Source organism: Cryptomeria japonica, chromosome 10 (genome assembly GCF_030272615.1).
Source record: "Cryptomeria japonica chromosome 10, Sugi_1.0, whole genome shotgun sequence".
Lineage (NCBI taxonomy): Eukaryota > Viridiplantae > Streptophyta > Pinopsida > Cupressales > Cupressaceae > Cryptomeria > Cryptomeria japonica.
Genome location: NC_081414.1, coordinates 779,389,509 through 779,533,687, shown reverse-complemented (window position 1 = coordinate 779,533,687; position 144,179 = coordinate 779,389,509).

The window sequence follows — 144,179 nt, the reverse complement described above, 5'->3', positions numbered from 1 at the left end:
CTGGACACTACAATCAGCTACCAGATATTAGTCACACACCATATATATCCAATGGCTACATATAACAGATTGTCGACAGTTCATCTGAGCAACTGCATCAACAATTTGAAGTCTAACCATTTGCGGCGGTCTGCATTCATGAGAAATACAATATCCCAAATGCACCAAAAAGTCGGGTTGGTTCATATTCACATACATCAACAAGACCATCTTTAATGTCCAAGTGTTCATCTTTTGGATTCTGGTTTGACAATATCAACCTGATCACTGAAGGTGACCTCATCAGGCATGGGTGTAGCAAACAACCCGTTCTTTTGATCTCTGATGGAACTTTGATTTCTCTTTGTGATCGGCCACATGGCACCCCCTAATTGGTTCTGAGGTCTTTGCCCTAACACCTTAGCATGACCTCACTAACCGCTCAAAATTCTTCTTTGTCATTGGGTCGTGATAGAAAGTCTAACGAGCAATTTCCCATCGTGACCTAGCGACCACCATCAGATGTTCTGCAATTGCCATCCAATCATCTACGATCTGCTCGGCCTTTAACTCACCTTAGGCTCTCTCTTGCTAGGTCCCACCACTTGGTCACCATGTCGTGATGGATATACTAATGAGCAGTTTCCCATCATGACCTAACGACCACCATTGGATCAACCTTGATCATCGTTCAATCATTTCAAATTGCATGACTCTTATCTCATCTGGGCCACTCACTTATGCCACATGTCACTTCCTGATTGGCTCTAGATTCCCTGCCCTACCACCTTAGCATGACCTCACTAAACCACCATAATGAATATCTTATTTATCGCTGGGTCACGATGGATATTCTAACGAGCAGTTTCCCATCATGACCTAGTGACCACCGTTAGATCAACCTTGATCTGCTCGGTCTTTAACTCGCTTCTTTTTGCACTTTTTTTTTGGCCAAACCACGGGGAATAACTTTTGATCATTTTCCCATCATGGTATAGCAACAGCCATTGGATCTTTTCAGTCGACTGTTAGATCTACTCAACTTTCTCACCCGATAGCTGATCACAAGAAGAGGGTTGCATTGAGATTGGTTACTCCAATCAGTTTGAAACACAAGTCAAGTTAATTCAAGGCACATTTTCAACACATCTTTTCCAAAGATTTCCTACATGGGGTCCAAATCATTCTCAACTTATATCTCTCTTGTTTTCCTTGGGAGGGGCCAATCTACTACTTACCAAATTTATCTTCCCTATCACATGGCTATCTAGCACATCGCTACCCATGCCGACAAATATATCTTTATCTGCCCTATTGCATGGCTATCTAGTGTATTGCTACCCATGCCGACAAAATTTATATTTATCTGCCCTATCATATGGTTATCCATACCGGTATATCACGCCCTATCATATGGCCATCTAGCATAATGCATCTTTCTACCCATGCCAACGTATCTTATACCAAAGGCAGCTTCTTATCTCATATCTTTCCATAGCCAAGGGCTTTCCTCTAGAGTGAGGTTTTTTTTTTACGCTATATTTTCCATTTCTTTACCTTACCATCCATCAGGATAGTTTGTAGCTAGCGTGCTTGCGATGTACCAAGTACTAATATGTATTCTAAGTACTAGCATCATCTCACTAGGGACAACCTCATTCGATCAACGAAAAATCTGCCTCCCTATCGTGACTGTTCTTTCTCTATATCTTCATCTACTTTAGCTTCGCATGCTCGCTAAAGTGGTGACAAAATGTAATATCAAAAATATCATCCCTTTTAATTAATGTGACAAATGGCGCTTGTCCTCCATGTCATCAGAGGTCAGGGTTTGCCATCTTTTTCTTTTGTCCACTTAGATCTTACATGTCAGATTTGGCCAAAGAATTGTCAACTCTGTCGACTTGTCACCTTCGAGGACACAGACATGGTGCAGAGACATTCTGTAGGACGTACTAGCATCTTGAGAATCTAACAGTCTGTAGGTTGTCGTTTAAGCATTATGCTTGTGCCTAGAAGGAATCGTAACGCCTCTACAGGCACCCATCAATGTCCGAGTTCCTTCCTGGGCCTTTATCTTTCACTTTGGAGGCATTTGAAAGGGATTCTTTAACTAGTTTAGAAATGTTCTTGCAGATTGAGCTCCTTGAGACTATTTTGGATAGTACTATCAGCACCACCATTGTTGCAGCATTACCAAGCATTCCAAACACACTATTCCAAGAACCTCCAAGCATTGCAATCTTCATTCATGATAGGGGAGTTATCTTAATCCTTTCTCTTGCATATTTATTAACTTCATTTCTAATTTCATGTTACATTGTTACCCTTTATCATTTATCTTTCCCTTGGCTTTCTTGGGTTGTTTGTGGAGGTGGAAACACCAAAATGGGGGTCTAACTTAGGTAGGCTCAAAAACACAACCCCCAACATTTTCCTTTCTTGCATGTGCGTAGGTACATTGTTGTGAAGAGGATATTGCCTTGTGGGATGCTTCATAGCATGGACCTTTTGTTTGTTAATTTCTTTCCTTTTTCTACTTCCGTTCTATTTTGGTTATTTTGCATACTGCATTTACTAGTTTAGTTTCATTGTTTTATGTACTTTTATTGCATCATGATCACACTTACAGGTTTTTGTACGAACTTTGTACCTCATCTATACAGGATGATGGTGTGTCGTGTTGGTATCACATATCCATGTGCTCGTCCTGAGGATAGAGACTCTATAGAGTCGTCCAAAGATGCTTCTTGGGTGTCTAACACTTCTCGCATAAATCTATTATCCCTTGTCTCATCTTAGTGCCAGTTCATAGAGGTAATTGGAAGGATAATTTGTCCTCAAGGATCTATCATCTTTGAGGTGGAAAATTCCCTCCATTATAGTTTCTTTCGATATTCACTTCCAAAGTATCCATACTTCTTTTAGTAGTAACATTAAGTATTATACGTATCATACCTTTGTGATGATTGATTATTATTACATCCTCTTGTGTTAAAAATTTTATTTCTCCTTTCTCCTGGGTTAGGAATTCTTCCTTATTCTCTTTTAAAATTGCCTCTTTTTCTTCCTTTAAATCTTGAGTTGCCCTTCGTCTGCTTCTACCAAATGTCATCTATGATTTGAATGCATTCTTCAATATGGGTCATTATTTCTATTCAACCTATATTTATTATTGTCCAATGATTCAAACAACTCATATATAGATAATTTTGACAAATCCTTTGATTCTTCAATTGTAACCACAATAGTATGAAACTTGCTAGGAAAACATAAGAATTTTTTCTACAAATTTTTGATCTATTGGATCATGACCATTTAATCTATTTTGATTCACCACGTTCACAAATTAAACTAAAAATTGTTCTACTAAATGAGAATCTTTCATCTGAATATTTTCAAAATCCCTTCTAAGTGCTTGCAACTTAGCTACTTTTACTTTAATTGTACCTTTTTATGTTGTCTCTAGTATTTCCCATGCTTTCTTGGCTAAAATGTCTTGACTAATTCTAGTAATGACAACATCAGGAGGGGAAATCACCCCTAGCTTCTCTCTAGGATACTCAAATGTATCTTTAGGCAAAGCCTTCATGAAGATGTCTACAATTTATTCCTTTGTAGATACTATTAGGTCCTGGGGACAACTGAGAGGGGGAGGTGAATCAGTTGTCAAATAAATTCAAACCAAAACAACTTAACCAACTTTAATGCTTAATACTGGTAAACCAGTCTTTTATGCCAGTAGATAGTTTTATCACTTAATTACAATATCAGTAAAGATTAATGCATGAAATAGAAAGACACTAACATCCACAACACATAACACCAATATTTGTACATGGAAACCCTGTAAGGGGAAAAACCACGGTGGGAAACCTTACACACAATCAGATGATACTAATGCAGATAGTATGTGTATACAAATGGAGTTTGCACATGCAGAAAGGCCAAGTGCCTAGAGCTCATTGCTCAAACACAAATGGGAGTCACACTGACTACAATTGGATGGTTAAATCCAATAAGGATGTACTACTCAAAATAGCATCTTACTATGCTGGATTCAGTACTAGTGTGGTTCTGATTGTCTTCACAAAAACCTTGTTTTACCTTCAAATGATGTCTGCGTGTAAAGGTCTACTTATTCTTGCATATACTAGATTATTCCTTCCTTCAAATTCCACACTTGATCTTACAAATAAGATCTTACATTTATACCATAACCTAAGACCAAGTTTAGTAGGTCGGCTCTAAAGGATATTACAATAAAATCATTTTATAAATAAAAAAATGTCCGATGCAATAACCAATTCAATATGTCGTCTCAATGCAATTACAACATTAATAAAACATCTCCATAGCATGTCGTGCTGATCTAGAATAGATAAGCCTGCCAGCGAATGTTCTGGACCTATTTGCAAGTAACAACAAATATGCAAATATGAATATGTCAATGAATGAATCTCCAAGACAAAGTGTCCAAATGATGTCTTCGACATAACCAGGTGTTTTCCATGCCATTCCAAGTGCCAGTGAACATTAAATCTTGTCGGTGTACTAGATACCGGTGACTATGCATAAGTCATTTGCTTGTCGGTGAACATTGCCAATTCTTCAAAGTGCCAGAGTTGATAAGTGTTAGTAGGTGTTGACATCAATGACAAAATCATACCAGAATACCAACAAATACATACTCCAATCTGACTTCCTTTTCATTCACCTTCTATGTCAAGAAATGAAACTTAATTGGTATATGCTTGGTCTTTGAATGCAACACCAAATTCTTATAAATATTAATAGCACTTGAATTATAACAATATATAGCAGTAGTCTCATAAAAAATAACTTTGATATTATTCAACATCTATTTCATCCATAACACTTGAGTATATTTGCTAGCAATAGCAATGTATTCAACTTCTATAGTAGATAAATAAATAGAATTTTGCTTCTTACTCATCCATGAAACCAATCTCTTACCCAAGAAAAATGCACCACCATTAGTACTCTTTCTCTCATCAACCTCACCTACCCAATCAACATCGGTAAAAGAACTTAAAGTGAAATCATCATCTCTAGGATACTATAAAACAAAATCATATGTCCCTTTCAAATATCTAAAAATTATTTTCATATCAACACCATGGGATTCCTTATGATCAGCTTGGAATCTAGCAACAAGACAAACAACATTCATAATATCTAGTCTAGTTTGTGTCAAGTACAACAAACCACCAATCATAGATCTGTATCTAGTCTTATTTTCTTTTGAAGAATCATCATCCTTAGTCAACTTACACCCAATCACCATTGGTGTACCAACAAGCTTTGCACCATCCAAACCAATTTTTTTCAACAATTCCTTCACATCTTAGATTGAGATATATAAAGATACCCTTATCCAACTGAGTAATTTTCAATCCCAAAAATTTCATCTCACCTATCATAGACATCTCAAAATCATTTTGTATATCATCAACAAACTTCTTGCACAAACCATCATTTCCACCAAAAATAATATTATCAACAAAAACTTCAATAATTAAGATGTTATAATTATCAATCTTGACTTATAGATTACTATGATCAGTGCCTTTATTTAATTCAAGCTTCATCAAATGCTTATATAATCTATCATATCAAGCTCTTGTAGCTTGCTTCAATCCATACAGTGCTTGCTTCAACCTACGAACCATATCTTTCTTATCTATCAATAGAAAACCATCTGGTTACTCAGTGTAGACTTCTTCCAACTCACCATTAAGAAAGGCTAACTTGACATCCATCTGATACACTTTTAAATCTTTGTAAAAAAGATAAGAAAGAAATAATCTAACAACACTAATTCTAGCCATATAAGAAAAGGTCTCCTCAAAATTAATACCTTCCCTTTGAGAATAACCCTTACAAACAAGTCTTGCTTTATTCCTAAAAACTTCACCTTACTCATTCAATTTATTCTGAAACACTCATTTAGTTCCAATTACATTCTTATCCTTAGGTCTGAGAACTAAAATCCATGTATTATTCTTTTCAATTTGATTCAACTCTTCTTCCATTGCTTTAACCTAATTTTCATCTTTACATGCTTCATCAACACCTTTAGGCTCAATCTTATAAATAGACTAATACTCTTCAACAATTCTTCTCCTACTTATCACACCTCTATTATTATTTCCTATCATTTTATTCTCAGAATTATTTAACTTCACGTACTTGGGAGTCTTAGGATTTTCTTGATTTTCATACTCTTGAACTCTTTCATCTACACTAGCACTTGCACCTTCTTCATTCTCATGCTTTTGTGGAGCAATCTAAACTTGATTCTGAGTCTTCACTTGCTTTCCTCTATCTTTACTAACATCCTAATCATCTAAATCATATCCATAAGATCTGATTTATCTGTCATTTTCTTCATCAACCTTTACATTATCACTTTCAACTATCTTTCTCAATCTCTTATTATAACATCGGTAGGCACTAATCTTAGTAGAATAACCAAGAAATATTCCTTCATCACTTCTAGCATCAAACTTCCCTAGATCTTCATCTTCTGATATAGAATTTACTACCAAAATTTCTGAAATATCTAACTGTAGGAACATAACCAAACTATAACTCATAAGGATTCTTACGGGTATCACCTTTGATATGCACCTAGTTAAAGGTCTATACTACAGTACTCCTAGCTTCTCTCTAATAAATATTCAAAACATTTCCTTCAATTATCATGGTTCTAGCAGCTTCTTGAATTGTCTTGTTCTTCCTCTCTACAACACCATTTTGTTAAGGGGTTCACGGAGTAGATAACTGTCTCTTCACCCCATCCTCTTCACAAAAAGAATTGAACTCACCAAAAATAAGTTCACCATCTGTGTCAAATCTCAGAATCTTTAGCTTCAAACCACTTTGTGTCTCAACTATACCTTTCAAAATATTTAACTTCTCCAATACTTCATATTTATCCCTTATGAAAGTTACCCATATCATCCTTGAATAGTCATCAATCAACAACATGAAATACCTGTCACCTTGCAATCTTCTCACTCTATAGGGACCAAACAAATGAGTATGCACAAGATCCAATATCCCATTAAAAGTATACTATTTGTTCTAGAAAGAAACTCTTGCTTGCTTCCCTAATTTATATTTCTTATATATTGGATTAGAAGGCTTTACAATCTTAGGCAAATCTCTCACAACTTGAGTGCAATTTATCTTAACCAAGTAGTCAAAATTTACATGACACATCCCTCTATGCCATAACCAACTTTCATCAACCTAAGCAATTAAACAAATTTTACCACCAACATTCAAGTGAAAGATATTACCTTTGGTCTTTATACCTGATGCAATTTTAGTTTTGGAGCTACTTAAGATCTTACATTTCCCATTCTTGAATTATAAATCATATCCCTTATCAACCATATGTCCAACACTCAATAGATTATGGTTTAGACCTTCAAAATATAAGACATTAGTGGTATGCTTACTATCAATAGAAATAGAACTTCTACCATAGATTATACCAACTTTGTCTTCTACAAATCTCACTACACCACCATCATACTTTTCCAAACTCACAAACTTACTCTTATCACCTATCATATAATGAGAACAACCACTATCAATAATGTTAGTGTAGGTTTTTTATTTTCCTTATGTTAGGGGGTATTTATTTTTTCCTACACATATATTATTTAAGCTTGCTTACGTTAATAGGAGTGGTTTATATGAGGACACATGGCAAAATACTTTAGCTACATGTGTAACTCTCCACCTCACATGGGTAGTTGAGTTACACACCCTCTTTTGGCTTCTTGTGCCACCTCTCATAACCACTATTTTGTCATTTCCTAAGTGGGTTATGGGGTAGTTGGGTTTCACACCCTCTTTTGGCCTTATGTGCCAACTTTCTCAACTCCTTTTTTGTCTTCATGTAAGGAGGTTATGCCACATGTTTTGGCATTTACCAAGAAGGTAAAACCTCCAAATTTTTATGGGGAGTAGGATTTAATGCACCCCTTGGATGTATATGCTTATATTTTTTATATAATAAGCACTATACTTTCACCTTCACTAATCAAGTTAGTGGAGTGATAGCTCGGTGAGAGTCTTCTCCAAATTATCCTCTTTGTCTCTATTTCTCCCTCATATTGAAATTATCTTCATTCAGCTATTTTGATCTTCGATCATCCGTTGTGTGAGGAGTTGCATGTTATCTATGACCAACATTAGATCTTGGCTCGATTCCTAGTTCTCGTACAATCTCACATGGTATCAGAGCTTATTGTCTGGTATAGCTCATTGCTTTTTTTTTAATTTATTTGAGGGATTTGAGACCTTTATATAGCTAATATTTTCCTTAAAAACTAAGTATGCTCTTCTACTGCATTCTCGTGTGATCTGGAGAATCAGAACAGTTTAAAGGAAAATAGCTTTTAGTTAAATCTAGTTTACATGTATGTGTTCTTGTAAGATCTGGGTGATTGCAGCTTTGTGGTAATATTGGAAGCTTAATAAGAATTTCCAGAGTGTCCATAAGGCTTGACAAAGTCAAAAGTGACTTTTACTTCACCAAAATCAGAGTTTGGAGGACACAGTAAAAAATCAGAGTAATTTTTTTTTACTGGAGCTATTTTCAGTTCGGCTTTAGTGTTCCAACTTTTGTTCACTTTCACAAAAAACAATTTTTGGGTTTTCTTCCCAGCATCGAAAAACTTCTAGGTTTCAGATGGTATTTCCAGAAAATTAATAAATTTTGCATAAATCGAGCTTGAATAGGGCCTAAGCCATTTTTTTATCAGGGAAATTCAGCAACTTTTCTTAAAAGTTGCACAACTTTTGCCTTGGGTGTTATATTTTTGCAAACAAATACTTGATAGAAAGCTGGAAATGAGCACTCTCCATTATTGTAGGTCTAATTGAAATTTTTTGCCTTTTTCTATTAGATATTAAAGGTTGTATCCGCTGCTTCTTTTTCTCTTCAACTGGTCATATCTTTCTCCTCACAACTCTGTTTTTCAAAAACTAATAGTTGTTGGAAAGGTATTGAGATAAATTAAGTAGTTATAAGGTTAATTTGTTTTAGATCTTGTCTCAAATTATTTGTATTTAAAATCTCTATTGGTTTCTTAAAGAATTGTAATATGATAAAAAGCCTTGTAAATGCACTAATTATAAAGTGCGAACCTTATAATATTTGGGGGGGGTGATTTCTGAGACTAGTGAAAAGGGGGGGTGTCTCTTATGCCTTCTTTCTTGCACATTTCCTCATTCTTTGCAATCTTCTTTTCTACTATCATGGATGCATCTATAGTTCCACTTTTAACACCATATAATTATTTTGAATGGAAATCTAATATGATAATATATCTGAAAAGACATGGATATCATCGGGTTACTATGCGACTTGAAATTGAACCTCAAGATGCTGCAGAAAAGATTAAATGGTTTAATAAATGTGATGAAGCTTTTGGTACTCTATGTATGTCAGTCTCTCTAGACCTTATTTTTCACATTGAATCTGCCACTAAAGCAAATATAGTGTGGACCAATTTGGAAAACCTCTTTGGTAAGCAAGATGAGCTAAGAGGTCATCAATTAGAGAATGAACTCATAGGGTTGAATCCAACCAATTTTGATACTATACAAGACTTCTTCACTAAACGTAAGTCTATAAGATTGTAGTTGGAATGGTGTGGAACTAAGAAAGATGATAAGCAACCGATCTTGAGTATTCTTTCTAAGCTTGGTCCTAACTATTCATTGTTTGTTTCTACATTCTATGCTACAAAATGTGCCCTAGGTACCACATTCAAAATGCCTTCTCTGGATGAATTTGCTATAGAATTCACTAGGGAGCAAGATAAATTGGTTCAAATGGGTACAATAAAACCCTCTAAGTCACATGCCTTAGTTGTAAATCAAGGCACAAAAGAACAAAAAGGGTCTAGTAAGCAAGATAAGAAACAAAAGAACCAAGGAGAGAAGAAAAAAGATCAAAAATTTGCTACTTCAAAAGCAGATAATCAGACCTCGTCATCAAGAGGTGAACAACCTAAGAAGGAGAAGGTCAAGTGTTCTTATTGTAAGAGGCCTGGTCATGATGAACATAAGTGTTTAAAGAAACAAATTGATCACCATTCAAATCTTCTTAAAAAGAATAATATCAAGGTGCCTGATTTAGTCAAACAGAGTTCATCAAAAGGATCTTCTAAGGATACAGATAAGAGTAAAGAGAAAGAAAAGGGTAAGACCCTAGTTGTTGTTGCTTCACAACCCAATTCTTGGATAATTGACTCAGGTGCTTTGCACCACATGGCTTCTTCAAAAGATGATTTCACCTCTTTAGAGCCATGTTCTATGCCTTCCATACTAATGGGTGATGACACTCCTATTGATGTGGGTGAAGGAACATTTAAGGATGTCCTTTGTGTTCCATCTTTATCAACTAATCTCCTATCTGTTTATCAGATCACTCACACTAGTTCTAGCAAGCAAGTTGAGTTCACACCTGATATAGTGGTAATCATTGAAATGCACAATGGGTCTACTATTGCTATGGGAAAAGTAGATCATCAATCTAGATTATATCACTTTTCTCACTTTGTTCCTGATTCTCCTTTGATAGTTTTACTCACTCATGCAGATGAGATTAGTTGTTTGTGGCATCAACGATTTGGCCACTTGAACTATTGTTACTTGCAACAACTCAGTAAACAAGACATGGTTTCAGGGTTGCCTTCTATTCAATTTTTTGATGGAGTTTGCCAGGGATGTATTCTTGGTAAGCATCCTAAGGAGAATTATGATAAAGGCAAAGCATGGAGAGCTCCATAGCTATTGGAGTTGGTACATAGTGACTTGGCAAGACCATTTCCACAACCATCTTTCAGCAGGGCTAGATATGTCTTAACATTTATTGATGACTTTTCCAGATTTGCATGGGTTTAATTTCTCAAACAAAAGTCTGAGGTATTTGAGAATTTTCTAGATTTCAAAGCTTTTGCAGAGAAACAATCTAGGAAGTTCATCAAGATTCCGCGTATAGATAATGGGGGTGAATATGTTAATAATCAATTTGAACAATTTTGTGCTTCAGAAGGTATCAACATGTAGCACACAGTTCCATACAGTCCTCAGTAGAATGGTGTCGTAGAATGGAAGAATAGGTCCTTGAAGGAGATGGAAAATTGTATGATTCACTCCAAGTCTTTGGCACCTCAGTATTGGGCAGAGGCCATCAATTATGCATGTTACATACAGAACCAAGTTCCTCATAAATCTCTAAAGGGGGTAACTCCTTTTCAAGCTTGGACCGGTCGAAAACCTATAGTTAAGCATTTCAGAGTGTTTGGTTCTCTTGCATGGGCCCACATTCCAGCAGAGAAATGCAAGGCTATGGATCCATAGAGCAAGCCTTGCATATTTGTTGGGTATCCAAATGATGTCAAAGGGTATCGACTTCTCCATCCCTCTACACATGAGTTGTTCATTGAGAGGAGTGTTCATTTTGATGAGAGTTCTTCTATTTCTTCTCATACCACTTCTCCATCCACTATCACATTGGAGACATTGCATGATGATGACAGTTCTTCTGAGGATCTTAATCCTCCTAATCCCATTGAGGAGTCTTCTTCCTCCACTTCAGATGGTGACAGTGATGGTGAGGATTCACATTCTTCTCATAGTCATCCTTCAGAGGTTGATGATTCTCCCCTAAACTCTCCAGCTTCAGTTCCTCTTTGGGGTCGACAAACTTTTGAGTCAACAGGAGATTGGCTTGGTGATCCATCAGATTCAAGAAGAACTAGGTCACAATTTTAGCAAGCTCCACATCTCTTCATTGCTTTAGTTTCTGATCCATAGTCTTTTTGAGAAGCTACAACTGTTCCCGAATGGGATGCTGCAATGCAAGAAGAGTTTAATTCCTTGGAAAGGAATCACACATGCGATTTAGTTCCTCTTCCTAAGGGAAGAAAAATTGTTCGATGCAAGTGGATCTATCAAACAAAATTTGTAGCAGATGGGTTGGTTGATTACTCTAAGACTTTTGCTCCAGTTGCTAAGATGAATTCCATACGGCTTATCCTTGCTATTGCTACAACCCATCATTGGGAAGTTCATCAGATGGATGTCAAGAGTGCATTTCTTCCTAGTGACCTTAAGGAGGAAATCTACATGGAGTAGCCACAAGGGTTTGTTCAAGATCCTTCACTTGTGTGTCGACTTCGAAAGTCTCTCTATGGCCTCAAACAAGCTCCTTGAGCTTGGTATGCCAAGATAGACTCCTTCCTTCTGACAGTTGGTTATACTTGATGCCATTCTAATTCGAACGTCTACATTCTGCACCAAGATGATACTCTCACATTTCTAGTTCTCTATGTTGATGACTTATTGATCACAAAGAGTCACTCATCCACCATCAAGGTAGTGAAAACTACTCTACATGATAGATTTATGATGTCAAACTTGGGTCTTCTACATTACTTCTTGGGAATTGAGATTACTCAATCTTCTTCAAGCATCTTCCTTGGACAACCCAAGTATGCACTTGATATGCTCTCTAGATTTCGCATGGCTGATTGTAAGCTTGCACCTACTCCTTTTTTGTCTGGGATCAAACTTGAGGCTAAGTGCTCTTCACCCTTTGTTGATAGCACTTTATATTGACAAATTGTTGGGAGCCTCATCTACTTGACTCATATGAGACCTGACATTTCATATGCGGTGGTCATGGTCTCTAGATTCATGCAGGAGCCACATGAGTTGCATTGGAAAGAAACTAAGTAGATTCTCCACTACATTCAGGGTACTCACAATTATGGAATTCAGCATGCAGCAGGCATGGATATTGACTTGGTGGGATATATGGATTCATATTGGGTGGGTGATTCTCAGGATCGCAAATCCACTTCAGGGTATTGCTTCTCACTTGGTTCTGGTCCAGTTTGTTGGTCGAGTAAGAAGCAGTCTGCAATTGCTCTTTCATCAACAGAGACTGAGTATCAAAGGGCAATTAATGCCACCACTAAGGCTATTTGGCTTCAGAATATTCTCACTAAGTTTGGTATTCCAGTTAGGAAGCCTACTATCATCTTTTGTGATAATCAAAGTGCTATACAGATCTCAAGAAATCCAGTTTATCACCAGAGGATGAAACACATTGAGATAGATATGCACTATATTCGGGAGCTCATTCAGGAAGGCATCATTGATCTTAAGTATTGTTCTACAATGAAGCAAACTGTGGACATCTTCACCAAACCCTTCACTGAAAGCAAGTTCCTTCATTTGCGATCTCTACTTGGGATACAACAGGTGTCTACTTTAGGAGGGACTTCTTAGTCCTTCTTTCTTTCTTTCTTTCTCTCCTTATTTAGGGGGGGGCTATTCCTCTTATGGGGGGCTTCTTCTTTTGGGAGGGCGATCTATGTACATGGGTACCTAACATGGTTGCATTTGTCGGGACCCATATTTTCACCCACCTAAGCTATGCTTAAGTGGGGGTGTTAGTGTAGGTTTTTTATTTTCCTTATGTTAGGGGGTGTTTATTTTTTCCTACACATATTATTTAAGCTTGCTTAGGTTAATAGGAGTGGTTTATATGATGACAGGTGGCAAAATACTTCAGCTACATGTGTAACTCTCCACCTCACATGGGTAGTTGAGTTACACACCCTCTTTTGGCTTCTTGTGTTGCCTCTCATAACCACTATTTTGTCATTTCCTGAGTGGGTTATGCGGTAGTTGGGTTTCACACCCTCTTTTGACCTTATGTGCCAACTTTCTCAACTCCTTTTTTGTCTTCATGTAAGGATTTTATGCCACATGTTTTGGCATTTACCAAGAAGGTAAAACCTCCCACTTTTTATGGGGAATAGGAGTTAATGCACCCCTTGGATGTATATGCTTATATTTTTTTATATAATAAGCACTATACTCTCACCTTCACTAATCAAGTTAGTGGAGTGATAGCTCGGTGAGAGTCTTCTCCAAATTCCCCTCTTTGTCTCTATTTCTCTCTCATATTGAAATTATCTTCATTTAGCTATTTTTATCTTTGATCATCCATTGTGTGAGGAGTTGCATGTGATCTACGACCGACATTAGATCTTGGCTCGATTCTCAGTTCTCACAAAATCTCACAAATAACACATTCATCTTTCTTTTTAATCTTAGAAGCTAAAGCTTTCTCTTCAATAATGTAGCTAGTAGAATAAGTAGCCACTGGATCATCTTCTTTGATAGAAATGAACACCCATTAATCACCTAAATATCCTTGATAAAACATCATTTAGTCACACCTTTATCAGTAGCAAAATAATACTTCTTTTGATATTTAGGCTTATAAGGCTTAAATGGCTTCTTATAAACTCTTTCCAAACACCTTGAGGCAAAATGTCCTATCTTATTGCATGAAAAACATTTAAGAGGTAGGTTTCCTTCATACTTGCCAACACCTTTAGGCAATCTTCTAGCAATCAAGGCTTCATGCTCTTCAAGCTCTCTTTCTTGTTCTTTAAGCTCTCTCATCTCCTTCTCATATCTGGATACTCTTGTAGAAATTTCTCCCATGTCATATTTCTACTTTCTGGATACTGTAGATTTGCATATCTCTAGTCACATCTATCACAGTGTGGATCTCTTCAATAGTAATAACCTTATGCTTGTAAGTAAGAGGCAAGGATATCATCACCTTAGAAACAATATTATATTCTTCAAACACTCCATCGACACAATTGACGTTCAACACAAGCTCATTCACTTTTTGCATGAAGGAGGTAATTTTCTCATCTTCCATCTTCAGCTTCTCATACTTTCCATTCAAGGTCTGCAACTTAGCAACTTTAATATGATAGTCACCTTCATACAAAGTCTCTAGATTCTTCCAGATATCATGAGAAGTATGAAAATCCATCACATGAGTCATCTCTGAATTAGACAAGGCACTCAATAATGCTTCCTTATCTCTAATATTGAATTCAAGTTCTTTTATCGCATCCGGTGTTGTAGGACCATTCTGAGGAGCATTGTACACACTCTTAGTTATCTTCCAATAGTCTTCATCGATGCATCTCAAATAAAATTCCATCTAACTCTTCTAGAGAGGGTAATTCATTCTATCAAACCTTAAACTATGCTTCTTAAAAGAAAAGTTTTCCACCCTAGATCACCTCAAGTGGTCAAGCTTCTTCCGAAGGATCTAGCTCTGATACCAATTGTTGGCAACAATGCAACAAAATGAGATAGGGGGATGATTCAGTTTTCTCTCAAACTCTACATAACTTAAACTTAAATTTAGATCTGATAATAAATAGTTAAAGCATAAATTAACACCACATCATTATTACACATAACAACAAGATTTTTGATGTAAAAAATTTGGTTAAGGGAATTGTTGAGCACAATGTACCACTAAGAGAGGGGTGAATCAATGGTTACACTCAAACCAGTAAGACAAATGAAGATACCAAGAGAGACAATCACATAAATGCAACCCACAACACCAAATGTATGAGGAAAACCCAATATGGGAAAAACCTCGGTGAGAAATGTTGTTGGAGACTACTGCTCCAATCCAATCTCACAATTAAAATGCTGAATTATAAAGATTTAGGGAACCAAACCAAGTAGCACTAACCCCTACTGATTTAAGGTACCAACCCAAGGAGCACCAACCCCTACACCAAGATCCAACTTAATGATGTATAATAAAATAAAATTTTGATACAGCTATAGCTTCCTGTTTCAAATGAGTTCTGCAACACTTGATCAAATAGATTTATGTTGGTTAACGGTCTTCTCTTCTTCTCTATCACCCTCACAACACACTTAGTCACACTTGGATGCCTTCTTGACCAATCACACCTCACTTGTTAGCTCAACTATTATACCTACTATAGTTTACTGATACTTTATCATTGTCGGTTAAACCCTCTCACAAGTTTGCCTGCTAACTCACTCTGCAACTTTCTTAGAATAAATTCTAATGAAGATGGTCCTTCTCTGCACACAAACTCTCTTCACTCTCATTCTTCACATCAAGCATCAATATTTTCTATCTTGAGCTCATCTATTTATAATCTTGGATTCCCACCTAAAACTGCATTCAACAATCTCGTGTTAGGTTTTTCCTTCTCCAACTTGAACCAAATCAGATTTGATTCAATCTACTTTTCTAGGGATATGATCTTCATGACATCGATCAAAACCAACAAAGCTTCATATTCCAATGTGTGTTTCATAAATCAAGAGGTCTGTACCATGCTTTTCTTTTTTTCTATGTCACAAGCCATTAATGGCTTTGCTATTTCCTTCATCAAATGGGTACAAAGATCAAATCTTCTTGTAGGATCAGTTCAGTCACTTTGCCAGCTTGCCTTTGTCAAGCCGCAATCCTCTAGCATCCTCTATGACTTGTGGGTTCTTCATAAAAGTTGACGTACTTGCTAATTTGTTACGTCGATGCACACTCCACCAACCTGTGCAATACCACCACCTGGCATTGAGTTGTCATGCTTGTCGACATCCACCTATGTTTGGATTTCTAAGTCGGTTTGACATTCTTTGTTGACCAAGGTTGACTACTGGCTCAATTCACCTTACTGCTATGACCAACAAACATCCTCTGTACTGGCAACACATCCTCTTGATCATTCATCTTACCTTCCGGTATGTTAACCTCTTTGCTTTTTTCACTAAGTGTTGTGATTCTTTTAACATTGCACCTCTCCATCATAAACAAGCAACCAACCTTCATCCTGGTTTGTGCCTTACTGGTAAGCTTGATAACCAGTAGATGACTCAACTCATGTGTATTGATAGCCTTCCTTATGTCTACTTACTTATATGTGCATTTGTCATCATATGTCTTTATCTTCTTATACCAGTCACCACTTCTTACTTATGGGTGACCTTGCCAAACCAGTTGACATCAATGACAACTTAATGCCAATAATGCCAACAATCTCCCCCTTTGGCATCGATGTCAATAGTGAAAGATAATTCATATTGACATATTTCTCCCCCTTTGACACAATGACAAAGGGTACTGTACACTCCCCCTTTGAACCATACTGAGCTCCCCCTTAGGCTGCTACTAGTGATTGTAGCTAGTACTGAGATGTGGTTGAAGAGTTATAGATGCTTCTATGAACTCCCCCTGAACCATATAAGTCCTTCCTATCTCAAGTGCATAAGGCAGGTGACACAACAACTAACTTGTGTCTTAGTTACTCAAAAGTGCTTACCGGTAATGGTTTGGTGAAAATGTCTACTACTTGTTCTCTAGTAGGAACATAGTCCACCTTTACTTCCTATCCTTCAACCTTCTCTTTGAGAAAATTATACTTGATGGCTATATGCTTTATCTTGGAATGCATCATCAAATTCTTTGATATTTTGATGGCACTCGAATTATCACACCAAATGAGAATAGGATCAGTAATGTTCACCTGTATATCTTTGAGGATCTGCTTCATCCAAAGCACCTGAGAGAAGTATGTAGTAGCAAAAATGTATTCTACTTCAGTAGTTGATAGGAAGACTGAATCCTACTTCTTGCTATGCCATGAGACCAACCGGTCACCTAGGAAGAATGCACCACCACTTGTTCTCTTTCAGTCATCAATACAACCTACCCAATGAACAACAGTGTATGCTTCCAAGATGAATTGCCCCTATTTAGGGTACCATAGTCCATAACTGAGTGTTCCTTGTAGGTACCTAAAGATTCTGCTTACGACATTCATATGTGACTGCTTTGGTGCAACTTGAAATCTGGCCACCATGCATATTGCCTGCACTATATCTGGTCTAGAAGCAGTTAGATACAATAGGATGCCTATCATGGATCTATACAATTTTTGATCCACCACAGGTGATTCATCATTCTTTCTTAATTTTCTTCCAATCACCATGGGGGTACTTACCAGTTTGCAATCCTCTAATTGAATTTTTTTCAACATATCCTTTGCATACTTGGTTTGTGAGATAAAGATTCCCTTATCTTGTTGTGATATCTACAAACCAAGGAAGTTTGCCAAATCTCCAAGTATTGACATCTCAAATTTTGACTGCATCTGATCAACAAAATCTTTGCAAAGGGTGTCCTTATTGCTTCAAAAAATTATGTCATCTACATACACCACCACAATTATTATGTGGTTTCCATCTTTCTTTATGTATAAATTATTGTTAGCACTCCCCTTTTTGAATCCTTGCTCCTTTAGGTACCGATCTAATCTTGAATACCATGCTCTAGGAGCTTGCTTTAAACCATATAGGGCCTTCTTCAACTGACACACAAAGGTTTCATCATCATGTAGCATAAACCCTTCCGGGTTCTCCATGTACACTTCTTCTTCCATATTTCCATTTAGGAAGGCAAATTTTACATCCATTTGATATACTTTATAACCCTTGTAGGCAGAAAAGGCTAGAAACATTCTAATTTCTTCTAATCTAGCTACTGGTGCAAATGTTTCTTCAAAGTAAATACCCTCTACCTGAGAGTATCCTTTGCACACCAGTCTAGCTTTATGCCTAACAATTTTAGCTTCTTCATTCATCTTATTTTGGTAGATCCATTTAGTTCCAATGATGTTCTTATCTTCCAGTCTAGGGACTAATTCCCGAGTCTTGTTCTTCTCAATCTATTGCAATTCTTCTTCCTTGGCATCCATCTATTCCTGTCTTTTGCTGGCCTCATTAAATGTTTTAATTTCTACTTTAGTCATAAGGCAAAAGTTGACTTGTTCATCATTTCGGGAAAGTCTTCTTCTAGTCTACACACCATCACTCTTATTTCCTATAATCTACTCTTCTGGGTGATTCACCTGCACATATCGATTGGGAGCCTTATTGGATGCTTCTTTTGGTTCATTGCCTAACTTAGCTTCTAGACCTTCATAACTGGAATCATCATACCGGTTTACCTATGATTGACTTCCTTTGCGCATATTGTCATCATATTTACATGCACACTCTCAATGACTCTTCTTAGTCTTTTGTTGTATAATTTGTAGGCCTTGTTGTTAGATGAGTAACCAAGGAAGATTCCTGCATCACTCTTGGAGTCAAAACTACCTAGACCATCCATATCTCTCATGATAAAACACTTACTTCCAAATACCTTGAATTATTGGATTGAGGGCTTCCAATCATACCCCAACTCATAAGGTATCATTTTGTTGTTTGTTCTTAATTGAACCCAGTTCAAAGTATATGCAATAGTATGAACAACTTCCTTCCAATATGTGTCTGATAGACTGGTCTCATTTAACATGGTTCTAGCCATCTTCTTGACTATCTTGTTCTTCCTCTCTACCACACCATTTTCTTGTGGTGTCCTAGGGGCTGGGTATTGCCTTCTAATTCCATGTCTTTCACAATAATCTTCAAACTCATTTGATGTGAACTCTCCACCCCAATCTGATCTTAGACATTATAGCTTGCACCCACTTTCCTTCTCCACCATCTTCCTAAAGATATTGAATCTGTCAAATGCTTGTGATTTATCTTACAAGAAAGTGACCCATGTCAGTCTTGAATAATCATCAATAAAGAGCATAAAATATCTTTCACTAGGAAGAGCTCTTGTCCTAGTTGGACCACATAGATCTATATGTACAATCTCAAGTGGTCTTGAGGTGTTGTAATCTTTTGTCCTAAAACTCACCTTAGTCTGCTTCCCTTTTACACATTCATCAAAAAATGTGCTAACTGGTGATGATATGATGAAATAATAAATATCTGATCAACTACTGAGAGGGGGGGGGTGAATCAGTTGATAGAAAAACTGATACAAACTTCACCAATCAATCTCTCAAAGTAAACTTACAACTAATAATGAAATAATCTCTATAAAGATAAAAACTCATAAGATAAACCGGTTGTTTGTTACAACAATTTAATAATAAACAACTTCTTCATTTCTCAATGCTTCTGGTTATCATAACTTATCAAAATAGTTAAGTAGTTAAGTAAATCAACCATGAAAACATAACCAAAAAAACATTCACCACTTGACACAAATATTTTTGACGTCGAAACCCAAATAGGTAAAAACCATGGTGAGATGAGACTCACAAGATAATATCTAAACTATTCTAAAGTTTGCCCTGTTAGGAGCCTAGCATGTTAAAGATTTACAAAATGTCTTGTTAAGAACTGATCCTGTTAGGAATCACCCGGTTAAGGGATTGACTACAAATGCCTTGTTAGAAGCAATACCCTATAAGGAGTAACCTTGGTAGAGGATTTGAGAATCCAATCTAATAGAGCACCTTGTTAGAGGATTTGAATAGCACCAAGCTTTTTAGAGATTACCTAGTTAGGGGATTTCAATTTTATTGTAATTGTTAGAAAACAACACAAGTTTGTTGATCTATTTGAAAGCACTACACTTGCTTGTTCAGATTCATTTCATGCTCCTATCTGCCTTTGCTCAAACTGTAGATATATCATCTGGTTAGGCAACCAAACACTCAACTAAACTGTGTCAATCTCTTTTCCAAGTATTGCCAACACCTAAACAAAACAACTTCATCGACCTTAAATACAAATCAATTAGGTCGGTAACACAAAAAAAACCTAACTCTCATAGAGATTACAAACAAGTTTAGTTCAAGTATGATCATTGGAATAAATAGCAATCTCAGCACATCAATCAAGAAAACCTTGATCTCTCCTTGATCATCGCTTCATCAATCTCAGTAACTTATCACGCACTTTGCATTATATGCAATCAAATTTCTCATGCCCTAGACAAAAACCATTACATCAATGTGCCAAACTATTTTCAAATTGTCTTCATACAATAATCATATGTGTCATAATCATTACCGCTCATCATCAGATCATAAACCAATATAACCAATAAACTTGATCAGTTAGGGTTTATCAAAAACAATAGGTAGGTTTTACCAGTTACATCAATAGATAAGGTTTATATCATTACACCAGTTACTAGTTCTCCTCACAAATTCTTCCTACCGGTTACAATAACAATATTACAACAATATCATTACCTGTTCAATTGACATCAATGACAATATAACATATCATTAATTCAATATTCATGCAAATGCCAACAATCTCCCCCTTTGGAATTGATGGCATTACAAATATCAATACCATTGATTGTTGTGTGATTGTGAATAGGAATCCTGGTTTACATGACCAAGTATTCACCATGCTCTCTCCCTCTTCAGCTTGTCGCCGGTTCCTTCCATAATCACATAATTCTTCTCCCCCTTTAACAACAATGCCAAGTTGAAAGTAAAACATGTAATGTCAAATTTCACTGCACAACATCAACAGCCTACAACTTGATGCTCCCCCTATAGAATAAATCCACTTCTACACCAATCCTTCTATAAAATTATGAAAGTAGCTCCAGGACTGATGTAAACTATATCATACTTAACTGACTTCATGAAGTGGGACAACCCCTAACTGACTTCTAAGATACTCAAAAGTAGTCTTAGGAAGAGGTTTAGTAAAAATATCTGCAAGTTGCCCCTTGGTAGAAACATGCTCTAAGATCACATCTTTACTCTAAACTTTTTCCCTCAAGAAATGATACTTCAATTCAATATGCTTGGTTTGTGTGTGCAAAATAGGGTTCTTGGAAATATTTATGGCACTTGTATTATCACATAAAATATTTATAGGTTCTGAAATATTCATCTTAAAACCTTCCAAAATGTGCCTCATCCAAATAGCCTGTGTGCAATTCATGTAAGATGCAATATACCAAGCTTTAGTAGTAGATTGTGATGTACAACTCTACTTCTTATTACTCCATGAAACAAGCCTTCCTCTAAGAAAAAATGCTACACCGGTTGTGCTTTTCTGGTCATCAACATTTCCTTCCCAATCTGCATCTGTGTACACCTTCAAATCAAAATTTCCTCCATATGGATACCCTAATCCATAGTCAATAGTACCTTTCAAGTACCTAAAACATCCTCTTGGTTGCTATCATATGTGTTTCCTTAGGATTCTTCTGGAATCTAGCAACTATGCCAACTGCATGAGCTATGTCCAATCTGTTATGAACAACATAGTGCAATTTTCCAATCATTGACCTATATTCCTTCTCATCAATAGATTTGGATTCATCTTCCTTAGACAACTTACAACCTGTAACCATAGGTGTGCCAACTGGTTTATAGTCACTCATGCCAAATGTCTTCAAGACCTCTTTCACATACTTAGACTGTGTGATGAAAATACCATTCTTCATTTGTTGTATCTACAAGCCTATGAAATTTTTTATTTCCTCCACTAAAGACATTTCAAACTCATTTTTCATTTCATCTACAAAACTATTTCTCATGTCATCATTGCCTCCAAATATGATATCATCTACAAATACTTTGTTGAACAACATTTTATCTCCTTCAAATTTGAGAGATATATTACTATCATCACTAGTTCTCAAAAATCCTATCTTCATCAAATGTGTACGAACCCTTTCATACCATACTCTAGGTTCCTGTTTTAATCCATATAAATATTTATGAAATCTACATACCATGTCTTTCTCATCAAGCAAAGTATAACCATCTTGCTTCTCATTGTATACTTCTTCTTCAAGTATCCTATTCAAAAATGCTGACTTAACATCCATCTGGTATACCTTGAACTTCTTGTGTGCTGCAAATGCAAGTAAAGTTCCAACACCTTCCATTCTTGCCATTGGTGCAAAATTTTTACCATAGTCTTCTCCTTCCTCTTGTGCATAACCTTTGCATACCAACCTAGCTTTGTTGTGAACTACAACACCATCCTCATTCAACTTGTTTCTGAAAACCCACTTAGTCCCTATCACATTTTTATTTACCAGTCGGAGTACTAGGGTCCATGTGTTGTTCTTCTTAATTTGATCTAATTCCTCTTCCATAGATTTAACCCAATGATCATCACCAAATGCTTCCTTAGAAATTCTTGGTTCAATAGTGGAGATCATGCAAGAATTCTCTCCAAATCTTCTTCTGGTTAAAACTTCAGCATCTTTATCCTCAATAATTTTTTGAGGATTGTGATTCAATCTCACATATCTTGGAATAATATGATCATTATCTTTAGGTTCAGCTTCTTCATTATCATCATCTTCTTCTAAATTTATCTATTCCGATTGGACTGGTACATCAGTATTCATTTTGCTGGTTTCAAATTTAATAATTTCTGGTTCAAAAATCAAAATGCAAGGATCTTAATCCTTTTTCTCTGAACTGGTTCCTTCTGAGACTTCAAGAAATTCATCCACTCAAACATCAGCACTCTCAACAATTCTCTATGTCTAGTTTTTAAAACACTTGTAGGACTTACTCTTGGTGGAATAGCCAAGAAATATACCTTCATCACTTTTAGCCTCAAATTCTCTAATATAATCACATCTCTTAATAAAACATTTTCTTCCAAATATTTTGAAATAACTAACATCAGGTGATCTACCATTCCAATATTCATAAGGAGTCTTATCCTTACCTCTCTTTACTAGAATCTAGTTCATAGTGTAGACAGTTGTGCTGACAGCTTCTCTCCAAAATGTTTTCGCTACACTCCTTGTATCAAGATCGTCCTATCAGCTCCAACAACTAATCAGTTGTTCCTCTCTACGATACCATTTTGTTGTGGTGTCCTTAGTGCAGAAAGCCATCATTTGATACCATTTTCTTCACAATACCTAGTGAATTCCTCAGAAGTAAATTCTCCACCTTGATATGTCCTCAGACACTTTATCTTCTTACTGCTCTCCTTCTCAGCTAAGGCCCTGAATGCCTAACTTACTAAAATATTTAGTCTTATCCTTTAAGAATGTGACCCACATCATCCTTGAACAATCATTAGTGAAGATCATAAAATATCTATCACCTTGAATACTTTTTGTTCTTATTGGTCCACAAAGATCTATATGAACCAAATCTAACAAATGTTCCACTGAAAAATATTTGCTCTTGAAAGTTGAGGATGTCATCTTTCCCAACTGACATTCTTTGCATAGAGCATTAACTGGTTTGTCTAACTGTGGTAAACCTCTCATTGTCTTGGACTTACTCACTTTAAGAATGTTATCAAAGTTTATATGACAAAATCTCCTATGCTAAAGCCAACTATCATCTATCTTTGCAATTAAATAGTTGCTGACTTTAGGATTAAGATGAAATAAGTTACCTTTACTTTGCTTTCTAGTTGCAATTAGTTTGCCTTTGTTATCATAGATTTTGTACATACTATTTTTAAATTCCTATGGGTATCCTCTATCATTGAGTTGTGCCACACTCAAAAGATTATGCTTTAGACCTTCAACCCAATAGACATCATTTGCACTACTCTTTTCATTAAGAGAAATAGTTCCCTTACCTTTAACCATGTAGGGTGAGTCATTACCAAATCTTACAACTCCACCATCAAATTCCTTCAGAGAAAGAAGTTTGCTCTGATCACCGGTCATGTGATGTGAACAACCACTATCAATGATCTAATCATCAGAGTTATCCATCCTGGATACTAATGCCTTCTGGTCTGACATCTCTTCTTTAATAGCTACAAACACAATGTCTTCATTAGCACCATCATCAGATTCCTCATTAGTGATACCACCATCAACAACAATAAGACAATCTCTTTTGCCTTTACCCTTGTACTTCTTGAATTTTTCTCGTTTGTGCTCATTATCATCATTAGGGCAGTTAGTAGCAATGTGTCCTATCTTGTTGCATGCAAAACACTTCAAAGGTAATTTACCTCTATATTTACCTGTACCTCTAGGCAATAGCTTGGCCAACAATGCTTCAAGCTCAACTAAACTATCTTCATCATCAACTTCTCTACTAGATCTGGATTCATAACTATGACTGGCATCTCTACTTTTTCTTATAGATGGGTTAGAAACAAAATCTCTAAATGCAAACTCAAATTTATGTACACTACCATCATAACCATTTAATTCAAAAGTAGTAAGCTTGCCAATGATGGATTCAAGAGTTACCTTAGTTTTGTCAATGGATTTCAGCTCCTGGATAGCTGCAACTCAAATATCATAGACTAGTAATAGGGTTCTTAGTACCTTATTGATCATAATGGAATCTTCCACTTTACCTCTTGCACTCTTAATTTCACCAATTATCTCCTTTATCTTTTGACCATACTACTGGATATTCTCACCTTCAACCATCCGCATGTCATCAAAATTTCCTCTTAGACTCTCCTCTTTAGCAATCTTAACATGTTCATCACCACTATAAATCTCTTCAAGTTTTTTCCATACCTCATATGCAGTCTCAAGACCATGAACATCTACATATTCTGCATTAGACAAAGAACTAATAATAGTTTCTAATGCTTGATGATTTTCTGGTTTCTCTTTCTTCTGATCATTAGTCAATATCCCAGTAGGTGCAACATATTTAGTATCGACATATTCCCAATACTGACTACCAAACTCTTGATATAAATTTTCATTCTGTCACTCCATATCCTATAGTTCTCTCTATTAAACTTCAGACCTTCCTTCTTCATCATGATTTATAAGATCTTTACCTCAAGATATTAGGCTTAGACCTTAGAGGACCTGATAAGCTCTGATACCAATTGATGGTATGATGAAAGAATAAGTATCCAATCAACTACTGAGAGGGGGGGGGGGGTGAATTAGTAGATAGAAAAATTGATACAAACTTCACCAATCAATCTCTCAAAGTAAACTTAGAACTAACAATGAAATAATCTCTATCAAGATAAAAACTCATAAGATAAACCGGTTGTCTGTTACAACAATTTAACAATAAACAACTTCTTCATTTCTTAATACTTCTGGTTATCATGCCTTATAAAAGTAGTTAAGTAAATCAACCATGAAAACATAACCACAAAAACATTCACCACTAGACACAAATATTTTTGACGTGGAAACCCAAATAGGTAAAAACCATGGTCAAATGAGGCTCATAAGATAATATCTGAACTCTTATGAAGTTCACCCTGTTAGGAGCCTAGCCTGTTAAGGCTTTACAAAAAGTCACGTTAAGAAATGATCTTGTTTGGAATCACCCAGTTAAGGGATTGACTACCACAGAGCCAAGATGGATTGTGGCCTGAAAGAGATTGAGTGTGAGGATGATCATGGTTTGCCCATAGTAATCACTGGGATTCAGAGACCCATGTCTCTTTGTATGATTTCCGCAATGTAACTGAAGCAGAGCATGTGAAAGGGTTGTTAGTTATTTTCCATCACCATCAGTGATAGAGAGGAAGAGGATGAAAAGGAAACATTGATTCATGACCATCCTATCCTTAAGGGATACTCAGACATGTTTCCTTCAGAGCTACTTGGAATGCCACCCCGTAGAGAGATTGACTTTCATATAGACCTTGTACCAAGAGTTGAGCCAATTTAAAGAGCACCTTATAGGATGACCACAAATGAGCTTAATGAGCTCAAGATGTAGCTTGAGGAACTCCTAGAGAAGGGTCACATTCATCCTACCATATCCCCTTGGGGTGCACTAGTCATCTTCATGAAGAAGGATGGATCTCTTCGGTTATGCATGGACTATCATCAACTGAACAAAATAACCATCAAGAACCAATATCCCTTGCCCAGGATTGATGATTTATTCGACTAACTTCAGGGTGCCAAAGTATTTTCCAAAATTGATCTGAAGTCAGGATACCATCAGTTGAGAATAGTGGAAAGCAATATCCATAAGACCGCATTTCGCACTAGATATGGCCACTATGAGTTCACTGTGGTTCCATTCGGTCTTAGGAATTCTCTAGCTATTTTCATGAGCCTCATGAATGGGGTATTCCACACATTTCTAGACCGCTTTGTGATTGTGTTCCTCGATGACATATTAATATATTCTCAAAATGAGAAGGAGCATGAGGAGCACCTGAGATAGGTTTTGCAGTGTTTGAGGGACAATCAGTTGTATGTTAGTTTGTTGAAGTGTGATTTCTTTCAATCAGAGGTCAAGTACCTTGGGCACATTATTTCCAGTGATGGGATCTCAGTAGACCCATCAAAGATTAGAGCCATTATGGATTGGCCAGCGCCAACCAGTGTGCCAGAGGTTAGGAGCTTCATTGGCTTAGCAGGTTATTACCGACGCTTTGTTGAGGGATTCTCTAGAGTCACACATCCTATTACTTCTCTTCAGTGGAAAGGGAAGAAATTTGAGTGGACAGAGAAGTGTGAGAGGGTCTTTCAGGAACTCAAAAAGGCACTTACTAGCGCACCTATCCTTGTAGTGCCAAACCCCTTAGCTGACTTCATGGTTTGCACAGATGCTTCCCTAGAGGGTTTAGGAGTAGTCCTTATGCAGGATGGTAGGGCTATAGCTTTTGAGTCTAGGAAACTTAAGACTCATGAGCTTAACTACCCTACTCATGACCTTGAGCTTGCAGCAGTAGTGCATGCACTTGTGAGGTGGAGACACTTCCTTTTGGGTCATCATTTTGAGCTTCATTTAGACCATTAGAGCCTTCAATACATATTCACTCAGCCAAACCTTAATGCACGTCAGAGGAGATGGATGGAGTTCTTGTGCAAGTATGATTTTTATGTTCACTACATCAAAGGGAAAGAAAACGTAGTTGCAGATGCTTTGATTAGGAGACATCTTGAGGTATACACCATATCTATGGGCATGGATTTGAGAGATCATATATTGCAGCTGTTGCCAGAGGATGGATGGTATTTAGAGGTTTGTTAGGTGATACGATCTTAGGAAACTCTACAAGGGAAATACATGGATTATTCCTTAGAGTCTGATGGATTATTACACCACAGAGGGTGCATCTATGTACCTTCTTCCGGGGGATTGCGAGAGTTCATTGTCACGGAGGCTCCTAGAGCTCCTTATGCAGCACATCTCAGTGTTAAGAAGATGCATGCTGACTTGAGACAGTTATATCATTGGCCAGGAATGTGGCAGCTCATAGCTAAGTTAGTAGCCCGATGCCTCGAGTGTCAGAGAGTCAAGGTGGAGTACCGCCATCTAGGTGGGTTTCTCCAATCTCATGCTATACTAGAGTGGAAGTGGGATACTATATCCATGGATTTCATCATTGGTCTCCCTATGTCATCTCATCGCCATGATGCCATCTTGGTGACAATTGACAAATTGACCAAAGTGGCCCACTTTTCACCAGTTCAGACTACCTTCACAGCACTAGCAATAGCATAGGTGTTCTTGCGAGACATTGCCAGAATCCATGGCGTGCCATGCAAGATTATTTCTGATAGGGATTCCCTCTTCACTTCTTCCTTTTGGAAGACATTACTGGCAGCTATGGGCACTAAGCTCAACTTCAGTATAGCCTATCATTTGCAAACGGATGGTCAAACAGAGAGGGTTAACCAAGTGTTAGAGGATATGCTTCACATGTATGTCATGGATCATCAGACCAGATGGGAACAATACCTTCCTTTAGTGGAGTTTTCCTATAACAATGGGCATCACAGTTCGTTGGGGATTCCACCCTATCAGGCATTATACGGCAGGCCTTGTAGGACACCATTGAGTTGGGACCGCATAGAGGACAGAGTTGTTATTGGTCCTGAGATAGTTTAGGATATGAAGCAGCAGGTGGATTTGATTAGGCAGTGTCTTAGAGAGGCATAGAATAGGCAGAAGAAGTATGCAGATGCGAAGAGGATAGATCATAGCTACTTGGTTGGAGATAGAGTCTGTTATGAAAAGGGTTCTTAGCTCGCACCTCGCTTTGTAAGACCATTTGATATCCTTGAGAGGATAGGACTAGTTTCCTACATTTAGCATTGCAACCTAGCCTGTCACGCATCCACGATCTGTTTCATGTATCAGTTTTGAGAAAGTATATGTATGATGAGTCTCATATTTTAGATTGGGATGCCTTGTAGGTGGAGTCAGATAGGCAGCTAGCTTTGGAGCCCATTCACATTTTGGCATGCCGGACGCTGGCCCTTCAAGGTTGAGAGTTGGACCAGGTTAGGGTCCAGTGGGATTACTATGATGAGGTTACAGCTTCGTGGGAGGATGCAACACGTATGAGATCACAGTACCCCCACCTTTTTTATGAACTCTAGGAGGAAGTTCATGCCTAGAGAGGGAGGGTGTGAGGCCCTACCCCAACTCATCCTAGCATTTCAGTGTTTTTCATGTTGAGATAATTATGGACGCTTTAATTTTTATACATTATGGATTTAGAACTTATATGATTCCATGATTTGGATAACTTTGATATATATTGAGGTTTCATTTCTATGCATTATAGATACAGAACTCTATATGATTCTAGAATAGGATAAATTTGAGATGATGTTTATCATTATTGGATTTGCAGGACTTTACTATGATGATAGAAATAGGATGCAAGTCTTATGTATGGATCAAAATGATGAGGATTGTGATAATTACTTATGTGGATTTATCTGGATATTAGATATATCGATTTGTTTAAATTTCAATTGTATGCAGAGTGTTTGATGTGTATTCTTATTCATGTGTTTAATTTTATATGAGGTTATTTGGAATTCCTAATGTGTAATTGAGTTGCGTAGGAAAAGTATCCATGTGACCATGGAAACATTATGGAGAACCAAACCTAGACCTATGTACGTTCGTAAAGCCAAGGGTTGTCTATTTGGAGAGACAACACCCCGTGTGTATCGTATTTTATTTGTGAAAGTAAATGTTGCATGTGTGTTAAATTGAATTTATTAATTTGTGTAAATCCAACAAGAGACAAATTTCATGTGTAATTTTGTAATGTATTTTATTGTGTCACTTGACACATGTGTCTTGATTTTTGACTTGTCTCTTGGAGGGAGTTATTTCAACTATAGATTTTTCAAACATTTGAATGTGGTTCTAAATTTTCCTTGGGTAGAGAGTCTTTGGAGTGGTCAACTCAAGTTTGACCCGAAAGTTAACTTCAGATGGGTTTATAAGGGGTCAAATGGACTCCTAGGGGTAGTTTAAAGGTGTTTCCTAAAGTCCATAAGGTATACTTATGGGTTAGGAGTATTTTTAGGCATGTGTCTACCCTCATGTGACTGTTTAGTCACCTCAAAAAGTGAGTTTCCTAAGGTGAGCGAAAATTCAAAATTAGAAGGTGCCATATAGGTTAGATAACCTTCCTTTTTTATATGCGATCTTTTTCCCCACTTTCTCTTACTTTTTCCTGTTCAGTTTTAGTAACTTGTGAGAACTCTCACTGAGGTCTTCTTAGGCAAGGATGAGAGATTTTGTGGGTAATCACCCACTCTCCATTTTTGGAGATCATGCAATTTTGAAAAGAATAGTTTTGGGATAGAATTTTGGCTAAGTGTAGAAGGAAGAATTGTGGAATTGGGTTGCTCATCCTCAAACTAGTTCTAGCAAACCTTTGGGCAGATTGAAGGTTGGTTCATCTTCTTCATTTTTTTTTTTTTACGTTGCATGTTTATGTTGGAAAGATTGCTTGTATGTAATAGTGGTTTCCTGTATTTTCCTTTGTGAAAATTATTATGTGACCTATCTATTATTTCTTTTATGCATTTTCTTTTGATTTGGGAGTAACCGAGGCCTTCTACTCTTGGGAGAGTAGGATGGTCTTGTGGGTGGTAGAAGTTTGACAGCCCTCGAGTGAGAGGCTCTCCTTGTGAGAGTGATCTCAAGGGGTGCATATGTGACCCTTACTACATGGCCTGGTTTACGCATTTGGGGGTCATAAGGAGGGAAAGTATGGCATGAATGTCTTGGGGGGCATAAGGATGTGGGGTTAATGAACTTATGATATATCTTTGTTTGCCATGAGGTGGCTTTGTGATCTACCATTCTTGCAGTCTCCTCAAGGTATTTGGTCCACTACCACCCATGTAAAATCATCACATTTTGTGATGAAGTGTAGCCTTGGTTGGGAAAGTAGTGTTGTGTGTTTTTCCCTTTCTTGTTGTGTTTGCATGTGTGTAACCTATCTAGGGCTTGGTTCTCCAAGCTCGGGGGTGGCTTCTAGTAAGCCTAGGCTGGGAGGTGAGCACTCCATGGTCAAAGCCTTATGATTTATTTGTAGGTTGCTTGGAAAAAAAAGAAAAAGACAAGCTAGGAGTTGTTGTTTTTAGTTGGTTTGCAGAAAAAGATTAAGAAATGGGATGCTATATTTTAGTTGCAGCAATGAAAAAAGAAAGCTATAGGTTGTATTTATTTGAAAAGGAAATGTATTCATTTTGTTTAAAGTCCTCATTTAATAGAAATGAGAGACTAGATGGGTATCTCACGCATTTGTAATGTTGACTATATTTTCTTTTAAATATGCTTTAAAGAAATGCATTATTTTTATCAAGCTATTATTGCAAAAATAAAATGTTTATCTTTGGATTAAGTTCCTAAAGTTAATGAAATAATATTTGTTGTATGCATGTTATTTCTGAAATTAAAAGTTCAGTTTATTCCCTTATACATATTGAAATAATGGAAATGGGTAAAGTAGTAAGCTTGCATGTTAGTAAGAGAAAATTAAGCATTTAGTCCTAATCATTTATTCCCAAATACATATCTTGGTTTAATAGATTTAACATGCATATCTCTAAGGTTAATTTATATAATCCTAGATTAGTTGCTGATTTTAGTTTATTAAATTCTATCATTTTCCCTTTTATTTATTCGTAGAAAATAAATCTAAAATTAACATGTCTATCTCTAAGATTCATTTCAATGATTTCTAGTCTAATATAGCTGCTGCTTAAAGTTATTTAATTTTGTCATTTTATTTATTTGTAGTAAATAAATCTAGACTAAATAGGCTATCTCTAAAGTTAGCAGCTAGATCTGTCAAAAAAATAAAAATGTATACCCTATTTAAATCTGTTAGTTTGAATTAAATTTTTTTTTAAAAAACTACTTTAAGTGATTTTAAAAAAAACATATACAAACAGATTGCTTAAAGTAAATAAAAGAAATATATATATATATATATATATATATATCAATCACATATATATATTTACTTATGGATTGTAACTATATGTGTATATATATATATATATTTATATATACATACATACATAAACATATATATATGTATATATATTTTAAATTCTAAATAAAAACCAAAAAAAAAAAGTACTCTTTTAGCAAAAAACAATTAAATATTAACCCTTGGGGACCTTGAGCCTAGGGCTTCCACAGGCCCCCGGGCAACGTGGGCTCCCTGTGAGCCGCGACCCACAGAGATGCCGCGGGCGCAGCTGTGGGCCGCGGTCCATAGAGGCACCGCTACGGACCATGCCTCACAGAGGCGACCCCGGTCGCCACTACGGGCCGTGTCCCTCAGGGATACCACAACATCTCTGCGGGCCGCGACCTGCAGTGGCGCCGACTGCGCCCTCCAAACACCGACCACGCCCTCCAAACACCCCCCTCGTGTAAAAATAAAAAATAAACCTCTGCCATGGCCTCCTTCACCATGAAATTCGGCCTCCTCCTCCTCCTCCCTGTAAAACAATAAAACCCTAACCTGGTTCGGGTTAGGGTAGTTTTGGGTTTTTAAAAGAGAGATAAAAAAAAAAAAGAAGGGTTAAGTTTTTAACAAAAAAATTAGGTTATCTTTGTAACTTTATAATATTTTAGTTAGGCCACATGGGGAATTTTTATAATAAAATTTGTTTAGAAAATAAATACCCACATATACATATATATATGTGTTTAATGAAAATACACACACACACACACACATATATATATATAGAGAGAGAGAGCTAAAAATATGAATGTATAAATTTAACTTTAATTTAATTAGTTTATTTAAACATGCATATTTTATATATGTTAAATAAACATTTAAATATGATGTTTTAAATTTTAAATTATTTTGGAGTTAAATCTTTTAGGAAATTTATATTGACTTTGTAAGTTATTTTGGCCATAGGGGATTATGTTTTAGCCACCTAAATTTAGGCTTGTCGAGATTAACCTTTATAGGGTAAATTTTTATTATGGATTTATTTAGCCTTTGGGTCAAATTTTAGACACATTATAATTATTGTTAAAATAATTCATGGGATTTAAAAATCCAATTTGCTAGGGTTAATTTAATTAATTCCTACAATGATTAAAAAGATTAATTGAGATTTATAATATCCCTTGTTGATTAATTTAGGGGTTTTTGCTTAAATGAGTTTATTATTTATTAATTGATGAGATAATAAATAATTCTTTTGGAGAGTTAATATTTCATATTTAATTTAACTCATTTTCGCTTACTTGAGTTAGTGGTTAGAGTTAACTCAAACATAGATAAGACAAAACTTGATACTGCGTTATTTTATTGAACTTAGCTTCATTAGGTTATGTTTTTTTTTTTTTTTTAAATTATCCCGTTCGTGCCCAAAAGTTTTGGCATGACACATCGATCTCAATAACTCATCACACACTTTGCTTTATATGCAATCAACTTGCTCATTCCCTAGACAAAAACCGTTACATCAACGTGCCAAAATATTTTCAAATTGTCTTTATACAATAATCATACGTGTCATAATCATTACCGCTCATCATCAGATCATAAACCAATATAACCAATAAACTTGATTGGTTAGGATTTATAAAAAATAATAGATAAGGTTTATACCATTACACCAGTTATCGATTCTCCTCACAGATTCTTCCTACTAGTTATAGTAACAATATTACAACAATATCAACAATATCATTCCCAGTTCATTTGACATCAACGACAACATAACATATCATTAATTCAATCTACATGCAAATGACAACAACCGGTCTAATGATGGGTGGAAGATTTCTTACACACCCCTTTTTACTTATTGCAACTAAGTTATCAAAGTTTATGTGGCCTAATCTTCGGTGCCACAACCAGCTTTCATCAACCTGTCCCATCATGTATTTGATGAATAATGATAAACAAAAAATACCCTAACTGGTACTGAGAGGGGGGTAAATCAGTACAAACAAAAAATTTCTCCGTAATTTATCAAGTTAAAACAATGCTAACTAGTTGTATTCATCACTAAACTTAACCATGGAAATATTGGTTAAACATAGTAAGACTTCAGAAAGCTAAACTAGTAAAACTGAATACTTCAAATAATATTCAACACTTGATAACTACTTCACAAATATACATATGCATGTGTTGTATTAGTAATACCATAACCATTAGCTTTGCATGCATAATCACTTAAAGAAAGACTACATAATCATCACATGAAAAATGCACAACTCATGACACACAGATTTTTCACATGCAAACCCAAATGGAAAAAACCACTGTGGGGATGAATACCCACAAGCTTGTTATGAACTCTTTTGAAGCTTGCTCTGTTAGAAGCCTAGTCTGGTTAAAGACTTTACAATAAGATTATGTTAGCAACCGATCCTGTTAAAGATCACCTGGTAAAGGGATGGCTATATACCTTATTAAAGGTTGAAACCCTATTAAAGGTTATCTTGCTAGAGGATTTGAAGAACTCAATGAACTTGAGTCACCTGGTTAGAGGATTTATAATAAGCCTGTTAAATCTACCCAGCAAATGGATTTTCCTACTTTTGAAATGGTTAGAAGACAATAGGTAAAGCTTTGATCTGATAACAGCACTAGATGCTAAGGTTTATCCTTTACAACTCCTCTACTCTGCAATCACACTATGCAGTTTTCCACTCACTGGTCTGGCAACTATCTCATCACTTGGATACAAACACAACATTTTCTAACACTTACAATATGAAAACATGTCGACTTTATGGACAACAATTAGGTCGGTAGCATAAACCCTAAACCCTAAGCATTTTAGTTTTACAATTACAAGTCATCCAATCCTAACCATTCACACACTTGCATAGAATAAAAAAATCTCAAACAGATCACAAGTCATTCTGCATTGTCCATTCTTTACCGCATATGGAAATTAGTAACCCATCACGCTCTCTTCACATACCACTAAGAAAAATGTTTATTTCTGAGGTAGACATTTAATGCTATTGATCTTCACATGCAAGATCCTCAAGGAAATCCTTCACATGCACAAAAATGATGTGGCATCATGATCTCATCCTTATCTCTTAGCTAACTCAACACAGAATGTCACCGGTTGCATCACACAAGCTAGATTGCCAAACCGGAAACCCTAGAGTTGAGACTACCAACCGATAGTCACGCTTACTGAAACCCTGACACTAGTCCACTTCATCTCTTCATACTAGTTCTCCAACTTGAACATCAATAACAACTTCTTCCAATATTCATACCGGTTCACCTACACTTATTGACATAAATGACAACATACATTATCATCATACTAGTTCATCATATGCCAGCAATCGCCCCCTTTGGCATTGATGGCAATACTCAGTGTAGCATTGCAACTATAAACATCATAGATCAATGCAACTATAACATATATCTTCATCATCAAATATCTTCTCCCATGTCATACATCATCAGATATCTTCTCCCCCATGGACAACAATGCTAAAGTGGAGGCACAAGCTTCCATTCTCCACTATGATGCTCCCCCTATGGATTAGCATCCTTCAATCACATCAATCCTGAAATATTTGTCACTGTAATACCTGACTGATGTGGAGCACACATTTTTAATTCACTTCATGAATGGGCAAAACCCCTAATTGACCTCTTAAATAGGTAAATGTAGTCTTCGGTAAGGGCTTAGTGAATATGTCTGCTAGTTGCTCCTTACCAGAAACATGTTCTAATAAAACCTCTTTATTTTGAACCTTATCTCTCAAGAAATGATACTTGAGCTCACTATGCTTTGTCCTAGCATGTAATACTGGATTTTTGGAAATATTTATTGCACTTGTGTTGTCACAAAATATTCTCACTGGTTCAGATATAGGGACTTTGAAACCATCCAATACATGTTTCATTCAAATTGCTTGAGTGTAGTTCATAAATGCTTCCACATACTCTACTTCAACTGTAGACTGGGAAGTACAACTCAGCTTCTTACTCATCCATGAGACTAGTCTTCCACCAAGAAAGAATGCTCCACTGGTTGTGCTCTTTTGGTCGTCCATATTACCTGCCCAATCTACATCAGTAAATACCTTGAGATTAAAATCACCATTGTATGGATACCACAATCCATAATCAACTGTCCCTTTTAGGTATCTAAGAATCCTCTTGACTGCTACCAAGTGGGATTCTCTTGGACTTTTCTAAAAATGGGCCACAATGCCTACTGCATGAGCAATATCTGGTCTGTTGTGTACCACATAGTGCAAATTCCAATCATTGACTAATACTCCTTCTCATTCACTAACACTGAATCATCTTCCTTAGTCAATTTACAGCCGGTCACCATCGGTGTACCAGCTGGTTTGCTCTCCTCCATGCCAAAGGTCTTCAATACCTCTTTGACATACTTGGACTGGGTAATAAAGATACCCTCTTTCATCTGTTGAATCTGTAGACCAATGAAGAACTTTATCTCTCCAATTAGAGACATCTCAAAATCTTTCTTCATTTCATCTGCAAATGCATGGCTCATTTCATCATGTCCTCCAAAGATTATGTCATCTACAAACACTTCATAGATCAAAATCTGATCACCTTCAGATTTCAGGTAGATGTTGTTATTCTCACTTGTTCTCTGAAATCCTATCTTCACAAGATGAGAGTGTAATCATTCATACCATGCCCTTGGTTCTTGTTTCAATCCATATAGGGCCTTGTGTAATCTACACACCATGTTACTATCTTCTAATAAGGCAAACCCATCTCTTTGCTCAATATACACTTCCTCTTCTAGGATTCCATTCAAGAACATAGACTTCACATCCATCTGGTATACCTTGAATCCCTTAAATGCTGCAAATGCAAGTAGCATTTAAACACCTTCTAGTCTAGCCACTAGGGAAAAGGTTTCTCCATAGTATTCTCCCTCTTCCTGAGCATATCCCTTGCATACAAGTCTTGCCTTGTTCCTTACAACTGTGCCATCTTCATTCAGCTTATTCCTAAAGACCCATTTGGTACCTATGACATTCTTGTGTTCTAGTCTGGGTACCAAAGACCATATAGTATTCTTTTCTATCTAGTCCAACTCCTCTTCCATTGCCTTAATCTAGTCTTCATCTGTAAGTGCCTCTCTAGTAGTCTTACCCTCAAATTCAGTAATCATGCAAGACTTTTCTTTCACCTTTCTTCTTGTGAGTATCTTTGTATCTTTATCTCCTATGATCTGCTTCGGATCATGATGTAGTTTCACATATCTAAGAATGAATCTAGCTGGTTCTGATTGCTTTTCCTCTTCTTCTTCATCTCCACCTTCTTCTTCACCTATTGCAACTTCTACCGGTATAGGAAAACTAAGGTCTTTGCTTGTTTCTTTCTTAGCCGGTTCCCAGAAGTTTACACTTGTTTCATCTTCTACTTTCTTGTTGTAGGTTTCCTCAAGCTCCTTGGGGAATTCATCAACCCTGACATTGATACTCTCAACAATTTTTTGACTCCTATTGTTGTAGCACTTGAGAGATTTGCTCTTAGTGGAATATCCCATAAATATTCCTTCATCACATTTAGCATCAAACTTTCTCAGATGCTCACCTCTCTTGATGTAACACTTACTACCAAATACTTTAAAATAACTCACAGTGGGAGTCTTCCCGGTCTAGTACTCATAAGGGGTTTTAACTTTAGCTTTCTTTATGAGTACTCGGTTCATAGTATAGATTGCAGTGCTCACCGCTTCTCTCCAAAAAGTGTGAGCAACCTTTCCTTGGATCAGCATTGTTCTGGCCGCTTCAACTATAGTCTTGTTATTCCTTTCTGCTATGTCATTCTGTTATGGTGTCCTTGGGGAAAACAACTACCTCTTGATACCGTTCTCTTCATAGTACTTGTTGAATTAATCAGAAGTAAATTCACTTCCTTGATCAGTTCTTAGGCATTTTATCCTTTGACCACTTTCCTTCTCTACAAATGCTCTAAAGGCTTTGAACTTTCCAAATGCCTCAGACTTGTCTTTCAAGAATGTGACCCACATCATTCTTAAGTAGTCATCAGTAAGAATCATGAAATACCTATCTCCCTGAATACTTCTAGTTTTCATTGGACCACACAGATCGGTATGCGCAAGATCAAATAAGTTCTCTGCTGAAAAAGACTTACCTTTGAAGGTTGAGGAAGACATCTTCCCAAGTTGGCATTCTCTACACAAAGAATTCTTTGGTTTGTTTAGCAAAGGAAATCCTCGTACTGCCTTGATCTTACTCATCTTTACAATGTTGGCATTCAACTAAAACAAGTTACCTCTGGTCTGCTTACTAGTGGCAATAATTTCACCACTCTTTCTAATTATACTATAGGCTCCTCCTTTGAATTCTAGAATGAGTCCTTTGTCATTTAGCTGAGCAACACACAAAAGGTTGTGCTTAAGACCTTCTACCCAGTGGGCATCATCTACACTGCTCTTTCCATTCAATAAGATGGATCCTTTACCTTTCACCAAGCATGGTGCATCATTGCCAAACCAAACAACACCTCCATCATATTCTTCTAAAGATAGAAAATTTCTCTGATCACCAGTCATGTGATGAGAACACCCACTATCAATAATCCACTCATTAGAGTTGTCAATGCGTGAGACAAGGGCTTTCTTGTCAGATACTTCTTCCTTTACACCTACAAACACTATGTCCTCATTCTCTTCATCCTCAGATTCTTCATTAGTAACAACTTCATCCACTACAACAAGACAATTTCTCCTTCTTCCTCCTTTATACTTTCTAAACCTCTCCAGTTTATACTTATTGTCATTGTTAGGACAGTTAACAGCTATATGTCCTATCTTATTGCAGGAAAAACATTTTAAAGGAAGCTTACCTATGTATTTTCCAGTGCCTTTCAGAAGTCTGTTGGCAAGAAGAGCTTCAAACTCCATCAGAATCTCTTCATCATCCATACATCTACTTTGGATGGATTCATAACTGGTACTTACTTGTTTTCCTTTTCTGGTTGGTGCAACAGATGCTCTAAAGTCTGACTCAGTCTTCTGAACACTGCCATCATAGCTATTCAACTCATATGCAGTCAACTTTGCAATGATAGAGTTTAAGGAAACCTTGGTTTTGTCGATAGACCTTAGTTCCTAAATAGCAGCAACTCTGATTGCATAGACTGGTAATAGTGATCTCAAAACTTTATTGACAATAGTGGCATCATCAATTGTTCCACCAGTGCTCTTGATATCTCCAACCATAGTCTTGATCCTTATACCATATTGTTGAATGGTCTCTCCTTCAACCATCCTCATGTCTTGAAATTTTCCTCTAAGGATTTATTCCTTAGCTTACTTGACATGCTCATCAGTTCCATAAATCATTTCTAGTGTGTCCCATACATCCTTAGGAGTGTCCTTATATTGTACATCAATGAACTCAATATCGGACGGACTGCTAATAAGAGCTTCCATGACTTTCCCATTTTCTTGAATCTCTCTCTTCTGATCATCGGTTAGAGTGCCAGTGGGGATTACATATGTATTCTCAACATAGCTCCAGTGTTGAGCACCCAAACTCTTGATATAAATATTCATTATGTCCTTCTATATTTTAAAGTTATCTCTATTGAACTTAGGACCTTACCTCTTCATCATTAAAGAAGGATCTTTTACCTCAAGCGGTTAAGCTTATATCATCGAGGACCTAGAGTTGCTTTGATACCAATTGATGAATAATGATGAACAACAAATACCCTAACTGGTACTGAGAGGGGGGGTGGATCAGTACAGACCAAAAATTTCTCTGCAACTTATCAAGTTAAAACAATGCTAACCAGTTGTCTTTATCACTGAACTTAACCATGGAAATATTGGTTAAACACAGTAAGACTTCAGACAGCTAAACTAGTAAAACTGAATACTTCAAATAATATTCAACACTTGATAACTACTTCACCAATATCCATATGCATGTGCTGTATCAGTAATACCATAACCATTAGCTTTGCATGTATAATCACTTAAACAAAGACTATACAATCATCCCATGAAAAATGCACAACTCATGACACAGATGTTTCATGTGGAAACCCCAATGGGAAAAAACACAGTGGGGATGAATACCCACAAGCCTATTTTGAAATCTTTGGAAGCTTGCTCTATTAAGAGCCTAGTCCGATTAAAGACTTTACAATAAGGTTATGTTAGGAACTGATCCTGTTAAAGATCACCCGATAAAGGGATGGCTATATACTCTATTAAAGGTTGAAACCCTATTAAAGGTTACCTTGCTAGAGGATTTGAAGAACTCAATGAAATTAAGTCACATGGTTAAAGGATTTACAATAAGCCTGTTAAAGCTACCCGACAAAGGGATTTTCCTTCTATTGAAATGGTTAGAAGACAATAGGTAAAGCTCTGATCTGATAACAACACTACATGCTAAGGCAAATCCTTTTCAGCTCCTCTACTCTGCAATCACACTTGGCAATTTTCCACTCACTGGTTTGGCAAGTTTCTCATCACTCAGATAAAAACACAACATTTGCCAACACTTACAATATCAAAACACATCGACTTTATAGACAACAATTAGGTCGGTAGCATAAACCCTATACCCTAAGCATTTTACATTTACAATTACAAGCGGTCCAATCCTAACTATTCAGACACTTGCATAGAATAAAAAAATCTCAAATATATCACAAGTCATTATGCATCATCCATTCTTCACCGCATACGGAAATCAGTAACCCATCACGCTCTCTTCACATACCACTAAGAAAAAAGTTCATTCCCGAGGTAGACATTTAATTCAATTGATCTTCACATGAAAGATCCTCAAGGAAATCCTTCACGTGCACAAAACTGATGTGGCATCACGATCTCATCCTTATCTCTTAGCTAAGTCATTATAGAATGTCATTAGTTGCATCGCACAAGCGAGATTGCCAAACCGGAAACCCTAGAGCTGAGACTACCAACCAGTAGTCACACTTAGTGAAACCCTGACATCGATTCACTTCATCTCTTCATACCGATTCTCCAACTTGAACATCAATAACAACTTCTTCCAATCTTCATACCGGTTCACTTGCACTTATTGACATCAATGACAACATGCATTACATCATATCATCATACCAGTTGATCTTATGCCAACAACATTGGGAATCATTGCATTCCTTCATGATGTAAACATTGCCATTTGTTCTCTTTCCTTCTACCACAACCTGACCGGTACTCTCTTTCTTTATCTAAAAGATGGTAGAGTCAAAGATGAATTTATAATCTTTGTCACACATCTGACTCACACTCAGCAGATTGTGCTTTAGGCCTTCCACATAATATACATCATGTACCTTCAATTTTCCATCAATATTTAGAGTACCTTTTCCCTTTATTTTTATGGATGAGTTGTCTCCAAATCTTACTAAACCACCATTCTAGTCTTCAAGATTGATTAATTTCTTTTTATCACCGGTCATGTGGTTGGAACAACCACTATCTACAACCCATAGCTTTTTCCTTTCAGCATGTAACGCAGTTTGCATTATTAGACTTGATTCTGCTTTGTCCTTTTCTTTCTTAACCCATACCGATTTGGTTTCCTTCTTCTTGTCAGTTGTTGTTTTGTGCTTTGGTACAACTACCAATTCTTGATTAGGATTTGGCTTCTTCTAACTGATCTTCACATTTTTACAAAAAATTTCTATATGTCCAAATTCTTGATAGTTATAGCATTTCATATTTTCATTTAAAGATGAATCTTTGAAATTATTGTAGGACACCAGTTTATTCTTCCTACATTCAAAACTCCTATGACTAGATCTATTGCACTGATAAAAGACAACATTCATATCCCAGAATGCATTAAAAGGATTTCTACTTTCATAACTCATAGAGGGCTTATTGGTTAATCTATAGTAAGCTATTCTATACCTAAATTTGTTACACCGGTAGCAATAAATATGAAAGTTTGAACCATACCGCTTAGGTTTCCTTGATCTTGTAAATGACTACCTCATCGGGGGTCTTCCTTTCATGGTACTGACTTTGGTGATTCCTTCATGGTCAGCTCTTAAATTTCTCCTTGGATCTGCATGTCGGTACAATGACTGTGGCCTCCAATTCATTGCTTGTGTTTACTAGTTTGTGTGGCGATATCCAACAATATCTTCATGTCTTCTTCCTAGTATCCTTTCTTATTGTGAATGTCTTCTTCTCTTTACCTTCATTTGAACATGTGAATTGTATCTCCTTGCTAGATGTGTCTTTACTATTTGAACTTTGACCTTCTTTAAATCCCAAGCCACTAGTATCTTTGGATTTCTTTTCTTTGCTTAACATCGTATCTAAGGCTTCGATGATGCCTTCATATTTGCTTCTCACTTTTATTTCTTTCTTACTTTCTTCAAGTTCCTTTCCAAGATTTAGTATTTATGGTTCTAGATCTTGATGCTCCTTTTCCTTCTTCATTAGATCAGAGGATGTAACTTCACATATCCTCTTGGCTTCTTCCAAGTGTAGTTTCTAGTTAGATATAACTTGATTGGACTCATCTAGGGATTGCTTCAAGACACCTTGTTTATCTATTGCATAAAGCTTGAACTTCTTGAGTTCTCTTCTTGTTTTACTCAGCTCCTCAAGAGAACTTATAAACTCACCTTCTAGATCTACTTTACCCTCAATATCTTCTTCTTCCTCATCTTCACCAACTAGTTCATCAAGTGCCATAAAGAGATTAACTTTTCTATCATTCTCATGGTAGTCATGTTAAGATGCACTTTCTTCATCTATGACATCATCCTCAATAGTGTATAGGTTGTTCTATTGAACATAGAATACCACTAAGAGGAAGGTGAATTAGTGGTTCCTAACCTTTATCTTTTTTCATTTAAATTTAGACTATCAGTTATTCACTTACCCACTAAACAGTCATATCAGTAATACAAGAAAGAAAGCCACAAAGATCATTCACACAAAAGTAACTCACAACACCAGATTTATGAGGAAAACCCAATATGGGAAAAACCTCGGTGAGAAAAGCTGCTAGAGACTACTGCTCCAATCTAGCCTCATAGGTAAAACACTAACTTACAAAGATTTTGGGCACCAACCCAAGGAGCACCAACTCCTACACTTTTAGGGCATCAACCCAAGGAGCAGCATCCCTTGCACCAAGCTTCAACTTCATGATGTACATTGAAATACTATTTGAATACTATCAAGGCTTCTTGTTTCAAATGAATTCTACAACTCTTTAATCAAACAACTCTCTACTGATTGACAGTCTTTTCTCCTTCAGTGAATCTCACACTACCGGTTGTTAGATTACTCTCTCTGATTCTTGATCTCTATTATCTTTCTCTCCCTCTCACATACAGTCTCTCAACATACTGTGTCACACTTGAATGCTGCTTCATTTGTGACACCTTTCCAGTTAGGCTTAGCTACAAGACTATAATTATGTCGAAAGAATCCTCTCACCAGTATGCTTTCTCACGCACATTGCAACTTTCTTGGAACTCTTTCTATGGCTAGAAAATTCTCCTCCTTGATCACTCTCTCTTCTCTTCTCATCCTTCATAGCATCAAATCATTCTATCTTTAGCTCTCATCTCTTATGTCATGATTTCCCACCAGAAAGAAATTAAAACTTCAGAACGGTTAGGGTTTCCTCTTTCTGACATGATCTTTAAGAGATCCAATCTAGCCTGTCTTGGATCGATCACCTATCCTTCAAAGATGCATCTATACATGGTTTGCATTATCCAATGCATATCTGATGAAAATAGAAATCTCAAACAAGATCTCATACCTTGAAATCTGTCGACACATAAAGACACTTCACCTGTTTCCTTTTTGAGGACTTCCTGAATCAGATTTCATTTGCATTGATTCAGGCACCAACTACTCCCTGATCTTCCTCTCTCATTCCTTCTTTTCTCAAGCCACAATTAGTCAGATACAATCCCATGATTTGTGGCTCCTTCATTAATGGTGATTATCTATTTCATATACCTTGTCAATAAGGCTTCACCAACTCAGCATGTTTGCCCCCTCAACTCCACATGGCATCACAATGATCAAGACATGGCCCACCAGCACATAATCAGCCTAACAAACACATACTGGTACATCCCTTTTCCAGTTGAGGTTTCTTCTCCTATCAACTGGTAAAGCACATTAAACTGGTATCACATCTTCACCTGAATGGTTTGTGATGACTTACATATTCTGCCTCTTCATCATAAAAAAATAGCCAATCCTTCAGACTGGTTTATATTTTACTGGTAGGCCTTCAATCTTTATGCTCACGCTTTTGTGAATATCCATCATGCCAGATGACAACAATGATAACTTAGTGCCAAAAAGCCAACAATCTCCCCCTTTTGCATTGATGTCAACTTGTCATGATTCACTTCATAATTGGTACTTTTCTCCCCCTTTGACACAATGACAAATGATACTGTGCACTCCCCCTTTGATCCATACTAAGCTCCTCCTTTGACCATTATTAGCTCCTCTCGAGCCACATAGAGCCTACCTAGACAAATGACACAACTCCCAACTTGTGTCGAAGGTACTCAAAAAAGCTTACCAGTAATGGTTTGGTGAAAATGTCTACTACTTGTTCACCACTAGGAACAAAATCTATCCTTACCTCATGTCCTTCAACCTTCTCTCTGAGAAAGTGATACTTGATAGCAATGTGCTTCATTCTAGAATACATGACTGGATTCTTTTCTATGTTGATTGGACTTGAATTGTCACACTGGATGAGAATAGGATTAGTGATGTCCACCTGTATATCTTTGAAAGTCTACTTCATCCAAAGAACCTAAGAGTATCATGTAGCAGTAGCAATGTACTCAGCTTCAGCAGTAGATAGAGAGACTGAGTCCATCTTCTTGCTTTGCGAAGAGACCAACCAATCACCTAGAAAGATTGCACCACCACTTGTGCTCTTTCTATCATCAATGCATCTTACCCAGTTAGCATCAGTGTATGCTTCCAAGATAAAATCTCCTTGTTTAGGATACCATAAGCCATAGCTAAGAATTCCTTGTAGATAACTAAAAATTATGCTAACAACATTCATATGTGACTGTTTTGGTGTAGCTCAGAATCTAGCCACCATGCACACTTCCTAAACTATATCCAGTCTTGAAGAAGTTAGATACAGTAGACTGGAAATCATGGATCTGTACAGAGTCTGATCCACCACTAGTGATTCATCATTCTTGCTTAATTTGTTGCCGGTCACCATGGGGGTACTTACCGGTTTGCAATCTTCTAGTTGAAATTTCTTCATCATCTCCTTTGCATACTTTACTTGTGAGATAAAGATTCCTTTATCTTGTTGTAAAATCTGCAGACCAAGGAAGTATGTCAATTCACCAAGCATTGACATCTCAAATTCTGACTGCATTTGATCAGCAAATTCTTTGCAGAGAGTTTCCTTGTGTCCTCCAAAGATAATGTCATCTACATACACAACCACAATGATCATGTGGTTCCCATCTTTCTTTATGAACAAATTTCTATCTCCACTCCTCTTTTTGAATCCCTGCTCTGTTAGGTACTAATCTAATCATGAATACCATGCTCTAGGAGCTTGCTTTAGACCATACAAGGCCTTCTTCACCCTGCACACAAATTTATCATCATCATGCAGTAGAAACCCTTCTAATTGCTCCATGTACACTTCTTCTTCCAAATTTCCATTTATAAAGGTAGATTTTACATCCATTTGGTATAGTTTATAACCTTTGTAGGCAAAGAAGGCTAGAAACATTCTAATTGCTTCTAATCTAGTTACTGGTGAAAATGTTTCGTCAAAGTCAATTCCCTCTATCTGAGAGTACCCTTTGCACACTAGTCTAGATTTATGCCCAACAATCTTACTTTCTTCATTCATTTTATTCTTGTATACCCATTTTGTGCCAATGATGTTCTTGTCTTCCATTCTAGGGACTAATTCCCAAGTCTTGTTCTTCTCAATTTGTTGCAGTTCTTCTTCCATGACATCCATCCACTCTTATCTTTTGTTGGCCTCATTGAATATTTTGGGTTCAACTTCAGTCATGAGGCAAAGTTTGACTTGTTCATCATTTCGAGTGAGTCTTCTTCTAGTTTGCACACCATCACTCTTATTTCCCAAAATTTTCTCTTTCGGGTGATTCAGATGTACATAGTGGTCAGGGACCTTCTTGGATACTACCTCTGGTTTAGTGTCTGACTGTACTTGATCATGTTGATTACCAAAGTCATCACATTGGTTAATCTGTGGTTGACATCCTTTATGCATGTCTTCATCAACTTTTACATGCACACTCTCAACAACTCTTCTTAGTCTTTTATTGCAGCATTTGTATGCCTTGCTATGCATTTGTACACCTTGCTATTAGATAAGTAACCAAGGAAGATTCCTTCATCACTCCTAGAGTCAAAACTTCCTAGATCATCCATATCTTTCTTGATATTGCACCTGCTTCCAAATACTTTGAAGTATTTGACTGATGGCTTCCGGTCATACCATAGCTCATAAGGTGTAATTTTGCTATTTGTTCTTAATTGAACCCAGTTTAGAGTATATGCGACAGTGTGAACAACTTCTTTCCAATATGTGTCTGACAAACTAGCCTCATTTAACATGGTTCTGGCCATCTCCTTGACTATCCTGCTCTTCTTTTCTACCACACCATTTTGTTGTGGTATCCTGGGAGAAGAGTATTGCCTTCTAATCCCATGTTTTACACAATAATATTCAAATTCATTTGATGTGAACTCTCCACCTCTATCAGATCTTAGGCATTTTAACCTATACCCACTTTATTTTTCCACCATCTTTCGAAAGATCTTGAATCTTTCAAATGCTTGTGATTTATCTTGCAAAAAAGCGACCCATGTCATTCTTGAGTAGTCATCAATCAAGAGCATAAAGTATCTTTCACTGGCAAGTGCTCTTGTTCAAGTTGGACCACACAGATCTATATGCACAATTTCAAGTGGCCTTGAGGTGTTGTGCTCCTTTGTCCTGGAACTCACTTTAGTTTGCTTACCTTTTACACATTCATCACAAAATGTGTTTATCGGCTTGATGATGGGTGGAATATTCCTCACACACCCCTTTTTGCTTACTGCAACTAAATTGTTAAAATTTATGTGTCGTAATCTTTGGTGCCACAACCAACTTTCATCTACTTGTCCTAACATACATTGAGATTCATAGAATTCCTTCAGATTATAAACATTTCCATCTGTTCACTTTCCTTCTACCACAAATTTACTAGTGTTGTGGTGCAGGAGCACCTAGTTGAGCAAAACTCTCCTTTTTGAGTAATTTATGATTTCATGTTTGTAATGTCTTGTGAAAGGTTTTTAATGTTGTTTGAGGTTGTTGTGTGTCTTTTCTAAAGGTTTTGATCTCATTTTGGGCTCAAGAGGTCAAGTTTTGCCTTTCAGGCTTTGAGTTAACAATTTTGGCAAAAATGTGCAAAATTGCCAAAAAGGTCTTCTAATGCTTTCCAAAGCATTGAAACATGTTTGATAAGTGTTTTTAAGCATGTCTAGGGTGTTTAGATGAGTTTATGAGGTTAGGTTGTCAAAAATGTCTTTTGGAGCAAGAAATGTTGGGGCTTGCAAAAGTTGTCAAAGTTGTCATTTTTGGGTTTTTCTAGTAAAATATAGTTGTGGAAGCCTCATGTCCATATAGGGCTTGGTAACTAATTGGAAATACTATAAAAAGAACTCCCTTTTCCTAGGAAAGGGTTGGTGATTGTATTATCAAAGAAATCCTAATAGAAAAGCATGAAATTTTGGTTTTTTCACTGTTTTTCTCTTCCTTGGAGTAACAGTCTGTACTGTAGCACTCTTGTCCATAATGTATCTTCTAGGAAGTGTTTATTTTGATTATTAAATTCTCCTCAAGTGACCATTGTATTGGTTTTTCTTTTTCAAGTTGGTGTAATAAAATTTCTTCCATTTTATGTGCTCGCTACCCTGTCAAGGGTTTGGAGTTGGAAAATGCCACAACTTGACTAATCCAGGCCTGGCTTCCCACCAAAATGGATTGGGTCAAGTTGATTCATGCATGTACATTGTGTATATATTAATTTTTGAATCAGAAGTATGTTTGGAGGACAAATTTGAGTGAAGATTAGACAAGTTTTGGAACTTGACTAATACCCTTCTGGAAAACTCAAATTCTTGTAATGAAATGCATTGTAGTGTTAAAAATGACAAGCAAGGAGTCTAAGAAGTGTTACATGTTAGCTTGATTCAAATTCAATAGTTGACAAGTTTGAAATTTGCAAGTTTGAACAATCTTTGTAAACAAAACAGTGAGTTCACTATTTTTGTGAATTGTGTTGTCAAAATGCTCGAGGAATGCTTCAAAAGCATTATCCAAGCCTTGTAACTAGGAAGGATATGTAATAGGAAAGTTCATCAATGTTTTACAGACCTCATGGAGGTATATTTCTAGTTCAAACTCCTTGCTATGCAGGTCCAAAGATGTGGCAGCAACTGACTCGTAAAAGGGCATCGTTTTAACAGTGACAGTGACATTTCAGTTGTTTGCCAAGTGTGTGGCATTATGTTTGTAGGGAAGTAACAAGGGAAGGTTTTATTTTGGTGTGGAAAAAGTTCTAAGCTAGTTTGAAGGTTAATTAGTGGAGATGCAATGACTTCCCAATGTGTTAGGGTCTAAACCCTACCAAACCCTACAAAAGTGCTACAAATAGTGGACAGTTGTCAATCTGCATTAACAATGGTCTAAAACATAAAAATCTATGAGCATATACCCCTAAGACACCATCCAAATCAAGTTTGAGGGAGGAAATTCCCATCATTGGGTTGGGTGAGCAAAAAGTGCTAATTAGGCCTCCACGGGCTAGTAGCCCTTTTGACTGCATAACACACAAATTTCATGAACCTGATCACCTTGAACTCATTGAAATTGGGGAGAACTTTGGAAGACAATCCAAGATAGTGAATGAAATCTTAGAAGTCTCCATGGCACCCTTGTGAAGCATTTTGGGTTGTGAGACCTAGGGAGTTGGTTTGAGCAAGTGAAACTAAGAGGCCAAAACAAGAAGATGAAAACAAATTTTTTGAATAAAACCTCCATCTAGTCCCCTAACCAATTGGAGGTGCTTGTGAGAATAGAGAGTAGTTAGAAACATGCCCAAATGGATAGAAGAGTGTGTTGGAAGAAATGTAATGGTTTGGCAAAACCAATAGGGAATGAGTAAGGGAATAAGCTCACTCAAAAGGGGAGTTTGTTAAGGAAGTGAAGCATGGGTTGCTTAGCATGAAGATCTCAAGAATGATTTGTAAACATATACAACTACCACAAGTAAGTCTTTTGGAAACAAAATTGAACCTTTATATTGAAAACCTCATTGTTAAGCATTTCCTTGCAATCTCCCTATCATGTTGCCTTTCTTTATTTGGCAACCGGTTGAGTCAAAGGTGAATTTGTAACCTTTGTCACACATCTGACTCACACTCAGTAGATTATGCTTTAGGCCTTCCACATAATATACATCATGTGCCTTCAATTTTCCATCAACTCTTGGAGTTCCTTTTCCCTTTATTTTGATGGAAGAATTGTCTCTGAACCTTACTGATCCACCATTCCAATCTTAAAGTTTAATGAATTTCTTTTTGTCACCAATCATATGGTTTGAACAACCACTATCTACCACCCATAGATTTTTTGTTTCAGCATGCAAGGTAGTCTGTACTATGAGACTTGATTCTGCCTTTTCTTTTTCTTTTTCAACCCAAACTGGTTTGATTTCCTTCTTCTATGAGTCCAAATTCTTGACAGTTATAGCATTTTACATTTTCATTTAAGGGGACGTCCTTAAAATTATTGTAGGGTATTGGTTTATTCTTCCTACAATCAAAACTCTTATGACCAAATCCTTTGCACTGATAGCAGACAACATTCATATCCTAGAGTGCATTAAATGGATTTCTACTTTCATAACTCATAGATAGGTTATTGATTAATCTACAGTCAGCTATTCTAAGCCCAAATTTGTTACACTAGTAACAGTAACCATGAAAGTTTGAAACATACCGGTTAGGTTGTCCTGGTCCTGAATGGAACTGCCTCACTGGGGGTCTTCCCTTCATGTTGTTGAGTCTAGTAAATCCTTCATGGTCAATTCTTGCATTTCTCCATGGGTCTGCATGTTGGTAAAAGAAGTGTGGCCTCCGGTTCATTGATGCATACAGATTTCAGTGGAGATTTCCAACAACATCTGCATATGTCTTTTTTTTGGTATCCTTGCCTACAGTGAATTACTTCTTTTCTTCACCTTTAATTGAGGAGGTGAACATTATTTAATTTCTAGATGTAGTGCCCTGTCAGGAAACCCCTAAGGGTTTAAGTTAAAAACACTCAAATAGAGTGTAAATATATATATTTTTTAAATAGTAATAATAATTAAGAGAGTTAATAATAAGTTACAACATTAAGATAATTTGGAGTTATCTGAAACTTAGTTAGTATAGCGGAAGGCTAAACGATCCTAAGGAGTTTCCCAACGTGACTACATAACCTAACACCTAACTCAACTTGCATCAATTGATCCAATAGGCTAGATGACTTAATTTCAAGATAATGCATACGACATGGTCATATGTATGTTCAATGAATTGATGTCTTAGAATAGTTAGGAAGCGTTCATTTTCTTTGGGTGGTTAGGAGGCCTTCGTGAGGTTATTTACTCAATGCACATTAACACCTAATTAATTTAAGAGGCCTTCCTTAAGGTTCAATGCCATTAATATATGAAGTTCCATCATTTGGTTTTAAGGTAACCACCCGCAATTCATATCATCCTTTATAATTAAAAGTATGGTTAATAAGGTGTGATTCATTCACTAAGGATTGAACTACCATTAATAAAGTGTGGTTCCCTCATTTAAGGTTTAAACATAACCAAACTAAAGAGTCATAGTTCTCTTATGGAGGATAAAATGTAATTAGCCATAGGGTTCATTCATTGGAGTTTTAATAATGCTAATAGAAGGACTAAAATTCATTAAGGTGAAAATGTATTAGGACACATGAGTTCATCCTTTAAACTAAGATACAGTTAGCAAGAATGAAATTCATCATTACAGGATTAAAATATAAGTTCATAGTGATGTCTTTCCATTAGGATTAAAATACAATTTTCTTATTGCATGTCACTCTTTTTAGTTAAATGAAGTAAGTTTGAAAAGATACTTTTACTAAGATTAAGATATAACAACTATATGAATCTTTCCCTTTTTAGTCCAATTTTAGCAATCATAAGAAAATTCATTCATTTGGGTTATAATTATGGAAGGCTAGTTGAGTTCACCCAATTATCAAGTTAATTTGGTAAGGATTATTTGTTAAGATTAAAACATAAATAACTGAACAAATTCATCCAATATAGTGAAGACATGATTAACACGGCATTACTCATTTACTAAGATATAAAGGTAGATATCTATATGATGTTCATCCTTTAGATTTTGATTTGACCATTACGACATTAGTTCTAACTTTGCTACCCATTCACATTCGTTCAATTTACCAACTTTTATCAAGCTAAAACAATAATGGTACCCTAATGAGATTCTTTCCACCATTATTTCCTTTAATTAACATAAACCAATTTCTTTTCCATAATCAAACTTACAATGTTTTATGACCCTGATTACTACATTTAACAAGATGAATAATTTTATACACTTTGATTTAAATTCGTTAAATTCCCATCATACACTTATACAAGATAACAACCATACATGATAACTTAAAGCATGAAACAAAGGAAGCTAAAACATCGCATAACACAAATATGATCTCGGAGTTCACCCCTAGAGGGCTACATCTCCAAGTCTGCTCAACTGAAGACCCCTCTGGCATTTAATATCATTAGGAATACATAAATTACATGTCTTTTACATCTTTGCCACTTAGGCGAACACAACCAATATACAACAGCCACCTCGGTCGAAAATTACATAATGACCCCTTTTGAAGCGGATCACACCAAATACATCAAAGCAAAAACAAGGAATTTCTTAACAGTCGGTACCCTAAATGGAGACTTGACCGACGTTGGTCAGACAAAAGCAATCAGACGACAGGGACCCAACATACCTATCAAGACGTGCTATTATAACAGACACATCGATTACCAAAATAATAGGCCATGCTCTAGCATTAACAGGTAATTACAACATTTTCTCAAGTTGACTTAAGCATCTAAACAAATTAATTAATCCTTAGATAAACACTAATGACAAGTTGGTTTACAACAATAGTCTAGCCCCTTCTCTAATGACACAAAAATTACCCTTTTACTATAAAGAACAAATTACATTAAGAGCGAATGAAGAAATGGAAAAATCATTACCGAGCTAAATCAAGCTTCTATTGCATACATTTAAAAATTAAAGACCATTACCTCCATTCAATTTACTCATTATCATATAATTAATAATCGTTCGATTTAAAAATACAATGAAAGTCATTGCTATATTAAAGCCCAAAAATCTGTATATATAATTAATAATATATGCTAAATAGATGTTACCTATATTAGCATATATTTTAATATATACATTTATCCCCTTTTTTTTTTAAAAAAAATATTATTTACCAAAATAAAAATCCCAACTCATTTTATAATAAAAAATATTACTTAAAATAAATTTATATTAATAAGCATCTCTCTTTTTTTTTTTTTATACAATGAAAACCCCAAAATCAAGTTTTTACTATACTTAAAATACTAAGTAATGATAAATAAAAAAAACATTTAAAAAAAAAATAGAGGGCAGCCAAACCCTAGGCGGTGAAACCCTAGGGCGGTCATGCCCTGGCCGAAGAGGCTGCGACCTCCACGGAGGACGCAGGCCCCTCGGCCTCCACTTACAGTGGAGTCGGGGGTACTACGCCCGCCGTGGGGGTCGCAGGCCCTTCGGCTCCCCACACAGTGGCGTCGGGAGGAGCTGCGGCCTCCATGGGAGACGCAGTCCCCTCCGGCCCCCACTATGTGTCAGCACCGAATGGAAACTATGGCGGCGCGTGGGGAGGGGCGGGTTGATCTTCGGTGCCCCCCCTGAAACCCCAAATTTTTATTTTCCCTCTTTTTTTTGTTCATTTTTTTTGTATACTGTTTTTTTTTATACAGTTCCAGTTTCGATTTTTTCTTTCTTTTTTTTTTAAAAATTTTGAATAAAACCAAATGGAATGATAAAAAGAACGTAAAAACCCCATACCCCCTTTTTTTAGAGTCACAAAATAAATTTCCAGTTTGTTCAAAACAACTGTATGGGAAATTATTTTCTCAACTAGTCTAAAACACAGAATCCCTTAAAACCCAAAAAAAAATTTTGACCAAAGAACAACCCATTTTTCCAAAACTGAAATCTATAATTTAACAACAACCATGGAGATTTGGAGTAAGAGATCTTCAAGAACCAATTTTAGTGTTATACCCAAAAATTTAAAAGGAAACAAAAAAGTGCATTCGAATCCTACCTTTATCGCATTTCCGGGCAAGATTTCGAAGACGAGCTCCAACCCCTTGCAAGAAAATCTCCATTTCTCCAAAATTTTCCCATCTCCCTTTTTCCAAAACAAAAATCCCCAAAAGAGAAAAAACCCCCAAAAATATCTCAAAAACTAGGTTAAAATGAGAAACCTCTTTTTTGCCCTAATTTTCAATTTCGAATTCAAGCATTTGTTTTTTTTTGAAAATAAAAGAAACATGAAAATGGAAATCATTATTTTCCACTACTCAATAAATCTAACTCATTTTATTCTAATTAAAATTAACATGCTTGTATTTCTTATTTAATTCTAATTTTAATTTCTCAATACTAATTTAGGCCTACATTATATTTCGAAACTATTGACCAGGGTAAAGCATTTTGATTAATTTAAATTTCCAAAATCAATCTTTATACTAATTCAACTTTACTAGTAAAAAGAATAATTTTCTTTAAATAATAAAATTTACCCTTTTCTCTTCCAAATGCGAATATGATTAATTTATTTCTATTTCCCAAATGACTTTAAATCTTTCCCTTCTAAAACGCATAACTCATTAAATTCGTTATTAATAAAATTAACTATTAAATTGACTTGCTATAACATAATAAAGCGACTTTTTTAATAAATGACTAATCTCGTGAAAGAAATCTATTTATTTTAATTCCTCAACTTTTAACGCATAAATGAACACATTAATCCAAGTTAAATACTTTAAGCTTGCTACAATAATAATTAAAGCGATCTCTTTAAATTAACGATTAATTGTATAAAAGAAAACTACCTATTTTAAATTTCTAAATTAAAAATGTGTACATCCACACATTAAATTGAACTAAATACTTAGGATAACAAACTTCACTTACCTCGCGCAAGGCACGCAAACCGAGGAAGTCCACCAAATCACACGACACACAACCCAATGAAAAGAAAGCCCCACGAATCCACACATGATGCTCACCTGACCATGGCTAAGGCAAGACGAGAGTTTTATGACCACCAAATCCAAATTCTAAGGATGAAGGAGGTATACTCAACCCTGCAAATCCCAAAGGAGATGAACCTCGCCCTAGGCGGTGTTGTATCGGCAATCCCTGCACCCATGAATTCATGCAAGCATACATATACATATACATATTCAATGAGGGCGTTAGCTTGAGATTTATCATAAGAGTTAGGAAACAATTACATTTACACAAGAATCGACGCAAGAGCACAATAATAAGTATGCACAATTATTTATATTATCTAAACTACACATTGCATCGCGGTTAACCTACCATTCAAGAATGCCACATAGGAAGTCAACCAAGGTCAAACGGGTTTAACAAGTCCGACTAGGGTAGGGGCATTACATTCTCCCTCCCTAGGCTCCAACTTACTCCTAGAAGTCGCAAGGCTAAACGGAAGTCATACAACACGTATCAGTCCTTTAAACTCAATTAACACTTATCAATTTGCACAAACAACTATTTGGTCAGCATTTTAGAACATTACTTATAAATCCTCTATGAATGTCATTATCCATTAGCAGAATGCATCTAACATCATTCACTTCTTAAAATATGCTAGAATTTACACACAATCATAGTAGAGAAACGAGAATTTTCCCTTTTTATTACGCCAAATTAAAGCAATTAAAATATATAGACATAGTTATCATACTCATTTATCAAACATGACAAGAAAATATGCCCTCAAGGTCAATTTCTTTCACCAATTCATCTCTTATGCAAAACTTTATTGCATAGAACTAGCTTCAAATATCAATTTCTACAACCAAGTTAACTTTCGACAAATAAGAGCAATATAAGAACTCAATTGTTTACACTTTTCAAACATACAAGAACCTTTCCAATGACTATGCCCCATAACATAGTGACAAGTTAATACCATTTATTCCATGATTGCACATAATATCCATCCACAAGACTGGTTTGCACAACACAAAAGGCCACATGTGAGCATGTCTAATGCTCGGTCAAAGGTAACATATACGATCCACATCTCTATGCCTGCTCTCAGAACAAATACATGATCAACAAATATCCAACATCTCACTCAAGGGCTTGATGGTGATAGGGTACACCATAGCGGTGCTACCTTCCATACAAGTCCCTCGTGAATATCCCTTGTTGCGTAAGGTGTTTAGCCTCCAAGAGATAGTCACCACTCATAGGTAGGTAGTGGATCCTAGCTACTTCACAGCCTCACATACCTCCATCCTCAAGGTTCCCTACATCTACTTCCTCGTATACACTCATCCAAGACTGTCTCCTACATTCTTGGAGAGGAATTCACATTGCAACACAAGACCAGCATACGAAAACAACAAGGATAAACCGGTTTAGCCACCAAAGTACAAAAGAATAAACATAATAATCATCAATTCCAACAATAAAACAAGAAAATAATTTCTGGATTTGCAACATCAAATCAAGTAAGATCAAGTTTACAAGATCGTGGCTAAACTATCAAGGTCAAAGTAAAATAAATTGCTGGCCCACAAGGAAATAAATAAATAAATAAAAGAAATTCATAAGTGCACATTACATCACTACGTGACTAGTAGCTAGCCACCAACGAGGAAGGAAGGGACAATCGTCTAGCTATCATAGCAGCTCATCATGTGGTGTGGCCAAGTCACACATCTGCATGGCATGGCAGTGTGCACCTCGACATCGCCCCGCATCACGTCGTCACGTGGCATGGCTCTACCCTATACCTAGCGGTAGGCCGCATGGAAATGTCTACTACATCCCGCATCGTGTCTCAGCATGGCATGGCAATACTCTAAGCGGGCAAGGCACACAATGGACGTATCCCACATGGCAGTGTACCCCACAGATAAGGCACGCGTCGGTCACACCCCGCATAGCGATGTTCCTCTCAGGATACTTGCCATAAGCCAGAGGTATACATGGCTAAGGTCTACCCACAAGTCTACCAACACTAGTCCGTTGGCAACTCATGTAAGAAAATAACATGCCTCTCATGAAGACAAGGCAAAAGATGCTCCAATAAAATCCATCCATATGCTCAAGAACTGTCATCTATATGCTCAAAATAAAGGATAGGAATTAGGCTGGCACACATGAACCTCGTAAGTCAGTTCATCACAAGGGGAAGTATTGAGTACACCTGTGTTACAGTTTCATTACAAAACTATATTTTTCCTCAAAATAGGGAAGCTAAAGTCGCTTCGCATCGACATTACTCGTACGCTATTCATACTATTCAAGGAATGGTGACTTCTACTACTACCCCTTCACATACTGACTTATCAACAACCCGTGGGTTGGCACTCAGTAAGGAAACAATTAAGCAACATCACATAGATAGGTATGGTTTCCCATACTCATAAGCAAACATATCCTCCATGGTTGATTACTTCACCATCCCATGGGCACACATAGCAAGTACGGTTTTCTTACAACACACACAGAATAGCACCATTACTAGTTTAGTCACATTTACGGGGAGTACTTTACATTATGCTAACATATACTTAAGGGAAGTTTTAATTATGCTTTACACATGAATCACCAATTAAAGTTTACTCTAGATACATGTTCTGAAATTCTCAACAATTCAAATTTACACAAAGAATTTACATCATTCTGATATCTTTCTCAAATCTCACTAAGCATTTTCATTCACATTACTAACTATGCAATTTTTCTTTCCAAGACAAAAAAACTTTCCCCTTTCAATTAGAAGCCCAAAGAAACATACAATTTCCCATGTGTTATAAGAATTTCCTTTAAGTCACTGCATTCTAAATAGTATTTTAAAAACAACAAATCCTATATTTTAGGCAAGAGGAGGAAAAGAGTTGGAAATTCAACTATTTCCTACGAATACACAAGAACTTCAAGATCACACCATATGCTCGGATATAAGTTTATCATTTTAGTTGCACAGTTTTCATTTCGCTATCTTTTAGGAAGGTGTCAAAGCATCCTAACATGACATTTCTAATCATTATTGTTGCACTATAATGTTCTAGTTTTCCGAACAAGAATTCAAGACAACCAATTTTCTTTTTTAACACAAGTCTTCTTGAGAACAATCACTATTTGTAATACAATACAATACAATAACACATCAAATTTACCATTGAAATTTCATAATACGACAAGGAGGTAAATGAAGAGCTATCTACTAGATATTACACATTCAATGCATACAAATTAACAAGTCTTTCATTTACTCCTTTCGAAACATAATAAGACAATTACCCATATCCAAAGCAAGTTAAATGGTGCGCCACTTAATAGGTCCTAAATCACACTAGTTGATTAAGCACATAAAGCAATCTTTCGAGGAGCACATTAATACACTCCTGAAGCTACTACTACATGCCCACTTTTGGTATTCCTTTCACATCAAGCAATTTTCACAAAACCAACTATGCACATTTTAATGCACCTTACTTAAGATGAAATTTAATTATATTACTCCTACCAAGCACATGGAGAAACCTTTAATGCAAACATACCATTTTCTATCATTAACCAAAAATTAACTCCCAAACCAATCCCTTTCACAATTTAAAACACAAAAATGTTATGAGGCTCACACAAGGACTCCAGAAATATCATCCTTCCTCTTGCAATAAGAAAACTTAAATAAGAGATAATTACACATATCAATTCCTTTTAATTTACTAGAGAGAGAAGAGGAAGAGTCATAATCATTCAATTTACTACATAATAAGAATTAACATTTGCCATACTAGTCTTTCAAGTGGAAAATCATTAAAATCGATCAATACCATAAACAAGCACATACCATACTTGTAGATCCAAGATATTAACAACCAACCCAGATGGATTAGTCAAAAGAGTAAAACAAATCAAGATCAAATCAAGATCAAAGGTACATACGACTCTCTTTCAAGGTAAGAGAAATCATAGACCAAGACCTCAGTAAGCAGACAAAACACCTATAATTATTCCCAAAACACCCACAACAATAAGGTGAAAACAGGGTGTGAACACACATGCTACACACAAGTAGGGTTTGTTAAATCACACCCTCACGTCAAGGTGGATAAGCACACAACATAAGGTAGACACACACACATCAACTAAGGGCACAAGAAAAACAAGAGATCCCAGTGTTGCAACATGGGCTCTGATACCAATTGTAGTGCCCCGCCAGGAAACCCCTAAGGGTTTAAGTTAAAAACACTCGAATAGAGTGTAAATATTTTTTTATTTTAAAATAGTAATAATAATTAACAGAGTTAATAATAAGTTACAACATTAAGATAATTTGGAGTTTTCTGAAACTTAGTTAGTACAGCGGAAGGCTAAACGATCCTAAGGAGTTTCCCAACGCGATTACATAACCTTACACCTAACTCAACTTGCATCAATTGATCCAATAGGCTGGATGACTTAATTTCAAGATAATGCATACAACATGGTCATATGTATTTTCAATGAATTGATGTCTTAGAATAGTTAGGAAGCATTCATTTTCTTTGGGTGGTTAGGAGGCCGTCGTGAGGTTATTTACTCAATGCACATTAACACCTAATTAATTTAAGAGGCCTTCCTTAAGGTTCAATGCGATTAATATATGAAGTTCCATCATTTGGTTTTAAGGTAACCACCCACAATTGATATAATCCTTTATAATTAAAAGTATGGTTAATAAGGTGTGATTCATTCACTAAGGATTAAACTACCATTAATAAAGTGTGGTTCCCTCATTTAAGGTTTAAACATAACCAAACTAAAGAGTCGTAGTTCTCTTATGGAGGATAAAATGTAATTAGCCATAGGGTTCATTCATTGGAGTTTTAATAATGCTAATAGAAGGACTAAAATTCATTAAGGTGAAAATGTATTAGGACACATGAGTTCATCCTTTAAACTAAGATACAATTAGCAAGAATGAAATTCATCGTTACAGGATTAAAATATAAGTTCATAGTGACGTCTTTATAGTAGGATTAAAATACAATTTTCTTATTGCATGTCACTCTTTTTAGTTAAATGAAGTAAGTTTGAAAAGATACTTTTACTAAGATTAAGATATAACAACTATATGAATCTTTCCCTTTTTAGTCCAATTTTAGCAATCATAAGAAAATTCATTCATTTGAGTTATAATTATGGAAGGCTAGTTGAGTTCACCCAATTATCAAGTTAATTTGGTAAGGATTATTTGTTAAGATTAAAACATAAATAACTGAACAAATTCATCCAATATAGTGAAGACATGATTAACATGGCGTTACTCATTTACTAAGATATAAAGGTAGATATCTATATGATGTTCATCCTTTAGATTTTGATTTGACCATTATGACATTAGTTCTAACTTTGCTACCCATTCACATTCGTTCAATTTACCAACTTTTATCAAGCTAAAACAATAATGGTACCCTAATGAGATTCTTTCCACCATTATTTCCTTTAATTAACATAAACCAATTTCTTTTCCATAATCAAACTTACAATGTTTTATGACCCTGATTACTACATTTAACAAGATGAATAATTTTATACACTTTGATTTAAATTCGTTAAATTCCCATCATACACTTATACAAGATAACAACCATACATGATAACTTAAAGCATGAAACAAAGGAAGCTAAAACATCGCATAACACAGATATGATCTCGGAGTTCACCCCTAAAGGGCTACATCTCCGAGTCTGCTCAACTGCAAGACCCCTCTAGCATTTAATATCATTAGGAATACATAAATTACATGTCTTTTACATCTTTGGCACTTAGGCGAACACAACCAATATACAGCAGCCACCTCGGTCGAAAATTACATAATGACCCCTTTTGAAGCGGATCACACCAAATACATCAAAGCAAAAACAAGGAATTTCTTAACAGTCGGTACCCTAAATGGAAACTTGACCAACGTTGGTCAGACAAAAGCAATCAGATGACAGGGACCCAACATACCTATCAAGATGTGCTATTATAACAGACGCATCGATTACCAAAATAATAGGCCATGCTCTAGCATTAACAGGTAATTACAACATTTTCTCAAGTTGACTTATGCATCTAAACAGGTTAATTAATCCTTAGATAAACACTAATGACAAGTTGGTTTACAACAATAGTCTAGCCCCTTCTCTAACGACACAAAAATTACCCTTTTACTATAAAGAACAAATTACATTAAGAGCGAATGAAGAAATGGAAAAATCATTACCGAGCTAAATCAACCTTCTATTGCATACATTTAAAAATTAAAGACCATTACCTCCATTCGATTTACTCATTATCATATAATTAATAATCGTTCGATTTAAAAATACAATGAAATTCATTGCTATATTAAAGCCCAAAAATCTGTATATATAATTAATAATATATGCTAAATAGATGTTACCTATATTAGCATATATTTTAATATATACATTTATCCCCTTTTTTTTTTTTAAAAAACATTATTTACCAAAATAAAACTCCCAACTCATTTTATAATACAAAATATTACTTAAAATAAGTTTATATTAATAAGCATCTCTCTTTTTTTTTTTTAATACAATGAAAACCCCAAAATCAAGTTTTTACTATACTTAAAATACTAAGTAATGATAAATAAAAAAACATTTTGAAAAAAAATAGAGGGTGGCCAAACCCTAGGCAGCGAAACCCTAGGGCGGCTGTGCCCTGGCCGAAGAGGCTGCAACCCCCATGGAGGATGCAGGCCCCTCGGCCTCCACTTACAGTGGAGTTGGGGGTACTATGCCCGCCGTGGGGGTCGCAGGCCCTTCGGTTCCCCACACAGTGGCGCCGGGAGGAGCTGCGGCCTCCATGGGAGACGCAGTCCCCTCTAGCCCCCACTGTGTGTGGGCACTGAATGGAAACTGTGGCGGCATGTGGGGAGGGGCGGGTTGAGCTTCGACTCCCCCCTGAAACCCCAAATTTTTATTTTCCCTCTTTTTTTTGTTCATTTTTTTTGTATACTATTTTTTTTGATACAGTTCCAGTTTCAATTTTTTTCTTTCTTTTTTTCTTTTAAATTTTGAATAAAACCAAATGGAATGATAAAAAGAAAGTAAAAACCCCATACCCCCTTTTTTTACAGTCACAAAATAAATTTCCATTTTGTTCAAAACAACTGTATTGGAAATTATTTTCTCAGCTAGTCTAAAACACAAAATCCCTTAAAACCAAAAAAAAATTTTTGACCAAAAAACAACCCATTTTTCCAAAACTGAAATCTATAATTTAACAACAACCATGGAGATTTGGAGTAAGAGATCTTCAAGAACCAATTTTAGTGTTATACCCAAAAATTTAAAAGGAAACAAAAAAGTGCATTCGAATCCTATCTTTATCGCATTTCTGGGCAAGATTTCGAAGACGAGCTCCAACCCCTTGCAAGAAAATCTCCATTTCTCCAAAATTTTCCCATCTCCCTTTTTCCAAAAAAAAATCCCCAAAAGAGAAAAAACCCCCAAAAATATCTCAAAAACTAGGTTAAAATGAGAAACCTCTTTTTTGCCCTAATTTTCAATTTCGAATTTAAGCATTTGTTTTTTTTTGAAAATAAAAGAAACATGAAAATGGAAATCATTATTTTCCACTACTCAATAAATCTAACTCATTTTATTCTAATTAAAATTAACATGCTTCTATTTCTTATTTAATTCTAATTTTAATTTCTCAATACTAATTTAGGCCTACATTATATTTCGAAACTATTGACCAGGGTAAAGCATTTTGATTAGTTTAAATTTCCAAAATCAATCTTTATACTAATTCAACTTTACCAGTAAAAAGAATAATTTTCTTTAAATAATAAAATTTACCCTTTTCTCTTCCAAATGCGAATATGATTAATTTATTTCTATTTCCCAAATGACTTTAAATCTTTCCCTTCTAAAACGCATAACTCATTAAATTCGTTATTAATAAAATTAACTATTAAATTGACTCGCTATAACATAATAAAGTGACCTTTTTAATAAATGACTAATCTCGTGAAAGAAATCTATTTATTTTAATTCCTCAACTTTTAATGCATAAATGAACACATTAATCCAAGTTAAATACTTTAAGCTTGCTACAATAATAATTAAAGCGATCTCTTTAAATTAACGATTAATCGTATAAAAGAAAACTACCTATTTTAAATTTCTAAATTACAAATGCGTACATCCACACATTAAATTGAACTAAATACTTAGGATAACAAACTTCACTTACCTTGCGCAAGGCACGCAAATCGAGTAAGTCCACCAAATCACACGACACACAACCCAATGAAAAGAAAGCCCCACGGTTCCACACATGATGCTCACCTGACCATGGCTAAGGCAAGATGAGAGTTTTATGACCACCAAATCCAAATTCTAAGGATGAAGGAGGTATACTCAACCCTGCAAATCCCAAAGGAGATGAACCTCGTCCTAGGCGGTGTTGTACCGGCAATCCTTGCACCCATGAATTCATGCAAGCATACATATACATATACATATTCAATGAGGGCGTTAGCTCGAGATTTATCACAAGAGTTAGGAAACAATTACATTTACACAAGAATCGACGCAAGAGCACAATAATAAGTATGCACAATTATTTATATTATCTAAACTACACATTGCATCACGGTTAACCTACCATTCAAGAATGCCACATAGGAAGTCAACCAAGGTCAAATAGGTTTAACAAGTCCGACTAGGGTAGGGGCATTACACTAGTCTTATCTTTGTGAGTTGAACTTCGACCTTCCTCAAATCCTAAGCCACCAGTGTCTTTGGATTTCTTTTGTTTTCTCAACATCTTGTCCAAGGCCTTAGTGTTGCCTTCATACTTGCTCCTTATTTTTATTTCTTCTTGACTCTCTTCAAGCTCCTTTCTGAGCTTTACTATTTCTGCTTCTATCTCTTGATCCTCCTTTTCTTTCTGTGTCAAATCAGACGTTGTAGCTTCACAAATTCTCTTAGTCTCTTCCAGTTGTAGTTTCAAGTCAGATATGACTTGACCTAACTCATATAGAGTGCTTCAAGAGATCTTGTTCATCTACCGCAACAAGCTTAACCCTCTTGAGTTCTCTTCTTGTTTTACTCAATTCTTCAAGCGCACTAATAAGTTTCCTCTCCAAATCCACTTCAGCTTCAATATCCTCTTCTTCCTCATCTTCATCAGTTGACCTATCAAGTGCCATGAAGAGATTGACTTTTATGTCGTTCTCATGGTAATCATCTTCTGATGCATATTCATCATTTGTTGTGTCATTCTCAATGGTATATAGGTTATTTTTGTTCCGATAGCCTCTCCTTCCCTGCTGGTAGTCATTCCTTTCTCTATCTTTGCCAGCAGATCTTCTGAACTCTCTTGACTCATCTCCACTGATTTCTTTATGAGTACAATTTGCAGCAAAGTGTCCTACCTTCCCACAGTTGAAGCATTTAAGTGGTAGCTTTCCTTTGTACCGGTCAGAGCCTCTTTTGACCTTCCTAACAAAGTTTTCTACTTATATATTAGAGTCTTCACTGGATTATTTATGAGTAGCAACTTCTTTACCCTTTTTGGTGATGTTGAATGTTGCTTCTTTCCTTGAGGAAGTATCATCGGTTGTTCTCATCTCATAGGCTATTAGAGAGCCAAATAACTCATCCATTATAGAAGTCTTTAGATCATTGGCTTCTTCTATGGCTAACACCTTAGTATCATATTTGGGAGTGAGAGATCTGAGTATCTTCTTGACAAGAATCTCATTTGCAATCTCTTCTCCAAGTCCTCTAATAGTATTCATAGTTTCATCAAATCTGTGAAGATAGTCTGCAATATTTTCATCATCTTTCATTTTGATGCTTTCAAGTTGGCCCCCTAGTGTTTGCAGCTTGGCTTCTTTGACTTTTGCATCTCCTTCAAATAACCTCTACAATTTGTCCCATGTCTCCTTTTCTAAAACACAGTGCATGAGTTTGACAAATTCATTATTGGATAGTCCACTCAAGATATCATGTTTTTCCTCTGCATTATTCTCATTATCCTTTTTTGCATCTGGATCAGCGAGAGGAGCATTAGGAACAACATACCCATTCTTGACCGACATCCACACATCAAAACCAAGAGAGGAAATATACGTCTCCATTCTTCTGCTCCAGAAGCCATAGTTGGATGCATCAAACATGGGGGCTTTTGAGGAAGCAAACTCACTTCTTTCCATTGTGTTCAATGTATAGAATCTACCAAAGGTTTAAAGATAACAAGGAACCTATGATCTAATACCAATTGTTGAAAACAAAATACCACTTAGAGGGGGGTGAATCAGTGGTTCCTAACCTTTATCTTTTCTGATTTAACTTCAGACTATCAATTATTCACTTAACCACCAAATAGTCATATCAGTAATACAAGAAAGAAAGCCACAAAGATCATTCACACAAAAGTAACTCACAACACCAGATTTATGAGGAAAACCCAATATGGGAAAAACCTCAGTGAGAAAAGTTGCTGGAGACTACCTCTCCAATCCAACCTCATAGGTAAAACACTAACTTACAAAGATTCTGGGCACCAACCTAAGGAGCACCAACTCCTACACTTTTAGGGCACCAACCCAAGAAGCACCAACCCCTGCACCAAGCTTCAACTTGGTGATGTATATTGAAATACTATTTGAATACTATCAAGGCTTCTTGTTGCAAATGAATTCTGCAACTCTTTAATCAAACAACTCTCGACCGAATGACAGTCTTTTCTCCTTTATTGAATCTCACACTACCAGTTGTGAGATTACTCTCTCTGATTCTTGATCTATGTTATCTTTCTCTCTCTCTCTCTCACATACGATCTCTCAACATACTGTGTCACACTTGGATGCTGCCTAATCTGTCACACCTTGCCGGTTAGGCTCAACTGAAAGACTACAGTTCTACTGGAAGAATCCTCTCACCGGTATGCTTCCTCACGCACACTGCAACTTTTTTAGAACTCTTTCTATGGCTAGCAAATCTTCCTCCTTTCTCAGTCTCTCTTCTCTTCTCATCCTCCACAACATCAAATTGTTCTATCTTTAACTCTCATCTCTTATCCCATGATTTCCTGCTAGAGAGCAATTCAAACTTTCGAGTGGTTAAGGTTTCCTCTTTTTGACATGATCTTTAAGAGATCTAATCCAACTTGTCTTGGATCAATCACCTGTCCTTCAAAGATGCATTTGTATATGGTTTGCATTATCCAATGCATATCTACTGAAAATAGCAATCTTGAACAAGATCTCCTACCTTGAAATTTGTTGGCACATAAAGACACTTCAGTTGTTTCTTTTACGAGGACTTCCTGAATCGAATTTAATTTGCATTGATTCAGGCGCCAACTACTCTCTGATCTTCCTCTGTCATTCCTTCTTTTCTTGAGCTGCAATTACTTAGTTACAATCCCATGATTTTTTGCTCCTTCATTAATGGCGATTATCTGTTTCATTGACTCTGTCAATGAGGCTTCACCAATTCAGCATGTTTGCCCCCTCTGCTCCACATGGCATCACAACAATCAAGACATGGCCCACCAACACACAGTTGGTTCGAAAAACACATACTGGTACATCCCTTTGATTATCGAGGTTTCTTCTCCTGTCAACCAGTAAAGAACACTAAACCAATAGCACATCTTCACCTTAGTGGTTTGTGACGACTTTCATATTTGACCTCTTCATCATAAACAAACAACCAATCCTTTAGATCAGTTTGTACTTTACTGGTAGGCCTTCAATCTTTATGCTCACCCTTTTGTGAATACCCATCATGCCGGTTGACATCAATGACAACTTAGTGCCAAAACGCCAACATGTTCTACTTCCAGTAGCCTCTTCTTCCTTGCCGGTAGACATTTATTTCTTTATCTTTACCAGCAAATCTGCTAAATCCTCTTGACTCATCTCTACTAGTTTCATTATAAGGATATTTTGCAGCAAAGTGTCCAACTTTACCATAGTTGAAACATTTGAGTGGTAGCTTTCCTTTATACTTGCTAGATCGTCTTTTGAGCTTTCTTACAAAGTTTTCTACCTCTACATTAGAGTCTTCACTAGATCCTTTATGAGTAGCTACTTCTTTTTCCTTCTGGGTGGAGTTAAACGTTGCCTCTTTCCTTAAGGATGCATCACTAGTTGTTCTCATTTCATAAGATGTTAATGAGACAAATAGCTCATCCATTGTAAAGATCTTCAGATCCTTGGCTTCTTCTATGGCAGAAACCTTTGTATCATACTTAAGTGTGAGAGACCTAAGTACCTTCTTGACAAGAATCTCATCTGCAATTTCTTCTCCAATTCCTTTGATGGTATTCACAGTTTCATCAAATCTGTGAAGGTAGTCTGCAATCTTTTCTTCATCCTTCATCTTGATTCCTTCAAGTTGACCCCTTAGTGCTTGCAGCTTAGCCTTTTTGACTTTTGCATCTCCTTCAAATAACCTCTGCATTTTATTCCAAGTCTCCTTAGCATATGCATAGTTCATTACCTTGACAAAATCATTATAAGACAACCCACTCAAGATAGCATGTTTAGCCTTTGCATTGTTCTCATACTCCTTCTTAGCATCCAAATTAGTGGGAGGAACACTAGGGACAACATACCCATTCTTGACAGACATCCACACATCAAAACCAAGGGAGGAAATATAGGTCTCCATTCTTTTGTTCTAAAAGGCATAGTTGGATCCATCAAACATGGGGGCATTTGAGGAATCATACTCATTTATTTCCATTGTGTTCTAAGTCCAGAATCTACCCAATCTTTAATCAATTGGAAACCTAGGCTATGATACTAATTGTTGAACATAATGTACCACTAAGAGGGGGGTGAATCGGTGGTTCTTAAATTCTTTTCCCTTTTAGAACAACCTTAAAATACCATTTATTATACTAAGCACTAAATAGTCAAACCATTAAGACAAATGAAGATACCAAGAGAGACAATCACACAAATGCAACCCACAACACCAGATGTATGAGGAAAACCCATAATGGGAAAAAACTCGGTGATAAATACTGCTAGAGACAACTGCTCCAATCCAGTCTCACAAGTAAAACACTGGATTACAAATATTTAGCATACTAACCCAAGGAACACCAATCCCTACACCAAGCTCCAACTTGATGATGTATAATGAAATACAATTTTGATACAGTTATAGCTTTCGGTTGCAAGTGATTTATGTAACACTTGATCAAATAGATTTCTTCTAGTTAATAGTCTTCTCTTCTTCTCTCTCATCCTCACAACACACTTAGTCACACTTGGATGCCTTCTTGACCAATTAGACCTCACTTCTTAGCTCAACTATTAGACTTGATACAATTTACCGGTACACTATCACTGCCCGTTAAACCCTCTCACCAGTTTGCCTACTAACTCACTCAGTAACTTTCTTAGAATAAATTCTAAGGAAGATGATCCTTCTTTGTGCTTGAACTCTCTTCACTCTCCTTCTTCACATCAAGAATCAATCTTTTATGTCTTGAGCTCATCTATTTATAATCTTGGGTTCACACCTTAGACCACATTCAATAATGTCATGTTAGGTTTTGTCATCTCCAACTCGAATCAAATCAGATTTTATTCAATCTTCTTTTCCAGGGTATGATCTTCATGACATCAATCAACACCATCAAAGATTCACATTCCAATGTGAGTTTTCTAAATCTGGAGGTCTACACCATGCTTTTCTACTTTTCTTTATCATACGCCTTTAACGGCTTTGTTGTTTCCTTCATAAAATGGGTATGAAGATCAAATCTTCTTGCATGATCAGTTTAGTCACTTTGCCAGCTTTCCTTCCTTGAGCTGCAATCCTATGGTATCCTCCATGACTTGCGGGTTCTTCATAAAAGTCAACATGCTTACTTATTTGTTACATTGATGCACACTCCATCGACCCATGCAATACCACCACCTAACATCCAACTATCATGCTTGTTGACATCCACCTCTACTTAGATTTCTATGTTAGTTTGACATTCTTTGTTGACCAAGGTTAACTACTGGCTCAGTTCACCTTATCGATATGACCAACAAACATCCTCTGTACTAACAACACATCCTCTTAATTATTCATCTTTCCTTCTGGTATGATAACCTCTATATTCTCCCCACCGAGTGTTGTTGTGATTCTTTTAGCATTTTGCCTCTCCATCATAAACAAGCAACCAACCTTCATCTCAGTTTGTGCCTTACCCGTAAGATTGATAACTGGTAGATGACACAACTCATGTATACTAGTAGCCTTCCTTCTGTCTACTTACTCATATGTACATTTGTCATCATATGTCTTTCTCTTCTTGTACTAGTCACCACTTCTTACTAACTACTGACTTTGCCAAACCAATTGACATCAATGAAAACTTAATGCAAATAATGCCAAAAGGAATGATGCAGGGGCAGTCGATAAATTCTTCTGATTGGAGTAGTTGATCGTGGAGTTGCTGATTACCAAGGAGGTGATCTTGAAGATTGTTGTATTTATTTCTATTTGTGAATTTAGAGCTGCAGATTTGGATTTAGCATCTAGTTGTACTTGACTTAAACATATTCGAAATTCATGGCATTTGGATTTGATTCTGATGAGATATCGATTCTAGTATTGGTCTGGTGATGGTGTGTTCTTACCAGTTATTCTTACAATGTGTGGGGCGAAGAAGAATTGGGTTACTGATGGTTTTTGTGACTTGTGGATCATATGGGAGTATTGTTTTTGACCTGGTCGATGATCTTGGGGGTTCTCTCAAAGTCCTAAGAATTTTTGGATGTGTTCTTGGTGATTTGGCCGATGTGTTTTTGTTTACATGTTCCATAATAAACTAGAGCATTTTGGATGACTTGATTAAGTTGTTGAGGTTTGCGGATGATCTAAAGGGGAAGTAAAGAGATGGATTTAAGGAGGAGGAGAACTGGGAAGGATAAGAATCGGAAAAGATGTATATTTTAGAGGTGTTGAGGTGTTTTGGTCTGGTAGACTGAGGTCTAGATATAGACGGAGTAGAGGATAGAGTCAAAGGTAGATGATCTTTCAGATTAGGAAATTAAGTTGTTTGAACCATTTTTTTATCTCGGGCTAGGGCCTAGCATTTGTAAAGTCTCAGGGCATATGTAATTCATTAAAATATTATAAGGATTGCTCTTTCTCTATTTTCCCCGATTATACCTTGTGTTGTGTCAACTGGTTACCGATATCCTTCATGGTGTATATGTTTTAGGCTATAAGGTGGGGCTACCCTTCATTGGACCTTCCTACCTTAACTACATTAGATGGTATTAAAGCATAGAGCTGGTTGTGAACATGTTGGAAGAAGGGAACCTGAGGTAGGTTGAAGACTTATTCAGATTATTGAACTTTGAGGCAGTACAAGGCTTGCAAGTAGACCACCAAACCTAGAAGCAATAATGTGAGGTAGTTGGTAGGTTGTCTTGAACAGATCATCGATTGAGGTAGGCTGCAAGGGTGTCCAATAGATCACCGAGGAGAGACAATTGGAACTTGTATTCAGACCACTGAAGCTAAGGCAGTTGCAAGTACCTATGAAGAGATCACCAAACCAAATTCTAGAATATATGGAAGATATATCTTAAGATTTGGAGGTCTGGAGTTGACCAATTCTATAATAGACCATCTATGTAGCAAGACAATGAGCTAAATCTTGTAGCTCGGATGTGACCGATTATTTCTAAACAATTTTTATGATCTAATTCATTTAGTTTTGCATTTCCTCCACCATCTTGTCTTTCTTTCATTGTGTTTACTCTTGCTACATGGTTCAGATAGATCTCATTGAGGTACCTCCTAACCATGACTGTATGAGGGAAAAACCATGGTGGGAACCTACCCACAATGAGATAATACCCTATTAGGAGTAAGTGAAAATATTACAATGGGGAATGCACATGCATTTAGGCACACTGTCTAGAGCTCACTGCTCAAATCAAAAGACAAGAAGGGATACAACCCTGGGTAAGGCTCACTAGCTTACAAAGACATTCGGATTACATCCAGAGGATCACGATTTGAAAAAATAACATATTTTCATGCCTAGTTATAGTTATTGTTAAGCACATATACTTAAACTCTACTCTTCCATACTTTTTCACACCCTTTTGCACTTCTCCTCTACTATTGAAAGATCAAATCAATGTTTGCACAGATAGATACAACTATCACATGAATATTACATATATTTATACAAATCATCAACCTATATTTCAAGGTCAGCTAAACCCTCAATACAAGTTACAAAAAAATAACCTCACACACTACACCAATATATGAAGATCAAAACAATGTTGGGTAAGACATAGTGTGGACCTAAATCAATATTGCAACCAAAAACCACCAACAAGAATTATGCCTCGAACATCCGCAACATGGTACAATAACCAAAAATATCGCATAACATGGAGAACACCAAATCAACAAAATGATCAATAGCCCATACAATTATCAATGCGAACCATCAACATAGATAGAACACAATCTAAAAACATCCACAAGCAATGTGAATCACCACATGAAAAACTGCAACATCACCACTTACTAGAATGATGCAAGAGCATCCCTGGTTCCTGGCAATCTTGCATCAACAAAAACATTTTCTTTTCAGTTTGTTCCTATTTTGCATTTCATTTTGCATTTCTTTGCGTTTGCTCATCGAATCTTGTGCAACTGAATTTTGTCATGGATATGTTCATCTAACTTATCCTTGTTCTATGAGATGTTTGGATCTTTTCTTGCTAAGTTATCATTTCTAGAATCGGAGACAGTTTTATGGCTTAGAACACTAAAACCGCTTGGACCTATTTTTGGCTATTGGCAAATATTGTGGATCATTTTTGTAGCTTGTGAAGCTGCAATTTTTTGTTTCCAATGTTCCTTTGCATGTGGCTAAACTTCCCTTTGGTCCAAACTTTATCCTTTGGAAATTTCAAAGGATTCTCTTTGGTGGAGGATGACCTAGTGTTTTTGGTTGGCATTTGGTATAACTGATACAGATTAGGTGATGCAGTTGACATTGGATGACTACACCAGTAAAGGATAGAAGTCTATTTGTGATGAAGAGATTGAGATTATATGAATAGATGACATGATTAGTTATTTGTGTTGTCATTGATGGCAACTAATATCAACTATTTTTCCCAATGTTTTGGTTTGTCATCGATTTGGTTTACCGAAAGACATGGTTTATCGATAGAGAACCAAAGTCTATGAAATAGGACTTTAACCTGTAAAACATAGTTGTTTTGATTGGATTAATTGATTAGAGATGATTGGTGATTTGCAGTTTGGATGGTGAACTTGTATCATGGAAAGGTGTATGCAACCAAAACTGGAACTTGTGATGATTACTGGAAGGTGTGTTTCAAATTTCTGATGAAGTTTTGCTAAGGTTTTAGTAGGGTTTAAGGACTGGTGATGAAATAATCAAACCGGTAATGATTTTTTTTATGATGGTGATCGACGGTGAGTCTACATCAAGTTGGTAAAATGACACAACCTACATGAAATATTTGATAGCAGTTTTGACGTGATTCAAGGAAGATTTTTTTGGGAATCAACGAAATGCTTAGTAGAGTTTTTTGTGGATACAAATCAGATTTTTGTGATGGGTTATGTTCAACCAACGGTTGATATTACATTTTAATTTGTTGTAATGATTTGTATAATGATATATGATGATCTCTTGTGATCTAATTATAAATTCAAGATGTAACTAGGGTTTTGTGGCAAACCTAGTTGAGATGTCTATTTATGTTGACACAATTAATGTTCATTGTGTTGGTGGTCTTAGAGAATGTGTTAAGCCATCCAAGTAAAGTGTGAGATCTTCCAGAGAGTTGCAGAGTTTTGTGTATAACTAGATCTGATCAAGCAAGTAGAGAAGTGCAATTAATAGATCATTCTTTCACTGTTGTTCCCTAACAGTTGCAGCAGGTTAAATCCCTTAACCGGGTAGGTCCTAAAAGGCCTGAAACATTTAAGTCCCCTAACAGGGAAACTCTCAAAAGAGTGTTAAATCATCTCACGAGTTTGATCTTAACACATCATCAAGATCCTAACCAGGCTGGAAGGAAAATCCCCCTAACTAGGTGACTCCTAACAAGATCTGCTCCTAACAGGGCATATTGCAAGCTCCTAACATGGTGTACTTTGAAAGAGTACAAATATTTGTGGGTGCCAACTCCCACCATGGTTTTTCCCAAATTGGGTTTCCACATCAAAAAATTATGGTGTTTATGTGTGGAATATTTTTCATGTGATATTTTTATTTATATTTCATTTCACACATTATTTCTGAGACACCGGTTATGATGTTTTATCAAAAGTTTATTAGAGGTTACCGACACTGATAAGAAGTTGCTTGTGAAAGTTTTTGAAATGATTGATAAGGTTAATGAGCTAGTAACTGATCAAGTTTATATGAATGCTTTGTTGGTGAGAGTATTGGTAAATGATTTGATTAAATGTGTTAAGCAAATCTGATAAAGAGGTTATTAGATCTAATTACAGAAGTTGAGATATTTCAGATCTAAGATAAGAACTTTTTGGAGTTAAAGTTTCAATTGGTCTTAATACTGATTCACCCTCCCTCTTAGTATTAATCGGATCCTCATAGGATTAACATTTTTAAACATTTCATTTTGTTCATTGGTATTTGATTCTTCTTGGGCCAATGCGGATCTCTCTTGATCATATAAATCAATGTATCTGAGCTTCTAGAAACTTGTTCTTAGAATAAAGAGATAGATGTTAAGATTAAGAGGTCCAAATTTGATTGATATTATAATTGAGCATGTATGTACTCATGATAGTGAGCCAAACCTTGTAGCCCGCATGTTGTCGATAGGTTGTAAATGATATTTATAATATAATTCATTTAGTTCTACATTAGCTCCATCAGATTGCCTTTTTTCTATTGTGTTTACTCCTCTTGTACGGTCTGAATTGTTTTCTTTGAGGAACCTCCTCACCGTGACTACACCATAGAATCTCCATCATTATTATACCAAACCTTAAGAATATATGTTGAACTGAATGTTAAACTAAAATATTCACTTGCAAACCTCCAAATCATGAACCATCTAAATTGAGGACATGTATGAATGTTCCAAACACTCTATCAAATATGCAATCAAAGATGTTGTAATTCTAGAGCAATGTAGAGCACAAACCCGAATACCAAATAACACAAACAACTAAAAACCAACCTCAATACTAGATCTCATAATTCAATCAAATCACCATGTGGACCACTAAAACTTATGTTGAATCAACTAGACATACATATCTCAAAACCCATTAAACTGCAAGAACTCAACTATAACACACTAGTGAAACCAACTTATTTAATCTGACTACAACACTGGAATACACAAAAGAATATGTTGACATCAATGACAACACATCATTCCAATAAACATCTCCACAATATCCAACAACCTTCACAGTGAGCCCTTCTTGAAGAACAAGATGAATACTGGTGTGAGGGGATTTCTTCTTGTAGTTGTCCCCTTGAATCCTACTACTGCATTCACTAGTTGCAAAGTTTTCTAAAATTTCCCAAGATCACTATACTTTGAGCAATCTTCTATCGAAGGAGGCTCTTCTTAGCTTTGCCAAACACTAGCTCTTCAATCTTCTCCCATGATAAATAGTAAACTCTTGACTATGATCTGGACCAAAAACTCCAACGCACCAACACAAATTTCAACACACTTTCTTCTCAAAAACCTTGGGCTTTGATAACATGATAAGAAATCATAGAAAACACTAAAAAGTTCTAATACCACTATGTCAATGGGCAATGGAAAGAGAAAGTAAAACAAAGTGTTATTTCATAGTAACAAAAATATGTTTTTATTACCTGCTGAAATGATTACATCCACCTACTTTTATATAGGTCTTATAAGGATACAACAATCCTTAGAATTTCCCTTTACTTACTCACGTTTCTATCTAGACTCTTCTATCAATGACATTTTTAAATGGAAAGCTTTAATGTAGTCGGTGGAGGAGTGGGAGAATTTAATTTGGTTGTGGAGTTGGAAACTAGTAGAAATTACCAGGTATTTATTATAGTATGATCATAAAATAGTGATTATTAAGAGATTTCCCCAGCTTGAAAGTGGTTGTAGTCATATTGGTGAACCACTATAAATTTGATGTTTTGTGCCTTGTGTTGAACCACAAAAATACTAAGAGGGGAGGGGTGAATCAGTATTCTATTGAACTTATTCAAACTTTTGATTAACCAATGACATAACATAATTGAAATGTAGTAAATAAAATGGAGTCATAACACATAACACCAAATTTGTACGTGGAAAAACCAATTTGGGAAAAAACATGGAGAGATGATACTCTCAGGAATAGTATAGTATACAACTGGTATACAAAATTTGAACTATTACAAGTGCACCTAACATATGCATGGAATATAGTTCTCTTCAAGTACATAAGTTGTTATATAAATTTGTTGTATCAAACTTGCACACAAAACATAATCGCAATTCTTTCACATATAGTACATCAAAATAGTTGTCTTTCAACAACCATACCATTAGCATATGATATACTCACTAATATATATTTACATTATTTGATTGTTAAGTCAACTCAGTTGGAGTGGATGAGACCATAACTAACCACACGCTACAACAATCTAGGTGGCTCTATGCGGTGTCAACTTTCAACTAAAAACTTTAGAAGTGCGCATCATAGCATATCCAGATAGGACTGGATCTCAAAACATGTGCAATTATCATATCTAGATATGGCTGGACTGAAAAGAAGCTTCTGGAAATACAAAATACTGGACCTCAAAATTGAGCAAACAAGATAAGAAAATAAAGAAAAATTTCTCAATTTGATCACTTAAATACATGCCGAATAATAACAACAACCATGATATCAATGACAACAATGACAAATAGGTCAACATCTTGTTCATTTTTTCAAATCTTTAATTCTATTTTCAATTTTTTTTAATTACTCTTAATTATTCAACAATTGGTATTAGAGCTCTGTTGAGAAGCTAATTCAAAATTTGTGATAAACCTCCCAGAAAATGGAGGAAGTAGATAAACAAAGACTAGAGAAATTCTTAGGGCATAATTTGAGATTGTGGAAGGTGCTTTTTGAATCACTATTGATCAAAGGAGATCTATCACTTGTGATGGAAGAAAAAGCAAAGAAGCCAAATATGATGACTAATGAGCAGTAGGATAAATTAAATAGGAAAGTGAGAGAAATAATATTCCTTTCTTTGTCCAACAATGTTCTCTTCAATGATTCAGTAGAAAAGATATCAAAAGAGTTATAGGATAAACTCTTTACTATGTATGAGATGGCTTTGTCTTGAAAAAAAAAAATTCCTCATAAAGTTGTACAATTTAAAGACGATAATAGGATGATTTATGTTGAATTGCCTCAAATATTTCAATACCTTGATTAGACAATTGATTATGTTGAGAATAAATTTGGATGACAAAATCAAAGACATCTTTTTATTGTATTCTCTACTGAATAATTGGCAAGAAAAATCAAATTTGATGATCTTATCGACACTCTTCTTAAAAAATATATGAGGAAAACTCAGGGGTCCTCATCAGGTAATACCTTTATTTTTGGAAATATAGGAAGTGTTATGCCTTGCATATTCACCCCATCATTTTATTTGACTTGAAAATGAAGGTCCCCCTTTTTTCTGTTTTTTCTTTTTTTTTTCTTTTTGCTTTGCCTTTGTGTTTTTGTTTTAAGCACCCCAGAATCCCAAATTTCCAAGGTGCTCTTTGTTTTGTTTTTGGTCTATTTTGGAACCCTAGAACCTCAAAGTTATGAAATGGTTTCTTTGTCCTTTTTCTCTTTTGTTCTTTAAGTTGAGACCCCAAAACCTCGAAACCCTGAAGTACCGAGGTCTTATTTTTTTTTGTTGGTTCAAGACCCCAGAATCTCAAAGTTCTGGAGTCTTGTGGTTTTTGTCTTGTCGAAGCCTCAAAATCCCAGAATTCCAGAATACGGAGTTCTTCATGTTTAGTTGTGTTTAGCTTCAGAATTTTAGAATCCTGAAATCCTGATCTTGTTTTGTGTTCTACCTTGGAATCCCAGAATCTCAGAGTCCCAAGGTGTGTCTTCATGTTTTGTTCAGAGCCTCAGAACCTCGGGACCTCGAAGTTACGAGCTTGTCTTTGTCTTGTCTTGGGATCCCGGAACCTCGAAATCCTGAGGTCATGTTTAGTGAGGTCATACAATTGCAAAAGAGGGGATATAAATAGGGGGAAATGAATGATTTTCATTCATTTGTGCACTCTACTTCTACGCGATTCAAGCTCTCCCTCTCTGCGTTTTGCCCCCTCACTCATCTGTGTTTTCCACCTCATTGCCTTTCCCAGTTGGTTTCCTTTGTTTGGTTTATTTTTACTTTCTTATTTTTCATGATTTCTTTTAACTAAGGTTAGATTATATTTACATGATTTCAAGAAATTTTGGCCTCTTTCATTTTTCACCTTACGGAAACCTAGTTTTCTCAATTCGAGATCTCGAAACCCCAAAATTTTGAGGCACCTGAATCTTACCTATAGTGATTGTCTGAGATGTTTTACCCATCCCGAGATTCTGGAGTTCTAGAATCCTGAACCCTTGAGCTTAATTATAAGTTTGGTGTTTTCACCCTAGAAATCTAGAACTTTGGAGTTTTGAAGATCTGTCCTTGAGAAATTTATCCTATTTTGGGATTTTGGAACCCCAAAATCCCGAAGTTTGTATTTTGACCAGTCTTACCCACCTCAGAACAATGGAACCCCAAAATTATGAAGTTGATCCTTATAATGTTTTTACGCACCTGGAAAATTTAGAACTCTAAAGTTCTGAAATTAGCCTTTTTAGGTATTTTGCCAAACCTAAAACCTCGGAACCCCAGAGTTCCAGAGTTAGTTGTTTTATGAATTTTCTTAACTCGGGATCCTGAAATCCTAGAATCTCGAAATTAGCTTCTTTGAAGGGTTTTTATGCCCTCGAACCTTGGAGTTTCGGATTATGTGATGATTTTATAATATGATATAGTATCTAATTATGGATCTCTTCTTGCAAGATAAAGTAGATTGATGGACCCATCTCCAAGCAAGAAGAAGACTAAAGAGGAAGTGAAGCTAGACAAGAATCTTATAATGATGAAATACCAATATCAAGGGTAGAATTTGGCTTTCAAGCTGGAAGACAAAGTGCAGTGGGTGACTGATATGGAGATTGGCCACATAGAGATAGAAGATATTGAGACTCAATTACAAGCGGATTCTCATACATTAGAAGCCCCATACAAAAGGATCAAAAGATCAGGCTTGGTAGAAGCAACTATTTCCCTCAGGAAATACAATCACCTTAGCTTATCTTCACCATTGCAAAATATTATCAAGAAGAAACAGGACAGTATGTAGATGTTGATGAAAACGTAATTATGGATCTTTCCCCAGATATGATAGAAATGACTCTTGGAATACTGATAAGGGAAAAGGTATTGTTGACAATAGAAGAGCGGGTTGTTTCACTATTTATAAATATCACTTCTAATTACAAAATGTACATTCATGAGGCATGACTATCAGAGCCAAGGAAAATAGGTCTTAAAGCAACAAATATTTTGGGGCCAGATTTTTAGGAACCCCAAAGAGACCTTATTATTATGTTGAGCAGAGCCTTTGGGAAGGTAGATTGTAGACATTTTCACACATGGATGTTTCACTATATGACCACAATTTTGATTGGTCGAAGATTATTTTTTACAATATCCATAATCAGGTGATTGCGGTCCAATAAACAAGGAAGTTCTTCATGACTTCTTATGTAGTATGGGTGGTCGCTCAAGCTGGTAAATTCCTAGGATTGAAGACCGAGGGAAATTTAAGAGAAAAACGTGGACATAAAAGGTTATGGCCTGAGTATTATACTCACCTACCTATCCCTCAAGCTAAACTACATTTCAAGAGAATAAATGACACATTTATTTATACTGTAATAATAATATTGATAGGAGATGTAGGATATAGGCTAATTGTTGAAGCTATGCAAATGATTAAGGTGTGTGGGTGTTGGTTCTTGCAAAACCAATGATCTACTTACCTTCGGGTTAGCGGATTCACATGTAACCCATTCCTCCTACCCAGATATTGCAGTAACAAAATAATTATTTTGGAGTGTGCTAGGTAGTTGGCGGGTCTACAAGAATTGTTAACACTCAAGCATAAAACTAGAATCACCTTGCCTATTTCTCTTGAACATTATACATGTCCAATCATTCAAGTAGCTAAGGCAGTTGAGAAAGAACTGCAAGATTTGAGTTTAAAAGAGTTTGATTATGCTCATGAGTTTTATGATCCCTATGGTAAATTGAAGCAAATGATGCCAAAATCATATGAGGGACATAATCCCGCCTTGGAGGATTTTTGGGCTAACCTCCAAGATAGTTTTGAAGTAAGAGAGAAGGCATATTATAGGTTGTTAGTTCCCCAAATCAGGAATTTTGAAATTGAAACAAATATCCCTAAGGGTTGAGGGATGATGGTGAAATGCTTAATCCTACATTCAAAGAGAAGGGAACTGATCAATAACCCCTCACTCCCATCAGATGGTCCAACCAAGAAGATTTGGATATTGAAATTGTTACAACAAAGGTTTTGGAAAGGATGAGGTAATGGTTAAGTTTAAGGATCCATCCTAGTGCTACCAAGGAGAAGAAAAAGGGGAAAGAAATTGATAACCCTCAGACCAAAGTACATAAATAATATGTAAAGAGAACAAGGTCTGATTCATGAAAGAACACTTCTACTGATTCGGAAGAAGCAACAACACCAGTTGACAACCACGAACTCAAGAGATAATTGGATGCCAAGATGAAAGAGTCTCAATTTTTGAAAATTGCTGTAGAGCATAGGATCACTATAGGGTTACAATCTATCCTGCAGGCTTCTATCACTCCCATCCTTCCTACTATTGGTCTTGTTCTAGGTGAAGGTGTCTCTCAAGCTAAGACAACTGAAAAACCACCACCTCCTACCTCTCAAATGAAGGAATCCGAAGTACAACCTCCTCCTGCTTCCTCTACACAATAAGATACACTTACTCCAGTGCCAACACAAGAAACGGTTGTCATCCATAATATTGAAACAGATTTAGATGAAGATGATGAGCCTATTATAGTTGTAGAAAAGAAGAGGAAAGTGGAGAAGAGATGGAAAGAACCACAGGAGGAGCCTATTATAGCCTAGTTAGAGAAACAACTGGAGGCTAAATAAGAGCCAACCATACAAGTACAACCAATGGAGATTCATGTATACGTTACGAGAGAAGAGGCACATGATGATGAAGATGATGAATATGATCAAAGGATGGTCCTCACTCCTCAAGACTAGGAGATTTTTATTCAATAATTGGGAGGAGATGAGAAAGGGCATAAAGATGAAACACAAAGGCCATTTGAAGAAGAGGTTTCTAAAAAGTTAGAAGAAATACATCAATAGCTTGATCAATCTATTCAAACTAGTCTCGCCCAACAAGTTTCTCAATTTCAGAAAAGACCACCAACTCCTCAAGATCAACAGGATCAGCAAGACAATCAATAGGAGGAGCAACGAGGTAAAGATCAATGACAAGAAAAGGAAGAATAGAATTTAGAGGCTCTTAAGGTCACTATGGAAGTAGCAGTTCGGGGAGAGGAGCATGATGACGTTGTCCCGCAATGGTTAAGTTAAATTACTTTTAAAAAGAAAGAGAAGGTCGCCCTCCCTAGTATAACATTACAAGATGAAATTACAGAGTCTTCGAGGAGAACAAAGAAAGCAAAAACTATTAATCATCTTTCAAGAATAGACTCTGGAAAGGTAATCACCATTATAGTAGCACCAATGTAGGATGCCAAAGAATCCTCTCAAGCTACCCCTAGATATCAAGTGTCTATGGTGAATTTTGGTAAATAGACCAAGTGGGGAGAGATGGCTACCTTGGCTGCTATGACCTCTATTGTCCAATCAAGGATGGAGAAGGAATAGAAGACTAAGGCACATGTTAAGGCACAATTGAGGTAGTACAAACAATTGATTATAGAAATAGCCAAGCCTCTTGACTCCACAACTAATGATGCTTTTCCATCCACTTCTTCACTCCCTCCTGGTGATATTAAAGCTATATATAAAATGAAAAAGGTAGCTACATCAGTTAAAGCTTGGACGAAGGACCAACTGGGCAAAGTAAAAATATTCTTGCAAAACACAATGGAAATAGTAGAAGAAGCCCATTTTAATGAAAATTCCCTTATATCTTGTGTTACACAGTGGAAGCAACAACTGCACCAACTTGCTAAAAAGCACAATATTTTGAAGAAGATTAGAGAGTTGGAAGAGGATGTGATTACTAGGGAAGATTTGTTGGTAGATGAGATGGTTGCCAATTTGCCATCATACATTGATATTTTAGATTTGAAAATGGAAATAATAGATAAAGGTCATGTCAAAGTAATTAAGGAACATCCTTTTCTCTTGGATACACTTGATAAGTATGAATAATTTTTGACTAGACTACTCAGATGGCATAGTCATAGTCTCAAACGAGATGGAGTATTACACTAAGAGAGTGTACTTAGCCAGTGGGATTCTTATGTTGCTGCTCATTTTTTAGAGACTATTGAGTTCATTGTAGATACAATGAATCTGTACATGTATGTATTATTATAGTGCCATGAAGCTGAGACCTTAATGGATGAGATGGTTGGCAAGGTGGAAAGTATAAAAGAGATACTTAAAGTATCCAAGTTTCAGATAGGTTATATTGCTGACCCACCTGCTGTTGTTTTAGACTACTTTATCAACAACTACCAGAAATACAAGAAGATGTGAAAGATGAATAGGTAGTTCTAAAAGATGAATGCATGATAGGTCACTCCCACCGCCATGTCAACTGAAATATGAACATGATTTGCATCTCATACTTGATTTTTAAGGCACTATTTTTGTATGGTTCAAAATACTTGTTGGTGAAGAACCATTTTGGAAGTGAACATGGAGTGTCACTTTAGTAGCACTTAACTAGAGTTCACAAGCAGCAACTTGCATGTTGACTGAAATTCCTTCCTTTTTGTAACCCTAGTATGTAGGCATGATTATTTCCTAGGATGTAGGGAAAAACTCTATAAATTGTACGATTGGGGCCATTTTGAGGGTCCACAAATTGATGATTTGAGGTCCATTTTTAGAGATTCTATTAGAGATTTTATGCAGATTTCTATGAGTTTAGAAGATTTTGTGATACTCTTTGAAGTTTAATAAAAAAGCATCTTGTGGATTGCTTGATCAACTTGTGTGTTCTATATGGTTGTGTTCTTCGTGATCTGCTAACTTCTATCATTTGAATCAGCAACTAGTTCTTTTCGATGCTTTATTATTTTATGAATCATATTGCACATGCAAATGGTATATGAGGATTAAATTGATAGGGTGATTATTGGTTTGGTGATATTCATCTCCATTGGTGTGCAATTTGTCTGAATTTATATATTTTTCAGAGTTTGTCATTTGAATACTGATTTAGTGGTATTGATAATATTTGGATTATGAAATACTAACTGTGTGGATCATTCAGTTGTTATTGTATCAATTTCATTGTTATTTCCTTGTTTCCCTAATCTATCTTTTGCTTTTATTTTTGAGAAAGTTGAAATTGGAAAAATACAAAAAAAATAAAAGAAAAGTAGATAATCTGAAGTGTGTAGTTATCACCAGTATCCCTCCCTTGACAAGTACAATAATATGAACTATTGATTTTCTCATCACTCTCGAGACATAGCTATAGAGACCTTGGAGTCATTATCTTTGCAAAACTTTCTTTTTAGGAGAGGTGGTGAGTGATCATGTAAACTACCTGGCTATTCGTGAGTGTGTCAAAACACTCGTCAACAAGAAGACCTCAAGATAGAGATAAAAGTAGAATTAAGACAAGATCCAAATATACAAATAGGTCGAAGTCGAGAGGAAGAAATGGAAGTTTCTATTTTTGTAGAAAAGAACATTACCAAAAAGAATTGTTGGTCCTACAAAAGGGTGTAGAATCTGTCAAAGCACAACAAAGCTAATACCACATATAAAAAATATGAAGGTGTTATAATTTTGTCAACATGTGAGACTACAATAGATCTATGGGTGTTGGAATCAATTTCCTCTTAATATGCAACTCCATTATAGGAAGCCTTTAAAAATTATTTAGAAGGTGAACTTGGTAGAGTTTATCTTGGTGACAATGAACTATGTTTGATAAAACCATCAAAGGTGACATAATGTTGCAAATGAAGAATAGAAATAAATGTCTCTTGAAGGATGTGAGACATGTTCCTAAGCTCAAAAGAAACTTGATTTCCATACAAAATTTTGATGCTCAAGGATGCAACATCACCTTCTCTTTGAACTCTTGGAAGGTGACAAAAGGAGCCTTGGTTGTTACAAGAGGAAACAAATTGGGTACCTTATAGGTGCTATAGATTCATGCTAAAGTGGGAGCTGCAATATTGGTTATTGATAGCAAGACAAATCTTTGGCATAAGAGGCTTGGGTATATGAGCAAGAGGGAAATCTAAATCATTGTCAAAAGGATTCAACTTCCTATTTTGAAATCCATTGAGTTGAATTTATATGAGAATTTTATATATGACCAAAAGAGATAGACTACCTTCTCAAAGACCAATCAAGGCAAGAAGACAATGCCCTTGGAGCTCATGCAGTGAAATGTGTTTGATCCTGCTGAGGTAACTCTATTGGAGGTACTAACTAATTTGTCAATTTTCTTGCTGATTGTAGTCACAAAGTGTAGTTTTATATGCCCAGTAGGAAAATAGAAATATTCACAAAATTTAAAATTTTCAAAGCCATAGTTGAAAATTAGATTGATAGCAAAATTAAATATTTAAAAATTGACAATGGGGAAGAGCTTTTTCCTTTGTATTTTGATGGCTTTTGTGTAGATAATGGCATCCAAAGGATTAAAATAATTCATTTCACCCCTCAAGAAAAAGGTGCAGCTGAGAGGTTGAATCAAACAATTTTAGACAAGGCTCAAAATAGGCTTTGAAATGCCAAATTGGGAAATAATTTTGGGTAGAGATAGTTAATACAATGGTTTATTTGATCAATTGAGCCTCTTCATCTTGATTATATTTGGACATTCTAGAGGAGAGATAGCTAGGAATGCAAATTTCCTACAGTCGTCTACAGGTTTTTGGTTTTGAAGTGTTTGCTCATGTCCTCGAGGAGAAGTGAACAAAATTGGATTTAAAAAAATGGTGCATTTTTGTTGGCTATATTGAGGAGTACTATGGTTTCCACTTGTGTGATCTAGTAGCCAAATGGATAGATTTTAGTAGGGATATGATTCTCAGTGAGAGAGTGTTACAAGGTTAGTAAGTACAAAGGACTCAAGGTAGAGAATATATACCTCTCATTGATATCACAAATGGAAATAGTTAGAATTCTCAAGCACTTGGAGGTAACCACTAATGTCATTTTCTTGCCCCCATAATAATATTTGGAGGAGTAATTATTGTAATATTAATATGTATGTTATAGGAAATTCACAAGTTGGTAATACAATGTCTAGTAATTTTGAACAAGTTAATAATTATGGCACCATGCAGAAAACAAAAATATTAATGATTTGTAGGGCAATTTCGACACGAGTGGTAAAAATTCCTTTGCCAGTAGCAATTTTGACAATGATATACAAAGTATGCCAATAGTTGTAATACTTGTACATAGAAGTGATTTATAACAAATTGCAAGATAAATAGAGAACCAAGTACATTAATTAATGTCAACTTGGGAGCGTCAACCTTCAACGAATTTAGCTGATTATGAATTGTTGATCTTTAATCAAGTAGAGCTAGAAACTTTTAGGGATTCTTGCAAAGACAAAAATAGTAACAAGTGGATGACAGTAATGCAAGAAGGGGTGAACTTTGTTATGGAATATCATACTTGGGACTTGGTGAAACTTCCACTCAAGTAAAGAGTTTTGAAGAATTGATGGGCATATTGGTCGAAAGAGGAAGATGGAGGAAGGGAACACAATCGAGCTGGATTACTGGTGAAGGGATAGGCTTGAAAAAAGAGAGTAGACTTTAATGGGACCTTCTTTGCACTTGTGAGAAATGTGATGTGATATACACAAGAAAGCTAATAAGTTGAGAAAACCTACCATAGATCATTGTGTATTTACAATTCATAATCTTATTGTTGATATAATGATGGTAGAAAAAAATAAAAAAATACATAACTACAACTCATAATTGTAGGTATAATTCTATAATAATGTTGTAAGTAAATGAAACCATATTTTGCTCTTTTATTTAAACAAACCCCATTTACCATTAACAAAATAAGAGTTGCTAAAAAATATTAAATATTCTATATCACTCTTTATGTCCCTTTAAATACTACTTTAAATATTATATATTAGATGTATTCATATTTTATCATTAAACATATTGATGTATCATTGCAATTCTATAACTACAAGACACTTTGATGAATATTAAATAATTATTTATTTTTCATGTGGCAACTACAAGTTTTGTTAATTCTTTGGACTAGAATTTTCTTATTGTTGAGCCCACTTGCCTAGCCACCTTATGATTCTCTCAACATATATTGTTAGGATTCCCAAAGACACTGAGAGGAGGTGGGGGGGGGGAGCGGGGGTGAATCAGTATCTTGCTGGTTAATGGATTTTCTTAGCTTATTAAATGAAAAGCATTCGAAAACTATGTACCGGTAAACCAAAATTAATGCAGTAAATAAGAACAATAAGCACAACATACAAAGCCCACCATAACACAATATTTTTAACAAGGAAACCCAGTGTGGGAAAAACCTCAGTGGGATTTGTGACCCACAATATTCGCTTACTGGCCAATAAGAGAATATTACTATTACAATAGGGGCCTACACATGCAAGAAGGCCAACTGCCTAAAGCTCACTGCTTACATACCAAAGGAGAAGTCTCACTGACTTACAAAAGTGGATTATGAAAATCCAATGTCATGTACTGCTACAAAAGGGCATTTGTTATGCCAGATCCAGTACCGGTTTAAGCTCTGCAACTTCCAAAACCTTATACCAAACTCCACCTTAATATTCGCATCAATAATCTAACCATGTCTACTTCATATATCCTACTTTTAAATGTTCTCTAAGATCTCATACTTATATATGAGCCTTATTACAATATGCCTTGTCGGCTTACAAAAATATATTACAATTAATTACATTTTGCAATAAATAAAATCCTATCGGCCAGGGTGCTAGTAATCAATCTTTTCGGTGTCGGTGAATGTATGCCGGTGTAGAGTCTACCGGTGTTGGTGCCATATGATTGTAAGGTTGCCATCAATGACAATACCTTCAATCACCTACAATTTCTCATTGGAGTGTGCATTTGCCAAAAATCTCCCCCTTTGGCATTGATGGCAACACTCATGAGAGAAATCCAAAAAGTGTCAAAAAATGTTGTCCAAAAGAATTTACCAAAATTGTCAAAATTGTGTTACCAAAATGTGTGCTCCCTCTGAGCTGATGATGTCCCTGCTAATCATTTTTCTCATCTCCACTACTCCCCCTTTGGCATCAATGACAAAGGTTGTCATTCAATTTCAATGGAGTGTGATTGCTGCCTAGTTCCTTGTAATCTGTTTATTACAATTTGATAAATTTTTGTTAAGGCAACATTCAGACTGTTGCTGAACCTCTCACTGTCTTTCAGTGCTGCTTCAGTTCTTTGAATTGTACTGGTGAGAAGGTACATTTTTTCTTCCAGTGTCTTAAGTCCTAGAAAAAGAGCCTCAGAAATATCTTTTCTCAAAGAGATGAGGATATCCAGTTTAGGACTTAGTCTTCATTTAAGTTCTTTTGCCTTATACTTTATCCTTTCTTTGTCTTTCTCAAGTTTTTCTATTTTCACTTCAAATCCTACAATTTCCTGTTCAATTACTGATATTGAGTCTGATGACCCTATCAAGTTGTCAGCAATATAATTTATTTCCTTATGTGCTATGTCGATCTCTTTATCTATGTCTTTTGTCAAAAATTTTGTTTTACATGCGTCTCTATACAATTTCTTGAAGTCCAAAATTGCTTTACCTAATACTGGTAATAAGGTTTCCATATGTTCCTTATTATTCTTTACTGTTTCCTCAAAGAATTTTTCCTTCTCCTTATTCGTTTTCTCTCGGAAGGTGTCTTCATTTATTTGATCCAATGTAATTAGGTTGCCGGTTATATACTTAGACAATGTGTCTAATTGGCTCAAGGAATCTTTATTCTCTATAATACACTTTGGAGCTATCATCTTCAAAATTGGTAAAGTGTCATCTATAGCTTTATACACATGTGCATTACACTATTATTTTCTTTATTGAATCTAAGAGTACCTCTGTTACATTGGTAGGCCTGAATTCAATCATAGATGTATCAGATGACTATCCAACTATTTTCACAATTTGTAATCCACCAGTGGTTGTGATAGCTTTACTTTCCTCTTTCTCTAGAGGGTTAGTTTGTGTTTGCACTTTAGCTACCAAAGGCTTAGGCTTGTCAGATGTAGTCGGTGGCACTGTCTGTGAAGGAGCCTATTGCTCTGTTTGTTTCTCAATGTTTTCCTTAGTATGAACCTATTGTTCTACTGGTTTCTCAGTGTCCTTTCCTGAAGGTGTCTCTATTTGTGCCTCTGAAGATTTCACTATAGTGTCCACTATCGGTTTTTCTTTGTTTACCTCTATGTTGTCTGCTGCCGGTGAATCAGTAGGTATTCTAGTTTCAGTGGTTGTTAGTGGTTCAATAGATGCATCAGTATGCACACCTGTAGTATCTGCCTTTCCAGTAACCAGGGGTTCATTTGATTTTTCAGTTTGTTGTTGTTCCCCAATTTCAGTGTTTCCAAATTCAACATTTTTTGCCAGTGGCTTAGTTGCCACATGCCTCTTGTCAGTTGTTTCCTTGTCCACCACAGTATTGACTTCCCGTGTGTCAATGTTCATTGTGTATAACACCTTAGAATCAAGATTTTTATCCTCATGTGGTGTTTCCATACTCTCTATTGCCAGTTGTGTGTCATCAGTTTGTACCGGTGGAGTATCAGAGGTTGATGGGGGCAAATTATCTATTATTTTTAGGCTTGGAGGTCCACCTACCTTACCTTTCCCCTTATCCTTTTGGTAGACTCTGATAGAGTTTGGTATTTTTAGCTCTTCTTGTTTCTCTTTTTCAACAAAAAATATATCCCACTGATCTGCAGTCTCTTCTGTTATTTCATTTACTCTACCTGCCATAAGTGCAACATGTCAGTGACTAGTTGAAAATATTGTTCGCTTTGCTTCACTGATCAGCTCATCAATTTCTTATGTGGAGTTCACTGGGTGAACTACAAGTAGCTTTTCTATTTTGATTTTCTTATCTAATTCAACAATAACTACCCCTCCAGCTTCTAACCTTCTGTATAAATCATTGGGTATCTCATCCACAATTTCCATTAGAAATTTCTTATAGATGTCTAAGTGTAAGATTACATTGTTTTCTATGCTCTCCTTTTCATCATTTGATAGTGTGTTAAATAACTTACTAATGTTTTTCAATTTCCCATCCTCATTTATTTCATTCAGAAGTTTATCAAATGGTGGAATAAACTGTCTTTCTTTTCTTTTCTTTGGTGTTAATTTCTTAGCCGGAGGCCTAACTGCCTATTGCTTTTGTCTTGACCTTCTGGGTGTAGGTGAGGATAACGGTGAGGGTTTTCTTTTTCATTCTACCCTTTTTAACTCAATGGGTATCTCACTATCAAAGGAAGTAGCAACCGGTGAAAGATGTGTTTCCGGTTGTAGTACTTCCAATTCACTCTCCTTAATACCAGTTTTATTCAAAACATCTTCCTTTATTGTTTTTTCCTTTCTTGAACCTCTCCTAGCAATCTTCTCAATTTTCTTAACTCTTTTCTGAGATTGAATGCCACTTTCAATTGTTTCAGCATTGCCAAATACTTTTTCTTTTGATTCCTAAGGGGCCTCTAAGAGGGCTTTTGCATAAGTTTCAACTATGTTGTCATCAGCCTCATATCCCATCTCTGTAACCCAAACAGTCCTAGGTATAACTGCCTCCATCCAGATTTCATCTTTCTTGATCACAAAGCATATCTCTTTTTGATACTTATCAACAATTGCTTGAGGTAGCCTTATTCTTGTCTTCATCTTTGCTTTCAAGGTTTGAAAATGTTCATTTATGTTTTTCTCTATTGGTACTTTGGATATGTTGATATGGTTTTGTCATTGATGTCAGCACTTATCAACACTTATCAACTCCGTCACTTTGGAGGATTCACAATGTTCACTGGCAAGCAAGTGACTTTATGCACAGTCACTAGTATCTGGTTCACCGACAGGATATATTGTTCACCAACACTTGGAATGACATGGAAAACACTTGGTTATGTTGAAGACATCATTTGAACACTTTGTCTTAGAGATTTGTTCATTGGTATATTCATGTTTGCATATTTTCTTTTACCAGCAAATAGGTCCAGAATAAGCACCAACAGACTTATCTATTCCAGATCAGCACAACACGCTTTCGAGATGATTTATCAATGTTGTAAATGCATTAAGCCAACATGTTGAATCAGATATTGCATCGGTTATTGATTTACTTGTAATTGATTTTATTATAATATCTTTTAGAGCCGACCTACCAAAATTGGCTTTAGGTTATGGTATATATGTAAGATCTTATTTGTAAGATCGATATGTGATTGGGAAAAATAATTGTAAGAAGGTATATGCAAGAATAAGTAGAGCTATACACACAAACATCATTTGAAGGTGAAGCAAGGTTTTTGTGAAGGCATATCAGAACTACATCAGTACTGAATCCAGCATATGAAGATGCTATTTTGAGCAATACATCATTATTGGATTTAACCATCCAATTGTAGTTAGTGTGACTCCTACTTGTGATTGAGCAGTGAGCTCTAGGTGCTTGGCCTTCCTGCATGTTCAGATCCCATTTGTATACACATACTATCTGTAGTAGTATCATCTGATTGTGGGTAAGGTTTCCCACTGTGGTTTTCCCCCCTACAGGGTTTCCACGTACAAATATTGGTGTTATGTATTCTGGATGTTATTGTCTTTCTATTTCATGCATTGATGTTTACCGGTACTATAATTAACTGATAAACTATCTACAAGCATTAATTTTGGTAAAGTTGTTTTTGGTTTGAAATTATTTGACAACTGATTCAACCCAGCCTAATCCACTTACCCTAGGAAAAGATGAAAAAAATGATTACAAAGCAAGGGAAGCACTTTTGAGCGCATTGTCAGATCAACAAATCATGGAATTATTAGATAGATCTATTGCTAAAACTATTTGGGACCATTTGGAAACATTGAATGAAGGAGATTCCACAGTCAAATTTGCAAAACTTGAAAGCTTCCGGGTCAGGTATGAAAATCTGAAAATGGAAGAAGATGAAAGGATTTCTACTTTTATGGAAAGAGTAAATGAAATTGTTTTGGGTATTAAATATTGTGGAGGAACCTTAAGTAAAGATGAAATTGTTTCAAAGGTTTTAAGAGGATTGCCACCGGCATACAAAATGAAAGTTACTGCTATAAATGAGTTAAGATCAATGCCTAATACATCAGTAACTATAGACACATTGATTGGAAAACTTTCAGCTTTTGAAATTGAGGAATTTGGTCATGTTGCTACTATAAAGACAGATTTTTCTTTTAAGGCATCAACATCATCTGCACCATCATTTGAATAATCTGATTGGAAAGCCTTTTATGCAAGAGAACTTGAAGAAAGCGGGAGAGAAAATGAAGAACTTGAAGAACTTGAAGCACTATTTGCAAGAAAAATGCTTAAAGGTCCAGTTGGAAGTAAGTATGAAGGTAAAGCACCCTTTAAATATTTTAACTATAATAAGATTGGTCATATGGCTTCAAGATGCCCTAATAGACATGCTAGACTAAGAGAATAAGATAGAAGAACATACAAGCCTAACCCTGAATATTAGAGATACAGATTTAAGAAGAATAAAGATAAATCTTGTTATCTTGCCGATGAAGGAGTCACTGATGATTCTCATGAGGATCCGACAGACAATGGATGGTTTTTTGTTGCTATAATAGAAGATCAACCAGCACCTATTTTTCAATCGATAGAGCAGGCCCTGCCAGCTAAAGTTGAAGTTAAGGATGAATGGATCATTGATTCAGGATGTTCACATCATACGACTAGTGATAAAGGTAAATTCTTGACTTTTCATGAATATAATGGAGGTCTAGTACGATTTGAAGATGATAAAGCTTGTTTGATCAAAGGAAAAGATACTATATCTCTTGATGGTAAGCATAATACCGACAATTTTTACTATGTAGAAGGTTTAAAGCATAATCTTTTGAGTGTTGCTCAATTAGTTGAAAAAGGATTTCAGTTACAATTCAAGAATTAAAAATGCAAAATTATGAATAGAACTAGTTTAGAAATTGCAACCAGTAATCAAACTATAGGTAACATCTTTCATTTGAATAACAATGAAAAGACATGCTTGATTGCACATATTGATGAAAGTTGGTTGTGGCATAAGAGATTCTATCATGTAAATTTTGATTGCATGGTGAAAATCAGTACTACTAAGGTAGTTAGAGACTTACCTAAGATTGTTAAACCTCACAATCCAGTATGTAAGGAATGTCAATTTGGAAAACAAGTTAGAGCATCTTTAAAAAGTATTCCAAAAAAATCCAATAATGCTCTTGACTTAATTCATATTGATTTATGTGGTCCAGCTAGAACTAAAAGCTTACAAGGTGATAGATATTTCATGCTAATCATTGATGACTATTCTAGAATGTGTTGGGTTACTTTTCTCAAAGAAAAATTAGAAGCACTTGAGAAATTCAAACTATTCAAGGTAATGGTAGAAAATGAAACCGGTAAGAAAATCAAATGTCTGAGATTAGATCAAGGAGGTGAATTTACATCTAATGAATTTAGTGCATTCTGTGAAGTGAATGGAATCAAAAGGCAGTTATTAACACCTCGGACACCACAACAAAATGGAGTTGCAGAAAGGAAAAATAGAACTATCTTGGATGCAGCTTGAAGTATGCTATCAGAAGCAAATCTACCACATGTATATTGGAGAGATTGTTAAACCTCACAATCCAGTATGTAAGGAATGTCAATTTGGAAAACAAGTTAGAGCATCTTTAAAAAGTATTCCAAAAAAATCCAATAATGCTCTTGACTTAATTCATATTGATTTATGTGGTCCAGCTAGAACTAAAAGCTTACAAGGTGATAGATATTTCATGCTAATCATTGATGACTATTCTAGAATGTGTTGGGTTACTTTTCTCAAAGAAAAATTAGAAGCACTTGAGAAATTCAAACTATTCAAGGTAATGGTAGAAAATGAAACTGGTAAGAAAATCAAATGTCTGAGATTAGATCAAGGAGGTGAATTTACATCTAATGAATTTAGTGCATTCTGTGAAGTGAATGGAATCAAAAGGCAGTTATCAACACCTCAGACACCACAACAAAATGGAGTTGCAAAAAGGAAAAATAGAACTATCTTGGATGCAGCTTGAAGTATGCTATCAGAAGCAAATCTACCACATGTATATCGGAGAGAAGCAGTGAGTACAATGGTCTACACATTCAACAAAGTTCACATCAAAGGTGAAACCAGTAAGACCCCTCGTGAACTATGGTTTGGCATTACTCCTACTCTTAAATATTTTAGAATATTTGGAAGTAAATGCTATATTAGGAGAGATGAGTATATTGGCGTATTTGATCCTAGAAGTGATGAAGGAATATTTCTTGGTTATTCATCTAAGAGAAAAGTATATATGTGTTTTAACAAAAGATTGCAGAAAATTGTTGAGAGTACAAATGTGAAGATTGATGAACAATTTAGAGGAACTTCAAGGTATATAGACTCTGAACTTGCAATAGAAATACTAACAAATTAACCTACATTAAACCCACCGATACAGAATGAAGATCCAGTTACACCAGTATCATCTAAAAATTCCACTGTAACTAAGGAGCAACAACAAACGAAGACACCCCAATATGTAAGACTGAATCACTCTAAAAAATTAGATAATTGGGAACAAGTATCAAGGAGTTATGACAAGAGGAAGACTGGAAAATGAAGAGGTATGTCTTATTTCTCAAATTGAAATATCATCAATTAATGAGTCATGTGAAGATAAACACTGGATTAAATCTATGGAAGGGGAACTAGAACAAATTAAGAAGAACAACACATGGACATTAGTTCCCTGGCCTAAAGACAAAAATGTGATTGGAACAAAATGGGTATTCAGAAACAAACTTAATGAAGATGGTAAGGTAATCAAAAATAAAGCAAGACTAGTGTGTAAGAGATATTCTCAGAAAGAAGGAATTGATTATAATGAAACCTTTGCACCGATAGCTAGAATTGAGGAAGTCAGATTATTCTTGGCTTTTGTAGCACACAAGAACTACAAAGTATATCAAATGGATATTAAATGTGCATTTTTGAATGGAGATCTTGAAGAAGAATTTTACATTGAGCAACCCGATGTATTTTATTTGACAGATAACAAAGATATGGTTTGCAGGTTAAGGAAAGCTTTGTATGGGTTGAAACAAGCTCCAAGAGCTTGGTATGCTAGATTGGATAAATATCTTTTGAAGATTGGTTTTTCTAAAGGTAATGCTAACAACAATTTATACTATAAAGTGACTAATGATGACATCTTGGTTATAGAAGTTTTTGTTTATGATATAATCTTTGGAGGAGAAGATGGATTATGTAAAGACTTCTCTATTGATATATAACAAGAATTTGAAATGTCTATGATTGGAGAGATAAAATTCTTTTTAGGATTGTAGATTTCACAGACTGATAAAGGTATATTCTTGAGTCAATCCAAGTACTTGAAGGAGTTACTAAAGAAATTTGGGATGGAAAACTCTAAACCGGTAAGCACACCTATGACTACAAATGAAAAAATCACTAAGGGATGAATCTACACCTATTAATCTGACTAGGTACAAATCTATGATAGGAGGTCTACTGTATTTAACACAAACAAGACCTGATATTATGAATGCAATATGTATTGTTTCAATATTTTAGAGTAATCTTAAAGAAAATCATGAATCAATAGTAAAAAGGATTTTCCAGTACTTACAAGGCACTACAAATCTTGGCCTATGGTATCCTAGAGATGAAAACTCTGAATTATGTGCATACGCAGATGCAAATTGGATAGGAGATGTGGATGACAGAAAAAGCTTCACTGGTGGAAGATTTTTTCTTGGAAGCAGATTAATTTCTTGGTTGAGTAAGAAACAAAGTTGCACATCTTTATCAACAATAGAATTAGAATATGTTGCAGCAACAACTAATTGTACATAAGTATTATGGCTCAAGCAAATATTGAAGGACATAAAGATAAAATGCAAGGAACCTATAACTATCTATTGTGATAACACTACAAAAATTAATATATCTAGGAATCTGGTACTACATTCCAAAACTAAACATGTTTCTATCAAATTGAATTTTATGAAAGAGAATGTTGAAGAAAAAGAAGTAAAACTAGTTTATGTGAATACTAAAAAGAAGCTTGCAGATAGTTTCACCAAGCCTTTGCCTAAGGAGACTTTTGAATATCTCAAAGATCAACTTGGGGTCATACCCCCACTAGTAGAGACTTAGATAGTTGATGTTTGTCATCAACCGACAGAATTAACAGAGAAATTTCTTCTTCCAGTTTTGATGATGAGAGCTACTTCTCAGGGGGAGTAGTTGGTATTTTTGTATTTGAACTTGGTTTTGTATTAGCTTTGGCATTTGATGTCAAAGTGGGATAGATTGATATGGAAAAACACAAGGATAACACATGTTACCCCTAGGATGAGAGACTTTGGGAGTGACTGTTACTTTGGGGAGAGATTGATTACTCTCTGTATCTGAATTTTGATTTTTGGTTATGATCTCTTTTGGGAGATTGTTGGTTTTTGGTATTTGGCATTTCTGTTTTGGCACTTTGATGGTTTTTCCATCTTGTGTTGCCATCAATGCCAAAGGGGGAGATTGTTGGTATTTTGGATATGTTGATATGGTTTTGTCATTGATGTCAACACCTATTAACACTTATCAATTCTGGCACTTTGGAGGATTGGCAATGTTCACTGGCAAGCAAGTGACTTTATGCACAGTCATTGGTATCTGGTTCACCGGTAGGTTATATTGTTCACCGACACTTGGAATGACATGGAAAACACTTGGTTATGTTGAAGACATCATTTGGACACTTTGTCTTGGAGATTTGTTCATTGATATATTCGTGTTTGCATATTTAATTTTCTTGGCAAATAGGTCCAGAATAAGCACCGACAGGCTTATCTATTCCAGATCAGCACGACATGCTTTGGAGATGATTTATCAATGTTGTAAATGCATTAAGATGACATGTTGAATTGGATATTGCATCGGTTATTTATTTACTTGTAATATCTTTTAGAGCCGACCTACTAAAATTGGTCTAAAGTTATGGTATATATGTAAGATCTTATTTGTAAGATCAATATGCGATTAGGAAAAAGAATTGTAAGAAGGTATATGAGAGAATAAGCAGAGCTATACATGCAGACATCATTTGAAGGTGAAGCAAGGTTTTTGTGAAGGCATATCAGAACTACACTGGTACTGAATCCAGCATATGAAGATGTTATTTTGAGCAATACATCATTATTGGATTTAACCATCCAATTGTAGTCAGTGTGACTCCTATTTGTGATTGAGAAATGAGTTATAGGTGCTTAGCCTTTCTGCATGTGCGGACTCCATTTGTATACACATACTATCTATAGTAGTATCATCTGATTATGGGTAAGGTTTCCCACTGTGGTTTTTCCCCTTATAGTTTTTCCACATACAAATATTGGTGTTATGTATTGTGGATGTTATTGTCTTTCTGTTTCATGCATTAATCTTTACCGGTACTGCAATTAATTGATAAACTGTCTACCAACATAAAGTTTGGTTTACCAACATTAAGCATTAAGTTTGGTTAAGTTGTATTTGGTTTGAATTTATTTGACAACTGATTCAGCCCCCCCTCTCAGTTGTCTCTGGGACCTAACATTCTCCCTGTCATCTCCCATGTTGTTTAGTATATCAAGAAGTTGTTTTCCTACCGGGATATCAAAACCAAAGTCTTTCCTACCAATACCAAGAACTTGCTTGGTAATGTACAACATTAAACATACAAGCAGGTTGCCAAATCCGAAAGTTCCTTTCTTATCACCTTTGATTTTCTTCAAGTTGTCTATCAGTTCATCTTTAAGCCACTCACATATATCAATTCTTGCATTGTCATTCACCATGTCATATGAACTTTTAATACATAAACTGGAAACTAAGTTTAGTTTGTTTGCATGTGTATCCTTATAACCAAGAATCATGCTAAAAAATATAACATTTATATCTTTCACATCATTTACTCTTAGGGATATTTTGTCAAAAGTTGCATCAGTTAGTGTCATCACAGTGTCATTTGAAACCTTCTTAGTTATGTCAGGCATGTTACTAGTGGAAGGTAAGCCTGTCACTGCCCTAACTGCCTCTTTAGTAATCTTATGGATGGAATCCAACCAAAAGAACTCTCCATGAACTCTGCTCAAGACTATTCTTATCACATCTTTAGGAAAATCAGGGATACTAAGAATGTCCACAAAGCCTAGGTTTTCCACTATCTTGTGTTCCGCTTTAACATTTCCATGTTCATCACAAATTAGAGTCCTATACATGTTGATTATTTCTTCAACTCCTAGTTCCTCAATATGACAATGTATATACATTCTAGGATCCTCTGCATAGACTACTCCCTTAGGTATTTTCGAGAATGCTCCTAGGGTATCATCTTTCTTCACAATTTCAGGAATAAGTTTGAACACAGGTCTAGGGTACTTAATAACTTCAATCATAGTAGGGTTTGCAATGAATTTAGGTGCAAATGAAGAAGTCATAGTTATAATTACCTTAATCTGCCTTTACGATGAATTGCTACACTTTTTGCTGTGGATGCCTTCATTCAGGATTTTCGTGCTCTCTGGAGATTTGAATGCTTGGTGAATGACAAAGGAGCCAAAACACTTGCTTTATAATGTTATTTCTTTCAACTGCCACATTTGATGCCTGTTGGTTAAGTCAAAACTTAATTCATCTGCCAGTAAAGAAGTAATCCAACTTCTCACCATCAATTGAGGGTTAATTAGGATGTTTTCAATTAGTTGCCATAGCCCCAAATGATTATTTCTCAGTTAGATGAATAATCTCCTACTGGTGGGGTGTTACTCTGTTCTATTGGTGAAGGAATATCTTCACTAGCATTCAAGTCAAACTTTCTAATCCATTATTTTGAAAATTCTTGCTTTACCTCTTCAACCTTTTCTTTACCTTTCAAACTGGGTCCTTTGTTATTTGTCGGTGATGCCTTACTTCTATAGAATTTTGCAATGTGTCCAATTTTGTTACAAGCATAACAAGTCACATTATTTTTCTGAATAGCTTTCCTATATCCTATGTCAGTATGTGTTCTACATTGATTAGATAGATGTCCGAATCTTCCACAAATATAACATCTTACATTCATTCTGCAATTTTCTGAATTATGACCAACTTTATTACATTTAGAGCATTGATCGGTGGGTGCATTATTATTCTGATAGTTTCTAGATCTACATTGATTTTCTCTATGACCATACTTGTTACAGTTGAAGCATTTTCCATTGAATTTATAAGCATTAAGTTGTCTTACTAGTTTGTTGTGATCGTGATTGTTTGCAGTACCGAAGCTTTCACCAACTTCAAAGCCAAGACCATTTGTATCTCCATCAGGTTTCTGATTCTTCAGCATGTCATCAAGTTCTTCTAAACTTTTCTTGAATTTGTCCTTGTGTTGATTTGTAGTAACCAACTCATTTTCCAAGAAATCTTTCTGTCTCATGAGTTTAGTTCTGTCATTTTGTGTATGCATTAAATCTATTTTTAACATATCATTTTCATGACTAAGTCTTGTGTTTTCATTTCTAGCATCATTTAGTCTTCTAGACAATTCATCTTCATTCTTCTTTCTATCTTCAATGTCTGTATAAAATATCATAGTCATATTTTGCATCTCGTTCTTCATTGTATTATTTTCTTATCTCAGCTTGTTCACAAGGTCATTAAGTGTTTCTTTCTCATCATCATCACTCTGCATCTTCTCAGAAAGTTATCTTCTTTTGTTCCTAGCAATAGTGAGATTTTTTTGAAGTCCATGAATGATTTCCTATGCATCTTTCAGATCATCTTCAAGTTTGATATTCGTCACTTTTCCTGCATCATAGTTTGCAAGAGATGTTTCAAGTTTCTTCCTCAAGTTCTCCATCTCTAGCTGTGTCAAAATCTTCCTCAAGCTGTTAGGCTTTTGAAAATAGAGGACCAGGCTCTGATACCAATTGTTAGGATTCCCAAAGATACTAAGAGGGGGGGGTGAATCAATATCTTTCCGCTTAATGGATTTTCTTAACTTATTAAATGAAAAGCATTCCAAAACTATGTACCGGCAAACCAAAATTAATGCAATAAATAAGAACAATAAGCACAACATGAAAAGAACACCATAACACAATATTTTTAATGAGGAAACCTAGTTTGGGAAAAACCTCGATGGGATTTGTGACCCACAATATTTGCTTACTGGCCAATAAGAGAATATTACTGTTACAATACGGGCCTGCACATGCAGGAAAGCCAACTGCCTAAATCTCACTGCTTACATACAAAAGGATAAGTCTCATTGACTTACAAAAGTGGATTATGAAAATCCAATGTCATGTACTGCTACAAAAGGGCATCTGCTATGCCAGATCCAGTACTGGTTTAAGCTCTGCAACTTCCAAAACCTTATACCAAACTCTGCCTTAATATTCACATCAATAATCTAACCATGTCCACTTCATATATCCTACTTTTAAATGTTCTCTAAGATCTCATACTTATATATGAGCCTTATTACAATATACCTTGTCGGCTTATGAAAAGATATTACAATTAATTACATTTTGCAATAAATAAAATCTTGTCAGCCAGGGTGCCAGTAATCAATCTTTTCGGTGCTGGTGGACATATGCCGATGTAGAGTCTGTCGGTGCTGGTGCCATATGATTGTAAGGTTGACATCAATGACAATACCTTCAATCACCTACAATTTCTCATTGGAGTGTGCATTTGCCAACATATAATTCTCATCTCCTATAATTTTTTACTTTATGTAATTATACTTATTATTAATAAAAAGTTGTAGCTTCAACCTTTTATCAAAAAAAAAATTACAAGTTTTATTAGAATTACTTATTTTTAGAGAAATTATATAAAATAGATCTAAAGATCATTCTCAAGGTTTATATTTGATATAAATAAAAAATATGTATGTCCAATATCATATATCAGCATATATTTTTACATATATTTTTTTTAAACTTCTCAACTTGAATATTAAATCTAGTTTAGTAATCAAGTCAATAAAATTTTTACATCTCAAGGAGATAAGAAATGGTAAATATTTGTAACATTTTTCTTAATCAACAATAATATTCAACTATTAAAATAGACTCATACTTAAAAGTAGTGTTTTAAAACCACATATTACTTTTAGGGATAGACTCAATTGATAAACAAAGATGCTGAACAAAAATATTGTTATCGTCTTCTTCCTAACCTAACAACACTTGTAGAGACCTCAAGATTTATGGTCTACTCACCTCCATCATTCCTTCAAATATCATCATTACTAGTTCCATGCTAATGAAAGGAAGTTAAGTACCAGAACAAATTCCTACACTAACCTTGAGAGGAGGGTAATGCAAGACTTTTACAGATCGTTCCAACAATTACAGAAACTTAAAAAAAATAAACATAACATCATGCATACCATAACACAACAACAAAGTGATTTCCATGGGGAAAACCCTTTCGAGAGAAAACCCCACACTCCAAAAGAAGATCAATATATTATTCAGCAATCAATAACATATTATAATATACTTGTAGAGTAAGATCTTCATAGGAGTACCACTAATCAAAGACTTAGAGGTAACTTAATAGCCATAAGACTCTTACACACAACCTCTATCTCACGTATCTCATATATAGGAGATACAATAGAAGAAACCGTAAAACGCTATTACAAAACCATGGGGTAAAACCACCCAATAAAGTAGTGCCAACCTCATCTCCATTCTAGATTCCCTATGACATATCAAAACACACATCACAACATGTTCCTTCCTTTTAGAGTTCATTTATGTATCTGATGCAATTTTATATTTCCTATTACAAACGTCCAAACTTCCAAAGGCCATAACTTGTGAACCGAGTGTCTGATTGATGAATCATTTGATGTACTGACAAGTTTACAAAGTTCTCTATCACCTTATAACCAACAATGAAACTTATTCCCACTTTTTAGGGTGCTTCATAGGGTCTAAAGTCCTCCAAATTTAATTTAAAAATTGGTGCAGTCACCGATTAGGATAGAGCTCAAAGAGATCAATCTAAGCCAGTTAACAAGAGATAAACACAATGGAAACATAAGGATATTATGGAGGCAATGCAAAACTGAATGAACTCTATCATGAAAACTATTTTCAATCAACCGGTAGCAACCAAGTTACAGGCCTGCTAAAATATGCTTAATCATAGGAACAGGTCACAACCGGGGCCTCAAATCTTCAAATCTATCTTCTATGTCGTATATATTAACTTATCTACATTCTAATGCTCAATTACAATGATTTATACGATCTCAGGGGATCCGGTTGGTTGAAAAGGGATAAAATGCTGAAGAACAAAACCTAACATGTAAAAAGCGAGATGGGCATATTGGTCAAAGGAGGAAGATGGAGGAAGGGAACACTATCGAGCCAGATTACTGGTGAAGGGATAGGCTTGCAAAAAGAGAGTAGAATTTAAGGAGACCTTCTCTGCAGTTATGAGAAATGTGATGTGATATACTCATGAAAGCTAATAAGTTGAGCCCAAGCCTAACATAGATCGTTGTGTATTTACAATTCATAATCTTATTATTTATATAATGATGGTAGACAAAAAAAAGTACATAACTACAACTCATAATTGTAGGTATAATTCTAGAATAATGTTGTAAGTAAATGAAACCATATTTTGTCTCTTTTATTTAAACAATCCCCCATTTACCATTAACAAAATAAGAATTGCTAAAAAATATTAAATATTCTATATCACTCTTTATGTCCCTTTAACTACCACTTTAAATATTATATATATTAGACCTATCCATCCTTTATCATTAAACATATTGATGTATCACTGGAATTCTATAACTACGAGACACTTTGATGAATATTAAATAATTATTTATTTTTCATGTGGCAATTACAAGCTTTGCTAATTCTTTGGACTAGAATTCTCCTTTTGTTGAGCCCACTTGCCTAGCCACCTTACACTTCTCTCAACATATATTTCTCATCTTCTATAATTTCTCACTTTATTTAATTATACTTATTATTAATAAAAAGTTGTAGCTTCAACCTTTAATCAAAAAAAAATCACAAGTGTTATTAGAATTACTTATTTTTAGAGAAATTATATAAAATACATCAAAAGATCATTCTCAAGGTGTATATTTGATATAAATAGAAAATATGTATGTCCAATATCATATATCAACATGTCTTTTTACATATATTTTTTTTAAACTTCTCAACTTCAATATTAAATCTAGTTTAGTAATCAAGTCAATAAAGTTTTTACATCTCAAGCACATAAGAAATGGTAAATATTTATAACATTTTTCTTAATCAACATTAATATTCAATTGTTAAAATAGACTCATACTTAAAAGTAGTGTTCTAAAATTACCTATTACTTTTAGGGATAGACTCAATTGATAAACAAAGATACTAGAGAAAAATATTGTTCTCGTCATCTGCCTAACTTAACAATGCTTATACATACCTCAAGATATATGGTGTACTCACCTCCATCATTCCTTCAAATATCATCATTACTAGTCCCATGCTAATGAAATGACATTAAGTAGCAGAATAACTTCCTACACTAACCTTGAGAGGAGGGTAATGCAATACTTTTATAGATCGTTACAACAGTTACATAAACTTAGCAAAAATAAATATAATAACATGCATACCATAACACAACAACATAGTGATTTACATGGGGAAAACCCTTTTGGGAGAAAAACCCCACACTCCAAAAGAAGCTAAATATATTATTCAATAATCAATAACAAATTATAATATACTTGTAGAGTAAGATCTTCACAATAGTACCACTAATCAGAGACTTAGAGGTAACTCAATATCCATAAGAGTCTTACACACAACCTCTACCTCACGTATCTCATATGTAGGAGATACAATAGAAGAAACCGTCAAATGCTATTACGAAACCATGGGCTAAAACCACCCAATAAAGTAGAGCCAACCTTATCTCCATTCTAGATGCCTGATGACATATCAAAACAAACATCACAATATATGTTCCTTCCTTTTACAACTCATTTATGTATCTGATGGAATTTTATATTTCCTATTATAGATGTCCAAACTTCTGGAGGCCATAACTTGTGAACTGGGTGTTTGATTGACAAATCATTTGATGTGTTTACAAGCTTACAAAGTTCTTTATTACCTCACAACCAACTATGGAAGTTATGCCCACTTTTTAGGGTGTTTCATAGGGTCTAAAGTCATCCAAATTTAATTTAAAAACTGGTGCAGTCACTGGTTAGGAGAGAGCTCAAAGAGATCAATTCAGGCTAGTTAGCAAGAGATAAACACAATGAAAACAAAAGGATATGATGGAGGCAATGCAAAAATGAATGAACTATATAATGGAAACTGTTTACAATCAATCAGTAGCAACCGGGTTAAATAAACTGGGCTATAGGCCTCCTAAAACACACTTAATCATACAATAGGTCACAAGAGAGACCTTGAATCTTTAAATATATCGTCTATGTTATATATCTTAACTTATCTACATTCTAATTCTCAATTACAATGATTTATACAATCTAAGGAGATCCGGTAGGATAAAAAGGGATCAATACTGAAGAACAAGACCTAATGTGTAAAAACAACAAGGTTGGCCTCCGTCAAAGAAATTCCTCCAAAAAATCTAAAGGATGAAATGCAGATCAAAGGGAAGGTTGACCACATGAAATGAAACATCAGAATCAATGCTCAGGGATCCGCAAGCTTTGGAAGGGATCTAGTAGATCCTAGTAGATTAGAACCTGGCAATCGGTACCAGAAAACTATCTCAAAAGCTGATAACGATAACTTGTCAGAAAATGATCCAAATGCTCCATAGTTTTGAAATAAGGTAGATGTTCAAGTCATCAAGAAAAATCCAACTCTTTGAGATCTGGTGAGCCAATGCCAGAAAATTTAAAATGAAATACAAAACCAAACTTAATTTTTTTTGGTTGATGCAAGATTGCCATGAACCGGGGATGCTCCTACATCAGACATCTGAGGTTGTTGAAAAAGTGAGTCTCTCACATTTCTGGGGTAAGAGGAAAACCAAGGTGGTCTACCTCTACCTGAGAAATCCAAGATGAATCTTCAACTAGTCTGTCCTTCCACTTCAAAAGATACTTCATATACTAATTGCTCTGGGTACTATGCCCAATCCTACTGTCCAAAATATCTTCAATTTGATCCAGTTCCTTCCGGGGTAACCGTTTCTTCAATTCTATAGTATTAGTCTCATTAAATTCTAGTTCATGAACTAATCAAGATCTGTAATGTTAAATATAGGTGAAATACTCAGACTATCTGGTAAGTCCACTTCATATGCATTTCAAGAACTAAAATTTCTCAAAATCTTGCAAGGTCCATGTTGGCATTTTGATGATGTTTTGATTGTCATTGATGAACACACACTTTCTTGATGTATGAGTTATGCTCTACCAGTAATTGTTCCAACTAGCATTGTGTATTAGCGAATGTATAGTCTTTGGACTATTGGTATTTTGTAGAAGATGGTTTACTAGTCATAGATTGACTAAAGATCCCAAGTAGTATGAAGACCTCAAGTGGTTTGAGGATCTCAAGTGGTACGAAGAACCCAAGCAATAGTTAACTTTTGATCAAAACAATACAATCTTCCAGTCTTCATTTTTGACAACCGGTAATCGCAATATTGTATCAACCGGTATATATCTGTGATGAGTTACCAATTGCTATTACTGTAATGTATGATGAGTTATCATCCACCGATACTTTTGTGGTGTGTTTGTGTCGTGTTACCAAATGTGTCTAGATGCACTATACCTAGGAACTTGTAGTCTAATTCTATTGGATGGACATGAAATTAGATTCCTTTATAAGGACATCATGTCTAGGGTTTGCATGTATGAGATATAGTAGAGAAAAGGTTATGTATGATCATTGAAGAGAATATTAGGTCTATGTGAAGAGACAGGGTGTGGAGATATTGAAGATTGAAGTAATGCTGAAATGCATTAACAAGGAGTTGTCAAGGATCTTTAAGCATACTGTGCTAGCATCTAGATCATTCACTTGTTGATTACTCACATCTTCGACAAGTCTAAAGTCCTTAACCAGGTAGGCTCAGAAAATCCTTTGTAAATCCTCTAACAAGGTGGTTCACAACTATGGATCTTAAATCCTCTAATGGATAGTCGTTAATAGGACTTATCTCCTAACAAAGATCTAGATTCCTAAAAGGATCTGTTCTGGTGAAGAACATTGTATGACCTTAACTGGTCTGACCTTAACCAGAGTGGTTACTATTATGTAGATAGTTACTTGTGAGTTTCTGCTCACCGTGATTTTTCCCATTTGGGTTTCCACATCAAATATCTTGTGTTATGGTGATTGTGCTTTTGTGGGTGAATGCTTTGTTTGCTATTTTGTTTGCACTTATCTTAACTGGTTTATTAGTGAATCTGTTGCACTGGTTATCTTCTAAATTGTTTAAAAGATTGATTACAGTATTTTTTGGAATACTAATTCACCCCCCCTCTTAGTATTCATCAATTGGTATCAGAGCCAACCTTTCTTTAAGTCTAACCACTTGGAAGAAGATATGGGGGAATACAATGTGAGGGAACTTACTCATCATCTCACTCAGATTGAGAGAGCCTATGATGAACTCAAAGTCAAGTATAAAGCCTCTTTGGCCAAAAGAAGAGAGCATGCTGAGAAACTGATGGAACTCACTGAAAATAGCTCTTTTGATGAAGCTGACATGGATGCCCTAGTTGAAGGAGTTGAAAAACTGAATGAATCTAAAGTCAATCTGAGAAGGGAGTTGGAAGGAATGACTATCAGTATGAGTCAAGAGCTTGAGAATAGAAGGAAAGATGAAGATCTGGTAAAACACAAAGATCATGAGATCTCCAAGCTGAAGCAAGAAATCAATACCCTTACCGCTCATCTCCAGGAGAGTAAAGTGGAAAAAGAAGTAATACAAGGTGAACTAAACATGACTATTTCTGACAATGCAACCTTGATGGAATCCAATGCTGCTATTTCCAAGGAACTTACTAAGTCAAAGGAAATACTTTCCAAATTCAATTAGAGTACTGCTAAGCTAGAGCAAAAGCTGGAATCGGTAAAGCCAGTAAAGGATACCACTGGACTTGGTTTCTCTGGGTATGAGGAAGGTGAGACCTCTGGAACAAAATCTAAAGCATCAAAGAAGAAACCGACATCCAAGGATAAAGGTAAGCAAAAATTTAAATTTTTTTTCTTTAATTGTCTCAAAGAAGGACATACTGCCAATGTGTGTAGAAGCAAGGCCTACAACAATTTTCCTTATTTTCAAAACAATATGCTTAGATCCAATAGATTCAATGGAAACTGTTATGCATGCAACAAGTTTGGGCATAGAGCATTTGAATGCAGGTTGGTTTTGCACAACACTAGGAGATATTCTCCAAGGACTCAAGGAGTTATTCTGAAACTTCCTGTGAACCAGAATCCCAACCAATACAATACCTATGACCATCGGTCAGTCGGTTATCAAGTGGCAACTAGTTGCAAAGGAACTTGTTTGATTTGTCATGGTAGCGATCACACTAGTGCAACATGCAGAAGGAAGAATGAAAGTATGAATAATGGACCATGGAGAACACCTGGAATGGTATGCTATCATTGCAACAAATCGAGACACACTGCCAGAACTTGCAAACTGAAAAAGAACCTATCGAATGATATACTGATCACTCCAGAAGGGAAGATTGATGTTGAAACCATTTAGGTAGAAATGAATAAAACTTGGAAAAAGAAATCAGAAGAAGAGTCACAGGATGAACTTGCTTCTGCACCTAGTGTGGAAATCTCTGAACCAACAAACTGAGCTTCAGAAAAGCTTAGGGGGAACATATCGATAAAATATTTTGAACCCCTAGTTTATATTGGTAAAGACCTTTACTGATATATGTTACCTGTCAGTCGGTAGAAGATTTGAAGCGGTAAAAGGCAAAATTAGGGTTTGTACCCTAGCAGTGATGCATTTATTATGGTCAGTGAGAGTTTGTTTAAAAGGGGTTTTTGTCATCATTTTCACTTATATGTTTACAAAATCTTCAAGAGAAGAGCAACCAGAGCAATTTGTTTAGCATTTGGAGAAATCGAGTGAAAAATCTTGCAATCATCTTCAAGCAATCAATGAAGAACACTAAGCGGTGAACTAACAACTGAAGTGGTGTATTGTGTGCGATATTGGAGGACCTAAATTTCAGATTGTGAAGGTATTTTCCAAAATTCTTTCTTATCATTTGGTTATGGCTTTTGCATCACATTCTAGTTCTAGTGCACCTGAAGATACACCTGAGTTTCTTCAAAAGAAAATGAGATACAATGCCCTATCTCAAATTCCCGCCGGAGTCATTGTCAAGGGAGATATTTTAGGGTATATAGACTGTAAGTTCGAAGACCTAGGATCCCTAGTAATTCACTCTTAGCTAAGTCTGTTCTATTGAGATGATAAGAAGATCAAACTAGAGTATAGCATCCTCAAGAAGATGAAACTACATAATGCAATATACTTTCTTGAAGAATTTAGAGAAGAACATATTTGCATTATCCTCAGCAAAGTGCATGGTGACAAGATGTATCTCGAGCGGACCCATGACATCACACCGGAAGTGATTCATGTTGTCACCAGATTCTGCAATGTTGGATAAGTATTAGTTCTATGGAAGGTCACCAAAACTAAAATGACACAACTCACTGATTCTATGAGTAACCAACAGGCAATGACCATCAACATCATTTTTGATGATCTACTAAAATATGCTTGCATGGTGATTGGTTACAAAATATTTTATGCCAACAAAATGAATTTTGTCCCTATTGCTATGATGAATGCTACTTACAGGATGATCAAGGAAGATACTAAATATGACCTATGTACCTGCTTACAAAAGTAATTGTTGGTGAATCTGAAATCCATCAAACAGGTCAAATCGCTGAGGTTCAAGTTTGGCCAACTTTTGGTCGGTCTATTCTTCTATTTTCAAGGTTATTTCCCTTGAGTTGGTGATGTTCAATGGTCTACTAACCTACTGGTTTCCAGATAGATTAAGGAGAGTCTACAAGTAGTGGGAACTACATATCTTGAGGTTCCAGGTAAGTATTTTGATGAATTCAAATGAAAGATGATCCAGAGAATGAGGATATCTGGTGATATAGTGAAGAAGTATGAAGATAACATCTGATTCACAATAAGGATAGATGAATGCATAATGGAAGCTGTGGAACCTAGAAAGGAAGTAGTTGGCCCTATGGGGTATGAAGTGGTGAATGACATATTGATCGGGTATGCCTCTACCCTACTTGCCTCACCACTGGATGCAAAGAAGAAAAGAACTAGTGCCTACTTGGAGAGGGTCACACCGATTGAGGAACCGAAGGTGAAAATGGGCAAAGCAGTGCCATTGGTATCTGCACTGGTTACATCTGCCGGTCCAAAAGTGACCAAGTAGTCACCAACCAAAAAGAAACCTGAGATTATTCTGGAAAAAGTATTCGAGAGGAAGAAGAAATCCAAGAATCACTCATCGGAGTCAGAGGACACTGAACCGAAGGTTGAAACAAACAAGTCAAGGCAATCAAGCAAAAATCCGAAGTCTATTGGTAATGTACCAGAAACTTCTACACTGGTAAATATAGATATTACCTCTTATAAACCAATGACATACTATCATAGGACAATAAAGAACATTAGTAGGAAATTTCTTGATGACTTAAAGGAACATTTTGATGACTTTAATGATAGTGAGAAAGAGGAGGTAGAATAGGAGGTCATTAAATATTTATGTATTATTGATTGGTCTCCTTATGAGATTAAATGTATTACTCCAAATTCCTTGTATAATTCTTTAGATAATAAATGGCACATTGCCATTGAAAGAGAAGAAGAGACTAGGAAGAAAATTTTTGCATAGTACTTTCCTAATGCTTCAAATTTTGAGTTATTTGAAATTATGGATAAGAACAAAGGCATCTTCTTAATGAAAAGGAGGCGACTCAGGTTACTAGAAGTTAAAACTTCTGAAGTAGAAAAGGATACACACATACATGTTAAACTTGCTATCAAAATACACTGAGTATCTAAAGCCAATAGGAAGGTTGATCAAGAACTTGACCTATCCTCAGGGAAAATGGATGAGGCATTTGACAATCAAGGTGAAAGATTGACAGAACAAATTGACCCTATTGATGTTGATGCATTAGATATTGAGGATGTCACTCCTAACAAAGAAAATGTTGAGAAAGAGAAACATGACAAAGAGAAAGTAGAGAAAGAACAAGAGGAAAAAGAAAGGCAAGAAGAAGATAAGAGAAAAGAAGAAGAGAAGAAGAGAGAAGAAGATAAGAGAAAAGAAGAAGAGAAGAAGAAAGAAGAAGACAAGAGAAAGGAAGAAGAAAGGAAGAAGGAGGAAGAGAAGATGAAGTGGGAAGAGGATAAGAAGAAGGAATAAATGGAGAAGAAACAAGAAGAGGAGAAAAAGAAAGAGTTAGAGAAGAAGAAAGAAGAAGAAAAGAAAAGAGTGGAAGAGGAGAAAGAAGAAGAGAAGAGAAAACAAGCAGAGATCAAGGCCAAAAAAGGAGGGTAGACTCCTAAGGCAATCGGTGATTAAACCAAGAAGGTTGATTCCACCAATCCTATTGATCTAACTCTTCCATGTCTGACTCAATCAACAGATGAGTCTGAGCTACTATGAAGCATTAAACTTGCACAAGAGAGATTGGAAGAATTATGGAAGAAGAAAGAACAGGATGCCATACAATTTGTTGTTGACACCCTTACCAGTCTAATTCCTAGTACTAACCTCCCCAGTATTGACTCCTCTCTATCCAAGCTCAAAATTCTTTGTACCATAGTGGAGGATCAAGTACAATTCTTGGAGGATGCTGCTCAAGCAACTAAAAGAAAGAACCATGAAAAGGAACTCAATATTGCCTTAGTCAAGAAAATGAATGAACTTAGGACACAACTACTGAAGCACAAGGATGATATCAATGTTGCTATGGGTGAGGGTAAATTACTTTTGAGGAAAATCTACTAACCCCATCTATTTTGTGAAGATGTGCTCAAACAAAAAGCTCAACTCCAATCAGAGTTATAGGAATACATCTGCAACTTCAAGATGCCCTATGATTTATTCACTGTCTATGGACAAACTATTCATCATTTTCAGCATCAGACTGCTAAGATGGACTTAGAGATCAGCAACTGAATTTAAGATTTGTAGGAGCTTCAACTACTCCTATTGCCAAATTATAGGTTCTTCAGAGATGTTTTCTCAACTTGGAAGCTATCACGGTAACTCAAGAGATGAGTACCATTGATGCAATGGAAGAACTGGCATTCCAAATGAAGACTGAAAGTGAGGTTGCTACCTCATTACTTGAGTCATGGACATTGGACATGAAAACTTTTTGTGCAGAACTTTAAATCTGTTTTTGAGAAATTTCATTCCTTATTGTCATGAACATCTACTCTATTTTGTTTTATAAGGAAAAAGGGGTTACTTTGCATTACTTTGTCATTTTTGGGAAAGGGGGGGTAGTGTACATTAAAATTTTGGTGAAAGTTACCATTTCATGCACTTACTTGTAATTTTTACAAAGGTAGGAATATATATGCTTAGGGTGAGTAATTTTGATTGTAGCATCTTTTTTGTTATTATTGTAAAAACACTTAGATGTCAAAATTTTCCTAAGTGTTACCATCAATGCCAAAGGGGAAGATTGTTGGCATTTTGATGATGTTTTGATTGTCATTGATGGACACACACTTTCTTGATGTATGAATTATGCTCTACCGGTAATTGTTCCAACTGGTATTGTGTATTATTGAATGTATAGTCTTTAGACTATCAGTATTTTGCATAAGATGGTTTACCGGTCACAAATTGACTCAAGATCCCAAGTGGTATGAAGATCCCAAGTGGTTCGAGGATCTCAAGCGGTATGAAGGACCCAAGCGGTAGTTAACTTTTTATCGGAACACTATGATCTTCCAGTCTTCATTTTTGACAATCGGTAATTGGTATATTATATTAACCGGTATATATATGTGATGAGTTACCAATCGGTATTATTGTAATGTGTAATGAGTTATCATCCACTGACACTTTGGCGGTATGTTTGTGTCATGTTACCAAATGTGTTTAGATTCACTATACCCAGGAACTTGTAGTCTAATTCTATTGGACCGACATGAAATCAGGTTCTTTTATAAGGACATCATGTCTAGGATTTGCAAGTATGAGATATAGAATAGAAAAGGTTATGTGCGATCATTGAAGAGAAGATTAGGTCTTTGTGAAGAGATAGAGTGTGGAGATATTGAAGATTGAAGTAATGCTGAAATGCATTAACAAGGAGTTGTCAAGGATCTAATTAAGCATACTGTGTTAGCATCTAGATCATTCACTTGTTGATTACTCACATCTTCGACAAGTATAAAGCCCTTAACCAAGTAGGCTCAACAAAGCCTTTGTAAATCCTCTAACAAGGTGGTTCCCAACTGTGGATCTTAAATCCTCTAACGAGTAGTCTTTAATAGGACTTATCTCCTAATAGAGATCTAGATTCCTAACAGGATCTGTTTTGGTGAAGAACATTGTATGACCTTAACGGGTCTGGTTACTATTATGCAGATAGTTACTTGTGAGTTTCTGCTCACCGTGGTTTTTCCCATTTGGGTTTCCACGTTAAATATCTTGTGTTATGGTGATTGTGCTTTTGTGGGTGAATGCTTTGTTTCCTATTTGGTTTGTACTTATCTTAACCAGTTTATTAGTGAATCTGTTGCATCGGTTATCTGCTAAACTGTTTAAAACCTTGATTACAATATTTTTTCGAATACTAATTCACCCCCCCCTCTTAGTATTCATCAGTCCAAACTTCCTCATCTGCAACTTGTTATAAGTTTCAACCAGGAATCTTTATTTTCTTAGATAAACCATCACTTCATCGCCAACTTAAAATTATTTATGTCTCCTCTTCTCATATTATTTTTCCTTATACTTGTTGTTCATGTCCTCCAAATGTTTCTTAACTTGAATATGTAAGTCCTTCATGTGATCTGTAAATTCTTCTACTTCTGCACTTCTCCAGTCTTCAATGCTAATATCTCTTAATTTTGATATACCTCTAGGGTGTGCTCTAGTAACGATCTCAAAAGTTGTCCTTTCGGTACTCTTGTTTACTAAATTATTTAGGCAAACTCTGCTTGTGCAAGAATCAAATCCCAACTTCTGATTTTATCTCCAACTAAGCATCTTAACAAATTTCCCAAGGTCCTGTTAACTACTTATGTATGTCCATCAGTCTGTGGGTGAAAAGTAGAACTAAGCTTCAAGTTTGTCTTCATCTTCTTCCAAAGTGTTCTCCAAAAATAACCAAAAATAACCAACAAACTTAGTGTTTGTGTCTAAAACTGTGCTCTTAGGTAAACCATTCAATCTCACCACTTCCTTGAAAAAAAGTCTGCTATATGTACTGCATCTGATGTTTTCTTACAAGGTATGAAATGAGCCATCTTCAAGAATCTATCCACTACCACAAATATACAATCATTCCCTCTCTACATTTTAGGCAATCCTAGTATGAAATCCATGCTTATATCTTCCCAAGGTCTCTTAGGTTCTGTCAAAGGATTATACAATCCCACATTCTGATTACTACCCTTTGCAATTTGACAAACTCTACAACCTTGCATATATTTCCTAACATTGTTATGAATATGGGGCCAAAAGTAATGCTCACTCACCACTTCTACTATTTTGTCAACACCAAAGTGTCCAACTAATCCTCCACTATGTTTCTCCTTTATCAGATTCTCCCTCATAGAACTCTTAGGTATGCACAACTAAACTCCTCAGAATAACATCTCATCCTGAATGAAGTAATCCAACCACTTGCTTTTGTCTACCGTAACCGGCTCTCTACATCCTCTCCAAGGTTCTGCAAAATTTGGGTCATCATCATACAAGATCTTCAAGTCCTCAAATCCTAATAATGCCACTCTCATCTCTATCAACAAATTCCTCCTTCTACTTAATGCATCAACAAATTTGTTAGATTTCCCACTTTTATGCTTCAACACAAAGGTGAAACTCTACAAAAATTCTACCCATCTCATATGTCTATGATTCAACTTACTCTCACTATTCAAATACTACAAATCTTGATGATCTGTATACAACAAAAACTCCTTAGGCAATAGGTAATGTCTCCACTTCTTCAAGGCTTTAACTATGACATAAAACTTTTGATCATACACTGAATATATCCTTTGAGCATCATTCAATTTCTCACGGAAATAAGCTAGTGCTCTCCCTTCCTGACTCAAGACTGCTCCTATAGCTGTTCCACATGCATCATAATCCACTTGAAATACTTTATTGAAATCTGGTAAAGCTAACACAGGCTGCATAGTCACTTTCCACTTCAACAGTTTAAAACTTTTTTTTCTCTGTGTAGGTCCCGGGGACAACTGAGAGGTGGGGGGGGTGAATCAGTTGTCTAATAAATTCAAACCAAAATCTTATTAACCAACTTATTGCTTAATACTGGTAAGACAATTAATTGTGCCGGTAAATAGTGTTAACAGGAAATGCTGTACCGGTAAGAATTAATGCATGAAACATAAGCACAAAGTCAATCACAACACATGACACAAATATTTATACGTGGAAACCCAGTAAGGGGAAAAATCATGGTGGGAAACCTTACCCACAATCAGATGATACTACTGTAGATAGTAAGTGTACAAAGAGGGGTCTGCACATGCAGAAAGGCCAATAGCCTAGAGCTCACTGCTCAAACACAAATGGAAGTCACACTGACTACAGTTGGATGGTTAAATCCAATGAGAATTTACTACACAAAATAACATCTTCATATGCTAGATTTAGTATCGGTGTAATGCTGATATGCTTCTACACAAACCTAACTTCACCTTCAAATGATGTCTTCGTGTATATCTCTGCTTGATCTCGCATATATCCTTCCTTAAATCTTTTTTGCATTCCACATTTGATCTTACAAATAAGATCTTACATTTATACCATACCCTAAGACCAATTTTAGTAGGTCAGCTCTACAAGATATTACAATAAAACATTTTACAAATAATACAATATCCGATGGAATAACCGATTGAACATGTTGGCTTAATTCTTTTATAACAATAATAAATCATCTCCATAGCGTGCCATGCTGATTTGGAAAAGATAAACCTGCTGGTGTAACCCTAGATAACCTGGACCTATTTGCCAGTAAAAGCAAATATGCAAATAAGAATATACCAATGATATTACTTCAAAGAAAAGTGTCTACATGATGTCTTCAACATTACCAGGTGTCTTCCATGTCAATGCAGGTACTGGTGAACATTATATCCTACCGGTGAACATTATATCCTACCGGTTAACCATATACCGGTGATTGTTTGAATAGATTATTGATTGTCGGTGAATTTTGTTGGACCTCCAAAGTAGGTGTATTTAGCAGGTGTTGACATCAATGACAAAACCATACCAAAATACCAACAATCTCCCCCTTTGGCATTGATGGCAACACAAGATGGAAAAACCATCAAAGTGCCAAAATAGAAATGCCAAGTACAAAAACCAATTGTCTCCTTGGGAGTAATATGTGTTTATACAAAGATTTATTTACAATACAAATATCTCCTCAAAAAGATAATGCATTTTTCCATATATTTTTCCCTAATGTTTTTCCATATATCTCTCCCCCTTTGACATCAAATGCCAAAGTCACAAAAAGGTCAAATTCATACAAAATACCAACCAATTCAATATACCAACTACTCCCCTTGAGAAGTAGCTTCCTTATCAAATACTGGAATAAAAGATTTGTCCATTTAATTCTGCTAGTTGATGACAATCATCAACTGTCTAAGTCTCTACCGGTGGAGGTAAGACTCTGAGCTAATCTCTGAGATACTCAAAAGTTTCCTTAGGCAAAGGTTTTGTAAAAATATCTGCAAGCTGTTCTTTAGTATTCACATAAACCAGTTTTATTTCCTTTTCTTCAACTTTTTCCCTTAGAAAATTCAGTTTGATAGAAACATGTTTTGTTTTAGAATGTAATACTGGATTCTTAGATATATCAATTGCTGTAGTGTTATCACAATATATAGTAATAGGTTCCTTGCATTTTACCTTTATGTCTTTCAAAATTTGCTTAAGCTAAAGTACCTGTGTACAGTTTGTTGCTCCTGCAACATATTCTGATTCTGCTGTTGATAAAGATGTACAACTCTGTTTCTTACTTGACCAAGAAACTAATCTCTTTCCAAGAAAGAATGCTCCTCTAGTGGTGCTCTTTCTATCATCCACATCTCCTGCCCAATTTGCATCTGTGTATGCATATAGATCAAAATTTTCATCTTTAGGATACCATAATCCAAGATTTGTTGTGCCTTGTAAGTACCGGAAAATCCTTTTTACTACTGATTCATGATTTTCCTTGGGATTACTCTGAAATCTAGAAACTATACATACTGCATTCATAATATCAGGTTTGGTTTGTGTCAAATACAGGAAACCTCCTATCATAGATTTGTATCTAGTTGGATTAACAGGTGTAGATTCATCCCTTTGAGATAATTTGTCATTTGTAGTCATAGGTGTGCTTACTGGTTTAGAGTTCTCCATCCCAAATTTCTTGAGTAGTTCTTTCAAGTACTTAGATTGACTCAAAAATATGCCTTTATCAGTCTATAAAATCTGCAATCCTAAAAAGAATTTTATTTCTCCAATCATAGACATTTCAAATTCATGCTGCATTTTAAGAGAAAATTCTTTGCATAATCCATCTTCTCCTCCAAAGATTATATCATCAACAAATACTTCCATAATCAAAATGTCATCATTAGTTACTTTATAATATAAATTGCTATCTGCATTTCCTTTAGTAAAACCAATTTTTAAAAGATACTTATCCAATCTTGCATACCAAGCTCTTGGAGCTTGTTTTAGTCCATACAAAGCTTTTCTTAATCTGCAAACCATATCATTGTTATCTATCAAAGAAAATCCATCAGGTTGTTCAATATAGACTTCCTCTTCAAGATCTCCATTCAAAAATGCACATTTAATATCCATTTGATAAACTTTGTAATCCTTGTGAGCTGCAAAGGCGAAGAATAATCTAACTACCTCAATTCTAGCTACCGGTGCAAAGGTTTCATTGTAATCAACTCCTTCTTTCTGAGAATATCCCTTACACACTAGTCTTTCTTTATTCCTGACAACCTTACCATCTTCATTGAGTTTGTTTCTAAATACCCATTTGGTTCCAATTACATTTTTATTTTCAGGCCGGGGAACTAATGTCCAAGTATTTTTTTTCTCAATTTGTCCTAATTCTTCTTCCATAGCTTTAATCCAAAATTTATCTTCACATGCCTCATTGATAGATAATGGTTCAATTTGAGAAATAAGACATACCTCTTCATTTGCCAATCTTCCTCTAGTCATGACTCCTTTAAATTTGCTTCCAATTATCTGATCTTCAGAATGATTCAGTCTTACATACCGGGGTGTCTTAGTCTGTTGTTATTCTTCAATTACTATTGTATCTTTTGATGATACCGGAGTAACTGGATCATCATTCTGTACCGGTGGATTTACTGTTGGTTCATTTGTCATAATTTCTATTATCGGTTCAGAGTCTATATACCTTGAAGTTCCTCTGAATTGTTCATCAATCTTTACATTTGTACTCTCAACAATTTTTTGTAATCTTTTATTAAAGCATCTATAAGCTTTACTCTTAGATGAATAACCAAGAAATATTCCTTCATCACTTCTAGGATCAAACTTACCAATATACTCATCTCTTCTAATATAACATTTACTTCCAAAAATTTTGAAATACTTAAGAGTAGGAGTATTACCAAACCATAGTTCATGAGGGGTCTTACTAGTTTCACCTTTGATGTGAACTTTGTTGAATGTATAGACAGTGGTGCTTACTGCCTCTCTCCAGTACACATGTGGTAGATTTTCTTCTGATAACATACTTCTTGCGGCATCCAAAATAGTTCTATTTTTCCTTTCAACAACTCCAATCTATTGTGGTGTCCGAGGTGCTGATAACTGTCTTTTGATTCCAATTACTTTACAGAATATATTAAAATCTCTAGATGTGAATTCTCCTCCTTGATCTGATCTTAAACATTTAATTTTCTTACCGGTTTCATTTTCAACCATTGCTTTGAATAGCTTGAACTTCCCAAGTGCTTCTGATTTTTCTCTGAGAAAAGTAACCCAACACATTCTAGAATAATCATCAATAATTAGCATGAAATATCTATCACCTTGTAAGCTTTTAGTTCTAGCTAGACCACATAAATTGGTGTGAATTAAATCAAGAGCATTATTGGATTTTTCTGGAATACTTTTGAAACTAGCTCTAACCTATTTTCCAAATTGACATTCTTTGCAAATTGTATTCTGAGGTTTCACAATTTTAAGTAGATCTCTAACTGCCTTAGAAGTACTAATTTTTACCATGCAATCAAAATTTACATGACATAGTCTTTTATGCCATAGCCAACTTTCATCTATATGTGCAATTAAGCATGCCTTTTCACCGTTATTCAAATGAAAGATATTACCTCTAGTCTGATTACCGGTTGCAATTTCCAAACCAGTTCTATTCATGATTTTGCATTTTCCATTTTTAAATTGTAACTGAAAACCTTTCTCAACTAATTGACCAACACTTAAAAGATTATGTTTTAATCCTTCAACATAGTAAAAATTCTCAGTGTTATGTTTACCATCAAGAGATATTGAACCCTTACCTTTGATTGAACAGGCTTTGTCATCTCTGAATCTTACTAATCCTCCATTGTATTCTTGAAAGTTCAAGAATTTGCCTTTGTCTCCAGTCATGTGATGTGAGCATCCTGAGTCAATAATCCATTCATCCTTTGATTCAACTTTAGCTGCTAAGGCTTGTTCTACCGGTGGAGCAATAGGTATTGGCTGACCTTCTGTTATAGCAACAAAGACCCATCTGTTGTCTGCTAGATCCTCATCAGAATCATCAGTCACACCTTCATCAACAATGTAACAAGATTTATCTTTGTTTTTCTTAAATCTGTATCTCTGACATTCAGGATTAGGTTTGTATGTCCTTCTAGCTTTTTCTCTTAGTCTAGCATGTCTATCAGGGCATCTTGAAGCCATTTGACCAATCTTATTGTAGTTGAAACATTTAAAGGGTGCTTTACCTTCATACTTACTTCCAATTGGACCTTTTGGCATTTTTCTTGCAAATAGTGCTTCAATTTCTTCAAGCTCTTCATTCTCCTTCCTAGTTTCTTCAAGTTCTCTTGCATAAAAGGCTCTCCAGTCTCATTTGTCAAAAGATGGAGTAGATTATGTTGATGCTTTGAAGGCCAAATCAGTTTTTATAGTAGCATCAGGACCAAATTCCTCAATTTCAAAAGCTGAAAGTTTTCCAATCAATGTATCCCTAGCTACTGATGTATTAGGCATTGTTCTCAACTCATTAATAGCAGTAACCTTCATTTTATATGCCGGTGGCAAACCTCTTAAGATTTTTGAAACAATCTCATCTTCACTCAAGGTTCCTCCACAACATTTGATACCTAAAACAATTTCATTTACTCTTTCCATAAAAGCAGAAATTCTTTCATCTTCTTCCATTTTCAGATGTTCATACCTGACTCGAAAGCTTTCAAGTTTTGCAATTTTGACTGTGGAATTCCCTTCATTCAGTGTTTCCAAATGATCCCAAATAGCTTTTGCAGTAGATCTATCTGATAATCCCATGATTTGTTGATCTGATAATGCGCTCAAAAGTGCTTCTCTTTCTTTGCAATCATTTTTTTCATCTTTAGCTAAAGTAATAGGAGCAGGCTGACCAGCTATAGTAGCAGTATAACCATTCTTAGTAACTTCCCAGATGTCTTTACCAATGCAATTCAGATGTGTCTCCACTCTGATTTTCCATATTCCATAGTTGGTTCCATCAAGTTTAGGACTATCCTTTCTGAAATAATTAGTAGACATTGGATCTCCTCAAGTTGTTAAACTTCCACAAGAAGAGGACTAGGCTCTGATACCAATTGTAGGTCCTGGGGACAACTGAGAGGGGGGGGGGTTGAATCAGTTGTCTAATAAATTCAAACCAAAATCTTATTAACCAACTTATTGCTTAATACCGGTAAGATAGTTAATTGTGCCAGTAAACAGTGTTAACAGGAAATGTTATATCGGTAGGAATTAAAGCATGAAACATAAGCACAAAGTCAATCCCAACACATGACACAAATATTTATACGTGGGAACCTAGTAAGGGGAAAAACCACGGTGGGAAACCTTACCCACAATCAGATGATACTACTATAGATAGTAAGTGTACAAAGAGGGGTCTGCACATGCAGAAAGGCCAACAGCCTAGAGCTCACTGCTCAAACACAAATGGGAGTCACATTAACTACAGTTGGATGGTTAAATCCAATGAGAATGTACTGCACAAAATAGCATCTTCATATGCTGGATTTAGTACCGGTGTAATGCTGATATGCTTCTACAAAAACCTAACTTCACTTCAAATGATGTCTTCGTGTATATCTTTTCTTGATCTCACATATATCCTTAAATCTTTTTCGCATTCCACATTTGATCTTACAAATAAGATCTTACATTTATACCATACCCTAAGACCAATTTTAGTAGGTCGGCTCTACAAGATATTACAATAAAACATTTTACAAATAATACAATATCCGATGCAATAACCGATTGAACATGTCGGCTTAATGCTTTTATAACAATAATAAATCATCTCCATAGCATGCCATGCTGATCTGGAAAAGATAAACCTGTCAGTGTAACCCTAGATAACCTGGACCTATTTGCCGGTAAAAGCAAATATGCAAATAAGAATATACCAATGATATTAATTCAAAGAAAAGTGTCCACATGATGTCTTTGACATTACCAGGTGTCTTCCATGTCAATGCAAGTACCAGTGAACATTATATCCTATCGGTGAACATTATATCTTGTCGGTTAACCATATACCGGTGATTGTTTGAATAGATTACTGATTGCCGATGAATGTTGCTGGTTCTCCAAAGTAGACCGTGTATTTAGCAGGTGTTGACATCAATGAAAAAACCATACCAAAATACCAACACTCTGGTGGTCCAATTAAACTCCTTCCTATCTCCCCTCATTGTTTTAGTTATAGGGGTACAAGCCGAATTAAAATTTCTAATGAACTTTCTGTAGAAACTAGCCAATCCATGAAATGATCTTACCTCTGCAATTTTTTCCAGTGTAGGACATTCAATAATTGCTTTTACTTTCTTAGGGTCCATCTTCAAACCATCTTCAGATATCATAAATCCCAAATAGACTAACACATCCTTCATGAAAGTACAATTCTTAAGATTTATAAGCAACTTTTCTTCTCTCAACCTCTGCAAAACTTATCTCAAATGCAACAAATTCTCCTCTTTTGTCTTACTGAAAATCAGAATGTCATCCAAATATACAATAAAAAACTTACCCAAGAATTTCTTCAATACTTCATTCATCAGCCTCATGAAAGTACTCAGTGCATTAGTCAATCCAAAAGGCATCACCAATCATTCATATAGTACTTCATTTGTCTTGAATGTTGTCTTCCACTCATCTCCTTCTCTAATCTTGATCTGATGATATCCACTCTTCAGTTCTACCTTTGTAAAGTATTTGGATCCACTCAGATAGTTCATTATGTCATCCATCCTAGGCAAAGATAATTGGTATTTCACTGTGATCTTGTTTATTTCTCTAGAATCGGTACACATTCTCCATTCTCCATTCTTCTTAGGTGATAATACTACTGGTACTTTTTCTGATCAAACCTTTCTTCAACAACTCCTACACTTGTCTATTCAACTCTTCATTCTCTGTCAGTGTCTGGTGTGCAAATTTGTTAGGCAAACTAGCTCCAAGAATTAGGTCCATGCAATGACTGATACTTCTCACAGGTGGTAATCCATCAGGCACATTATCTGAAATGTTGTCTTCATACTCTATTAGCAAATCTTTTATCTCTTTAGGTTATTCTTCTTCATGCTTTGGGTTCTCAGTCTTCTTAGGAACTAAGGCAAAACACACATTCTCATGTCCCATTCCATCCAGGAATTTCCTTCCATCCACCAAATAGATTCTAGCATTCATGCAAACTTCACTCTTCAAAGACTCCTCCAAGGGCAACAAGGTTTTCTTCATCCCATTAGCCACAATAGTGTATGTATTCTTCTTCCCATCATGTATTGCCTGTCTATCAAACTACCATGGTTTACCCAAGAAAAGGTGACAAATATCCATAGGAATAATATCACACAAGACTTCATCATGATATTTCCCAATTTTCAATTTCACCAAACATTGCTCACTTACTAACAAATTATGATCATCCCGAATCCATGCTATCTGATAAGGCTTAGGGTGTTTCAATTTTTCCAAATTTAACTTATTCACTATCTCTTCTGAAACAAGATTATTTGAACTACCACTATCAACAAAAACTTTACAGCACTTACCAGATACCTTACATCTAGTCTTAAATAAATTCTTCCTCTGCAAGGCTCTTCATCTCTCTTGGTATGACACAAAGCATTCCTCATCATCAACAGTTCTCCATCTTCCAGTTTATTAGCTAATCTGGTGGGGTTTTCTTCCACCACTATTGTTCTTCAGGTATTCTCTATCTTCTTACAATCGAAAGCACGATGTCCTTCTCCTACACACTTATAGCAAGTTCCTCTAAACACTCTTGTCTTGTCTTCTGTCATCTTTTCCAAAATTTTCATTCCAGTAGCCATCCAATTCTCTCCTCCAGTAGAAATTTCTATCATCTTTCTAGTATGATTTACCTTCTTTTCTCACTTCCTTGTCCTTGTTTTGATCTATATAGGTTTCTCTACCTTTGGTATATCCTCTTCCTCCTTAAAATATTCATCCAAAAAACCTTCCACCTCTGCCTCTCTGCCTCTGCTCATTTCTTTTGTTCAGCTTCTCTTCTGCTTTCAGGGCATACTGGTAACCTTCTTCGACACTCTGTAATTTGATCAAATTGAGTTCATCTTGTATAGACACCCACAATCCATTCAATTATCTTGCAACTTGTTCAACTTCATCATCAACATGTCTGGATCTAAAATTCAAATTTTAAAATGTTTCGATATTTTACTTCACACTAGATTCCTTCTGTCTCAAATTCTACAAATTTTGAAACAGATTCACTTGATAATCCACTAGCATAAATTTTGATTTCAACTTAGCAACCATCTGACCCCATGTTTTGATCTTCTCTTTACCTATTATCTATCTATCAACCTGCAAATTATCCCACCAAAGAGATGCATGACCCTTCAACCGGGTACAGACATATTTCACCTTTCTTTCTTCCATAGTGTTTTCAAAATCAAAATATTTCTCCATCTCTAAGATCCAATCCATCCATTCATCCGAATCCAACTTTCCATCATATTCTGGTGGGGTAAAATGAGGTTTGTTATTCGCCCTACTCAAAACCCTCAAAAACCTTTCTTCATCAGGATCAATCACCGGTGGGTTTACTTGTTCTGCCAAGGCTTCTTCTCCTTCATCTTCACTCACCTTCAACATGTCGGCCTCTTCTCTGGGCTACAATTCCTCACAACATTTCCATCATAGTAGGGTTTGCATTCCTAGGTGCTCCACCATTCCTATTTCTTCTTTGGACCATCTTCATGCCAGTCCTCTATAGATGCAGGTCAGATCCACAGTCCGCCACCCTACAACAAAATTTCTCAAGACAACGCAATCTCTGAAATTAAATCTCTCTCTGATACAACTTGGTATAGTCACTGGTTAGGAGAGACCTCAAAGAGATCAATCCAGGTAGGTCAACAAGAGATAAACACAATGGAAACACAAGGATATGATGGAGGCAATGCATAAATGAATGAGTTATATCATGAAAATTGTTTACAATCAACCGGTAGCAACTGGGTTATAGAAACTAGGTTACAGGCCTGCTAAAACGTGCTTAATCACAGAACGGGTCACAATCAGGACCTCAAATCTTCAGATCTATCTTCTATGTTCAATATCTTAACTTATCTAGATTATAATTCTCAATTACAATGATTTATATGATCTAAGGGGATCCGGTCAGCCCAAAAGGGATCAATATCGAAGAACAAGACCTACCGTGTAAAAATAACAAGGTCATCCTCCGCCAAAGAAATTCCTCCAAAAAATCAAAAGGATGAAGTGTAGATCAAAGGGAAGGTTGGTCACATGCCAAGGAACATTAGAATCAGTGCTCAAGGCTTTGCAAGCTTCAGAAGGGATCTAGTAGATCCTGATAGATTACAACCAGACAACTGTTACCAGAAAAACTATCTTGGAAATTGGTAGTGATAACTTGCCGAAAAATGATCCAAATGCTCCAAAGTTTGGGAATAAGTAGATGATAAATTCCTCAAGAAAAATCCAACTCCTCAAGATCCAGTGAGCCAATTCTAGAAAATGCAGAATGAATTGCAAAACAAAAAGGAAATATTTTGGGTTGATGCAAGATTGCCATGAACTAGGGATGCTCCTGCATCAAAAACAAAAACTTTAATATATTCAAAACTAGTTGTGATCTTATAATAAAAATTTATTGAAAATTATTATATAGCCAATCTAAATATTTGGGGAGAATTTCGCAGGATTTCGTGCTCAAATGAAAACTTACCATAAATAGTAACCTCATGTAAATGAAAGGTTTAGACACCATTTTCCCAACATTCTCCCACTTGTTGAACATCTTGTAAGATAAAATGGAGTATCAACATAATAAATTAATTGGTAGGGGCCATGAGGCCCATAAATTCTGAAAACCATCTAAACTTCTTTTTTCTCACAACCTTAGTTAAAGAATCTGCAACATTCATCAAATTCTCCACCTTAACGAGCTTCACCCTACCATCTTTGACAATATCTCTAACACAATGATATTGAAAAATAATGTGTCTGGTTCTTAGCTAGGGAGGTTGTACTCTAACTATCTCTTAAGCCAATTGACTTCTATACAAGTATGAGTAGCTGCCACATACTCTGCTTCAATAGTGGTCAGAGCAACCACATCCCATCACTTACTTATCCAACTAATTACACCACCAAATAACATAAACACATAAGCACTAGTGGATCTTCTACTATTAATATCACCTACTCAGTGTGAATCCACATAACCATGAATATCAAGGGAAATCACATCTCCAACTAAATTACTATGATAACATAAAAAATACTTTGAGGTACCCTTCAAATATCTAAAGACTCTTTTGACTACATCTCAATGAACTCTAAAGAGATTAGACATATATTTGGAAAGAACTCCAACTGCTTGGGAAAAGTCTAGTCTAGTACAGACTATAGCATACATCAAACTTCCAACTACACTCTGGTAAGGCACCCTGCTCAAATCCAAAAGTCAACACATATGTATCAAATTTCTCGTACCACATCCTAGGACTCTGTTTAAGACTATACAAAGATTTCTTCAATTTATAGACCAAATTAGTTTAACTTTTCATCACATAGTGCTCTTGCTATGTCATATAAATATCCTCCTCCAAACCACCATGGATGAAATCATTGTTCACACCTATTTTCTCAATGTCTAAATCATAAGTAGCAGCAATAGAAAGAAAAAATCTAATGGATGTCATGTTTGCAGCATGAGAAAATATCTCACCATAATCAACACCCTCAACTTGAGAATAGATTTTTGCAACCAACCTTGATTTATACTTCTCTATGCTTCCATCTGAACAATTATTTTTCTTGAACATCCATTTACAACCAAAAAGCTTCCATCCTTCAAGCAATGGTACAAGATCCCATGTATTATTTTTTTCAAAGTTGTCATTTCTTCTTCCATAGCAATCTTCCAGGATTTTGCATCATTCATACCTAATGCCTCTTTTATGGATCTAGACTCATCCACATTAGTGTTCAAAGAAAAAATACATCTCCATTCATTAGGTGAATACCTTTTAGGTGATTGTCTATGTCTTGTAGACCTTCGAACAAGTTGAGTTGGAGGTTCTTCCTCCTCTTCTGAAGATTTGGAGTTAGATGAGCTCTCCTCAATTTCTTTCCTATAAAGTGGTCTCAATGCAAATATTTTAGGCATAGAAGGGAATTGAGTCACCTCTTCCTATTTAGTCTATTCTGGTTGCAATGTAATAGAATGAGAGTTAATTTCTCTAAAAATAACTCTTCTACTATGAATTACCTTTTGTGCAATAGGGTGCCAAAGCTTGTATCCTTTCACAACATAACTATAACCGATGAAGATACATTTCACAACCTTGTTCTCCAACTTTGTTTGATTCTCCTTTAGCACATGTGAATATGCCTTGCAACCAAAAAATCTAAGATGTCTCAATGAAGGCTTATGACCTAGCCATGCTTCCATAGGTGTTTTATCAACAAGAGTTGATGTAGGAGACCCGTTAATCAAATAGCAAGCAAGGGTAATAGCTTTATCCTAATTTTTTTTTCTAGAGCACTACCACTTAGCATACTCCTAGCCTTCTCCATCATGTCCTTTTCATTATTTCTACAACTCCATTCTGTTGTGGAGAATACAGAGTTATCTGTTGTATATTAATGACATGGTATTTATAGAATCTATCAAAATCATTAGAGAAAAAATCACTGCCATTATCAGTACTCAAACATTTAATTTTCTTTCTAGTCTACAATCCAACCATTGCTTTAAATTATTTAAAATGACTAAAAACTTTAGAATTACTCTTTAGAAAGTATACCCATGTCTTACTAAAATCATCAATAAATAAAACGTAATATGTATATTTTTCCAATGGAAGGAACATCTACAAGATCAAACACATCAGATTGAATAAGATCCAAAACACCACAAGATCTATGAGAAATCGAGTAAAACTGAATGCAGTTTCGTTTTCCATAAATGCAATGCTCATAGAAATCAAAGTGAAGATTACAATCATTCAAACCTTCAAAAATAATTTTATTTTTCAAGCTCCTTAGACCCTTTTCTCCAATGTGACCAATTCTCTGGTGCCATAACATAGTCTTATTTATAGGTTACTTTTCTTTATAAGAAAGATAACCCTTAGGTACTCAAAATCCATGTCCATCCACTAAAGGTGAAACCATCAAATCTTCTGATGAAGTATCCACATATTTACTTTTTATAGAAGTGCTATTACACTCAACAATGTATGCCTCTAGCTTATACAAAGTGCCAAATCTGACACCTCTACCAATCACCATAGCACCCTTAATCATTTTACATCCTGCTTAAAAAAATACTACCTCCACACCCACATCTATCAACTTTCTCACAAATAAAAAATTTCATTTTGATCCAGGGATATGCAACACACCGCCAATCTGTTTTATTCTACCATAAGGAAAATTGATCCTAACTTTATCACGACCAACAATATCTAAATTCTTCATATTCAAAATACCAATCTTTATTGGAAGTCATGTGAAAATATGCACCTAAGTCAATTAACCATGCATCATTACCTACAAGAGTAGCCAAAGTTGTAATGAATGCATTACCATCTTCCTTCTTAGACTTGGATTCAAAATCATACTTCTTCTTTTTCTTCTTCTTTCCTTCCTTTTAGTCCTTACAGATGTGTCTTGGTTTACCACAATTCCAGTCGATGACTTTGGACTTTCTAGGAGATTTTGATCTCCCTCTGGACTTGGATTTATTACACTTCTTATTCTTCTTGTCTTTTTCCTTAGGTCTTCCATAGATAGTTAGGGCTTCCTTTGAACTAATGGATACCTTCCTCTGTATCTCTTTACCAAGAAGGAAACCCACCATACATTTAGACTTCAAAACAATAGAAATATTGTTAGGATTAATGATAGTCCCAAAGATACTGTGAGGGGGGGTGAATCAGTATCTAATCGGTTAGCAAAATATTTAACAATATTAAGAACTTTGCATCCCAAAATAGTGTACCGGTAAATAAGAATTAATGCAACAAATAAGAATAACAAAGACAACATAGAGAACACACCATAACACAAGATATTTAACGAGGAAACCCGATGTGGGAAAAACCTAGGTGGGATTTGTGACCCACAATATTCACTCACTAGCAAATGAATAAATATTACTTACAATGAGGGGCCTACACATGCAAGAAGGCCAACTACCTAGAGCTCACAGCTCAATAAGAGTCACACTGACTACAAAAGTGGATTATGAAATCCAATACAATTTATTGCTTCAAATCAGCATCAACTATGCCAGGTTCAGTATCGGTTTAAGCTCATTCTATAACCAAAACCTTATACAAAATTTGCCTTATGCATTTGCATATATCATCCTTCCTTTTCCTTATTTTCTTACTCTCTCTCACATTCACTCATTACAAAATGACTTACAAGATCTCATACATATATGAGTCTATTAAAATGTACCACGTCAACTTTACAAAATATAATTACATTCAAATGTAATAAATAAAATTTTATTCTATGTCGGCTGGAGTGCCAGTATGCATTGTTGCCACTACCAGTGAAGTGCTTGTCGGTGTATATAAATGTTTGTTGCTAGTGCTGGTAACTACTGGTGGCTTACCAGATGAATGCCAGAATGTTGCCAGATGGTTTCCATCAATGAGAACATCAACTATTCACATAAGAGTGTAGAATTCCAACAATCTCCCCCTTTGGCATTGATGGCAACACTTCCAAAAACTGTTCTAGAAATGAACTCCAAAAAGATGTGCTCCCCCTAAGCAGATGATCTCTTCTGAATAATTATTTTTCTCTCTCCACTACTCCCCCTTTGACATCAATGACAAAGGTTGTCAAAAATTGTCAAACGAGTACAAAAATTTCACCTCAAGGTTTGTAACCGATTGGTTACAATCTGAAATATATATGCCAAAACCAAATTAAGACTCTACATAAACCTGTTGTTGTCGTTCAAGGTTGCCTCAGTCTATTTGGATTGTGTCAGTGAGATGATGCATGTGCTCTTCCGGTGATTATTCTCCTTGAAGAAATGCCTTAGAGATTTCATTTCTCAGAGAGATAAGATTGTCCAACTTAGGACCAAGTTTATATTTAAGCTCTCTGGCATTAGACTTAAACCTTGCCTTCTCTTTGTCAAATTTCTCCATTTTTTCCTCAAAACCTCCTCTTTCCTTCTCAATAACTGATATAGGTTCAGATGAACCAATTATGTTGTCAGCTTTGTCATCTATTTCTTTCTGTACTCTGTCGATCTCCTTTTCGATGTCCTGTGTCAAAAGATGTGGTTTGCATGTTTCTTTGTACAACTCCTTATATTCCAAAATTGTAGAGTTCAGTACCGGTAATAGTATATTAATGTGTTCTGTGCACTTCTTTATTGTGTCTTGAAATAATTTATCCTTCTCCTTTTCAACTTTCTCTTTGAAGGTGTCCTCATTCACCTTATCAACCATTATTACATTATCAGCAATAAATTTGGACAATGTGTCCATTTTACCTAAAGAGTCCTTTACATGATTTATGTTACATTTCGGTGCAATCAACTTAAGAATTGGTATGGTGTCATCGATTTCTTTGTAGGTAAATGCATTATCGTTTGTTATCTTTTTTATTGAATGCATGAGTAACTCTATTACATTAGTAGGTCTAAATTCACTTGATGAAGTATCAGATGTCTAACCAATTGCCTTAATTACCTCTATGCTTCTAACATTTGTAGCCATTTTGCTTGTGTTAACCTCTGGTGGATTAGTCTAGGTTTGCATTTCAACCAGTAAAGGTTTGTCTGATTATTTAGGTGTCTCAGTGATTGCCGGTTTCTCTACTTCAATATGTACCTCTGCCTCAGTAGGTTTCTCTGTATGCTCAATTGTCGGTGTCTCAGTCTCAATAGGTTTCTCTGTGCCAGCATCTATACCTTCACTATTCTTCCCAGTATCTGATGGTTTCTCTATTTGTAATGATTGCTTTATTAGTAATGATTGCTCTATTGGGATCTCAACCTCAATAGTCTCTACTGGTTTCTCAGCAATGTTGCCACTGTTAACATTATGATCCTTAACCTCTGTAGTGTCCTTGTACACAACAATATTTACTTCCTGAGTATCCACATTCATGGTGAATAGTATTTTAGATTCAAGATTAGTGTCATCGTGTGTGATACCTTCACTATCAGTAACCAATGGATCATTAGTATGTACCAGTGCAGTATCCAAAGGTGGCAGTAAATTGTTAGTTATCTTGATGTTTGGAATACCACCAATTTTACCTTTCCCCTTGTCCTTATCCTTTGGATACACTTTGAATATTTTCTTTGGCCTATTTATTTTCTCTTGTTTTTCTTTTTCCACAAAAAATATATCCCATTTATTAGTAGTCTCCTCTACAATCTCATTTACTCTACCTGCCATCAAACTTACTTATTGGTGACCACTAGCAAAAATGGATCTATTAGCCTTAAAAATTAGATCATCAATTTCCCCTTTTGAGTTAACCAGATGTACAACTAGAAGTTTTTCAAATTTTAGTTTCTTATCCAATTCCATCACTACAATCCTTTTTGCATCTAATCTTCTATACAGTTCATTAGGTAAATCATCCACTACTTGAATTAAAACCTTTTTGTATATATCCAGATGTAAAATTATATTGTTCTCAATGCTTTCCTTGTCTGAATCTTTGAATGTGTTATGCAGTTTACTCACATTAGCCAAATTACCATCATCACTTATTTCATTTAGTAAATCATCTAATGAAAGTATGACCGGTTTTTGTTTCTTCTTGGGAGTTAGTTTCTTAGCCGATTGCCTTACTGCCTGTTGTTTCTTCCTTAAAGTCCTTGTTCTTTTGGGTGAAGGAGAGGGTACCGGTGAAGGTTTTCTCTTCCTCTCAACTCTTTTGAATTCAGCTGGTATCTCACTGTCAGAAGATGTCCCAACTGGTGAAATGTGTGCCTCCAGTTGTAGTCCTTCTAGCTCACTAGCCAATATCCCAGTAAAGTTCATTACACTTTCTTTGATTTCCTTTACCTTCTTTGATGCATCCCTAATATATTTTTCTCTTTTCTTCCTTTTCTTCATTGTTTTCACATCACTTTCAATTGTTTCAGCACTACCAAAAACTTTTTTTGTTGGTTCTCTTGGTGCATCTAGCAAAGCTTTTGCATAAGTCTCAATAATGTTGAGATCTACCTCATAACCCATTTCAGTTACCCAGATAATTCTAGGAAGTACAGCTTCCATCCATGTCTCATTCTTCTTGATGACAAACCAGATTTCTTTAACATATTTGTCCACTACACTCTGCGGTAGTCTTTCTCTGGTTTTCATTTTAGCTTGAAAAGATTTAAACTATTTAGTTATGTTGTCGTCTTTTGCAGTTCCCATGTTGGTAAAGGCTTCTTATAATTTTTTTCCTACCGGTATGTCATATCCAAAGTCTTTTGGTCTTGTATCGAGAATTTCCTTAGTGAAATATAGCATTAAGCATACTAAAAGATTACCAAAGAGAAATGTCCCTTTCTTATCTCCTTTAATCTTTTTCAAATTATCAATGAGTTCATCTTTCAGCCATTCACACACATCAATCATTGCATTGTTGTTGACCATTTCATAAGCACTATTAATGCAAAGACTAGAAACTGAATTAAGTCTGTTTGCATGTGTAGTCTTGTAACCTAACACCATACTTATGAATCTCACATTGATGTCTTTGATGTCATTCACTCTTAGTGATCTACTGTCTAATGTTGCTCTAGTTAGGGTCATTACTTTGTTGTTAGGAACTTTCTTTGTTTTCTCTGGTTTGTTGTTGGTTGAGGGTAAACTAGTTACTACCCTAATTGCTTGCCAGATTATTTTGTAGATAGAATCCAACCATAGAAATTCTCCATGTGCCCTACTTAAGATAATTCTCACTACTTCTTCCAAAAATTCAGGGATATTCAATATCGGAATAAAACCTAAAGTCTACACAATCTTGTGTTTAGGTTTAACAGTGCCATTTTCATCACAAATTACCATTCTAAACATTTTCAACAATTATTCAGAACCTAATTCTTCAATGTTGCAATGTATATATATCCTAGGGTCTTCAGCAAATGCTATACCTTTAGGAATTTTTGAAAATGCACCTATGGAATCATCTTGCTTAGCTACTTCAGGAATTATTTTAAACTTGGGCCTAGGGCATTTTAAGTTTTCCACAATAGTAGGATTTGAAATAAACTTGGGAGCAGAAGAAGAAGCCATTGAAAAATACCTTTAGCTGCCTTAAAGTATTCTGAATGCTTGAAAAGATCACTTCACACCTTCACCTTGAATGCCTTCTCTCTTTTTCACGCTCTCTACTAATTTGAATGCTCTGTGAATAAAAAATGAGGGAAATCCAATGATTTATAATGACTTTTTTCTCAACAACCACATTAAATGCTCGCCAGTTAAGTGAAAACTTAACACATCTTCCGGTAAAGAAGAAATCTATCTTCTCACCATCAACCAAGGGTAATCTGCATGATATTCAATTTGTTGCACTACTCCCAAAGGGTTACTTCTCAGGTGGATGAAGAATCTCCTGCCGGTGAAGTATTACTCTGTTCTACTCATGCAGAGACAGTTTCATCAACATTCTATTCTCTCTTTCTAATCCATTGTTTTGAAAATTCTTGCTTTACCTCATCTACCTTTTCTTTGCCTTTCAAACTGGATCCTTTATTATTTGCCAGTGAAGTCTTGCTTCTATAGAGTTTTGCAATATGTCCAATCTTGTTACAAGCATAACAAGTCACATTATTCTTCTGAATAGCTTTTCCATATCCTATGTCGGTTTGTGTTCTGCATTCATTAGATAAGTGCCCAAATCTTTCACAAACATAACATCTCACATTCATTCTGCAGTTTTTTGAATTATGACCAACTTTGTTGCATTTGGAACATTGACTAGTGGGTGCATTAATGTTCTGATTATTTCTAGATCTACACTGATTTTCTCTATGACCATACTTGTTACAGTTAAAGAATTTCCCATTAAATTTATAAGCACTAGGTTGTCTTACCAATTTACTATGATCATAATTGTTTGCAGTACCAGAACTTTCTCCAACTTTGAATCCAAGTCCATTTGTATCTCCATTAGGTTTTTGACTTTTTAGTATATCATCAAGTTCCTCTGAACTTTTCTTGAATTTCTCTATGTTTTGATTTGCAGTATCCAATTCATTTTCTAGAATTCCCTTTTGTCTCATAAGCTTAGTTTTATCATGTTGCATGTGTATCAGATATGTCTTCAACATATCATTTTGATGACTAAGTCTTAGATTTTCATTTCCAGCATCATTGAGTCTCCTAGTTAAGTCTTCTTCATTCTTCTTTCTATCTTCAATGTCTTTACAAAACTTCATAGTCATATCTTGCATTTCATTCTTCATAGTATTGTTTTCTTGTCTCAACTTGTTCACAAGTTCATTAAGAGTTTTCTTTTCATCATTATCATTTTGCATCTTCTCATGAGGTTCTTTTCTTTTATTTCGGGCTATAGTAAGCTTCTCTTGAAGCTCTTGAATGAATTCTTGTGCAGTCCTCAGATCATCTTAAAGCTTGATATTCTTCAACTTCTCTACATCATAATCTACAAGAGCTCCTTCCAATTTTTTTCTTAAGTTCTCCATCTATACCGATGTCAGAATCTTCCTTAGGCTATTAGGCTTTTGAAAATAGAGGACCAAGCTCTGATACCAATTGTTAGGATTAATGATAGTCCCAAAGATACTGAGAGGGGGGGATTGAATCAGTATCTAGCAGGTTAGCAGAATATTTAATATTATTAAGAACTTTGCATCCCAAAATAGTGTACTAGTAAATAAGAATTAATGCAACAAATGAGAATAACATAGACATCATAGAGAACACACCATAACACAAGATATTTAATGAGGAAACCAGGTGTGGGAAAAACCTTGGTGGCATTTGTGACCCACAATATTCACTCACTAGCCAATGAATAAATATTACTTACAATGAGGGGCCTGCACATGCATGAAGGCCAACTGCCTAGAGCTCACTGCTCAATAAGATTCACACTGACTACAAAAGTGGATTATGAAATCCAATACAATGTACTGCTTCAAATCAACATCAACTATGCCAGGTTCGGTACTGATTTAAGCTCATTCTATAACCAAAACCTTATACAAAATTTGCCTTATGCATTTGCATATATCTTCCTTCCTTTTCTTTATTTTCTTACTCTCGCTCACATTCGCTCATTAGAAAATGACTTACAAGATCTCATACATATATGAGTCTATTACAATGTACCATGTCGGCTTTACAAAAGATAATTACATTTAAATACAATAAACAAATGTTTATTCCCTGTCGGCTGGAGTGTCAGTATGCATTGTTGCCGCTGTCGGTGAAGTGCTTGCTGCTATATGTAGATGTCTATTTTCGGTGCCAGTAACTGTCGGTGGCTTACCAGATGAATGCGAGAAGGCTGTTAGATGGTTTCCATCAATGAAAACATCAACTATTCTCATAAGAGTGTAGAATGCCAACAAATACTACATATAGCCATAACAAGAGAATCCCATGAATCGGGAAGAGAACTATGTAAGATCTAGCATTTCTCCTCATTCATCTTAACACCAACAAATGCCAATTGAGCCACCAACATATCAAATTCCTATAGGTGGTCTCTAACTCATCCACCCTCTTTCATTCTCAAGGAATACAATTTTTTCCTCATATTTTTTTTGATTCAATAAGGATTTCACTTGATACATTTCACCAAGCTTACTCCATAGCTTTTGTGCAGGGTTCTCTTTAGGGACATTGATCAAAACAGAGTCTGCCAAGCATAATTTGATTAGACCCTTACCTTTTTGGTCCATAACATCATACTAATCCACCACAGTAATATTTGTAGGTCTTGAGACATTCACATCAGCAACATCCTACATATCTCAATCTATTAGTAGATCTTTCATCTTCAGTTTCTGCATCTGAAAATTACTTCCATTAAATTTCTCCACCAATATTTTCCCTGATGAACTTGTCATCTAAAAATTTCTACAACAAGATCAAAAAGTGTCTTCTGCACAAGTTCACACTCAAATCTAGATTAGTTCAAAAAATCCAACAACCCAAAATTGAAAGCAAAGGTGATCAAGCTCTGATACCACTTGAAAGGAAGTTAAGTAGTGGAACAAATTCCTACACTAACCTTGAGAGTAGGGTAATGCAAAAATTTTAGAGATTGTTACAACAATTATAGAAAGTTAGTAGAAATAAACATAATAGCATCCATACCACAACACAATAACACAACAATTTACATGGAGAAAACCCTTTCGAGAGAAAAACTCCACTCCAAAAGAAGCTCAATATATTATTTAGCAATCAATAACAAATTATAATATACTTGCAGATAAATCTCTACATAGGAGTATCACTAATCAGAGACTCAAAGGTAACACAATAACCATAAGACTCTTACACACAACCTTTATCTCACACATCTCATATGTAAGAGATACAATACAAGAACCATCAAACGGTATTACAAAACCATGGGCTAAAACCACCCAAAAAAGTAGAGCCAACCTTATCTCCATTCTAGATGCCCTATGATGTGTCAAAATACACATCAACACATGTTCCTCCCTTTTACAGCTCATTTATGTGTCCAATGTAATTTTACATTTCCTATTACACGAGTCCAAACTTTCGAAGGCCATAACTTGTGAACTAGGTGTTTGATTGAAGAATTGTTTAATGTGCCAAAAATCTCACGAAGTGCTCTATCACCTTGTAACTAGATACATTGATTACACCCACTTTTCAGGGCATTTGAGAGGGTCTAAAGTCCTCAAAATTAAGTTTTAACCTTTCATCGCACCCGTCAAGAACAAAAATGTTAATATCTTCAAAACTAGCTGTGATATTGCGACGAAAATTTACCAACATGCTTATCTAGCCAATCTAAAACTTTGGGGAGAATTTTGCGCTATTTCATGCACGAACAAAAATTATTATAAATAGTAACCTCATGTAAATGCAAGGTTGAGAAACCATTTTCCTAATAGCTAAGCCCCATATTCTCATTAGATAGAATACAAGTCTGCCAATATGGACCTTCCCACCTCTTCAACATATAACTCACTTAATATCCTACAATCCTATTGTGTTTTTCCTCTAGATTTGAGATAAAACCTAAGTTTGAAGGTAGAACCTCCTATCCTCGACCTTCAAGTCCAAATTTTTATGACTTGATATAATTTATAGCAACATCATACCAAAATAAAATGTGCCTACCTCATGAGTGATAAGAAGGCCTGACATATATTCAAGAGCCTAGTACCCTCATTTTCCTCTTCTGGTTATTATCATGCAACTTCCCTCTCTATCCAGTAGCTTTGATACCCCAAAATTAGCAACATTTAAGCTAAAGTGCCCATTTAGCAAAATCTTTGTATGTTTAATATTGTTAAAAATGATGGGATACCTACATTGTCAAGAAATATTTCTCATGCAATTACCAATAAAATCTCAAATTAAGTCTTCAAAATTACCTTTCAAGTTGTAAATACATCCTCTTCAATCCAATCCAAGTGCATTAGTTGTTGTATTGCCAAATAGAAATTTTCCAATAATTTAGGTAAATTTGTGAACTGAGTCCCAATATTTTATAGATAGGTCAATAATACATGGCACTATCAAATACATGGATGCATGGTTCAATTTTTTATGAAAGTTGGGCCTTATATGCCTTAAAATTGCATGATAATATATCAAAGATAAAAACCAACCATTACTCCTTATTGGAAAATTTTAATAAGTGATTAGACAAAACTAATGCCATTTATGCAACCTTGTTAAATTGATTCTAGAAAGACGTATGCAATAAACAACATATGAAATAGATTTAATTAAAGTTAGCACCATATTTTTCTATAAGCATGGTCAAATTGGTGTAGTAATTCCAAAGACTAGTAATGCTCCTTAACTGGATCTTTTCCAATCTTTTGTTTGTCTAATTTTAAATTCAATTTGTAAGATTTTTAGAATTTACTATAATTCATGATTTCATTTGTTCTATTCAATGCAAGAGCATGAGTTTATTCTAATACCTTGTTTGCTAAGATTCAAGGATTGAAGCATATTCATTCTGCCAAAACTAGGTAGGATGACCTCATCGCTTATATCGGTTCATCTTTTTTTTTCTGGTTGACAAAAAGAAGGTATAGAAAATTATATTATTGAAAAAGCTATAGATTTTACAATACAATGATTATTAAATAACTATGTTCATATATTAAAAAAATCATGGTAAAATCCATTTAAGAGTCCCTTTTTAATTCAAGCAATTAGTTAATTTTTATGCATACATATTAGAATATAGAACATTATCCATTTGATGATATTTTATCAATAATAAATAAATAGATAAATAAAAATAAAATAATTATAATGCAAAATAAAATAAAATAACATTAAAATAAATTCCCGATCTAACCTCCATTCTTGTGAGGGCTTAATTCATGTCAAACTGGACAGATGTATTCTCTCCACCTCATGGGACATTTCTAGCTCTTGCTCCCTCCACTTTGATATCCGTTTAGATTCTGATCATCTACCCATCCTTTTGAAATGAGACTCCATAAAATCAAGCAGGTTCTTCCCTCTCTATTTTGAACATATGTGGATTTGTGACCCTAGTCTTAAGGATCTAATTCCTCAATGGTGGAGTTCTTACTTCATTCGTATTGCTATGTTCAAGGTTGCAAGAAAACTTAATTTTTGAGAAAGAACCTCAAAATTTGGAGCAAGTCCTCCTTTGGAAATATTCTTTCCCAAAAAATGGAGTTAAAAGTTAAGCTTTAGACTTTGTAGCTAGAAATTGAACATCTTGGTTCTTCTCCAGATAGGGTGTGTGAGGAGAAATACATTTGGTGAACCTTCACAACATTATTCAAAAATAAGAGTTGTATTGGAAGCAAATAACTTGTTTCCAATGGATTAAGAAGGGTGATAGGAACATGAATTTATTTCACCAGTCTACTTCTCAACATAGGAATAGGAACAAAATAAAAAATTTAGTTAGGGTGGATAGATGTTGCCTCTCAGAGGAGGAAGATATTAATAGGGAGGTGGTGTGTTACTTCTCCAACTTCCTCAACCCTCCCCCTCAAGATTGCAAAGTGGATGATATTTATTAAATACTTCTTAGGGTCATCCCCAAACTAATCACCCAACAAGACAACATGTTCTTGAAATGTAAAGTTTAAGAGGAGGAAGTTAAAGATGCAACTCTTTGTATAGGACCATTCAAATCCCTAGGACTTGATGGCTTTCCCCATTTTTTCTTTTAGGAGATTTGGGACATTGTGAGAGGATGTCACTTTGGCATCCCATGAATTATTTTCCTCTGTGTGCATTATTAGATAAGTTAATCACACTCATATTGTGATGATTCTGAAAAAATATGGATCAAATTCTATGTTTGATTTCAGACCTATCAATATTTGTAATGCTCTCTATAAGATTTTTTCTTAATTCTGGTAAATAAAATAGAGCCTTTGCTGAATAAACTAATCCATGATCATAAAAAAGGCTTCATTTCAGACCATCAAATGTTTTATGTTTTTCTTATGGGTCATGAATCCCTCCACTCTATGGAGAATAGCAAGAAAGAATGCATTCTCCTAAAATTGGACATTTCAAAAGAATATGATAAGATGTCTTGGCCCTTCCTCAAGAAGGTCCTCAATAAATTTGGATTTCATGGTAATAGATGTAAAATTAATAAAGAGCTATTTTAGTACCCCTATGTTCTCTATCCTTGTCAATGACTCCCCTCAAGGATTTTTTGCTTCTTCAAGTAATCTGAGACAAGGGGACCCTTGGTTCCCTTACCTCTTCATTCTCATAGCTAATACATGCTAGGTAGGAACTTTGATGATGGTATCCTGTATCGATTTTTTAAAGGCATCAATCCATTCCCTTCCCCTCTAATCATCTCCCACAAATAATTTGTCAATGAAACCCTTTTATTGGGTAATACTTTCATGGCTAGGGCCAGTGTTGTCGATGACACCCTTTTCCTAACTAATTGTTTTATGACTAAGGCCAAAGGTTGGTCCTCTATTTTGTTTGACTATGTGTCTGCTTTGGGGCAAGTGAACAACCTTGGCAAGAGTGCTCTCCTATCTAGAATCATATTTCTCAGTTTTTAAATAGTTGAATTGCCTCCCTCCCTGCTTGATATTCATGATTAAACCTCTCACATCAGGCAAAGTCGAGAACTCTATTTTTTGGAGCCTACTCAAAAGAATCCAAAATAAGTTGGTAGGATAGAAAGGGACCCTTCTTAGTAATGTGGACAAGATTCAACACCTTATGGCCTCTCTCTAGAGCACCTCAGTGTACCTCCTGATGCTTTGCTAAATGGACAAAGTTAGCAAATGACAAACAACACAAGACACAAGAAAATCGTTAGTGTTAGTCAATCAAAAACTAATCTAAACAGACATATCAAAAGAGATACTAAAATCATACTAATATATCTAACAAATGAAACAAAGATAATAAGGCATCTCCAAATGCCTCTTAGCATGCTCTTAGCTCCTTCTCCCTTGTTCCTCTCCTCTCCAAGTTCCAAAATAGTGTAGCTCTCAGCAACTTTTTGCACTATGGATGCTTATGGAGGATTGAGATTTGAGTATTTTGCTCTAAATGTAAAATGAAAAGCTAAAATACTAGATGATATTGAAATGATTGATTTTAACCCAAAATAACAAGATTTTAGTTTGCTATGCTAAATGCTCTCTAAAATGCCTTTAGGTTAAATGCATAGAAGTTTTTAGGATCTGGATTATGAAGAAATGGGCTCTATTTATAGAGAAAATGGAGCAATGGATGGTTGAGATTGAGCAATCTCAACAAGGGCCAGGATTGAATGATTTCAAATCCATGTGAGGGCTTTCAACCCAATCCCAGGATGACAAGTGTCAATGTGAGATAGGTTGAGAGGAGAGGGAATAAGCATTAAATGCTTGATATGACCTTGGGAGTTAAAGTCAAGGTTAGTTGAATAAATAAACTCTTTATTCAAAGAATAAAGCTTTTATCTAATGGATAAACTCTTGTGAAAATGTAAAAAGGATAAATATGGTCAAAACAATAAATGTTTGGGGAGACAAGTTTGAAATAACCATAAATGGTTATGTAAGAGCCATAAATGGTCATGTAAGAGCCATTAGTGGTCTTGGAAGACTTTGGGGGTTAATTTGTTGAACACACAAAGCATTAAATGCTTTTTAAAGACTTTTGAAGTCTTGAGAAGTGACTTCATTTTGCTTAGGAATATGATAATAATTAGGGGATGGATTAGGCTAATTAGGAAGGGGTTAGAAGAATCTAGAAGGGGATTTAGGAATGCAATTGGATTTGGTGGGTGAGGGAAAATAGGATTTTATTTAAAATAAAAATTCATTTATTTCAATAAATGTGTGCAAGTTGCATTTGTAGGAAAATGCAAGTGGGGGGATAATGATTTAAATAAATGTTTTTATTTAATTTATTTAAAAGAGGAATAGGGGGATTTAATTAAATAAATAGATTTTATTTATTTAATTGATTTGAATTTGATTTAATGAATTAATTAAAATAAATTCAATAATTTATTTAATTAATAGAAGAATGTTTTGGGAATAAAATAATTAAATATTAATTTAATTAATTGATGGCTAGTGGATTTTTAATCAAATAAATAGCGAATATTTATTTAATTAAGCCGGACAGATTTGTGTGACTACATTTGCCCCTCTTTGAGACGGTGCGGTTTATCGCGTTGTTTGAAAGAAAGAAAACTAGTGTGAAGAAATGCCCCATAAAATGTAAATTTAATGGGTGGTATGCCCCCTTGAGAGATGGGTCGAAATTTTTTGAAAAATCGGGTGATCTCTCAGAAAAGAATGAAAATTGGCAGGGTGTTAGAAGAGAAGAAGTGAGCAATACGGGTGAAAAATAGAAGAAATTGGGAGAAAAATGGAGAAATGGGGGGCTCACGAAGTTCACGGGGACCACGATGGTGAGCGGGGGGAAGTTACGGTGATGGCAAAGGGTATAAATGGGGTGAAAGGGATGAAAACATGATCATTTGTGACTACGACTAGTGTGAAACCAGAGCTCTGATAGTGACCTTTGGAGGAGCGAGCAGTAGTCAGGATGTCGATACCGATTACTAAGCATAGATTTGAGCGAGTCTGATAGTTCTAGCGGCCAGACAACTACGGACCAACGGTACGCAAATTGGAATTTTAAATTTTTAAGCATTTTTTATAGGCTTTTTATTGAGTCCAAGTTGAGTCGAAGCAAGAGTGTTGAAACTATGGTTTTGGCACTTTTGCTCCATGAATTAGTGCTATGGTGCCGCAATGGCGCTATTGGCCTATTGTTTGAGCACTTTTGAAATGTTTTAGCACTATTGTAGGCATGTTTAGGCGCTATTGATTAATAAGCGCTGTTGAGGGCTTGATTGAGTGCTATTGATCTTAATTAGTGCTACTGTGTAGTTGTTTTAACGCATTTGTAGTTTGAGCGCTATTGGATAGCTGATTGAACACTTTTGTTAGGGTTGTAGCACTATTGTTGAGAAACTAGCGCTTTTGTTGGTAAAATAGCACTTTTGTTTTAGGATAAAGAGATGCTCTAGTTTGGATGAAGAAAATCTCCCGATTGCAATGATGGATGGATGGCGATGTGAAGTGGGAGTTGCTTTGAACCATAGAAGCCTGATGAGACTTAGGTCATTTGTTAGGATAAATGCCCGTTGAAGTCTAGGTGGCCATGATTGCTTACCTATTGAGACTTGAAGATACTTGATCAAAGTATCTATTGATAGTCTAGGTTTAAACTTAAGAAAGTTTGAAAACAAAACAACTAATGATGATTGATGAATGTCCATGTGCAGGAGGAGCTAGGCATGTTGCAGTTACGTGAGAGACATCCTGCGACACAGGGGTTGTGGGATCGATTGACAGAGGCAGAGTTAGATTGTATTGCTACTACTAGATTGTATGAGGTGATGCACATGCCCGTGATTCAGATGAATCACGGTTTGATCACAACGTTAGCCGAGCGGTGGCACAGTGAGACGTGCACCTTCCATCTGGCACAGGGGGAGATGATAGTGACCTTAGAGGATGTGTGGCACATCCTACGGATTTTGATTCGGGGGGAGCTAGTCACATATAACAGATCCTGGGGGACCCTTGCAGTTCAGAGGATTTTTGATGAGGACATTTTTATTGATGATGGCTCAATTGCTTGGGAGGAGATAGCTGTGTTATATGAGCCTCTACCAGCAGTCTTATCAGGTATCATGGGAGGACTTCTATGTCCAGACAGGCGATCACATGGTTTGGCCATGGGATGGGGGCAGGTGATCGAGATGATGATTACCGAGGGGACCCGATTTGCATGGGGGCCTTGCATGCTGGCGCACTTGTACCAAGAGCTCCATGAGGTGGTTTATCGGGGGAGGGGTTCTTTAGTAGTGGGAGTGATGCTACTGCATATTTGGGCCTGGGAGCACCTACTAGTGACTCGACTAGTGTGTCTGAGATTTAGTGCAGTAGATCAACCATATATGTTCATGTATAAAGGCATGATGAGTCAGCCCCACCTGGGGAAGTTAGAGTGGTGGCGGCAGGCATTAGATGATCTAGATGCAGTCATATGGCGACCATACCTAGAGTGTGAGCCATGGGATGATGATGCAGAGGCACTGTCCTATGTTTTTATGACCCAATTCCTCATTGGGAGGACCTCATACCATGTGGAGAGACAGGTGCCCAAGAGAGTGCTGAGACAGTTTGGATGGCAGCAGGGACTGCCTAGTGGATTAGGGGAGTATGCACGGGTGATTCAGGAGAGGTACACATGGGGGCTAGTGCTACTGTATGATCAGGCATTGGCAGAGTTTCAGATGCTACAAGTGAGACCGTGGGATATATGACCGAGGATGATGGATGTAGGAGTATTAGATGAGTATACGCAGTACTAGGCTGCACACCCGATCTTACGGATATCCAATCCAGCAGAGCCAATCCCAGATTTTGAGGATGAGAGGAGATAGAGACAGAGGAGGGCAGGAGGTCGAGGACCGTGAGCAGGTGGAGGAGGTGGAGGATAGGGTGGAGGAGGTGGAGGAGGTGGTGGGTTGGGGACGCGGATTCAGCGGAGAGGGAGAGGTGGACTGCCTCTATGGATAGCATAGGGACCATTGATACAGGGAGGAGTTCAGCTGGGTGGGAGGGGGATGGAGAGGGAGATCCTGATGGATAGAGGGGAGGGAGCTACTGGATAGGGTGGTACAGGTGAGGCAGCTATGGATACCGGGGAGGGAGCCACTGGAGATCTGCGAGATCATATGATAGCACATTTGCAGACCCGGATAGAGGATTTGGAGGCAGAGGTGGTGGCTAGGGATGTGAAGCTATTTGCATGAGAGTCAGAGCTAGCGGTGGTGTTGCAGGAGAGGGATAGTGTAGTGGAGAGATTGGCGGAGCTGCAGGAGAGAGTTCGGATTGGAGTAGGAGCATAGGGGCCTACGGGGGAGGTGATGAGGGAGATGCGGTGAGCACAGGTGGAGATAGACTACTGGTGGGATTTATATGAGTAGGTGGTCCTAGTTAGTCAATGAGCTCTTAGTTATTCTCAGATGCGGCAGGCTAGATCAGAGCAATCGCAGAGCGTGCAGAGCAGTGGGGGTGTGATGGGTCCTCTACGGAGGGAGAGATCAGGGGATGCAGAAGTGAGTGGGGGTTCGATGAGGCCTCCATGGAGAGATGGATCAGGTGGTGCAGGCACTAGTGGGGGAGCAAATGGCGATGGTGGTACAACATCTGGCCAGAGTGGCATTTGAGAGAGCATTTTTGCATATATGTATTGTATCATTGTTTATTTTTTGGACTGTATCTTAGATGGCTCTTGGTAGCCGATTTGTGTAGACTTCATTGTACTCTGATATATGAGATGATATATATGAGGAGATCCCATATTTTGATGATATGCATTTTGATATGTATGGATGTTTATGCAGGATGATGAGTTATTGCTTAGATGGATTTGTGTACATGTATGCATTTTGATGAGATGTTTCTTACATGCATGTTTTTATGATGATGTATGATGTTGGATACTGACATATGAATGCAGGTTTATATATGTATGATTTGTTTGATTTTTTTGATGTAATGCTTTATGTATGTAATGCCATGATGATGATGTATGCTTTATGATGATTTATGAATAGGATTTTGGTGTTTCCTATTGCAATATAATGATGAGATAATTTATGTGATGATGTTAATGCAATGGTTCAATGAATGATGTTTATGTATGGATATGCATCTAGATGTTTTTAGTATGGATAAACAAAATGTAAAGTACAAATGTTTATATGATAATGCCTAAACGAATGCATATGTAAAATGGATATATATAAAATGGTATGAACCAATGTGTTTTGGAAACAAATGGTTTTATGATTCTAAATGCGTAAATATGTTTAAATACAAATGATAATATGAGGATATTACAACTTATGGTTTTTAATAATTGCCCCTTAATGCAATTTTTAAAAAAAAAGAGGATAATGAATGCAATGTGAATGAATCCTAAAAATGAGCATAATAAGATACGTTAATAATGGGATGAATGAATGCACTTTTTCACTAATGAATGGATGCAATAATAAATGATAAAGGCTGATGAAATGATGATGGATAATTGACACTAAATGAATGCCTAGTAAATTATTTTTAGAACAATCAAAAGATAATTTGATCCCACGAATGAATCTAATTATTTATGATTGATGCAATGATGCAAATGATTAATGAAAACTAATGTCAAAAATGAACTATAGGCCATGCTAAGTTAAAAATGAGATGAATGTACTTAATGCAAGATGCAACTAAATGCAATGATGATATGATCATGAGGAATGCAAGGTTTTTGAGACTTTGCATGATACATTGATGATGTATCAGAGTACTCGGTCGTGATTGTATCCAAGACCAGCTTTAATGGTCACTTTTGCATATAAAGCCTACATATGAATGAATGGATGGGTGATATGCAACAGAATGTAATATATAAATAGATGAGATGAAATGATGATCCATAGTGCTCTATTTTCATCATTGAGCTTTAAAATGTTGGAAGAGAATACAAGCATCTTGACATAATGATTCAAGATGACCTGAATAGCAAGTTAATACAAACGACTTGATATAAGGGTCAAGTCGACCAGAGTATTGCTTGCGGAATAGATAAGGATTGTCTCTGTTCATGCATGACTTGGATCATCCTTCTTGATCTTAGGCTGATCATATCTTGAGACAAGTGCATACCGTACTAAGAGATAAAAACCTTTATCCAAATTGGATGAGGGGGAAGGAACCAAAGGAAGAGCAATGTTCCGGCAAGCAAACAGTATATACATAAAGAATAAAGAATAAGGATCCTTGGTAATGGTTCATGCTCATATGGTCGAGGTATACACTGTAGTCAGCAAGCTGTAATGATCTATGACTGTATTTGGCATAAGATCACATAGCTTGGTGAACTTCCCATGTAGACACCATTAGTACATGCCCCAGAACTTCATCGGAAATAATGTGCAAATGATACAAAATAATGTTGAAAGATCCCGATACAGATAAACGAATGATTGTACTCACAAATCAACCAAGTATTTGATAGCTTAACATAATTTTCTTGTCAAAGAAAATGTTACTTTTGTCTTTGTTTTGGTAAGGAAGGATGCATCCTTGTTAAAGAGAATTTCTGATTTTGTTGATGTTGATTGTGT